The following is a 131,166-nucleotide window of genomic DNA, read 5'->3' as shown; positions in this document are numbered from 1 at the left end:
TGGGCACCCAACACGAGCATCATCTTATCCCGCTTCAGGTCAATTTCACCCACTCTACACGCACAAGAGCAAGAGGCAAAATCAGCCTGGAGCCTGACTATTGGGCGTGTATATTGTGCATCCAGAAGGTTTTTTCTTAATCAAGCCGTTACATTATACCTTTATTCTTAAACACCGCAAGCAGGAGGTAGGATCCACACAGGACACTATTTTTTTAAATTCCTCCTGAGCCCTTGATTCACAAATTGATTTAAGGCCAGCTTCGGGGCTGGAGTTAAATTTACTGCATTACAAAGTGTGCGCTGGGCACCCAGCGATTTTCTTTATTGGGGGGTAATAGTTAAGAACATAAGAACCTGCCATACTGGGTCAGACCAAGGGTCCATCAAGCCCAGCATCCTGTTTCCAACAGAGGCCAATCCAGGTCATAGGAACCTGGCAAGTACCCAAAAACTAAGTCTATTCCTTGTAACCATTGCTAATGGCAGTGGCTATTCTCTAAGTGAACTTAATAGCAGGTAATGGACTTCTCCTCCAAGAACTTATCCAATCCTTTTTTAAACACAGCTATACTAACTGCACTAACCACATCCTCTGGCAACAAATTCCAGAGTTTAATTGTGCGTTGAGTAAAAAAGAACTTTCTCCGATTAGTTTTAAATGTGCCCCATGCTAACTTCATGGAATGCCCCCTAGTCTTTCTACTATCCGAAAGAGTAAATAACCCATTCACATCTACCCGATCTATACCTCTCATGATTTTAAACACCTCTATCATATCCCCCTCAGCCGTCTCTTCTCTTCTCATCTACATGGAATTTACATGTGACGAGCACTGTCGGCTATGTGTTTGTTTGGGCGCGTGTTTTGGATGCGCTAATCTCCTTATTGCATCGGGTGCTAATGTAGCACGTCCAGGCGTGCATACTCCTGTGCGTTGGGCTGAGCACACTTTATTGCATCGGCCTGTTAATATGGTAAAATAAGGGAAGCTCACAAGGACCTCTTGCCCTATCCAGTCTTCCCCAGTTGCCCCTCCCCTCCCCTCCAACCCCTGCATTTGCCTAAGTGGGACTGAATTTGTTTCATTGCTGGTGGCGATTCCAGGCATCCACATCTCACCACCATCCCCTCTGAGCATCCCTCTCTCCCACCTTTTATCCTGAGCCTTGTCCATGGGGTTCTCTTTTGGATGGGAAATTCCTCCATCCTGTACTTCATTAAAGCCTGTGAATGTTTCCATCACACACTGTCCCGCCTAGATTTGGATCTGGAGTGTCTTAAGCCTCTCTTTGTAGTATTTGTTTTGCAGACCCTTTTCTCACTCGCATCCAGTGGCACGTTCAATGAAACTAACTGATAACCCATTTTGAAACAAATTTAAGAATTCTTTTTTTCGGTTAATGTACAATTAAACTGTGGAATTTGCTGCCAGAGGATGTGCTCAGAGTTAATAGGAATACTGATTTTTAAAAAAGGGTTTGGAGACGTTTCCGGCGGACGGGTCCATAAACAATTATTAGCTAGGCAGACAGGGGGACCACCATCTGGGACAGAGGATGCTGGGCTCCTTGGATCACTGGATCACTGGTTTGACCCAGCACGCAAATCTCATGTTCTGATGTTCTTTCTCCTCAGTGTCCTCCTGAAGCGAGCTCGGTACTCAGGGTGGGTCTCACTAGTGATCTGTACCAGGGCAAGCGAAGGTTCCCCTTTCTCCTGCAGACCTTACCTCTCCTTGCTGTTACCTCTCCGCACCGCTTTATCACCCTGACTGGAAACCTCCAGGCATGCCATGAAATTTCAGGTCCAACTGCATGAGCCCATAAACAGGAATGATGCTTGCCCTCCTACCGCCCTTCCCTGCCTGCTCCCCCCACCCTTTTAATTGGGTTGCTGGGCTTATTAACGTAAGCAGTTAGCATCCCAGGATCCAGCTGGTGGTTTGTGCAGGAGATCACAGTCTGGGAGTCTGACTCATAGGAATGGTTCAAAGAGATCTGAAGATGTAACCCAGTCATCTGCTGGGGCAAAAGCACAAGGAACATTCTTCCAGTTTGTGGGGACTGGGAGGGGGGTTACATGGGGGCTCTGGTTATGGAATGTGATCTCTGTTTCTCCCTCCGGATCATTTCACCCCAAAGTGATTCCGAAGCGATTAGTAACCAATCACCACCCAGGAACTGTGATCCCTGCTCCCACAGTAATCTTAGCAGCTGCTGCCCAATGCCCCTGATAACAAACAGGAGAAAAATAGAAAAGCAGAGAAACCCATGTCGGGACTCATCTGGCTCATCTTCGATAGCTGTAAGAGATTCAGTACTGTACTCTGGGCAGAGGGTAGAACTGGCTGCAGAGGTCTGAGCTGGAGGCAAGCAAGGGAGGGCTGCGTGCAAACAGAAATACAGCAAAAACTTAACCACACGTAATTTAATCAGCAAGGGAGGAGAGGTGAACTTGTGGTTATATGACAGTGGTAAGGTATGATCTTCAGTACTAAAACTTCAATGTCTAGACAGGTCACTTTATCCCTTCCCCTTCCCACATCTCAGCTCTAATCCTCAGCTCTGTCACGGACTCTCTGTGTGTGACCCTGGGGGAGTCACTTTATCTCCCTGTGCCTCAGCTCTAATCCCCAACTCTGTCCCTGACTCTCTGTGTGTGACCTTGGGGGAGTCACTTTATCTCCCTGTTCCTCAGTTCTAATTCCTGGTCTGTCACTGACTCTCTGTGTGTGACCCTGGGGGAGTCACTTTATCTCCCTGTGCCTCAGCTCTAATCCCCGGCTCTGTCACTGACTCTCTGTGTGTGACCCTGGAGGAATCACTTTATCTCCCTGTGCCTCAGCTCTAATCCCCGGCTCTGTCACTGACTCTCTGTGTGTGACCCTGGGGGAGTCGCTTTATCTCCCTGTGCCTCAGTTCTAATCCCCGGCTCTGTCACTGACTCTCTGTGTGTGACCCTGGGGGAGTCACTTTATCCCCCTGTGCCTCAGCTCTAATCCCCGGCTCTGTCCCTGACTCTCTGTGTGTGACCCTGGGGGAGTCACTTTATCCCCCTGTGCCTCAGCTCTAATCCCCAACTCTGTCCCTGACTCCCTGACTCTCTGTGTGTGACCCTGAGGGAGTCACTTTATCCCCCTGTGCCTCAGCTCTAATCCCCAACTCTGTCCCTGACTCTCTGTGTGTGACCCTGGGGGAGTCACTTTATCTCCGTGTCTCAGCTCTAATCCCCAACTCTGTCCCTGACTCTCTGTGTGTGTGACCCTGGGGGAGTCACTTTATCTGCCTGTGCCTCAGCTCTAATTCCCGGCTCTGTCACTGACTCTCTGTGTGTGACCCTGGGGGAGTCACTTTATCCCCCTGTGCCTCAGTTCTAATCCCCGGCTCTGTCACTGAATCTCTGTGTAACCCTGGGGGAGTCACTTTATCTCCCTGTACCTCAGCTCTAATCCCTGGCTCTGTCACTGACTCTCTGTGTGTGACCCTGGGGGAGTCACTTTATCTCCCTGTGCCTCAGCTCTAATCCCCGGCTCTGTCACGGACTCTGTATGTGACCTTGGGGGAGTCACTTTATCTCCCTGTGCCTCAGCTCTAATCCCCGGCTCTGTCACTGACTCTCTGTATGTGACCCTGGGGGAGTCACTTTATCTCCCAAGCTCATTCATTTATAGACACTGGACATTCCACATTTCCCTAAATTAGTCAGATTACAATGAATACTGTAATTATTACAATTACAGTTGTATCACAATTACAGTCAAAACAAAGAACATTAAACATGAAGTAGCACATATATCTATATACACGCAACCAAGACTGCTTCCAAAATGAGGAAGAGGAACTGTCAGGCCATAAATACAGATATTTGCAGAACCATTATCTGTCACTGTCGAGGCCTCTAACTGAGGCAGAAATCCAGGTCCTTTTAGAGACAGCAGTCCCATCGCCTCCTATGGAATAGGGTACAAGATCTATGCTGAAGATATGCGGGCTCTGCTGGTCCCGCCACCATGTCCTCTCCCTCTGGGTGCATCCAGGTGATAGAGAGTTGGATGATCCGTAGCTCTCAATCTTTGGAAGACCGGAGTCCTTTGGGTGAGTTGGGATCCTACCCCAGTTAATGCAGGATAGGATTAATGATCACGTATTTCCATTCCTGTCTGAAGTCCAGGATCTTGGACTTCATTCTTGATTCTGATTTTACTTTTAAATTTCACAAGGCAGTGTTGAAACTGGCCTTCCTCAAGCTGTGAGTAGTAATGCATCTCGGATACATCCTGATTGAAGATGATTTCCTATGGTGGTATATGTTATATTTTTCACTTTGTTGGATTGCTGTAATTCCATTTTTCTGAGTCTCCCTTTGGGGCAGTTGAAGGCTGACAATTGGTTGTGCTGGAAGAGACCATATTAACCCTAGGTTGGCCAAGCCTTGCTGGTTAACCATGGCTTTTTGAACAAAATTCAAGTACCTCATTGTTATTTCTTATGCCCCACCAAACCCTCTGTGACAATGTTCCTGAGTGTTTAAAACAGCTTTTGCAACCCTACTGTCCATCTCAGACCCTCAGCTCTGTGGACAAATGGTTGCTGGTCATCCCCACTTTTAAGAATTTCCATCTGCAGGGCACTCAGAATCTTGCCTTTTCTATTGCAAACCCTGGGTTGTGTGATGCTCTAGGAAACTGAACTGATATTTATTTTAGGAAGAAAGTTAAATCTTTTTCATTTAGGCAAGCATTTTCAACTGGCAATGGATTTTGGAGCCTTTATGATTATATTTGCTCCTCGCTTAGCTTCTTTTGTTTTTATAGTTCATGTAATATGTTTTGTCCATGTTTATGAATGATTTGTTCAGTGGGGTTGTTTTTATCTTGTCGTTTGTTTTATGTTTATTTCAACGGATTTCTGTTCTTTGCAATACACCCTGAAGAATTCATTGTATAAGGTGGAATAATTTCTAAAAAATAAACAGACATCCTACAATGTTTTTTTTTGCAAGTCCTCAGAATGGTCTGACAGCCTGCAGACTCCAGTTTATAGGCAAGTGCAAGGAACTGTGGGGAGAGATTCATGAGCGAGAGGGAAAGAGAGCAAAGAGGTGCAAATCATATGGGGGGAGAAGAGAGAGAGAGAGAGAAACAGATAGATAGAGACCCACATACTGTGGTAGGATGTGAAAACCTCAGAGCAGTTGTGAAAGAGATGTTAGGCGGGCTTCAGATACTTCAGGAACTTAATGACCATAAAAAGTAACTTTACTGAGCCAAATGACAGAAAGTTTCCAACTCCCCCTTCATGAGGCTTACCAGCTCTATACAATGGGGAGCTCCAAGGTGGTCTGGAGGCTGTGATCTCGTATTGGACAAAGCAGTAGTGAGCTGTATTGTGCATGGAGAAAACCCGGACTCTTTGCAGATCACAATGCTTTTTATGCATTCAACATGAGGATTAATCCAAAGATAGTGCAGGGGAGCTCTGAGGCCCTCAAAATTCCTTTCTTTGGGTATAGAAGACCAATGCAGACCCATGCCAACCTGGTTCTAAGGCTGCCCATCTGTGGTAGCTCATCCTGGTGGGCAGAGGTTGGGTGCTGGAGCTTGAACTTGTTGGCATACAGCTGGTGAATACTGAGGGGTGTTCATCCAGCTTGGTTTTCTGGCATTTTGATTTTGGTTTCTGTAAGCATGGGGGATATGGTCCCTGCATCACTTCCTATGGTGGGAAGGGCAGAGGCATTGCTAGATACCTAAAAGATCAGGGGCACAGGCCCCCTCCAAGATTTGGATAATTAGCTCATCGAAATCAAAAGCTTTCTCCCTTCTCCAAAACAATCCCGTAATAAGACATAATTGGACATCATGGTTTTAAATATTAAATTGTAAATGATCCCTATTCTACCTTCTCATGCAGGTGTCATCAGAAGTTATCTTATATGACCTGTGACAGGAAACCACCCAGTTTGATCCATGACTCTCTCCATACCTGCCTCTTGCATCCACAGAGCAACCCTGCACATAAAGCAGGAGGCACCACTACAAACATTTTGCATCATTGTCACAAAGTGCTGGGATTGCATGTCAGTGGTGTCCCTAGACAGAAGGACCTTCTATGCAACAAAGAAATCTCTGGTCCGTTTTAACCATCTAATGAAAGACCACTAAACTTATTCAGGAGCATCAATCTTCCCAAGAGGAGTGAAGGCTGGAGTCTATGCAGGATACGACAAAATCCCGATCTAAACCTTGCACCTCGAGTTCTATAATACACAGAAACTCCCTCAATGCAGGATGTTGAGCAGAACTAGGACACTCCCCCTTACTACTCACTCCAGAAAAATAATATATAAACTCTGGTGTCTCCTCACTGTATCAGCAATATAAGAACATGCCATACTGAGTCAGAACAAGGGTCCATCAAGCCCAGCATCCTGTTTCCAACAGTGGCCAATCCAGGCCATAAGAACCTGGCAAGTACCCAAAAACTAAGTTTATTCCATGTTACTGTTGCTAGTAATAGCAGTGGCTATTTTCTAAGTCAACTTAATTAATAGCAGGTAATGGACTTCTCCTCCAAGAACTTGTCCAATCCTTTTTTAAACACAGCTATACTAACTGCACTAACCACATCCTCTGGCAACAAATTCCAGAGTTTAATTGTGCGTTGAGGAAAAAAAAACTTTCTCCAATTAGTTTTAAATGTGCCACATACTAACTTCATGGAGTGCCCCTAGTCTTTTTATTATTCAAAAGAGTCAATAACCGATTCACATCTACCCATTCTAGACCTCTCATGATTTCAAACACCTCTATCATCTCCCCCCTCAGCCGTCTCTTCTCCAAGCTGAAAAGTCCTAACCTCTTTAGTCTTTCCTCATAGGGGAGCTGTTCCATTCCCCTTATCATTTTGGTAGCCCTTCTCTGTACCTTCTCCATCACAATTATATCTTTTTTTGAGATGCGGCGACCAGAATTGTACACAGTATTCAAGGTGTGGTCTCACCATGGAGCGATACAGAGGCATTATGACATTTTCCATTTTATTCACCATTCCCTTCCTAATAATTCCCAACATTCTTTTGCTTTTTTGACTGCTGCAGCACACTGAGCCGACGATTTCAATGTGTTATCCACTATGACACCTAGATCTCTTTCTTGGGTTGTAGCACCTAATATGGAACTTAACATTGTGTAACTATAGCATGGGTTATTTTTCCCTATATGCATCACCTTGCACTTATCCACATTAAATTTCATCTGCCATTTGGATGCCCAATTTTCCAGTCTCACAAGGTCTTCCTGCAATTTATTACAATCTGCTTGTGATTTAACTACTCTGAACAATTTTGTATCATCTGCAAATCTGATTACCTCACTCATCGTATTTCTTTCCAGATCATTTATAAATATATTGAAAAGTAAGGGTCCCAATACAGATCCCTGAGGCACTCCACTGCCCACTCCCACTGAGAAAATTGTCCATTTAATCCTACTCTCTGTTTCCTGTCTTTTAGCCAGTTTGCAATCCACGAAAGGACATCACCACCTATCCCATGACTTTTTACTTTTCCTAGAAGCCTCTGTTACGGTGGGCGAAATCCGGAAGTGGATCCTTAGGCCGACTGACCCGAGAGTACAGTCGGGAGGCAGAACTCCCACTGGGCAAACGGAGCTTCACCTGGAAACCCGTGACTCCCCCAGAGGAGCTGTGAGAGCCCGGGTCGCTAGGACTTAGGAGTCTTCACCCTGGAAGTCCGAGGTCCCCCCAGGAGGAGCCCGTAGGAACCCGGACCGCTGGGACTTAGGCGAAGACGAAAACACCCAGGAGTAGAGTACAAACCGGAGTCGAAGGCAGGCGGCAGGCAAACAGGAGTTGGAGTCACGGACCGGAGTCAAGGCAGGCAGCTGGCAAACAGGAGTCGGAGTCACGGACCGGAGTCAAGGCAGGCAGCTGGCAAACAGGAGTCGGAGTCACGGACCGGAGTCATGGCAGGCAGCTGGCAAACAGGAGTCGGAGTCACGGACCGGAGTCAAGGCAGGCAGCTGGCAAACAGGAGTCGGAGTCACTAACCAGAGTCAAGGCAGATAAGAGTCAGGCGAAGGCAGAAACACAAGGCAAACGGAAGTCCAGGAACCAGGCAGGGATCAAGTCAGGCAGGCAAGCAGAACCGAAACCGGCAGGAACGAAGACAACGGCACTTCACAAAGGAACCTCGTTGCAAGGCACTTTGGAAGGAGAAGTGCCTTGCTTAAATCTCCCGGTCGGCGTCTGACATCATGGGGGGCGTGTCAGCACATCCGGGTGCTGACAGCTGAAAACGCCGTTCCCCGTGCGCGCGCGTTGCCCCGCTGAGGGGAGGAGTCTTCGGCGGCGTCTCCCTCGTGGAGACGCCGCTGCCACGCGGACCAGAGGGCCCTGGACCCGGCGTTTAGCAGCGCGGGGACGAGAGGTAAGCGCCCGGTCACTAATCTAGTGACCGGGATCGTAACAGCCTCTCATGAGGAACTTTGGAACAGTGGAGTGCCTCAGGGATCTGTATTGGGATCCCTACTTTTCAATTTGTATCTAACCCATTTGCCAACTTATTGACCTTTTATTGCCTGCCAGACCTCTGCTCTCATAGAAGCATAGAAACATGATGGCAGAAAAAGACCGTACAGCCCCTGGGGTCACCCCATCCGTCCAATTAATTTAGCATTGCTTCCTTAGAGATCCTCTGTGTTTATCCCATGCTTTCTTGAATTCAGAAACTGTTTTTGTCTTCACCACCTCCACTGGGAGTTCATTCCACGCATCCACCACCCTCTCTATAAAGAAATATTTCCTAAGATTACTCCTGAGTCTGCTTCCTTTCACTCTCATCTTATGACCCCTCCTTCTACAACCTCCTTTCCATTAAAAAAGGCTCCCCTCCTGTGCATGGAAATCTTTAAGATATCTAAATATATCATATCTCTCCTAGCTCACCTTTCCTCTAGGGTGGGCATGTTTAGATCTTTAAGTTTATCCCCATATTTTATTTATTTATTTAACGTGTTTTCTATACTGTCATTCGGTTTTGCCATCAGAACAGTTTACAGTGGTTGTGACATAAGATTGGTTACAAACTTGGGCGCAGCAAAAAGTCCTACAGAAAGAGGTTTTGGGGTTTGCGTGTTAGTTTGTTACATATAAAATTATTATTACTTATTAACAATCTTCTATGACAGCAATGTTAATAACATATGATGGTGTTGGTACATATAAGAGAAAAACACTGTTGTTACATATAGGCTGGGGGTAATGAGTGAGGTCAGTTACACATTATATTAGGTGTTCCATTTGTGGGAGTTATTGATCAAGGGATGGGGCGTTTTTTCTTGGGTTGCATGGTTGATTGTGGTCTGGTTACTTGAGTGAGTTTGAGTAGGCTTTGATAATTGGTTGATTTCTTATATCAATTGGTATTGAGTTCTGAAATCATCTTGTGCAAGGAAGGGTTTGAGATGTCTGAGTGTTAGTAGTTTATGGTATCCTCCCTTTATCTTATTGGTTATGTGGGTTTTGAAAGAAAGCTCTTTGTCTATGGTGATTCCTAGATTTCACGTATGAGTGACGGGTGAGATTAAGGTATTTGGGTTTTCAGTTTTGAGTGGAAAAGAGGGGGTGGTGGTGTTTTTTCTTTCAGGTCAGTTAGATGCTGTTTGATTTCTGAGAGATATCTAGTTGTTTTGTTGTATGTTTCTTCCAGCGTATTCTGTATAGGGACCAGTATTTGTATATCATCAGCGTAGAGGAAGTGGACAACCCAAGGCGTTCTAATGCATAACAGATAGGTAGTAGGTAAATGTTGAAGAGCGTAGCTGAAAGGGATGATCCTTGCGGCACTCCTGTGTTGAGGTTTACTTTATTTGAAAGGTTGTTGCTGAACATTACTTGGAAATTTCTATGTGATAGGTAAGAGGAGAACCATTTTAAAGTGATATCCCTGACTCCTATTTCAGCTAGTTTGTCGAGTAAGATTGCATGGTTTACTGTGTCGAAAGCAGCAGATAGATCCAGGAGTATTATTAGGTAACTTTGTCTTTTGTCAAAACCTCTGACTACTGTGTTATTTAGTGAGAGAAGTAGGGATTCTGTGTTTAAGTCTTTCCTGAAACCAAATTGAGAGGGGTGAAGTATGTTGTTCGTGTCAAGGTATTCAGAGAGTTGAGAGTGGACGATTTTCTCGATGATTTTCTCAATGAAAGGTAGGTTTGATATGGGTCGGTAGTTTTGAATGTTTTCAGGGTCTAGGTTGTTCTTTTTTTATTAATGGTTTAATGATTGCTGATTTTAGTCATTCAGGATATTTCCCTTCAGTGAGGGAAAGGTTGACTGTGTCTGTTATTGTTTTGTTAATTGTATTTTCAATTAGTTTAATTGTCTGAATGGGGATACTATCGATTGGATGGTTTGCTGGTTTCATTTTTTTTATTATATTTTGAGTTTCCAGCGAGGAGGCAGGGTCGAAGTTAGGGCACTCAGAATCTTGCCTTTTCCATTGCAAACCCTGTGTTGTGTGATGCTCTAGGAAACTGAACTGATATTTATTTTAGGAAGAAAGTTAAATCTTTTTCATTTAGGCAAGCATTTTCAAATGGCAATGGATTTTGGATCCTTTATGATTATATTTACTCCTCGCTTAGCTTCTTTTGTTTTTATAGTTCATGTAATATGTTTTGTCCATGTTTATGTATGATTTGTTCAGTGGGGTTTTTTTTATCTTGTCGTTTGTTTTATGTTTATTTCAAAAGAGGTGCAGTCAAAGTGGGGAGAGTGGGACGCCAAGAGACAGAGAGATATGATAGAGGTCTATAAAATTATCAGTGGAGTGGAACAATAAATGTTAATCACTTGTTTACTCTTTCAAAAGTACCTGCGAGGGAGAAGGCTCTTTCATTGGTAGTGCGCAGTTTAGTGAGTTTGGGAGAAGGGGTGTGAAGAGTGGCGAGATACTGATTTCTGGTGGGTCTGCTGCTGTTATGAAAGGAGAAGTCTTCTTTGAACCAGTGCATGTTTTGGTTGTGAAGGGATTTATGTATTAGGGTGAGAGATTTGTATGTGATTCGAGCTGAGACAGGCAGCCAATGCAGTTTATATGGTCATTTCTGTGTGTGTTGGTGAGGATGCGGGCAGCAGCATTTTGTAGGAGTTGTAGTGGTTGCAAGGTGCTTTTAGGTAAGCCAAGAAGCAAGGAATTACAGTAATCAATCTTAGAGAGTATGAGGGCTTGGAGTATGGTGCGAAAGTCGTTGAGATGTAAGAGGGGTTTAAGTTTTTTAAGCATGTGTAATTTGAAATAGCAGTCTTTGATTGTGGTGTTGATGAATTTTTTGTAGTTGAACTGATTGTCGAGTGTAACGCCAAGGCTGTGAATGTGAGGGGGGAAAGAGATATTAGTAGGGGGAGTGGAGTTCATTGTTAGGTGATGGTTGATGTTGGGGGGAGAGAGGAGGATGAGTTCTATTTTAGCCGTGTTGAGAGCAAGAAAATTGTTGGATAGCAAGGTGCTGATGGTTTGCATGGCCTTGTGTATTGTGTCAGTTACAGGTATCAGTATCTGAACATCATCAGCATAGATAAAGTGCGGAAAGCCTAGTTTGGATAGTAGATAGCAAAGGGGGAGGAGGTAAATATTAAAGAGTGTAGAGGAAAGGGATGAGCCTTGGGGTACTCCTTGTCCAAGGACTAGGGGTTTGGAAATGGCGTTCCCAATTTGCACGCTAAATTGTCTGTCAGTGAGGTAGGATTGGAACCATTGAAAGGCAGAGTCTGAGATGCCAATGTCAGTGAGTCGCTGCAAGAGTATGTGATGGTTGACAGTGACGAACGCGGCGGATATATCAAGAAGGATTAGGATGTGCGAGAGGCCTTTATCCAGGCTTTTACGGATGTAGTCGGAGAGAGATAAAAGCAAGGTCTCAGTACTGTGGTGTTTGCGAAAGCCGTATTGTGCAGAAGTGAGTATATTGTGTTCGTCCATGTAATCTGAAAGTTGTCTGTTGATTGTTTTCTCTAGGATCTTTGTTATAAGTGGCAGGTTTGAAATAGGGCGGAAATTGGCAAGCTCAGAGGGGTCCAGGGAGGGTTTCTTTAAGATGGGTTTTATAATGGCATGTTTGAGGCTTTTGGGTATGCTGCCAAGAACAATGGACCGGTTGATGATGTTCGAGATCGGTTTAGCAATGCACCCAGGGATAGAGAGGAGGTTCTTAGTGGGGATGGTGTCCGAGGGGTGTGTAGAGGGTCTGATGTTTTTTAAGATGGAAGCAATCTCTAGTGATGAGGTGGTTTCAAATGCGGAGAGTTTAGCGGTGTATTGGCATTGTAGGGTGTCAGTGGGTGCGTGTGAGGATGGGAATCGTGCCATGATGTTGTCTATTTTTTTGTGGAAGAAAGAGGCTAGGTGTTCACATTTGGACTGCTCATCAAAGTCAAAAGTGGGTGTGGAGGGGGGTTTTGTGAGGTTGCTTAATAATTGGAATAGGGCTCGAGAATTGAATTGTAGGTGATGGATTCATTGGGAGTAATAATCTCTTTTGTTTTTATCAATTGCTGTTTGGTAAGTGTGGAGATAAGTTTTAAACTTGTTCAACTGAGCAGGAGAGGAGTCTTTGCGCCAATTTCTTTCTAACTTTCTCAGAGTGTGTTTCATATTTCTTAATTCAGGAGTATACCAGGGTTGTTTGTGTTTATTGGAAGTACTGATATTGCGCATTTGTAAAGGGCAAATCTTATTGGCAATATTGCTTGTGATGTGATTCCAGGATGCAAGGGCCGTGTCTGCATCTGTTAGGTCGAGGGTGTTGATGTCTGAGGTAATGGCAGCTATGAGATCATCTTGTTTGCAATTGTGTCTAAAGTGTATGGTTTTTTTGGTTTGAGTGGGAGTGGTGGTGTTGATCACTACAGGTTGCATCAATGTGATAGTGGTCAGACCATGGGATAGGTGTGCATGAGGGGGGGTTAGTGTGAATGTGGGAGTTGGTGAATATGAGGTCGAGCGTGTGGCCTGCTTTGTGGGTGGGGTGGGAGATGACTTGGGTGAAGCCGAGAGCGTCAAGAGCAGAGAGAAGTGCGTCACAGGAAGATGAGGGGGGGGGGGGGCGTCAACGTGGAGGTTGAAATCGCCAAGGATGATTGCAGGGACATGCATGTTTATGTTTTTGGAAATGTATTCAATCAGAAGGGAGGGGTTATTTTCAAGGAGGCCGGGTGGGGCGTAAACTAGACAGATCTGGAGGTTGGTTGTATGAAAGCAGCTGACTTCAAGTCTAGGAGGGGAAGGAATAGGTTTCCTGATAAGTTTAAAGGCCCTTTTGGATGCCAGGAGTAGGCTACCGCCTCTTTTTTTAGGTCTGGGAATGGAGAAGATGTCATAATTTTCTACTGGGAGTTGGTTAAGAAGAATGGTGTCTGTTTCCTTTAGCCAAGTTTTGGTGATGCTTAGAATGTCAGGGCTGTCGTCTAGGAGTATGTCATTGATGAGTGCAGTCTTTTTGATGATGGATTGTGCGTTTATAAGGAGAATTGTGAAGGTCGTGAGGCCAAGGATTTGTGTGAATGGGGTGGTCATAATGGGGAGGAGGTTTCTATGGCATTCAGCAGGTTTTGCGGGGGGAAGAGGTCGCAGTGTGAGGGGGTAGTGTTTGACTGTGGGAATGGGGTGAGAGCGCATGGCTGGTCAAGAGAGCAAAGGGTGGGGCATGTGGGGGGAAATTGAGGAAGAGAATATAAGGGTACGGATTAAGGAGACTTGGATTATATGGGGAAGAGGAAAGGGGCTGGAGGTAGAGAAGGGCGAAGGGGTCTGAGGAGGGTAGGAGCGGGAGGATCGGGATGGGAGCACAAAGGGGTGCACTAAGGGGCAGGCTCCTTAGTCACGCTCCTTCTGCGCGAGACGCCCGGCGCAAGACGCCGAAGGTCTGGGGAGAAGTAAGTAAGTCCTGGAGCATGGGTGGTGCCGTCGTCTGTGGGTGGTCCGGCGGTCGTCGAAGGCGGCGCTGGGCCAATCGGGAGCCGGGTAGGCACAGGCCGCAGCCTCGCCTCGAGTTGAAGTTCTGCCCGGACCCATGTTCTTATGTTCATATAGTCTTATGTCCTTATATCAAGTAGTGATATAAGGACATAAGGTTATTTATATGTGTTATTTATAACCTAGTGTTATAAGGACATAAGGTTATTTACACTTTCGAATGATAGAAGGACCAGGGGGCATTCCATGAAGTTAGCAAGTAGCACATTTAAGACTAATCGGAGAAAATTCTTTTTCACTCAATGCACAATAAAGCTCTGGAATTTTTTGCCAGAGGATGTGGTCAGTGCAGTTAGTGTAGCTGGGTTCAAAAAAGGTTTGGATAAGTTCTTGGAGGAGAAGTCCATTAACTGCTATTAATCAAGTTTACTTAGGGAATAGCCACTGCTATTAATTGCATCAGTAGCATGGGATCTTCTTAGTGTTTGGGTAATTGCCAGGTTCTTGTGGCCTGGTTTTGGCCTCTGTTGGAAACAGGATGCTGGGCTTGATGGACCCTTGGTCTGACCCAGTATAGCAAGTCTTATGTTCATATATTCTTATGTCCTTATATCAAAAACCCCACCTAGAGGAGCCTGTGGAGGAGGGAGCTCCCAACTCCTGCAGGCCGGGCAGCTGGGTAGCCTTAGAGCCAGATTTGCAGTGCTTTGCCTTGATCTTCTGCACCCAAATAATGCAGCTTTGTGGGACCCAGAGCTCCCCACAAGCCCACACGTTCTTTGGATCAATCCTCATGTTGGCCCCATAAAATTGCCATGTCCTGCAAAGAGTCTGGGTCTTTCTCCAGGCACAGCACAGGTCACTACTGCCCACTCCCATAAAAGAGATGACAGCCTCCAGGCCAGCTTGGGAGTCCCCAACCCGTAGAGCTGATGTCTCATGAAAGGGGCGCTGGAAACTTTTTGTCGCTTGGTTTAGCAAAGTTATTTCTGATGATCTCTAAATGCCTGAAGTCCACCTGACACCTCCTTCACTCTTGGTCTGAGGCTTTCACACCCAGACAGACCTGGGTTTAAAACTGAGGCCTTAGAGGGAGGACGATGACATGATCAGTACCAGACAGCAGGACAGATGTAACCACAGGTTCCTCCCCTGCTGATCACTTCCTGAGATTGTTTGAGCTGTACATCTGTCAGCAGGCAGCCCACCCTCCACCTTCCCTTCCTGTGTGCATCCAGCTCAGACATTCACAGCAGATCCCTCTCTGCCTGGAGGGGCTACGAACAGCACAGGTATCGGAGGAGAGCCAGGTGAGTCCCGACATGGTTTTCTCTGCTTTTCTATTCTTCTCCTCTGTGTTATCAGGGGCATTGCTGCTAAGATTACTGTGGGAGCAGGGATCACAGTTCCTGGAGGAGCTACCCCTTTTCCCAGATGGTGATCGCGTCGGGATCGGTTTTGCATCCAAAGAGTGCATCCAATCACGAGTTAACCTGTGACATTCCCATTCCTCTTTGCTTTAATAAGTTTCAACAACCAGCACTAGGTGCTTCTCACACTTTCAAAGGACCACAATTGCTTTTTTTGTTTGTTTGTTTTTATATGATATCCTTATTCATTGTAAGAATGCAAACATATAGAACATTACCTACATCCTGGGGACATTCAGAGGAGCTGAGAAACACCACAATTGGTTTTAAACATCTTTCACCTATTGGTATTTTGCAGACTTTCCCCAAATGAGTAAAATTATAAGTCACTTACTAGAGTTTCAGCTTTCCTTCTGAGCTCTTTTCCGTGTCAGTGTCTAATACTCAATACTCAATAATTCTCAATGCTTCAAAAACTGAATTCCTGCTTATATCCCCTGAAAATAACACCCTCCAGCTAATCTTCAAACCTCCCACGTTAGAGACCTAGAAGCTATCATTGGCACCCGTCTAAACCTAAAACCATTCATCAACCAAACTACCAAAGATTGTTTTCACAAATTACATGTCCTAAAAAGAATAAAGCCACTCTTCTACCCTCAGGACTTCAGAACAATTTTACAAGCAATAATCTTCTCCAAGATTGATTATTGCAACTCTACTTTATTAGGTCTCCCTGCGAAACCCATACCAAACCGCTACAGATGGTTCAGAATACAGCAGCCAGAATTCTGACTAACTCCAGGAGAATTGACCACATCACCCCTATTCTCAAAGACCTACATTGGTTGCCAATCCACTGCAGAATCATGTACAAATCCATCACCACCATTTACAAAGTCATCCATCACCACGCTCCTCTAAACTTACAAATTCCATTCAAAAAACACACTTCCGCCAGACCCATTAGAGAGTCTTATAAAGAATCACTCCATGTTCCACACGCCAAAACCTTTCAACATAAATCCTTGAAAGACAGAGCATTCTCAACAGCAGGACCACCACTATGGAACTCCATACCTTCCGACCTGCGACAGGAACCGTGCCTACCGACCTTCAGGAAAAGGCTGAAAACATGGCTTTTTTAAAAAGCTTATCCTGACCTCAACTGATCCTTACCACTCAGCCAGTTACCATCAGACATTACAATCTCTGTGTTAATATCCTCCATTCGGACCTCAACTGATCCTTACCACCCAGCCAGTTACCATCAGACTTTACAATCACTGTGTCAACATCTTCCTTCACCACACCAACTCCACTTCACTGTAAAGTGTTTTGCAACAATCTAAATAATTTGCTCTTAGTTAATCTTCTTCTTTACTTTCTTCTGCTCCCAAGTTGTACGCCTCCCTGTTTTATTGTAACTGCAATTTTCTTACCATGCACTTGTTAGAATTTTTTAGTTATATGTATATATCACACCCTGTTAAATGTAAACCGACATGATGTGACTCTAGTCATGAATGCCAGTATAATAAAAACACTAAATAAATAAATAAATAAATAAATAATACTGGTTGGTGTAAGTGGGTGAGCTCACGCTGTCACGACCTCCACAGTGTCTCTCAGGCTCAGGCAGTCTCCTGCAGTGCTTCTGGATGAGCAAAAATACACAATAAGCAACCAGATGTCCAATCTGTAAAAATGTATTGTGTAGAGATCAGTATGCAAATTTATTTATTTATTTTATTTATTTATTTATTTATTTTCTTTTATATACTTTCAATAGGGCTGCATCAGGGGTATTTGCATGTATGAATATTATATCTTCATCAAAATGTGAGCTATAAATGGTACTATATGTCGCCAGTCTAACAAAGATCATGCCACAACCTGGCACAATATTCAGCAACAATTTTACCAAATGTCACACTCCGGATCTCAGTAGTTCATAGTCGCTGTAGTTTGGTAAAATTGTTGCTGAACCAATTGCTCCATAAAACTGTCATTTATTCCATCCAGGAACGTTATCTCTCTAGCATGTACCGATGATACGTTTACACAGTCAGTATTGGGGTAATTGAAGTCTCCCATTATTACCGCACTATCAATTTGGTTAGCTTCCCTAATTTCTCTTAGCATTTCACTGTCAGTCTCACCATCTTGACCAGGTGAACGGTAGTATACCCCTATCACTATAGTCTTCCCCGACACACAAACAGTCTAACTTCAGTTAGTCAGCCAGAGTGACTCACTGCTCTCTTGATTAACAAATGTTGGTACCTAATCAAACCCAATCACACTACCTCAGCACCTTTCCAAGGTGAGTAACTGAGCTGAACTTTTCAACCTTTTTACTTAGGCATACACTGCTCCTAGCTTATTTCTAGCTTCTGGCTACTTTTTTTTTTTTTTTGGGAGGGGGGGGGGTGTTTTTAATATACAAACACTCTAACTTCTGCATACTCGCTGTCTTACTATTAAAAGCACAAACACTCAATAATATTCCCAAATAGTTAACTTTGCCCCAATACTTTTAATAAAGAAAATTTCCCAAGCAAAAACTTACTGATTCCTTTCAGCCACCAGCAAGGTGATCCTCTCCTCTCAGTGCTCCCACTTGATATTTAAATTTTGTACAATTGGTTTGGGTGATTTGTTGAAATTTGTAAAGAAATTAACAAATATTTGTAAATAAATAAATAATAGAAATAGAAGAAACAGACACACAAGAAGGGTCAGTGCATGTGTCAGTGACAACAGAGTCCTGCAGGGAGAGATTGCACTACGCAGACCTGGCCCTTGCTCAGACTGTGCTCCTGGGCACTGTTAAGGAGACCTCTGTCATCTAACTTTACTACTAGCAATTACTTTTTGTTGTTGTTGGTTTTTTTTAATTCTGCAAACTGTTCCCCTTTGCAGCCAGGAGCTTTCTTTTAAGTAACACAGGAGAAATCTGTAGTCGATAACTTGTAGGCAGAAGAGTGCTCTCCAGGAAAACGCAATTGCAGTAGCCATGGCTGTGAGGAGATGACCACACAGTCCCCTGATGCAACAGAGTTCACAGCTAGGAAAGTAATAATCCCATTATCCAATCCTCCTGTGACCCTGTCACCAGGGTTTCTATTAAATCAGAGTCAACATTAGAATAAAACGCTCAGTCAGTCAGAAGCGGTGTTGGAAGCTTCTTGCTGTGAAAATATTGTACGAGCGGTAAGACTTGCAGCAGCTGATGGTCTCTCTCTGCGCACCCCTCTTTCTCTCTCTTCCTCCATAGACCAAGAAGATGAGGAAGACTCTGCTGAACGTCGGCCCCCTGCTCTCCCTCCTTTTCCTGCTGCCGCTCCTGTTCCCTCCGTCCTCCCCCCAGAACTACGATAAGTTCAAAAAGAAACACATCGATGCCTCGGGGAGGTCCATTAATAGAAATTACTGCACCGAAATCATCCGGAGACGGGAGATCAAGGGTCAACGTGGCAAGTGCAAGGTACACAACACCTTCATCCGTGTGTCTGAGGATGAGATCCTGAGGGAATGCCATGGAAGACAAGACAACATCAACATCACCAGCGAACGCCCGTATAATCTCATCGACTGCCGTCACTCCAGCAAGCGCCGAGAGCGGTGGCCCAACTGCACCTACAACACCACCCAGAACCTGAAGCACAGGATCTGCATCACATGCGAGGAGAACGAGCCTGTTCATTTCCAACGTTTCTGCGAGGAAGATCCCCGCCTAATGTTAGGGTGTAAAAGGTTTGCTCCTGATACCATGAATAGGAAGTGTTGCCTTTCATAGGTTAACTTGTTACCTTTTACGTGCAGTTTTACTGTGGAAGGTTTGTTACATTTTAATTGTAACTTACTCGTGGCTTTCTAAGGCTGCGCACACCTATCACGCATTACAATAACCCTGATGCCTTAGTACTACACATAAATATAATTTACATGTTGTGATCATTTTATCTCAGAAGGCTGAGTTTCCATATTTCCTTTTGCTGTAATATCTGTTATTATAAATGCATAATTCTTAACTGTGTGCAATAAGGGGCTCAGCGTGTCCAAACCAGAGCTCATCACATATAAATGCCATGTCCATAAGGTTATTAGCTTGTACTCCCAATGCAATAAATAAATGCGCACCCCATGCTCACTTTTTAATGCTCAAAAATTAACACCAGCCCCAGAGCTGTCATTGTGCTGAGGCCCCCCAAGCCCTGAACAGAAAGCAGAAAATTCTGCTTTTCTGTGGTTCCTGCGACTTAACATCCTGGCAGTACTAAGTAGGAGGAACCACAGAAAGCAGCAACAACAACAAAAAAGTCTTGCTGGTGATCAGGTCAGGAAAATGGACCCTCAATTCACCAGCAGGCGCACACCGTGTCTCCTGGGCACCCGATGGCATGGACGTGCTGGGTTCACATAATTTATCCCTAGTGCATCCTTTTTAGCTCAGCGGTTCATTTGCCTATCGCATCAGGCACCCAAGAGAGGTGCATGAGCGCATGGTAAAAAAGCGGGCACCCAGTTTGGATGCAGGTTTTTTATGCGCACTTCATTGCATTGGCCTGATTGAGCGCCCGTTGCAATTGTGGAGTGCCTGATGCAATATTCTCCTCTGAGTGCTACAGAAGCACAATTCCTCCTTTGTGTGCCCTTTTTTTGCACTGTCCCGATTTCCATCTCATTTAAATACTGCATCGGGCACCCAGGGAATGTGGCTGTGCCCGTTTTGAGTGCGCATCTTACTGCGTTGGCCCCTCTGTCTGTCTCTCTTCTCACACAGTGAGAAGATGAGGGGTTTTCTGCTCAGCCCCCTGGCCTCCCTCCTCCTCCTCTTCCTGCTGACCCTCATCTCCCCGGCCACCTCTCAGAACTACCGTGAGTTCAAGAGGAAACACCTGGACAGCAGGACTACAGCACAGTGGTGGGACGGCAACTACTGCAGCGCACTCATAAAAGAGAGAAATATCCGAGGGCCTTGGGGGAGATGCAAGCCAGTCAACGTTTTCATCCATGGGAAGGAGCAGGCCATGCAGATTCTGTGCCCGTCCAGGGAGAACAAGACGCGTATCAGCAGGGAATCCTATCCCCTCACCAAATGCCAGCACCAGGCAGAGTGGCCAAGGTCACACTTCCACTGCAACTACCGGGCAAAAAGCGGCGTGAGGAAGATCAAAATCCAGTGCACAGCTGGCCGGCCCGTGCATTTTATCCAAGACATGGAGGGCTGGTAGCACCTGCGCTTCTCCCCTTCCAGCTTCCGATCCATGGACATCTGCGCTCTGATTCAGTCAAGGAGCTGGACATCTCTCCCTTTCCCCACCCTATCCACCTGCTTGTCCCTGACACGGTCATCCCCCTCTGACCCCCCACAGCTCTGGCTCCCTGCTCTCTGCTTCCTTGTTTTATTTCAATCTCTTACAAATGGTAAAGAAGTCAAATTATTGTACGATCTGTACAAGATTCCCGGGAATCAAACCCAGCGATGCTTTAACGCTTTCTCTTGGGTTTCTCCACGAGCTCTTATCTATCCTCTTCTCAAATTCTTTGTTTTTTCAATTTTCTTTTCTAGAACTTTCTTTAATAAAATGTAACATAATTATCTTTCTGAGCTTCCTCCACAGACACCAAAGTACATAAAACCTGAAGCCTGATATTTGACTCTTCTGTTTCTGATTGGAAACTCCTCTTTCTGCACTTGGGAAATAATTTGTTTAATAAAGCATGAGCAGCTCCTCAGAAGGTGCTGGCAGCTTTCCGAGTTCTTTGCTGATCTTCTCCTTACTGGGAAGATGGTGCAGGAACCCGCAGCCTACGGTCCCCAGTGTGAGAGAGGAGTGGCCCTGCCTTCTCTTGGGTCCCCCATGTGAGTGGGGAGTGTCCAGCACTCCCTTTGGGTCTCCAGTGTGTGTGTGAAGCATGGCGCAGTGTGAATGAGGAGTGGCCCAGAGTGCCCTGGTGTCCCCAGTGTGAGAGGGGAGTGGTCCTACCTTCTCTTGGGTCCCCCATGTGAGTGGGGAGTGTCCAGCACTCCCTTTGGGTCTCCAGTGTGTGTGTGTGAAGCATGGCGCAGTGTGAATGAGGAGTGGCCCAGAGTGCCCTGGTGTCCCCAGTGAGAGTGAGGAGTGTCTTGTCCTCCCCTGGGCTCCCTGGAGTGAATCAGGCTTGGTCCGACTTTCCCGTGGGATCCTGGTGTGAGTGAGGAGTGTCCGGGACTTGCGCTCCTGCCTTTCGTAGGAAACCAACAGGGAAATCAGAGCTAGGGCTCCAGAAATGCAATGTAATAAGTAAAGGTCCTGGCAGAAACCCAGCTTCCTCCTGCTCCTCTGCACTTCCAGTTCAATGGGAAACAGCCTCAGCCCAGCCACATTGACAGTCACAGGTCACAGGGCAGGGGCCACAGACCCTGACTCTCTGAAGAAGCTGCTCAGCATGGATCCCTGAATCTGGCCAGGAGGTGTCGCTAGTGCACAACAGCTCACACTCCTCCACCCCTCTGCAGCATCCCCAGCCCAGGAACAGAATAGCAGAAACTGGATCTTTCAGTGCAAATATAAAAAGGGAGTAGGACCAGGACTGGATCACTTTGGCCGCTAGAAATGGAGCCAGTTGGCCACCCTGTGTGTATGAGGCTGAGGGAAACAAGTTGGCAGGTCGACCAGCTGAGTAAGGCAGGAGCCCGGTGCTGCTCACTTTAAAGCAATCAGCTGCAGTGTCCCAGGAGTCTGACAACAAACACCATCTTTATTTTCTGTAACACAGCCACTCTCCGGGCCCTGTGAGCTGGGCTGGCATCGCTGTTTATTTTGTCCTTCCTGTGGTTTCCCTCTGAGCTGAGCTGGGCACGGCCCCTGCTGCTGTTATCCTGAAGCTTCGTGCATGCTGAGCTCACCGACTCTGCGGGCGATTCCCACTGAGAAAGAAATCTTTCAGGCCAGGCACTGGAGCTCACAAGAGGTCAGAGGCTCCAAAGGGGCTTTCTTCAGCTGGGAGGGTCCCACACCGAGGTATCACTCCCCTGCTCTTCCACCCACCCACCACTTCCTCCATCTCTTACCTCCCCAGTCCCACCCGCCAACCTCTCCCTCCTCCCCTCTCACACAAGCACAGAGCAGGGGCATAGACCCTTCTGTCCCTGCCCTGCAGCTCCTCCCAGCCTTTCCCACTCACAAACTCTTCCTTTTGTGACGGCGAGCACAGGCACTCTAGTCTCGCTAACTCAACCCAAGTTGACCAAATAAGTTGAGCCATTCCTGATTTTGCCCTCGTTGCATGCAGGGAGTTGTAGTTCTGACAGCAAAAGCAGTGATGACGAACTCCAGTCCTCGAGTGGCACAAACAGGCCAGATTTTCAGGATATCCGCCATGAATATGCAGGAGAACGATCTGCATGCACTGCCTTCATTGGATGCAAACCTAACTCATGCATATTCATGGTGGATATCCTGAAAACCTGGCCTGTTTGTGGCATTCAAGGCCTGGAGTTCACCGCCACTGGCCTAAAGGAACTACAACTCCCTGCATGCATTGGGTGTTCAGTCAGCTTGGGGAGAGTTGGCAGCCCTAGTCTAGCCATGGATCTCAGCCAATTCATGATTCCCATCATCCGGCTCTGCCCCTTCCTCCTCTGCTATTCTGCCCTGGTTTCTTTTCCTCTTTGTTCCTTGCCCTACTGCCCTCCCCTTCTGTCACCCCCCCTGACCCCACCCCCTCCCCACCCCCGCTCATGGGCATGCTCCTTGAAAGGCACCATCCTGTCCAGAGCTGCTGTGTGACCCAGTCCAAGGAGTAAGCCTTTCGGCCAGTCCTGGTTTCTTACTTTACATCCCAGTGCATTCTGGGATTTGGAGTCCCTGCCTTGACCGATTGAAATGAATGCATTGGGGAGGTGTTGTCTCTCTGCCCCTCCCCCCCCCCCCCCCCCGTTGTGTGCAGGGCCAGTGTTTCTATTAGGACAACTTGGCATTAACCTAGAGTACCAAAATGAGTGGGGGGGGGAGGGGAACGATGCAGCAAAATCCCATCAGAACAAGGCCCAGAATAGGTGCTGGATCACTGCCGCTGGTAGGAGGGAGCCCCCTGCTGGAGGGGGTGCATGACATATTCTGTGCACTGAATCTCCTGCAAATCTCTATCTAGCTGCCCATCTGATGATACAGGGTCAGCCCTCTGACTAGCAGGATAGCAAAAAGCCAAGGGAAAGCAAACCTTAAACCGGACATTTCCGAATAATATTAATAATGATAGCACCAAAGGAATAAAAGGCAAAAACAGAGACCGTCTGAGAGCAGGACAATTTATTCTGGGGGAAGGAGAGAGGAGCTGTCTGGGAGGGAGAGGGGGACCTGCACACCCTCCCTGCCACCAGTTTGTCAGATTGTAATAAATACATTAGTAATTAATTCCCTGGACTCACTGTACATCAGCGATTTCCTTCACATACACTCTGAATACATTTTTTTTGGTAGAGGACACGACTGCTTCTTTAAGTTGCTTAATTAGAGCTCATTCTTCCTCATGCTCGATGCACAGTTACTGTGGTCACAACTCCTGAACCCTAAGCACGGGGGTGTAAGGTCGGTGTTCTAAGGTTTGGGGTACTCAGTTCAGCTAGAAGAGGATCTGCAGGTCTCTGCTTTGTATTTGTGGTTCCTTTGCTGTTTCCTTATTCTGTTAATTACATCCAGTCCAGGTCTATTTCAATTCCGCATTTATCTATCGGTTATTAGGGCAGGGTGGCCACATTGAAAAGCGAGGAGGAGGGAGAGAGGGGGGTTACTGCAGGGGGGAGCAGTCCCCGGAAGCGATGGACGTCTCCAGGCTGCTCTCCAGGGCTTCGTGCCTCACCAGGCAGCTGTACCTGGATCCTTTCCTCCACTCCTCCCCCGGGATGCTCAGGCAGCTGCTCAGCAGGTAGGCGCGCTCCTCCCCCAGCGCCGCCTGGCCCTTCAGCACCCCCTGGCTCCTCTCCACCCCGTCCACCTTCCAGAGCACCTCGGCGTAGCCCGGGTAGAAGCCGCTGACCAGGCAGCTTCAGGTGGCTGTGCCTGAGGCGGTGATCTCCTCCGGGGCTGGGGGGAAGAGGGACAGGCTGGGCCTCCGGAGGTCGCCTCCTAAAAGGAGAAGAAAGCCGTCCTATTAGGCCTCTGAAACATGTCCTGTGCGCCTGCTTTACCAGGAGCAGCTGCTGATAATAAAAGAAAGGGAAACCCCACGCCCACCCCCGCCTGGACATCAGGCCCAGGTCTCCCATTGCACAGCAATTTCAGCCGCTGCACATTTTACCTGCAGCTCATTCAGGGACATCGGGATGAGATTCACACCTGGCCAGGTAGGGCTACATGGAAAATGGCTTTGCACCGGGACTCTCCCGATACCTCCTGGCTATGTCCTATCTCTGTCACTCCATCCTTGCATGGGGGAGAGCAGGGGTGGGGGGAACCCAGGGGTCCCCAGGGGTCGGCTGAGCCAGTCCTGGTTTTATCCTATAGCAGCCCAGATGCATCGGGGGTACAGGCAGGACCGGCTCATCCTCTCCCTGTGGCACAGTACAGTGAGGGGGGGGGGGGGGTCATACAGGGATGGTCCTGCTCAGTCTCCTATGCGCTCTCTGTCAGGGGCCCCCATGGCAGGACCCGCACCTGAGCACTGCGGATCCTGCTGACCCCGCAACCGGCTCCGGGCAGGCTGGACCGCAGAGCAAATCAGAGCAAGTCCCAGGGGCCATGGGGCAAAGCAAGGACTGCGTCCTCCAAAGGAAAACAAACGTTTGCCTCGGTGTAAAACCGAGCAGCCCAAAGAGCCATTTCAAACAAATAATAACAGAGGAAGGAAAGGCAGAAGGAGAGGCCATCTGAGGGCCTTTGCTTGAGAGGTGGCAGAGGAGGCCCTGTCTGAGTCCCTGCTGGCACCGTTACTGCTCTGCTCCTGTCAGTTCAGGGCAGTTTGAGGGGCGCCCGTGTCTGCTCTGACCCTGGAAGAGGAGGGAGGGGAGCAGCTCGGTCCCTGGGCTCATCATTAGGTGAGGGGGGGGGGGAGGAGAGAGGAGAGAGAGGGGGCAGGTCCTTACCGTTCACGCGGAGCCTGGTCCCCGCTCCCCAGCTCTGGACCCCAGGAAGCAGTAATACACCGAGTCGTCCTCAGCCCGGACATTGCTGATGGTCAGAAGGTGCTTGGAAGGGTCCCTGGACGGCAGGAAGCGGTCAGTGATGTTCGGGGCTCTGTATATCTTCTCATCTTTTGTAAAGCCCAGCACGCCCTCCGGTCGCTGGCCCGGGGCCTGGCAGATCCAATTCATATAGAGAGTGTCCGGTTTAACGTTTTGCACTTCACACTCCAACCGGGCGGTGGCTCCCGGGGAGACCCCAAGGACCGGGGTGGACTGCACCAAAGAGGCGTCCTGAGAGCTGGCAACTAAAAGAGAGAAAAAAGAGGGAGGGAGAGGTGGGAGAGAGAGAGGGAGGGAGAGGGGGAATGAGAGGAGGAAGAGAGAGAAGGGGATGACAGAGAGGGGGAGAGAGAAAAAGGAGAGAGAAGGGATGAGGGAGAGAGAAAGGAAGCGGGAAGGGAAAGGGAGACAGGTGGGAGAGTCAGATGGGGAGGGAGAGAGGAGAGAGAAGTAGGATAAGGAGGCAGGGAAGACATTGGAGGAGAGAGAGGGAGGGAAGGGAAAGAAGGAAGAGAGGGAAGGATACAGAAAGAGGGGTATTAGATGAAGGGGGAGGAGAGAGATGGAGTAACAGAGAGGGGGAAGTAGGAAAGGGGAAGAAAAAGACAATTATTTCACATAAATAGAAAATGGTATGAATATCTATAAAAACCCAAAGAACCTCAATATCAGAACCCCAATATCAGAACCTCAATATCAGAACCCCAATATCAGAACCCCAATATCAGAACCTCAATATCAGAACCTCAGTATCAGAACCTCAGTATCAGAACCCCAATAACAGAACCCCAATATCAGAACCTCAATATCAGAACCTCAGTATCAGAACCTCAGTATCAGAACCTCAGTATCAGAACCCCAATAACAGAACCCCAATATCAGAACCTCAATATCAGAACCTCAGTATCAGAACCTCAGTATCAGAACCCCAATAACAGAACCCCAATATCAGAACCTCAGTATCAGAACCTCAGTATCAGAACCCCAATAACAGAACCCCAATATCAGAACCTCAGTATCAGAACCTCAGTATCAGAACCCCAATATCAGAACCTCAATATCAGAAAGCAAATCTGGTAAAATAATTGATGGGTTTTATTTTCCTTGGAGATTCGCAGATAATATAAGTACACTGTAGTGTATAGGACATATCATTATTATTATTATTGTGCTATTAGCAATGAAATATAAAATCTGCACTTTGCACTGCAGAACTGACCTATTTCTTAGGAATAACAGGATAAATCACAAAGGGAAGGTTTCTGCATAAACCGGTACGATAAGACCGCTTCTATAGTAAAAGAATTTAAATAAATAAAATAAAGCACTGCCTTGGGAGCTACTTCCAGGACGCCAGCTGCAGGGAGAGGCAGAGAGCCCAGGGCCAGGACATCGCGGGAGATTCAAACGCGGTCTCTGTCCTTGGTGCTGAATGAAACCGGGTTAGACCTGCAGCTCCGTCCCGGGCCTGAATTCATTTACCTTTATGCAAACGAGGCTGCGCTGATTGGCTGCTGGAAGATTCTCATTTTCATAATGATATTACCTCCCAGAATCCTAGATGCTCATTTTCATAATCGTTTTAAATATATTTTCCCCCAAAATTATAAATAGGTTCTAATTTGAATAAAGGCATTCATGCTGAACTTTTCTAAAATTATAACCCGATTTTATAATTAAATTAAACTTATCCCCTTCATAATATTATAGATTCTACCTTACATGGTTGCACTACAAGTCCAATCGTAGATATACATTTTGCAGATTGATTTCAGGAAGCTACTTAGAAACGGATAGAAGGGCCTAAACCCTTTAGTGATTGCTTTTTCCCTAAATGTTGCGTTTTCTCCCGATGATTTACCCTCCCTTCCTCAGGTACCAAGCAGAATGAGCAAAAGGGGAGATTTTCCAGAAAAAACAAATGAATGGTAAAACACCTCACAGGGATAGTGGGAAGGGGGGAAGGGGTTGATTCGTTGCAGCGATAAGAAAGTGACAGAGAGACGCGGGATTTTCTGTCTGATACTGAGTGCAGAATGGAAGGTAGGATCCTGACAGGGGACAGAGCCGGGACGTATTTACAATAGGACAGATATATCTACTTCCTTCTCAGCTTTGGACCCTTGTCATGCAGCTCAGGCATCCGAACTTCTCACCCCAGAGGTGGCTGCAGCTGTTTCTGAAGCCTTCACTTGGAAACCCTCCGGGTCCTGATTGCTCCAATATAAAATAAAAGCTTAGGATGAAACGGTAGAAAAAGGGATTTTAGTAGTCCAGGGAGCCCTGCTCTGCCCCGTGCCTCAGCCTGGCAGCTGCCCCGGGGGCAGCCCAACCAAGGCAGGAGCCACTGATGCGAGCCGGAGAGAAATCAGCTCAGCCAGAGAAGCAGAGAGAGCGAACAAGAAACCCCATTTCCAGCCAAGAGTCAGAGCATCAAGGAAAAAGAATAATAATTACAGGAAGCCCTGGCTAAGACTTTCCAAACTTTGCCAGCACCGTACCCGATCCTCCCCAATACTAACAGCAGCTTCTTGCATGTAATAACCATGGGAAACCTATTTATTCCCGCCCCTGACCGTGTTATCACAGATTGAATGCATTTTACATTAAGTTTATCCGCACAATCCCGATTCTGCCCATAGTGACAGCCATGTGCCAGATTTCATAATGCAACCCAATGTAAGTCACTGCCAAGCTTGCCAGGATTAACCAAGGTCAAATGAAACTTAAGCAACCTTAAAGCGATTTCTGCAAGGCCCTACCGGGATTTCTAACTGGAAACGGATATTTAGCAATCGTAATATCTTAGACTGATTTCCCCAGCACTATCCCAGCTGTGCCAATTCGGATTTGGCAGCCCCTCCCCCTCCCCCGTTCTGCCAGATGTGCTTACTGGTTTTCATCAGCACCAGTTCTGCCAGTTTCCCCAGTTTCATACCGGTTCGACTGATCCAAACCCAGAAACCTCAGAACTGCTTCAGCCATGTGGCATTTTGTCTCCTTTCTTTGCAAATTCTCTTCTTATTTTGTCCTTTTCAAATGACTTTTAATGTTTGCCCTTTTCCGCTGGATAAACAGGGGCAGGAGGAAGCAGTCTAGGGTAGGACCCAGACCCAATCAAACGGAAGAAAGAGCGCAAGAAGGCACCGCGTTTTCTGAAATAATCGCGTTACAAAATAAATGGTTTGAATAAGGTGGACTCTCGCCAGACTCCCAAGTCTCTTTCTGCTGAAGAATAAGTGGCGCCTTCGGTGACCTCCAGGACCTTTCAGGGAGGTCGCTGAGACGCGGGAGCTGGAACTGCTCTTTCCTTGGGTGGCTGAGGTCGGTCTGGGATTTACACTCGGCGGCCTGCAGAGGGAGGGCTCCCCCTGTAACCTGCCCCTGGGGGAAGGGGGCCGAGGTGGTTTCGGGGTCTAAAATAATGAGAGGGGACCGGGACGTTTCCCAAATATAATCCAAGGGACAGATTTACCTAGAACTGGGCTGGGCGCTGATCCCTGCTGCTCGGAAATACTTTTATTAAAGGCTCCTGCCTTTCTGGGGCACTCGGGAAAACGAATTTGTGAAAGAAAGCACAAATACCCCGAAGGTTTTAGAGCAAGTAAAGACCCCAGGGGGAGCCGGTAAAGGCGCTTTCCCAGCGTCCGGTCTATAAGATGTTTCTTTTCCTGCAGGGATAACTGCAACGAAGAAGCCTTTCCATTGTATAGAAAGACAAGGAGCGCAATAAATGTAAGTAAATACATGAATTAATGACTTAAGAGCCCGGCGACCAGAAACCAGCAGCCGATTTCTCACTTATGGTTTGAATGTTGCCCTGGATATTTTTCCTGTTTGCTGATCATTTTATAAACGTTGCTGTTATCAGACTGTTTACTGATTTACATTATTTTACTTCTGCTGGGGTCTGATATGTGTGCGATCAGTTCTCATTTGGCTTTGGCTGCTTTCTGATAGTTTCCCGGATTATTTTCTGATCCTATAGAATTATTATTATTATTATTATATTATTATTATTATTATTGTTATTATTATTATATTATATTATTATATTATATTATTATTATTATTATTATTATTATTATTATATTATTATTATTATTATTATTATTGTTATTATTATTATTATTATATTATATTATTATATTATATTTTATTATTATTATTATTATTATTATTATTATTATGTTTCTCCCATATCGGGCTCATTCATTAGACGACCCCGGACCGTTCATGGGGAGCAGCCAGGACCGTGAAGCTGGAGGAGAGGACGAGGATGGGCTCTGAAGGCCCATGACGGAAGGTCTGGGAGCAGGCTGGAGGGATCAGGAGCAACAGCAGCAGCTTTGAAGGCGGACTTGTCGCCCTGCCTGGTGATCCTAAGGGGGCGGAAGGTTTGGCTGAAGATGGCGCTGGGACAGCGGCTGATCAGGGGCCCCTTCCACAGCCGGACCTGCTCTCCCCAGCCTGCGGCTCTCGGGATTGTAAAACCCCTGCCTAGCCCGGGTGTACTGTGCTCTGTCTCGATTCTTCCTTCTACCTTATGTTTTATTGATCTGTAACTCGCCCAGAGTGCGCTGAGCAAGCATAGGGCGAGGATAAAGTGGAAATAAACAATTCATCAAAATAAAGCCACAGCAGCTGCAAACTTTGATTCCAAGAAAGAGGCGCTGAGAATGTGAATTCTGGTAGGTGAAGAGGAGGAGGAGTATCAGGCGAGCACTGGGTGAGAGGGAGCAGGAGAGTAAGGCGGGGGACTGGTCGGGTGGTACTGGAGGAGAATAAAGTGGGAACCTTGTCCAGGGGCAGCAGGAGAAGCTCGGGGGAAGCTTGGCCCATGCAGAGGTTCTGACCATCTGAGAAAGATCCAGAAGGGCCTCACAGGGGCTCCTGGTCTAGGCAAGCTGCAGCCCTTGTTTGTCAGCGTCCAACCAAGCAGAAATGGGAGGAACCGGGGCTGCAGGGGCACGAAAACTGATCAGCGGTTTAATTTTCATATTTTCTGTTTTGCTTGTGAAATTGTGCAGAAATTTTAGGGCCGGGTCCGAGACCCTTTCAAGCCCATTGCCTCCTGTGGTTTGGAGCAGGTGTAAGCTCTGCACTCGGCTCACTCAGGAAAAAAAAAACAACACAAGATTTTCAGAGCTAAAATTTGAAAACAAGCCTGCACTGCAATAAGAGAATAAAAATCCCAGCCAAACAGAGCTTTCAATTATAAAGCACCCTGCAGAAAACCAAACGAGGCAGCCATCGGGTGCCACTCCGGAGCTGCCACGGATTTAATTCCTGGAAGAATTAGAATTGTAGACTTTTATTTTTCTCTGACTTGAGGAGATGGTAAGCTTCAAGGAACAGAGGCTGTACCTGCTGTGCCTCTGTACAGTACCGCGTACACCCAGTAGCCCTACACAAAAATAATAATAAATAATAATGTTAATGTGTGGCATTGCCCATTTTTTCAGAACAGGCTGATCCAGGCCTGGTTTTATCCCATTGCATGATTTCCCTATTGAGGTCTCTATAAAAAAAAGAGGTGACCTTTGCGAGCCCCCCTGCCACATTTAAATTCTCTAAGGAAACCCGAACTCCATTTGTCACGAAGACTGGCTCAGTCTGTTCTGAGCAAAATGGCGTCAGTCGGTAACTGCACGAGTGTCTGAAACAGGGGTAGGCAATTCGGCTCCTGCCCTGTCCCAAAGAGGTCACATTTTCAGCTCATCAGCCATGAATATTCATGAGATATACTTGTGTACAGGCAAACATATCTTGTGCATAGTCATTGTGGCACTCCAGATCCAAGTCCAGAGGTGCCTACCCCTGGTGTGGAACATCTGCCTCCTCTTGCATTCTGGTACATGTAGTGCAAATTTACCTATAGAAAAGCCTCACACTGCACTGGGTTGGATGTGTCGTGCAAATCCCTTATTAAGAAACACAGTGTCCGCCAGACTTCCCAGCAATGGAGAAATTGTGGAGGAAATCTGAGAATTCTCTCATACTTGGTGGGAATGGGAATAGTTTAAATCGTTTTTTTTGGGAGGGGGGGGGGTGGAAAGAATGGTGAGAAGAAGAAGGAGAGAGCTCGCCCAAATTTGACAATTGTAAGTGCTGGTGCCAATCATCAATGCTGCTGAGGGTTTCCTCATCCCTGAGCCCTCCCAAACATTCAGACCTCACTCGCCCCCTTCCCAGATGGGCGAGCGTGCAGGGAGCCCACGGGCCCAGGACCACTTTATTACAAGAGGGGGAGAGAGGGAGCAGGCCCCAGAGGAGCCCTGCCCAGTGCAAGCCACCCCTCCACTTCAGGAGGCAGCGATAAATCTGCGGGAGAGCCGCTGGATTACCTCACATCAGCCAGGAATCGCATTATTATTCTCTGCTCTGCCCATGTGCAGCTCCTCCCTGCAGTTTGTGCCCGCAGGGATGTTCCAGCGGATGCTGTGCTGACAATTTCTTATCCTTATCTTCATATCTAATTTACCTTGCTGTACCCCATCTTGGGGCAGTTAATACAGCAGGATAAATATTTTCTGACAAACCGGTGGAAAGGAAAATGTGATCGAAAGTGCCAGAAGGAACCTGTGCACAAATCATTGTTTGTGTACGGAAAGACTGACAGAATCCATGAAGACATCGAGGCATTTTTTATTTTTTGTAATATGAGGGTCCTTTGTTATAGAACTGTCAGGGGGATAGAGATTTCCATGCGAGGGTCTTGCAGAGTCCCCCAGGAAATCACGGAAAATGCTGAATCCGAGGCAAACTTGCAGGAGTATTCCTTGGGTGAGTCGTGCATGGAGTCGTTCTCAGCACGGACAAGGCCTGTGCTGGAGGACTGGGCCCGGGCTTGGACACAGGAACGATGCAGGCATATTGGAGAAAGCCCAGAGGACCGCGGTACTCAGCCGGGAAGAGGGAAGGCCATGGGGGTAGTATTGGGGAGCAGCCTTCCAACAGGGGTATGCAAAGGGGGGGGGGGACAGAGAAAGAGAGAGAGACAGAGAGAGAGAGGCAGAGAGAGAGGGAGGGAGAGAGAGAGAGAGACAGAGAGAGAGAGACAGATACAGAGAGAGAGGAGGAGGGAGAGAGAGACAGACAGAGACAGAGAGAGAGACACAGAGAGAGAGAGAGACAGAGAGAGACAGAGAGAGACACAGAGAGAGAGAGAGAATCAGAGAGAAAGAGAGAGAAAGATACAGAGAGAGAGAGGCAGAGAGAGAGAGACAGAGACAGGGAGAGAGGGAGAGAGAGAGAGACAATCAGAGAGAGAGAGAGGGAGAGAGAGCGAGAAAGAGAGAGAGAGGCAGAGGGAGAGAGAGAGAGAGCGAGAAAGAGAGAGAGAGAGTGAGAAAGAGAGAGAGAGGCAGAGGGAGAGAGAGAGAGAGCGAGAAAGAGAGAGAGCGAGAAAGAGAGAGAGAGGCAAAGGGAGAGAGAGCGAGAAAGAGAGAGAGAGGCAGAGAGAGAGAGAGAGAGGGAGAGAGAGAGAGACAGAGATAGAGGGAGAGAGGGAGACAGAGTGCTGATTCCAGGAAGTGATGAGCTCCATATGCAGCAGGAGAGACTGAGGCTGGACCTTAAGAAGAGCTTTATACAAGTCACTAAATAAATAAAGCCGTCTAGGATAATGCGGGGACAGCGGATCCTTCTCGGAGGCTGAAGCGTCATCTTTTGATTATTCTCTTTTCCTTGCATTGCGCGACTTGCAGCCTCCAGCCGTCCTCCCCGTACGGACGATGCCATCGAAATGCACGGGCAAGCCCCTGGCACACTTAATGCGGATCCGGGCTCGCAGGCTTCGGGTGCAGTAGCTGCACCTGGGCGGCCGCTCCCCCTCACTTTCGGGGCTGTGAAGGCAGTGGCTGAGCGGGTGCTGGTTGTTGCTGACGATCATGGCGTCGTCCTTCATACACAGGTCCTGGAGGAGCTCCGCGGGCCTGTGGATGAAGGTGTTGCGGGGCTTGCACCGGCCGTAGCTGTCCGTGATGTTCCGGCTCCGGATGACTTGGGTGCAGTAATTGTTGTCGCCCGCCGGCTCTGTCTCGTCGATGTGCTTAGTCCTGAAATGACGGAAGGTCTGGGAGCAGGCTGGAGGGATCAGAACCAACAGCAGCAGGGAGAGGGGGGAGAGCAGGGAGCCGACGTTCAGCCAAGCCTTCCTCATCCTTTCGGTCTGTGGGGAAAAAGAGAAAGGCAGAGAGAGAGAGGCAGATCGGTTGCCGGCAATCTGGCGTTGTTTAAAGAATAATTTTCCAGTAAAGAGAAAGCCGTGCAATAGTATCTTTCAAAATAATGCGGTAGAATTATTTCTCTGTCGGGTCAGCAGGCGTGCGGCCATCTCCTGGCCACCATGGGTACTGCAATTGCTATTTCTGGAGCGCACCCTTCATGTTCTGTCTGCTCTCATCATTCAGATTGGTAAACTACAACAACTGGAGTGTTATTTAACATTTACCTCCTCCCCTTATCTCTCGAATCACCATTTACCTGGACACAATAAAAAAAAAACCTAGCTTACATACAGAACTAATTTACACATCAACCATGCCAAACTCATCCTGCTCCCCTCCATTGCACTTTATATTTAATTCACACTCTATTCCAGTTGTTACACAGGCACGCAAGCTAGGTGTCATTGTTGATTCAAAAGTATCCATGTCAGGAAATATGTCAAAATTAACGAAAACTTCATTCTCTAAACTCAACTTCTTAAAAAGACTTAAGCCACTACTTTTCCAAGATGGCTTCCGATGTGTACTTCAAGCACTCATTCCTTCCGGTCTGCATTACTGTAACTCTTCCAGATTCAACACTGCCGTCCTCTCCAGCTCATCCAAACTTCTGCCGCACGCCTCCTAACAGGTTCTGGACTAAAAGAGCACATATCACCTGTTTTGTTAAATCTTCACTGGTTACCTATCAAACAATGAATTCACTACAAAATCCCACAAGCAGAGAGAGGGGTCTGACTCGATGAATAATGGGAGAATATTGAGATCTTAGAGCTCCAAAGGATAAACGCAGATGCAAGGTATCTACTAGAGCCAAATGTGTCAACATTCAACTAGATTAGGTTAAAAAAAAACCAAACCCTCATGTTTATAACAAACCAACAGTAGTTGACTTTAGGTAGCGTCATATGGTGCAGTAGGAAGTGTGGAGATAATAAGCAGAGAACAGCCTGGCAGGATGTGGATGGGATGTCAAGGCGGAGTGGCCCGCGGCTCCTGAGGACGTGGTTCATTGTACAACTCCTGAGGACGTGCTTCATTGTACAGTTTTATGTCCTATGAATATAGATTATGCTTGCCGATTTCTACCCTTAGTGCCTCGGCTTAGGCGATCAATAAATCCCCAAGAAGGATAAAGAGAGCGAGGGGGAGGAGGGAGTGCAGACTAGGAGAAGAGCACAGTCGCATGGGAGTGGCCTCCAGTGTGCTCCGCCTTCCTTTCCTGGTCAGGTTCTGCAATGAGCATTACATTGTGGTTCCAGAGTTTATTGGGATAAAGCTACACTCACACATGTGTGCATGAGATACCAAATTGTTCAGAGTAGTTAAATCACAAGCAGATCGTGATAAATTGCAGGAGGACCTTGTGAAACTGGAAAATTGGGCATCAAAATGGCAGATGAAATTTAATGTGGATAAGTGCAAGGTGATGCATATAGGGAAAAATAACCCATGCTATAGTTACACAATGTTAGGTTCCATATTAGGTGCTACCACACAAGAAAAAGAGATCTAGGTGTCATAGTGGATAACACATTGAAATCGTCGGTTCAGTGTGCTGCAGCAGTCAAAAAAGCAAACAGAATGTTGTAGGGATGTGAATCGTTTTTTGACGATTTAAAACAATCGTCAGATATATTTTAAATCGTCAAAAATCATTAGAGCCGCGATACAATAGCAATTCCCCCCGATTTATCATCAAAAAATCGTAAATCGGGGGAGGGGGGAGGGTGGGAAAACCGGCACACCAAAACAACCCTAAAACCCACCCCGACCCTTTAAAATAAATCCCCCACCCTCCCGAACCCCCCCAAAATGTTTTAAATTACCTGGGGTCCAGTGGGGGGTCCCGGCGCGATCTCCCGCTCTCTGGCCACGGCTGCGTTAATAGAAATGGCGCTGGTGGCCCTTTGCCCTTATCATATGACAGGGCAAAGGTAGCGCCAGCGCCATTTTGGTTCCTGGCTCCCGACGTCACGAGTGCAGGAGATCGCTCCCGGACCCCCGCTGGACCCCCAGGGACTTTTGGTCAGCTTGGGGGGGGGGGGGGCTTCCTGACCCCCACAAGACTTGCCAAAAGTCCAGCTGGGGTCTGGGAGCGACCTCCTGCATGCGGGCCGTATTGCCAATCTTCAAAATGGCGCCGGCGCTACCTTTGCCCTCACTATGTCATACGGGCGACCGTCGCCCGTATGACATACCTTATACCTGTTATATGTAAAAGCATTCTTACATGCTAGTTTGTTATACTGTAAACCGAAGTGATATGTAATTGTCTTCATGAATTTCGGTATAAAAATGTTAAATAAATAAATAAATCAGTACTCGTAACAATCTGTGAATCATGCAACCCCCTTAAAAAATACTAATCTAGTTAGATACCCCCATCCCTAAGCACCAAAGGGAAAAAAAAAACAATTGAATCAGGCATGCGACAGGCAACCAAGAGAGGCAGCAGGAAAAAAAAAAGGTAATTTTATTAAATACAAAGTCTTTTTATCAGTTAGGCCCGGGCCTCCCAAACTTGTCCTGGAGACCCCGCAGGCAGTCGGCTTTTCAGATTACGCCCGATGAATACACATAGAGACCGAGTCAGCAAGGTACACGAGTTTGGCTCAAGCACACTCATCGGAGGGTACCCCAGGAGGATGTGGGGGTGAGACCCTGGATTAGGCAGTGGGAAACGAGTCCTCTCGTCGTTCCTTGCTGACACGCCGGATCTCTTTGCCCGTCGCTGGCGGTTGGCCCCCTCTCCTGTTCAGAAACGTCTCCTCGCCGGGTGACCCGAGGTCTCCTCCAGGTCCCTGCAGGCTCGCTTCCTGCGGCCGCCGACAGGCGCCAGGTCCGTCCATCCTTTATGGCCCCCGGTCCCCTGCCACGACCCAAGGGGGCGCCCTCGCCGGGATTTGCACATTAAATTAGGAAGCTGATATTCAGGGAAGGGACCACAACGGGACAGGTCCACCGGCTACGGAGCGCAGGTCCCCTAAAGCCACACCCGCCCTGTATTTGTTTTATCCAGTGCCCGTGAACCTCTTCCAATTCTGCTTTTCCTCTGAGGTGGCTCCAGGTGAGAGAGCTTGCCAGCCAGCTAAAAGAATATATTTACATGCATATTTAAAAATGCTTAGCTAGCGTGAACGCCATGTGAAATCATTTTTGTTTGTTTGTTTTCCATTTAGATCACTTACTATGTCCGTTCCTTTCTGCCTGCAAGTACAATATTTATCACTTAACTAGCAATTGCTAAGAATTTTAAATCCATAAATTGAGCCTCTCCCCCAACTGCTGTCCAGTCCCTGCATACGATTTCATTACGTGGCTACAAAGTCCCTTCTTAGAAGTGTCTCTGGAAGAAAAGAGTCGGAAGGTGCGAGGGACTTTGAATTTTTGCTCCTGACTAGAGTGCTGGTGGCAAGCGTGGGATTCTTTAACTTCGGGAAAGGTCTCTCTCTCTCATTCTGGGCTCTCCTTACATGAAGGTGATGAGGTACTCGGGATAGGCCTGGTCGTCGTGGAATACCACGTACATGGTGGGGTTCTCGATCTTGTCCACCAGGCTGTCGTAGCGGTCGTTGGGGTCCGTGCCGGGGCGGGCCGGGGGAACCTTCATGCTGGAGTTTCCTGTGGTGTACCGGCCAGCCACCACCCTCACCTGGTACATGAATTTGTGTCTGGTCTGTGGGTCCGGCTTGGAGTACGTGTTGTTTGCCGAGTAGCTGGCGTGCACAGCGAAATAGACCCCAACTCCGTAGGCAGTGGCTGGAAGCAGAAATGAGATATTCTCCCGTCAGTTGTTCCCAAACCAGCTGGTGGTCCAGTGGGGGTCCAGGAGCGATCTCCTGGACTTGGGCTGTCGGCTGCCAGTAGTCAAAATGGCGCCGACGGCCCTTTGCCCTCACTATGTCACTGGGGTCGACCAATGGCGGCGGTAGCCCCTGTGACATAGTAAGGGCAAAGGGCCGTTGGCTGCCAGTAATCAAAATGGCGTCGACGGCCCTTTGCCCTTACTATGTCACAGGGGCTACCGCCGCCATTGGTCGACCCCAGTGACATAGTGAGGGAAAGGGCCGTCGGCGCCATTTTGACTACTGGCAGCCGACAGCCCAAGTCCAGGAGATCGCTCCTGGACCGCTCTTGGACCCCCGCTGGACCACCAGGGACTTTTGGCAGGTCTTGGGGGGGTCAGGAGGGTGGGGGTTTTTGTTAGATTTTTACTTTTTTATTAAAGATTTGTCTGCGAGCCAGATGCAGCCATCAAAAGAGCCACATCTGGCTCGCGAGCCATAGGTTCCTGACCCCTGATTTAACCAATCAACTCAGCTGCCTTCCTTGTGGTGCAGCCTTTCCATGGCTATCAAGGGAATCTCACCATTCTGCCCCGCGTAGCTCCTGTTGAAGCCGTAGAGGTTGATGGAGGCGCAGGTCTCTGGCATCGTACCGTGGAACAGCACTCGCTCGTTCAGCTCCCCCTGCCCGTTCTTCTCTGCGATGTACTCCTTTCGCAACTCATAGACGTGGCGCAGGTGTAAGTTCTGGATTCTCTGGACCTACGAGGGCAATGGAGCGGTAGGTGAGCCGTAGCCAGAGCAAAGAGCTAGATCGGGCAGGAAGTGACCTTAAAATTGTTCAGAGGGAACAGGTGTTATAGAGGAAGTCCCTCGGTGCTAATGGCGTGTCTAGTGGGAGGCCACACCGTCTGGAAGAAGGGGCCTGGGATGTGTGCCTTTGTCCCTCCTCGGGGCGTGCACGCCTATGCATTTACTGAATATTAATAGGAGGATTCGTTTCTAAACATCACCTTGATGATATGGTGTCCATTGGCAGTTCTCATGAAGTTCTGTTGCACATCCCTGAACTCCTGCGTGCCCTGGCCCAGGTCCACCAGTGTCAGCAGCTGCCCACTCATGGCATCCCACTTGGCTGGATTATTGAAACCTGCAGACGGGAAGGATCACAGACACTAAAAACTTTGTGTGTGTGTGTGTGTGTGAGGGAGTCAAAGGGACAGATAAATAGCTCAGTGTACGAGACGTGGCATCGCAGGATGGGACTGATTGGTACCAGTGATCATCTTAAGCTTTCCCACAGCTGCAGTTCTTACGTTCTGCCACTAGAGGCAGCCATTGCCGTGAAGCAGATCGGACACGTCCTATGATTTTGTTGAGGGAAGGCTGTAAGAACGAGTTAAGATTCTCCCTAGGAAGTCTATCAGCTGCTTCCCATCTATTCATATGACTTTTTTAGTTTTATCCCCTTACAATAATGTCACTCTTAACAATTTTTGCGTTAGACGGCTGCGAGTAGGTGGCTGACGTGGAAAAGGAATACAGGCCCCCCAGCTTCTTGCATCTTTCTCTCTCTCTCATCCATCCCCTTTATTCTCCCTCATTAACATACTAGCTTCACAAAAATATGCAAAATTCAAAACATTATCTCCAATTCCCTCGCTCCCCCAAAGAAATCAACAAAATACTGTTCTTTATCTTTCTTTAAAGTTTGCAGAGCTAGCAGTCTCCTACCTAAGGCCCTGTCCTCACGCTTCAGTTTCACGACTGCTCTGGTGCGAACGATGGTTGCCTCCATCCTAGAAAGATCTGCCTGGGCCTCTTCCCCTCCGAGGGAGACCTGCACAGTGCTGGGCTGTCCAGGCACCTGCTCAGACAGGCCGATTTCCAGGAGGCAGTTGGCCCTGGGGTCCAGGGGGAGGTACTCCTCATCCTTCTGGTACATCCACTGGACCAGCATGCTGAGCCTCTCCCATTCCACCTCCTCCAGGTGGCTCTCCAGTAAGTACTTCAGCTTCTCCATCACTTCCCTGAGGACCTCCATGACCTGCTTCTCATAGCCTTGTAGCCGAATCCGGTTAACTTGCCCCCTCTCAACAGTCACATGGACCCTGAAGGCCTCCCCTAGACCTAGGATCTGTTGGATCTCCTCTGTTCGCAGCCTGGCTATGGATTCAACTTGCAGGACCTCATCCCTGTAGTTCTTCTGGAAGACTTCCTCAATCTCCCGCTTCGCCGCCTCTATGCTGCTGCTGCTGAGGCCCAGGATCTCAAACACGACCTCGCTGTGGGTCCGAGGGGATTCGAACATCTCATTCTTCTGGGGGACAGTTTTTAGCAGCCTTGATTTCAAAGATTTGAGGAGGCCTGCAGGGAGGAGAGGGGAGAAAAAAAATATAATTTATGGGTGACCCGTTTAAGAATCAAGGGTCAGAACACAAGTAACTGCTGTTCCAAGGAATTCCATTTACCAAAAAGTGCGGACCAGCTCAGCAGGGATAATAATTTGACAACCTGGGTTCTTTGCAGAGCTGGCATCCGTGCTTTTACAGATCCCGTTTTTATCTTCAGGACCAGTTTCTTCCAATACACAGGGCAGCTCCGCAATTCAAACTAATGACCTGGAGCAGCTGTAGGACTCTGGCAGAATCTTACTGGGGTTTGCTCTTCTCTTGTGTTTACTCGCCCTGCGGCTGCTCCCCGCAGAGGACCTGCAAACAGCCCCCCGTGACGGGAGATCTTCACCCCTGCTCCCCTCATCCTGCAGGCCACTGGTACCACCACGCTGGCATTTAAACTCTCTGATCTGGCTAATCAGCAAACGGCTGTACCACTCTCCCGACTGCTTCCGGAGACAATTCTCCTACCGCAAATCTTTCTTCCAGACCTTTGGGATCTTGCCCAGAGAGCTTACTGCCCTCTCAGCCTCCAGATGGACAAGGACTGGATCGTTATTATCCCTGATCTGTGGACTGCAATGAAAGTTAGGAACCAAGCCACCTGGCTAAAAAAAAAAACCTGACCCACAGAAACAGAAGCAGAGGCAATGTACAGCTGCAATATTCAAATTGGCCATAGGATGCTAGCATCGCTGCATGGATTTCTTTGGGTTTTTTTGGTTGTTACAGATTGTTTGTTGGACTTGTGAATTCCATCACTGGGGAATCAACTTGCAGCTGAGCGTCAGCAAGAATTAGATTATTTGACTTTCCATAAGAAGTTAAAGACATAGCTATTCCCTGAGCGAGAGAATGAATGGGATCGCGTGTCCTGATAAGAGCCAATGACATGACTGAGAGAGTGGGGGATAAGTGGAAGAGAGATCATTATTAAGGAAGGCCTGAAGAAATCTATTTATTTTTACATTTTTTTGTTGTATTTTATGTATTGCTAAGAATTTTTAAATAAATTAATTCATTCTGCATTAACAGTGTAATGCAGATATGTAGGATTAATAATCACCTTGTAAAGTAACCTTTATTTAAGCAAGCATTAAGAAATGAATATTTGCTTCCCTTCTGTGGATTCTTTGCAAGCCCTGAATGCCTGGAGAAGTAGAATAAAAGCTTTTGCCTGAAATGATCTTCTTCTTGCTTTTGTCCAGATGCCCGACGCGGTTCTGCAGCTCCCACTTCAGGGCATTGAAAACGGCCTGCTGGAAGGCGACGATCCGGACATGCTTCAGGGAGTTCAGGCTCTCGCACCTGGCCACGGACAGGACAGCGTCCAGCATCGCGGTGGCCACCACTCCGGGCTCCATCTTCCCTTCGCCTGCTCATGAGAGGGGTGAGAGGGGAGAGAAACAGAGATTGGGGGGTGAGTATCCCTGGGCGAGAGAGGGCTGAGGGCCTGGCTCTTCTGTGTAGCTAAAGAATAAGGAATGTGCCCCCCCCCCCATCCACAGAATGGCACAAATGTTTGTGTGGGGGGGGGGGGGGGAAGGGTCCCAAAATATAGAAGGTGGGCTGCGGGGGAGGTGGTTCCCTATGCACAGACGCTGACACAGAAACACAGAATATAATAAAGAGTGCAAAGCCCCATCTGCCCACGCCTGGTGCAATGCCGTAGGCCTCAGGGGATTGCAGGCTTTCCCCTCACTTTTTCTCTCCACCCTAAAGACCCTCTGGGCTTATTTCAGACTTTCAGGAAATCCGCTACTCTTTCTGCCCCCACCCTCTTCCATCAGAGTTGTTCATTCGCTCTCAGGCCAAACACAACCGCACATTTTCAGACACGCTCACGCTGGTGCGCACACAAGCTCACACTCACAGGCTCCCCACACCTCTAAGAGGCCATTTGCTGGCAGGCGGGCATCAAGCTGATGGGGGCGGCGCTGCGCGTCTCACCTGTGCCGATGGCGGGAAAGGCCACCGAGGAGAAACCGATCTCCTCGCATTTCCTCATCACCTTCTTCACCACAGATTTAATGTTCTGGGCCTTGTTCTGCCCGCAGACGTGGAAGAGTTGACGACACTGCAGGCCCCCCGAGGCAGTAACAAAGACTTCATCCACGGGCAGCTTAGCTGAGAGGAGAAGGAGGTGAGGAGAGCACGTTTTTAAAGCTTCCGCTAAGAGACGGCGAGGATGAGAGAGGCAGAAAAGGTAAAAAAGAGACATAAAGATGAAAGAGAAGGATTGGGAGATGTCTCTTCTCACCCTTCTTCACTTCCTCTGCAATTTCTGGGTTTGTGGCAGAAAAGATGGCGTTCGCTACACCTGAGGAAACAAAAAAAAAGGGGGTTAGTGAAAAATTAATTCCTCCATGACAGACAATCAGCCTAAGCTTAACAACATCTTCACTGGTGCCTTGCCCACACAATGACATCACTTCCTGCCTCATGAAAATGGTCGCTGCTGTGGTCTACCAACAGCTGAGGCCTCCCCAAAATGGCTGTCCTCACTGAAAAGAATTTGTATTTTGTTTTTTTTGGCTTTGAAAGTTTCCTCCTGCTCCTTTGAACTACCAGTTCAGTTGGAACCAACCTCTGCTGGTCTACAGTGCCACAAGCTTTCATCTGCAACCAACCAGGGAGGGCTTTCCTTATTTTATTATATCTGCACTCCTAACTCAGTGAAGCCATCACAACAAGTGTCCTTTGGTCAGAGACCACAAACCTCAGCTCCTCAAGAACCCAGCTGATGACATCTAGGTATCACCATTGAATGATGCCAGAGACTCCCTTCTCCCCCAGCCACACCCCAGGGCTGTTCTGATGGGCCAGTGGCACTGCTCTGCACGGTAGTGCAGGAGATCTGGGGAGATTCTTAATCCTAGCTTGGGAATGGGCTAGGGAAGGGAGTTTCAGCCATTGTACAGTTGTGACAACTCGTGAATGGACTCAGGCGGCACATGTACCGGGTTCTGGAGTGAGACACTGCCGGTGGACCCTGATCCAAGAGAGCTGCTGCTATGACTGGGTTAAGACAGGAGAGGGCTTTTAAAAGAAAGAGGGAAATCATTGGGTTCTTGTGAATGGAGGCTCAACAGATGTTAATTCTGATAAACTAGGCAGCGAAAAGGAGCAGGAGAAAACCGCTAGGTCCAATGTCCCTGCTCTCCACTCCACTCCCCTCCCCCCCCCCCCCAACTACAAGTCCAGGACTGGATCAGCCTGGTGATATTATTCATTCCTCCTGGAGAGCTCTAGGGCTGAAGAATCAAGGTTGTGTGCTTGTACTCTGCGAATTCCATGACTGGAAGTTGGTGGAGTTCACAATGACATCTGTGGTCTCCTTGACAATGTCACTGAACACGACCTGTAGCCTCACACCTCCCACCATCGCCTGGATATCATCCACAAGGCAGCTCAGCAGTCCTGGCATGGGAACAGAGAGCACACAGAACAGAAACGTGGGTGAGCTGTGGCTAATTTCTAAATGAGAGAACCCTTCCCCCAATCCATGCGCACACATTCTCAGCTTATTCTTCCGTAGCCATCCTGCAGTAACCAAGCAAAACGTGATGCATACCAAGCAAAAAGTGGTGCATTTCCCACCACCACTACCAAGCAAAACGTGGTGCATTTCCCACCACCACTACCAAGCAAAAAGTGGTGCATTTCCCACCACCACTGCACACTCTGTCTATGAAAGTATAGTTCCTGATTTTATCAGAGAAACTGAACCTAGAAAGTTCATAGATGCAATGAAGTCAAAATCAAAGCTTTTTTCAGCCTAATGACCATACCCCTGGCCCCAGAAGAATCTTACCTTCCTCCGGTGATGTTGGCAAGGGTCTACCCTTCATGTCCACCTCTCTCTGTGTGTCTTGGAACACCTGCAGGGAACAGAAACAGTCAATGTGCTAGAGCCCATTGTCTTTCTTTCTCCTCATCCTCCTGTCAGTGGCCTGTGCCAGCAGTGACTGTACCCCCATCCTTTGCAGAGGAACCGATCCACCCCCTTGGTGGTTCATGGAGCCCCAACCCACCCTTTTACTACATCCTACAGCAACCATTCCTATACACACCGACAACGAATGGAGATCCTCCGGGTGAATCACTATCTGAATCTCCTCCAGGGCCGTCCCGGGATGGGCGCCTCTGAACATTTTCACCTCTTCAAAGAAGATCCTGGCCACTACATCCCGGGGGAACTTCAGGGTCAACCCTGGGCCGATGACTGGGAAGGCCACTGACTTGACCTTCAAATGGTCACATTTATGGAGGCAACTGGAGAAACCATTACGCAGAGCCTGAAAGGTGTAAAAAGGCAAAATAAATGTGTTCTGACATTGAAAGAATATTCCATAGTATCAATGTTAGATCAGAGTCCATCCTTCTTCTCATGGCTTTCTGTATATGGTAATCATATCAAAACTATGTCCAAAAACCTTGGCATGGTGGGGTTTATCTTGCAATTCATAATCACAGAGAACAATTTTCGATATTTACCCTAGGTGCAATCAAACCAGCTGAACTGAAAGAGGAAGTAGAATGATATTCTGTCATTTAACGACTTAGGTGATGTGTCTAACATAAGGTACTTTGACGGACAAATGGCTCCTCCTGTTGAATAGGGACGTTTGTTACTACCTATGGGGATTTTAACCATTAGGAACACTATGTGGCACTATTTGGCCCCTGGCTGCGTCTTGACGTGTTTCCTGGTTTAAACCAATTTCACTTTGTTTTATTTGCGGTCTAGGACTTGAGGATCCTGGGCCCATGATTACTGCATTGGATTACATATTCCCTGATGCAGCCCTTTTCCCTGATGCAAATGCATTGAAACATGGTTCCGTGTTGGGAAATGGTTTATTCGGATCAGTTAGTTGTTCGTTGGAAACATCATTAAAATAAATATTTTGGAAAATATTATCGTGCATAAGAAACTTAGCAAAACAATCTAAGGACATTCTTTTGAGAGACTTATGGATTTTTTGGACCAGTAATTAGAACATTGAATTCACACTACTACCACTACTGTGAGTACAATTCTTATTTATTATAATCCTTCTCACACAGCTGGCTTGTCTGAACTTTTGAGGGAGTTGGGACTGAATTTGTGTTTTGGATTATTCACTCTGTGTGGTTCCACAAGTATATAGATGGGCAGAATGGAAGACCAGGTCATAGAGTCGAACCTTCTTCTCATGGACTTAACAGCTTTCTTTATATGGTTCCATGGGTACACAGACAGGTTAGAAGACCAGATGAGGTCCACTGAGCCCAACCTCCTTCTCATTAATAATCTCTCTCTACGTGGTTTCATGGGTACATTAATGATCACATTACAAGAAGACTGGAAGTCCACCAAGTCTAATCTTCTGATTGAGTAACAGCTCTCTCTATGTAGTTCCATGGGTCTATAGATGAATAGATTGGAAAAAGACCAGAGGCCCATCAAGTCCAAGATTCCTTCCATGGCCTAACAGCTCTCTCTACAAGATTATACAAAAGAAAGTACAATCAGGGGAGTTGCAAATAATGTAATGAATCTAACCTTAGCAGCAGCTCCATTGGCACCATCCCATGGGCTACACATGAGGATGAGCACAGCCTGGCAGCAGACATGGTCATTGACGCTTGTGTTCACTTGCAGCAGGTTTCCAGGGTCCAACTGACGCCCCTTCATCAGCATGGAAAACAGTGCACCAAAGTTGCCCCCAATCTTCTTTAGGAGGCACTCACCAACCCTCATGGAGGTCAAGGTAGGATTCTTGGCAAGCACAGGGACAACCAAAACATTGGCCTGCAAGGGAGAGAGAATACACATATAGTCTGTTGCTGCTATTGGACAAATGATCATGAGATGGCTCCAGATCATTTGGACAGTTCTAGTTTTGCCCCATTGCATCTTAAATGTTTCTGCTTGCCTTAGAATTGCTCAGACAGCCATCCTAAATAGCCTTTTTTCTTACTTCGCCATTAGGTTCTCATCAAAGAGTCATTATGTGTGGCCTTGCTCCTTAAGCCTCACATCAGGGAGTCATCATCCCAGCCTCCAATATTTTCCATTTTCATTACATTGATTCCCATAAGAAGGTGTGCATATAACAGTACACTTTTGTGGTTGGATGAGCTGGGATACAGCTGCTTACAGACCTGCTTCTAATGCTGCTCATTCCCCAGAAGCTGGAGGATCTACTCTGAGCAGTACTCTCAACCTGAAGAAGAGGAAACTGAGCTGGGAATGGAACCCATGCCTCCAAGGCAGGGATGGAATCCATACTTCATGCTAAGCTGTCACAGAGAGCTAACCCCTAATATCTCTGGGCACTCCTGACACTAGCAAAAATAAATCAAAGAAGCCATACCAACTGCTCTTCCAGGTTTCCAGATATGAATACAACCTCTGCCGCCTGAGGCCTTCCTGTGTGGCTCTGGTTACTATCCTTGCTATGAAGAGAAGAAATTCTGCTTCCCCAGTTCTTGACACAAGCTGTCTGAAACTCAGCCACTGTCTCTTTCTTCACATCAATCAGCATCACTTCCCTGAGAGCATGATCCACACGGGCATAGGCTTCAGTGTGTACTTTGATGGCTTCCACTATCCATGTAGCACAAAGAACCACGGGTATACCAAAGATCCCAGAGCTCAGGCATGGCAGGGCAACAGACCGGAAATTTCCCTGCTCTGCTAACATCAAGGATCTGGTTATAGCACTTTTCAAAAGACCCTCATTCTGCGAGTGGTCCCACTTCCCTTTGCCATCAGCCTTGCATTTGGGTCCCACTGCATGGATAACCTTCTGGCATGGCAGTGTCCCAGCAGAGGTGATAGCTGCCTGACCTGTCAGTACCTTGCCCCTGTGTTTCACCCAGTCCCTGCTCTCCTTCTGTATCACTGGGCCCCCAGCCATGCTGATGGCTTGGGCCACCCCACCAGCATGGATAAGGTCCTCATTGGCAGCATTGACAATGGCATCTACTCTTTGCTTAGTGATGTCTCCCTGGCAAACGGAAACTATGTATCCACCCTCCAATTGGAAAATGCACCATGTATCTGTGATGAAGTCTTCTTCTTGAGGTCTACTTTGGGTTCCACCAATATTCAATGCATCCCTGCAGGACCAAGTTGTTATGCAGTTGTTTCTTCTCTCAATGGTTGCCAAATATTCTTGGCCATTTTCAGTAAAGAATTCAGAAGCTCCTGGTGAGGGCAAAGTCAATATCTCATGCTTCAGGTTCCCTAGATTTTTCTCTAAGGCTTTCTTGACTCTTGTCACTTCAGCCTTTGAACCTTGGAGCAATATGCTTTGGTTGGAAGATTTAAGGAATCTTGTGCGTGGATTTATGTCTTCTATATTTATAATCTTCAGAAGATCAGGAAATCTCTGTTTAATTATTGGGTTCTTAAGCATCACCTCTTCTTGGACAACAACACTACTTTTGAGGTGGTCCTCCATTTTCTGTTTCATTTGGTCAATAGCATCACTATAACCCACAATGATGATGACCAAACAGCCAGATTTAGGGTCTTTGTGGCAATTTACTTGGACTCGTTTTAATGGATGATTGACCTCTTTTTCTGCTGAACTCAGAAAATTGGTCCATGCTGGAGTCTGGATAGAAGACTTCTCATCTTCTTCCACTTTGATCTCCTCTTCTCGGATGGCACTTTGCAGGATGTTCTCTGCCTCCTTCAGAAGATGAAATGATTTTCCAAACAGAGTCACACTTTGGGTTATGTCCAAGGTCACTCTTCCACAAAGACCACCAAAAAGGCTACTTGAAAATCAGCCAGATGTAAGGAACATAGAAACTGCCGTTTATGTAGAGAAACTTCAATCAAATGCTCCTTGACATCCATCAGAAGCTCTTGAAACTTTTCTTGAGCCCACAAAACTTCTTCTGTGGTCCCCTTCAGGTCCATCTTGTTCTGGGTGATGCAAAATTGCAGCTTTGGGAAATGCAAGTTCAATTCCCTTTCCAGATCCTCCTGGATGATTGAGAATTTATTTGGGTGGCCCAGACTGCAGGTACTGGAGATGACATTCCTCTGTCCCAACAACGCTAAGTCCATAGTGTCCACCAACTCTTCCACATCTCTTGCCAAACCAGTAATCACAATAAAATGCTGAAGGGGTTCATGATATATTGAGATGGACTTCTTTGCCAAACCAGCATCACCAACTAGCTTCTGTTGTTTCTCCAGATTGAACTCATAAAAGCAAACATACTGCTGCTTGAATGTAGCTAACACATCTTCTACTTGGCTCTTCCATTTCTGAAATGGGATGTCAATTGATCCAGAGAGAAGAATTTGCCTTTCTTTCTCACTCTCTTTTTCCTCTGTGGGGAGGCTCCATGTGCAATGATATTTCAGGAGCCCCTGCTGAAGGATCTCCGAGACTTCTGGGTGTTCCTGCAGGAACCTAAGCAGATAGGGATCCAGTTGGAAGAGGAAAGATTGGAGTCTTGAGGCTGAAAAATAATGAAAGCGGTAATAATTAAGAAACTGGCACAGGAATACAGAACCTGTCTTGTCTAGGACTTGAGGGCTCAGGGATGATTTCGGGGATATAGACCCTGTCACCTCTAAGACTGGGGAGCTCAGAGGATGGGGGTGCAGGGGTGCAGAGCCTGTCACCTTTGGAACTGGAGGGCTTGGGGTGGGTCACAGAGATACAGAGCCTGTCACCTTTAGGACTGGAGGGCTCAGGGGATGGGACAGAAGCAAATACACCCTGGCATATTGGTTTAAGATCAGGAAGACTGTGATTAGTTAGGACTCTGCATGTTATGTTAAGGTAAGGTCCTGCTCTTGCTGCTTTCACTGCTATGATACACAGTCTCAGGTGCTCCTTTCTTAAATATCCTGGGAAAAAATTATAGTGGCAAGACTTGAGTTACAAGCACACTGGACTCTGGAGGACGGCCCGATCTGTGGCCCCCCCAGTCAAGCACTGTGACTGCAATGGCTCAGCTGGGTGAGCTCCAATTAAAGGTTCAGGGTACCATAGAGTGAGGTGAAACTTACCTGAGTCATTCTTGGGTTCCTGGAAAGAATAAGACATGAACAATTAAATCAAGCTCATCCTGAACACAATTGGAGTAGCTGATATGCTACAGAAGCAACACTCAGAAGGCAACTAAAAAGAGACAGACAATGCCAGAGGGCAAAGGGTGGTCCCCCATGGACACCAATCCCCTTGGTTTTTCAGCCCACATTGGGCTGGGATCAGTGGCTTGTGAGCCAAACACATGTTGGTGGCCATACTTTAGATTTGATTTTTGTGAGTAAAGTTATGGTTGATCTTGAACCATATCATCTAAGACTGCACGAGGTACCATGGTCAAACCATCTTCTTTCTTTAGAATTGAGCACATGGGATATCTTTAGTAATCCAAATCTGATGGACAGTGAATATTTTATGTAAGGGTATTTGGATGTTGACCAACGCTGAGTACCTAAATTAGTTGACGCTGACCATTCTGACCTGGATGCAGATGTGAGTAGATGGTATGAGACATTTACAGTTTTCTGTGGACAAATTGCCCTTTAATGAAGATTCTCCTCCTCCCCATACCATAGATTTAATAGAGTTAATTAGTTCTTTTCGAAGTTGAGATAAGCTAAATGTGATAGTTGTCACTTAGACAGTAATTGATGCAGATTGTGATTATTCTCAGACTTAGCTAAATATAAATGTCAGCTGAATACATATAAGCTCCTAACTGAACATGCAAAGTAAGTGTATTTTGCAATTAGAATTCAATGTTCAGGAAAGTATCAATGTGCATTTTCTGATACTGTAAAACAGCTAATGCGCAGTGTTGAGTGTATTAGTGAGCAAAATACTCTGATTCCCACTCAGATTTCAAATCATAGCTTTGCTAATTTTTTTCAAGACAAAATCGGAAACATCTGTGATACGTTTCCTGAGGGAACATCACTTGTGGAAATACTCTCAGAGGATGAAGTAATGAGATGGCAGCAATTGGAAGCTGTATCCATAGCAGAAACTTTTCAGATCATAGCTTTGATGAATCCTTCTGTTTGAACCATAAGAACATAAGAAATTGCCATGCAGGGTCAGACCAAGGGTCCATCAAGCCCAGCATCCTGTTTCCAACAGAGGCCAAACCAGGCCACAAGAACCTGGCAATTCACAAACAATAAGAAGATCCCATGCTACTGATGCAATCAAAAGCAGTGGCCACTCCTCAAGCAAACTTGATTAATAGCCGTTAATAGACTTCTTCTCCAAGAACTTATCCAAACCTTTTTTGCTATACTAACTGCACTAACCACATACTCTTGCAACAAATTCTAGAGCTTAATTGTGCGTTGAGTGAAAAAGAATTTTCTCCGATTAGTCTTAAATGAGCTACTTGCTAACTTCATGGATTACCCCCTAGTCCTATTGTGTGAGAGAGTAAATAATTGATTCACATCTACCCATTCTAGACCTCTCATGATCTTAAACACCTCTATCATATCCCCCCTCAGCCATCTCTTCTCCAAGCTGAACAGCCCTAACCTCTTTAGCCTTCCCTCATCGGGGAGCTGTTCCATTCCCCTTATCATTTTGGTAGCCCTTCTCTGTACCTTCTCCATCGCAATTATATCTTTTTTTGAGATGCGGCAACCAGAATTGTACACAGTATTCAAGGTGTGGTCTCACCATGGAGCGATACAGAGGCATTATGACATTTTCCGTTCTATTCACCATTCCCTTCCTAATAATTCCTAACATTCTTTTGCTTTTTTGACTGCCGCAGCACACTGAACCGACGATTTCAATGTATTATCCACTATGACGCTTGGATCTCTTTCTTGGGTGGTAGCACCTAATATGGAACCCAACATTGTGTAATTATAGCATGGGTTATTTTTCCCTATATGCATCACCTTGCACTTATCCACATTAAATTTCATCTGCCATTTGGATGCCCAATTTTCCAGTCTCACAAGGTCTTCCTGCAATTTATCACAATCCGCTTGTGATTTAACTACTCTGAATAATTTTGTGTCATCCGCAAATTTGATAACCTCACTCGTCGTATTCCAAATTGAAGAAAATTCTTTTTCACTCAGCGCATAGTTAAGCTCTGGAATTCATTGCCAGAGGATGTGGTTACAGCAGTTAGTATTACTTGGTAATCCATAAACTGCTATTAATTAATAAGGAATAGTAGCTTGAGATTTATTTAATGTTTGGGTACTTGCCAGGTTCTTATGGCCTGGATTGGCCTCTGTTGGAAACAGGATGCTGGGCTTTATAGACCCTTGGTCTGACCCAGTATGGCATAGGTTATGTTCTTACGACTGAAGCAATGGGCATGCAAATCTAGCCTATGGATATGCATTAGGCACATACTGAAAACCCAAGTGGATTGGTGTCCATGGGGACTGGGGGGTCTGAGACAGCGAGAATGAGGGAGAGATCGGGGGGGGGGGGTTAGGATTAGTGGTGGGAGGGGGACTTGTCATTGCTGCATTTCTCATACCCGTGCCTCTTCCAGGAGCCCCTCCTCCTCCTGCTCCTCTGCTCTCACCAGCACCTCCAAGCTCTCTCCCCCAGCTTTGAAGATGTGTCTCTCCTTTGCCAGCACCCGATCCCTGTCTGAGAGAGAGAGAGAGTGCCTGACATTGGCAAATCATCCTGCCGTGCGACTGCGGAAGCTGCCCACCCACCCCAGCACCAAGAGGCCGATCCGGTCCTGGTTTCGATTCCCCTGCATGCAGGAGAGCTGTGGTTGTGGTTTCCTTGGGAAAGAGGAACGACAGTGGGGAGAACACAATGGACGGGATTGGCCTCGTCAGATGGATCTGAGTGAGGTGGAAGCCCAGCACCTGACAGACCCGAGACCCGGTGCCCCCGTGCATTCTGGGAGCTGCAGTTAGGGTCGCCCGCCGGCCGGTTATGATCTGGCCAGGTCGGCTAGCAGCACAGTTTCAAATGTGGAAGTGTAAAAGCCGCTTATGAGCTGCCCTTCTCCACCCTATCCAGCCCACAGAGCCAGTGGGTGAGGCCCAGCAAGCAAGGGCAGGGCTGCGCTCTCTCTGGCCCTCGATGAGGGTGGGATGAGCCCCCCCTCCCCTTCCAGCACCTGCTATCTGCTGCTGGGGGGGGGGGGGAGAGGAGAGGTGGGGGCCAGAGAGGACACAGCACCTCCTGGGGCTCCAGCGAGAGAGGAAGGGAGGGAGGGAGGAGAGCCACCCCCAGCACCAGCCCAGGGGGAGGCAACAAGAACTGTGGGTAGGTGGGGGTGAATGCTGTGTGCTGGGCAGGAGAAAATGCGCTGAGGGGTGGGGGCAGTTTCCCAGAGTTGGCAGCCCTATCTGTAGTCCCTCCCGATCACAATGCATTCTGGGAACTGTAGTCCTGGTTTTTTTTTTTTTTAATTATTCCGAAGTGTTGTATTGCATGCTGGGACCTGCAGCTCCATTTATAAACCCCCCCCTGCTCCAGCTGTGTGAAAAAACGAGGGCAGCCCTGGTCACATTGTACGTGTGGATAAGTCTGGAAGTGAGCAGAAGCTGACCCCACCTCTGCGCGCTACAAAGCTGGACCCAACAGCAATGTTTAGTGCAAAGTCCCGATTTATTTCCTGACAGTGAATGCGGCATGTGCAGACCTGAGGACCCTCTTCCCCTTGGTTCACTTCTAGTTTTGTTTTTGTTTAAGTCGTTAATGAGGCCCAAACTTTGCTTGACTCATTAGGCCTTCAATTGGCAGAGTTTATTTATCTGCATTTACCAACACCCAAACAGTGGCAAAGCAGACCCAGCGATCCCGCCCTGAGAGGTCAAAGGGCTGAAGAGGAGCTGTGCGGTTACCTTCACCCGACTAATTGAAGTCTTAACGAGCCAATCAATATTCTGGGCCTGGAAAGGCATCCGAATAGTTACCCAAGTCATATTCGCTGTTTTATTATTTTCCAGCTGTTGAAATCGGCAAATAAATAGTAATTTATTTTTTTTTGCATTAAACACTGCAGAAAGAGGCTGCGCTTAACCATGCAGAGGTGTTGCCGGCTTCACTTCCCTTAAGAGATTCAACGAAATGAACAATCAGGCCAGGGCTGCAGGAACGATTGCACGCAGCAGTACTTAGGAGAGGGAGGCGGAAGAGACATTAGGGTATCTGAAGGGTGCAAATAGTAGAACGAGGGGGGTGGGTGCGGGGGCTGTCATCACGATGAGGCGGAAGGGCGTAGATTCAGGAGTAACCGAGAGGCTGGGGAGGCGACAGGGGGGGGGAGGCCAAAACAGTAAACAGAATTCAAGGAAGCTGATGGCCAGGGTGAATGGGAACCTGCCAGGGAGCTGTGGGGGCTGCTGGCTTTCCTGGGAGAGCCGGACACGTCCCGGACCGGCAGCGGGTCGGCCTCTTATTCCCAGCATGCCGAGAGGGCGCGCGCTGGGCGGACGCGCTACCGGGGTTTCGTTTTCCCGATTGCCGAGCCTCGCCCCCCCCCCCCCCCCCGTCTTCAGGCCTTGACCCGGTGGGCGTATTCGTGTTCCGAGGTTCCTGCGCGTGCGTTTATGTGACGCGGCCCCCGGGGTCCTGCTGCCGTCTGCATCCGGCGCTCCTGCACCGGGGGGGGGGGGGCTTCTTCTGGCGACTTCTCCACCGTGTCCCCAGGCGAGCGCTTTTCCCTCCGGGGGGGCAGACCAGACGCCCGTGACACTCGTACCTGCCGTCCGATTCTGTGCTCCTTGGATTAAATCAGAGGTGCGCACTGCAAATAATGTTCCGCCTTGGGTAAACACTGCTGCTGCCATAAATCCAACTGCGTATCAGCCGACAGGAAGGAGGGACTGCGGCCACACCAGGGCCAGCCCGGGCCTTTCATCCCCAGGGGGTAGGGTTGCTATGTGAACCGGGTGCAGGTCCACTTGTCTTGCAGCCCTCAGAGCCAGGCCTGGGTGAGGCGACATTCTAATAGAGTAAGAGACGCAGCCGTGGGGTCACTGCACAGGGCAAGCAAGGAGTGGGAGGTATCTGGACACAAGTTTATGCCCTTATACAACAGGCCCCCTCCCCAGTTACGAAACGTGTTTCTGCTTGCCCTAAAGCCTACAGATGGGGCAGATACAGACAGAGGGGGCAGAGGAGCACACAACCGCAGTGCGCCCTCTTCTGGAAGACACGTGGGTGCCACCTAGCGATCGGAGGCAGTTACCTGCCTATCTGACCACACATCGACAGCACCGTCTTGTTAACTTATGTAGCACCCTCTCCCGCTCGCCCACTGCTCCTCCCCCATGTTCCTGGGTGGCACGGCCGAGGCAGAGCAGAAACGATAAAACCGAGGCAAATACAGACAGCCACTGGACTCTGGCACCAATACATCCACACCCAGGTCCACGCCGAGGGATTCCCTTCCAGCTGGTGCCATCCACATCTGCCTAACGTGGTCAGTCCCAGAGCCAACCCAAGTCCCATCACCAGGGGCTTTCCCTTCCCCTCTACCCCATCCCCCCCCCCTATCATCCATCCATCCATCCATCCTCTTCTGCTGGCTAGCGGGAAGCTGCATCTCCCCCCTTTGCAATGCTTCCTCCGCCTCCCTCGGGAGCTGACTGCATCCTGAAATAGGGCTCCATGTCCAAAAAAGAGAGCGAGAGACAGAAACCACCCCCCACCCCCAAACTGGCTTTCCCCCTTAAATCCTAAGACTGGAAAGGAAGCGCTCGAGTCGCTCTGGCATATGCCCCTTGGCTAGCGCAACCGGGGCCCTCTATAAATCCCGGGCATCGCACAGACCCAGCCGTCATGTACCAGGGAGGTCACCTGCACAGACCACTGTATCATTAAAACAAGTCACATATTAGGAGTGGGTACCCCCCACCCTTCCTATCCGTCCCAGCACTGTTTCCACAAGACTCCCCAGGGCTGCGGCACGGCACACACTCTCAAAACAGCCTTCCCCCACCACCACGGTTCAACAGCAGGCCCAACACCGAGTTAAATCAGTCCATGCCGACTCAGGCGGAGGATCGGTCCCAGACGTTGGAGTGCAGACGTCTCCGAGGACAGAGGTTATCGGACAGCAAGCTAATGCAGCCCGGAGCCACAAACAGAGAGGGGAAGGAGACACTAGCGATAAGATCACACAAAAAAACCCCAAACCTTCACAAAACAGCGCCCTGCTCTCTCAAAGCAGCGACCATTGCGGTTCCCTCATCGCCAGGGCCAGGCTAAGCCTGCTGGCCCCACATAAAATACTTTCGTTTCCTCCTAGTGGCATCAATAACAGTAATAACTGGTTAAAAGCCTTGCCGGGCTCTCTCTCCACGTACAGCTGCAGTCAGTAGTGCCGGTCCCCTGACTTATGGCTCCTCTCAGAAATCTCTCTAGTAGGTACTGGAGGATCTCTTCCCCTGACCTAGGCCTGCCTCCCAGGGCTCTGCCAGCTCTCCACCCTTCTTCCTCGACCCTCCTTTATCCTGGTTCCCTTCTGGGGAAGGAAGGGGAGAGTGGAGGGAGTAACCTTGCCACACCTGTGGCCTCTCCAGAGGCTGGTTGCTAAGGTTTGCGAGGTGTAAAGCTTTCCAGCTTGGACTATGTACATTTCTTCTCTCTGTGAAAGAGGCTCAGCCGAAATGTTAAAAGCACCTCAGAATCAGTGACTCGCTTTGACTAGGCTAGAATTGGTGGCAGACCCCCTTCTACTTGTGAATCTAAGCCTCCGATGGTCAACAAGAGTCAATATGTTTCTTCTCTGAACTTCAGCGTCGTATCCCACCTCCAACTCATCTTCCACACCATGTAATACATCACTTGGAGTTCCCCAAGGTTTCTTAACAGTCTGCTGTTCTCTTTAACATATACCTTGCGCCTCTGTCTCATCTTCTATCCACGCTAGGTCTATTGTATAGATTATATGCCGGCAACATACAAGTATTTTTCTCTTTAAAATCCTTCCGGTCAGTTTCTTTTCAATGTCTCATTATGCCTGACTACAATCAGAAGCTGGCCCTCCCATAATAAACTAACATTAAATATCAACACAACAGAAGCCATCTTCTTAGTTCGAAAACCATCGGAACAGGTCCCCACTTACTTCACTTTCGAAGCTCATTCTCTTCACATAAAACACAGAAGTCCGTAATCTCAGTGTCATTCTTGATCCCTCCCTCTCCGTGGACGGTCAGATTAAATCAGTTGTACACCCCTCGTTTGCTGAATTCAAGTTCCTCCGCCATTTAAAATCCCCTTCTCGCGCCAACTGATTTTCGAATGTTCTTCGATCATTGATTCAACTTGTCCTTGACTATTGTAAGTCCCTTTACACTGGTCTCCTCCCATTGCAACTGGTATGAAATGCCGCAGGCTCGTTTCTCTCACAGGAGCCAGTTTCTATGACCATATCACACCCACTCTTCCAAAATTACACTGGCTTCCAGTTTAATAGTGCATCTACTATAAAACTCGCTGCCATTATTCACAACGTTCTCAATAATGTCCCTTCACCTTGGATCAGCTCCACTCTCAAAAGATACACACCCTCTAGACATTCCTCCAGCTCGTCTGGCTTGGCCTTGCAGTAACACGAGGAAAGGCATTCTCAATAGTAGGCCCCATTATTTGGAATTCATTACCTTCAGAACTACATCACATGAAAGATCTGAAACAGTTTAAGAAAGCTTTGAAAACTCATTTCTTCAAAATAGCTTTCATACCAACTAGCTAGCCTCATCTTTGTTCCCGGTAATCCAAGTAACTATGTGATCAGAAGGAACTCTCCGATGTTTGTATAATTATTGTTTTACTGTCTTTTTGACCTTAACTGGCATTTTTTCTGCTTTTATGTATGTTTATTTGGAACCTGCCCCAATCTATGGAGGGCATGGGAAATAAATATGCAAAAATAAAAATAATTAAATAAAAATTCTCAGTCGGCCATTTTGTCTCACTTTCTCTCTCCGCCTGCTTTGTGATTTTCTGATGTCTGTGTGTAAAACTGCCCAAATCCCTGGGGTATTACTGGACTGGTGCAGTCACCTAGGGCCTGTAGTCTCATGTGGTATAGGCAGAGACAGAGTTAAGATTTTAGTGCTTTCACCCTCTCCCCTCCCCTCCCCACACACACACTTCCTGTCAAGGTTTGTTACAGGGTAGTAGAGGGCTGCCTACTCCTAGGGGCATTCTGTGCAAAATAAAATTAAAATTCAGCACACCAAAACTTAAAATTCTGCATACTTTATATTGGATCAAAATAACACAACAAACGTGACACTCTTTAAGTAATTAATTTAAAATGTAATACAGAAAAAAGTTATTACTTAAAGATGCAGAGTTTTAAGTATTTTGAGCAGAATTTCCCTAGATGTTCACTGTAAGAGAGTCCCTTCCACCCTCTCTCCCTCTCCCCTGGCCAGTCTCACTTTGCCCTCTCAGGCCCCAATTCCTCCACCTGCCACTATCTCTCCCCTTCCTCTCCAGGCTCAATCCCTTCCACTCTGTCTCCACTCCCACAGTTTGACCCCTCTCTCAGTACTGCCCCTCACACAGGCTCCCTCTGTCCCTCTCTCACTCACTCACTCACACACACACATACATAGGCTCCCTCTCTCTATCTTGTACACACACACATCCCCCTCATACAGGAACCCCCTCTGTCTGTTTCATGCAGACACATGCTCATAGACCCCCCCCTCGCACACACTCTCATACAGGCTCCCTCTCTCTCTCGCACGCACACACACACACCCTCATACAGGCTCCTTCTCTCTCTCCCACATCCACCCACACAGGCTCCCTTTCTCTCTCTCATGCATACACCCTCACACAGGCTACCTTTGTCTCTCTCTCACACACCCCTGCAAACTGGCTCCCTCTTTCGCTCACCCCTCCTACATATAGGCTCCCTCTTTCTCTCTCTCTCACACACACATCCCTTCACAGAGTCTCTTCCTTACACATGTACACCCTCACACAAATAAGCACCCTCACATACACACACAGTCCCTTTTTCAGCACCCAGTCTCTCACACACATACACACTCCTTCACAATCTCCTCACAAAGGCTCCCTCTCTCTGGCACCCACACCCATCTTACACACACACACACTCACTTTCACCGAGGTCTGCCCTTTCTTCACCGCGAGCGGGGGCCATCCCGTTCATGGCGAATAAGGAGCGGGCCCAGGCACAGACAGATTGACAAATCCAGGGCTGGTTACAGGGAGAAATGCAGGAAACCTTCAGTCAGACTGAGAAATTGTTTGCTTGGGGCAGGGGTGGAGGGCTTGGGTCACTTCACCCACCGGATTCCCTGTGACAAAACCACAGGCTTCCCTTCCCCCCCCCAGGGCGAAGCCATGGCATTGGCTGTTGCCCACATTGGGTGGATGGAATATACTTTATATTGGGGGGGAGGGATATAAGGAGCAGGGGGTATCACAGGGTACCTGCTGGGTCCTGGAAGCTGATCCGGTACTCGCCACCGGCGAGGTGCGAGGTCTGGCACTCCCCACCCCCGGACTTCCTGCGCAGGGAGAAGTGGCAGTGCAGGGCCTTCCTCTGCCGCTTGTCCAGCTCCTGCTGGCAGAGGGCGCGGAGGGAGAACTTAAATTCGCCCATGGGTCCTGCTGGTGTCCTTCTCCAGAGTCAGTGCAGCTCTCGGGGCAGTGCTAGGCAGAGCTTTCAGGCTCGGGGGGGAGCCTGGGATCCCTCTGCATCCCTCCCACCTCAGAGGGGCTGTGGCAGGACGGGCAATGCAAAAGAAAGTAAAAGCGAAAGCCACTGATTCCCCCCTCCTCCCATCCTGTTCTTATTCCTGTGTTTGTTCTCCGTTGCTGGTTGCCAGGTGCATTCCTACAGCAGGAAAAAGAGCCCTTCCCTTCTTTTTCTAAACTGCATAAATCCAGAGAAGTCACTGGGCATCCCGGTGCCCCGGGGGAAGGGGAGCTGTCGGCAGTGGCACGGGGTGGCCCTTGGCAGCCGGCGCCCATCGCTTAGCTCAGCCCTGGTTAAAGCATCGTTTAGAGAGGTCAGTGGTGTCTCCTCCCCAAGTCATTCCCTTCCAGAGACCTCTGGTGCACAGAATGAAATGCGATATTACTGTTACCCATTTACAGCTGAACTGAGGCACAGGGAGATAAAGAGACTCCCCCAGGGACACACACAGAGAGTCAGTGACAGAGCCGGGGATTAGAGCTGAGGCACAGGGAGATAAAAGTGACTCCCCTAGGGTCACACACAGAGTCAGTGACAGAGCCGGGGATTAGAGCTGAGCACAGAGAGATAAAGGACTCCCCCAGGGTCACACACAGGAAGTCAGTGACAGAGCCGGGGATTAGAGCTGAGGAACAGGGAGATAAAAGTGACTCCCCCAGGATAACACACAGAGAGTCAGGGACAGAGCTGGGGCTTAGAGCTGAGGTACAGGGAGATAAGTGACTCCCCAGGGTCAACAACAATACAGAGTCAGTTGACAGAGCCGGGGATTAGAGCTGAGGTACAGGGAGATAAAGTGACTCCCCCAGGGTCCACACACATACAGAGTCAGTGACAGAGCCGGGGATTAGAGCTGAGGTACAGGGAAATAAAGTGACTCCCCCCAGGATCATACACAGAGAGTCAGTGACAGAGCCGGGGATTAGAGCTGAGGTACAGGAGATAAAGTGACTCCCCCAGGGTCACACACATACAGAGTCAGTGACAGAGCCGGGGATTAGAGCTAGGTACAGGGAGATAAAGTGACTCCCCCAGGGTCACACACATACAGAGTCAGTGACAGAGCCGGTGGCTTAGAGCTGAGGTACAGGGAGATAAAGTGACTCCCCCAGGGTCACACACAGAGAGTCAGGGACAGAGCCGGGGATTAGAGCTGAGGTACAGGGAAATAAAGTGACTCCCCCAGGATCATACACAGAGAGTCAGGGACAGAGCCGGGGATTAGAGCTGAGGTACAGGGAGATAAAGTGACTCCCCTGAGTTCACACACAGAGAGTCAGTGACAGAGCCGGGGATTAGAGCTGAGGTACAGGGGAAGATAAAGTGACTCCCCCAGGGTCAACACACATACAGAGTCAGTGACAGAGCCGGGGATTAGAGCTGAGCTACAGGGAGATAAAGCGACTCCCCCAGGGACACACAGGGAGTCAGTGACAGAGCCGGGGATTACAACTGAGGCACAGGGAGATAAAGTGACTCCCCCAGGATCATACACAGAGAGTCAGGGACAGAGTCGGGGATTAGAGCTGAGGCACAGGGAGATAAAGTGACTCCCCCAGGGACACACACAGAGAGTCAGTGACAGAGCCGGGGATTAGAGCTGAGGCACAGGGAGATAAAGAGACTCCCCCAGGGTCACACACAGAGAGTCAGTGACAGAGCCGGGGATTAGAGCTGAGGCACAGGGAGATAAAGTGACTCCCCAGGGTCACACACAGGAAGTCAGTGACAGAGCCGGGGATTACAACTGAGGCACGGAGAGGGGGATAAAGTGACTCCCCAGGGTCACACACAGGAAGTCAGTGACAGAGCCGGGGATTACAACTGAGGCACAGGGAGATAAAGTGACTCCCCCAGGATCATACACAGTCAGTGACAGAGCCGGGGATTAGAGCTGAGGAACAGGGAGATAAAATGACTCCCCCAGGATCATACACAGAGAGTCAGGGACAGAGTCGGGGATTAGAGCTGAGGCAAAGGGAGATAAAGTGACTCCCCCAGGATCATACACAGTCAGTGACAGAGCCGGGGATTAGAGCTGAGGAACAGGGAGATAAAATGACTCCCCCAGGATCATACACAGAGAGTCAGGGACAGAGTCGGGGATTAGAGCTGAGGCAAAGGGAGATAAAGTGACTCCCGCAGGATCATACACAGTCAGTGACAGAGCCGGGGATTAGAGCTGAGGAACAGGGAGATAAAATGACTCCCCCAGGATCACACACAGAGAGTCAGGGACAGAGCTGGGGCTTAGAGCTGAGGTACAGGGAGATAAAGTGACTCCCCCAGGGTCACACACATACAGAGTCAGTGACAGAGCCGGGGATTAGAGCTGAGGTACAGGGAGATAAAGTGACTCCCCCAGGGACACACACAATACAGAGTCAGTGACAGAGCCGGGGATTAGAGCTGAGGTACAGGGAAATAAAGTGACTCCCCAGGATCATACACAGAGAGTCAGTGACAGAGCCGGGGATTAGAGCTGAGGTACAGGGAGATAAAGTGACTCCCCCAGGGTCACACACATACAGAGTCAGTGACAGAGCCGGGGATTAGAGCTGAGGTACAGGGAGATAAAGTGACTCCCCCAGGGTCACACACATACAGAGTCAGTGACAGAGCCGGGGCTTAGAGCTGAGGTACAGGGAGATAAAGTGACTCCCCCAGGGTCACACACAGAGAGTCAGGGACAGAGCCGGGGATTAGAGCTGAGGTACAGGGAAATAAAGTGACTCCCCCAGGATCATACACAGAGAGTCAGGGACAGAGCCGGGGATTAGAGCTGAGGTACAGGGAGATAAAGTGACTCCCCTGAGTTCACACACAGAGAGTCAGTGACAGAGCTGGGGATTAGAGCTGAGGTACAGGGAGATAAAGTGACTCCCCCAGGGTCACACACATACAGAGTCAGTGACAGAGCCGGGGATTAGAGCTGAGGTACAGGGAGATAAAGTGACTCCCCCAGGGTCACACACATACAGAGTCAGTGACAGAGCCGGGGATTAGAGCTGAGGTACAGGGAAATAAAGTGACTCCCCCAGGATCATACACAGAGAGTCAGGGACAGAGCCGGGGATTAGAGCTGAGGTACAGGGAGATAAAGTGACTCCCCCAGGGTCACACACACATACAGAGTCAGTGACAGAGCCGGGGATTAGAGCTGAGGTACAGGGAGATAAAGTGACTCCCCCAGGGTCACACACATACAGAGTCAGTGACAGAGCCGGGGATTAGAGCTGAGGTACAGGGAGATAAAGTGACTCCCCCAGGGTCACACACATACAGAGTCAGTGACAGAGCCGGGGATTAGAGCTGAGGTACAGGGAGATAAAGTGACTCCCCCAGGGTCACACACATACAGAGTCAGTGACAGAGCCGGGGATTAGAGCTGAGGTACAGGGAGATAAAGTGACTAATTACACATAGGGCATCTCTGGAAAGAGGTGCAGCCCAGTGGCTAAGTCATGCAGTAGAGGAAGGTACCATCTTTGCCACAGACCACCCTCCCCCCCCATGAGAGGCTGCTGAGCTGGCTCATTCCTGCACATCAACAGGTGAGCCCCTTATCTGTGTGGATTTTTTGTTTGGGATTACAGAGGATAGGGGGCCGGGCTGTTCCTTTCACTTCCCTAATACAGGTCCAAAGCCTCAGTAAAGAGCTGTATTTTACCTCACAGTCAGTGCTGGAAAGTTTCTCTCTCTCTCTTTTCTCGATTCATTGTGTGATGTTTGTTTCGAGGAAGCTCTCACCCACCCGGGAAAGAGAGACCTGAAGACCGGACCTTTTCCAAGCAATTCGGGCGAGAGGTTACCCCAGGACTTGCCATTCCAGCTCGGGAGTGGAGAGGAGGACGTGACGCTCTTACACCGGTGCCCACGAACAGCAAACAGCTGGGGAGGTGACCGCAAGGTACCCGAGAGAAGGAGAGGAGGAAAGAGCTGGGGATTTCAAACAGGATCCCAGGTATTGGGGGGGAAATCCCTAAGGGAATTGGATGACCCCTTCCAGCTTGTCCAGGGCAGCCTCAAAATCCATCCCAGGAGAAAGAAGGGGCCTTGAACGAGACATTAGGGGACCCCAGATTCACGGACCTACTTCTGCCAGCTACTTGGTGGATATTCTCTGGCAGACTTGACTCGCGAGCCAAGTTCCTCGTGTTTGAACCATTTCTTCAGTAAAGTTTTAAGCTGGAAGACCGTAAATGATTTTCAGCTTCTTTATTGTCACACAGAAGAAGATAATACATTTAACACCCAGGGCAGGCTTATCCTGCCCCACCCCCCAACCCCTTAATGACCTGCAGATTGGAGCTGATTGAGTGAGTCCCGGCCTTAACCGCGGCACTGGCTCTGTGGCCCTGTTACCTTGAGGAGAGCCTGAGTTTGGGGGTTACACAGAGAGAGTAAGGTTTATTCCTGTAACTATGCTCGTCGTCTTCCTCGTCAACGTTTTAGAGATCCCGTCTGTCTCGCTGGAAAGCCCTTCTCCTTCTGCACCGTCCTCCTCTTGCCGAGAGAGCGCGCAGGCACCTAGTGATGGACACCAGAGCTTGTTCCCTGGGCAGTTGTTTGGATAAATCCCAAACGGAGGACACCGCCTAGGGCTCCACAGTCTCCTTAGGTGGGCCCCCGTTTCACTTGGATGCATCGGCCCAGTCATGCTGTTCTTTTAAGCCCGTTCCAGGGTGTTCTGGGACTTGTAGTTCTACGACGGACAGGATGCAGGACTACGAATCCCGGCACGCAGCGAGTCGGTGAAGTCTCTGTGGCGTAGGTCCCGTTGGAGAAGGCAGCCTTCACATTTGCTCTTTTCCCTGTACTCCCAAGCAAGCCTCCTTGCACCTCTAGATGTCTGGAGCACAGGCATTGGCAAGAGTATGGTGGGGTCTCAGCAGCTGCCAGCTCTAGAGAGTTAGTTCTACCCAAAAGCGCTTGTTGTCCTAAAGAGGCACCTTCGAGGCTGGCCTCTCAGAAGGTTTAGGAAAGTTAGCCAACGGAGAGAAATCCCTAAAAGTTCTCTTGGTGAGAGGAGGAGTGAACAGAAAAAAAATACTTAGCATGGGTGCATCTGTGTTTGCTTTTCTGTTGTCTGGGGTGGGAATCTCCCTTGGGCCTTCACTGGAAGAGGAGCCACTGCCCCCTGCCCTGCTTCCCCACTAGGGGTGGGAGCAGCAGTTTTCATGATGTACGTGATCCAGGGCAGGAATGGAGAAATGCGTGTGAACACTGAAGGAGGGATACCATGGATCTTCCCGTAGGACACAATACCCTCTACCACGCCTTGGCACATCAGAGGCCCTCCGGAGTCTCCCTGGAAGGAAGCAGACAGGATATTGTAACCAAATGCAACCACAAGACTTTCAGAATTATGTAAGACTGCCGAGCAGAAGCGTTACCGAACTCCAGGAACTGTCTTATAAAACCCCGCAGCTTGTGGTCCTGAGGCCTAGATCTAGAAACCAAGGAGCAGTGACAACGTATACCATTTATACAATTACCAGGCAAATTGGCCAGACTGAGTCCCTGCGCCATCATCCTTCCGAGCACACTCGGGGGTAAGGACAGTGATTGATTAACATTTATACGATTCCTGTTCTGTATATCCCCCTGTCGGCTGGATACTCCTCCCCAGTCCCAGCTCAGCTTCTCCCTTGATTGATTTATGCCTGTATTAAAAAAAATTCTTTCATGCTGCCAATTCAACAAAACATTGTTCTAGGTGGATTACAACTTTGTTACATAAAACAAAATTAAAAAAAAAAACCCAAACCCATACAAATGACATATTAAAACAAACAAATTAAAATAATATAAAAGACAACTAAACATAAAAGAAACTGATTAAAATCAATAAAATATTTAGTACCAAACAAAGGGGTTCTAGGCAATGGGCAATTGTATTGCAAGTTGTGGAATATTTATTTAGTAACTTTTCTATACCGATATTAGTGGTTACATCATATCGGTTTACATCGAACTGAAGGTAGAAAAGAATATAAGAGTACCACAAATAAATACATTTGGCTAGGTCACAAAGGCCTGCGAAAATATAAAATATAAAAGGTCTTAACTTTCTTCCTGAACATGTTGTCATCAGCGGTTTCTCTTATTGTTCAAAGACGAGAGTTTGAAAGAGTGGATCCCACTCAGAAAAGATGCGCTTTTGTGTGATCCCTACATGTCAATCATGCTTCCTCATGTCAGGTCAGGCAAGTTGCCTGCCGCAAGCTGAGGGCGCGTGCCACTGTTTACCGACTAATCTCAACAGGTTGTCAAAGGAACTGCCTTTGCCCCATTGTCCAGCCTGCAGATTGTTCGGAGAGCAGTTTTTTTTTATTGCTCTTGGGATGATGAGATTATATCAGCTTGCTCACTGAGACAGAGACATCTCTCATAGAGATGGTCAACAGTGGTAGAAACCAGGCCAAACAAAATCAGCTGTACCTTCTAACTATGCTTGAACAATGGAATGACTCTGGCCAGTTTTGACTGTTTTCCTTCTAACATCGTAGGCTGTGGTGAACTCTGCTTCTGCTATTGAGTCATGGTTCACCATATCCTCCCTCACAGTCAATCATGGAAAGCAATTATTTTTGCTAATTATAGTCAGTGATATTTTCTTCCAAACACTGAGCTTCACAAGCAACGTGATTACCACAAATAAGAGTTGACTGGATAAGTTTCAGGTTCCATTGGTTTTTGACATTTAGCTTCTTTCAAAGAGGAGTTGTATGCTGCTGCTGCTGGGAGAGGCCATTTTGTACAGGTTGCAGCAGAGCAGTGGGTACTGTCAGTATGTCCCCCCTCATATTCCATGTAGATGACATCACTGAACTACAAAATGGCTGCTTCCAACAGCAGAGCAGTAAGTTACACCACATGACCCTCTACTTCTCACAATGAGACACGACATGTTGACATCACCTCTGCTTTATCCAAACAAAATGGCCTCTTCCGGCAGCAGAGTAGTAAGTTACACCATATGACCCTCTACTTTCCACAATGGGACACGATATGTTGACACCACCACTACTTAATCCAAACAAAATGGCTGCTTCCAGAAGTAAGGAGTCCACTTCAAGATGAGCCAGCTCATTTGGGTCTGAAACCCACTATCCAGAGAGGGGAAGGCAATGCACATTTTCACCCAAATAGGCAATCCTTACCCCAAAAGATCCTTGTTTTTTGCCTGGGTCCCCTACACAGAGGACAGAGGGGCCGGACTCAAATCCCGGGTAATACATTTTGCAGATGTTTCTATTGATCACCTCCAGGTCCACCTCTTGCAAGCGGTGGGTGGTGCTCTGGTTGTAGATGTCCGTCCTCCCCCATCCAGCAACGTTGCAGATGGAGCCCGGCGCAGCGCGGCTGGTGGAGAAGGCGGTGATGGGGAGAACGATGGGGCTCACGGCGAGGGTGAAGCGAGCTTTGCCATTCAACTGTAACAGAGGCAGGAGAGGAGCAAGAGGACAGGAGTAAGAGAGAAGGAAACGGGGGAACGTACGGGCTCACTTATTTATTTATTTGATTCATATTCCGCTTTTCGGCACTTCAAGGCAGATTTACATTCACAGCTTCTGTAAGTATTTCTCTGTCCCCTGCAGGCTCACAGTCCGAGCTTTTATCTGAGGCAACGGAGAGCGAAGTCACTTGCCCAAGGTCACAAGGAGCGGCAGCGGGGTCTGAACCCTGGCTTGTAGCCTCACTGTTCATACCACTGGCCTACTCTTCCGCACTTCACTGTAAAATGGAGACAATGCCTGGCCCTTTACTGTGGACACCACAAGATGTCGTTTTCATGGCTATGCCTACCTGAAGGAGCATGATGTCATTGCTGAACGTTCGCTGATTGAAGTGAGGATGAGGAAAGTAGCGCAGGACGGGGAACCACTGCTGTGTCTTCTCATGCTCCATGATGTCGTGAGCTCCCAGGAGCACGTCGATGTGGCTGAAAACCCGTGGAGGGCAAGGGGGGGAGGAAAGAAAACAGAAGGAAGGGGTCACACGGATGCCCCTGTGATTAAGAGTACTGGTTAAAAAGTACACTCTCTCTATATATCTATCTATAAACCATTAATCAAATGAAGACACTGTATGTTGCAATCTCATGATTCCCTGAGGCGAGACATATGACTGGCAATGTTCGATGACATTCGCGTGGGTGTTTGTATAGTGATGAATGGAGAATGGGGTTGAGGCAGTCCTTACTCTCCGGGGCTGTAGCAATGGGCTGCCGTCACCACAAAATCCTCCCGAACCAGAAAGCCACCACAAACCATGGAACCATTCACCTTCTTAATATTCAAGAAGGCCATGTGCGGCTTGCTGTGAGGGATGGCTTCCCGCCCCGTCGCTGCCTCATCTGGGAAAATGCCTGAGGTGGAGAGAGAGGAGGAAACGCTTTATAGTAAGAGTAGAAAGGATGCAGGGATACAGAGCCTGTCACCTCTAGGACTGGGGGGATCAGGGGATGGGAGCAGGGATACAGAGCCTGTCACCTATAGGACTGGAGGGAGCAAGGGATGGGGGCAGGGATACAGAGCCTGTCACCTCTAGGACTGGAGGGATCAGGGGATGGGAGCAGGGATACAGAGCCTGTCACCTCTAGGACTGGAGGGATCAGGGGATGGGAGCAGGGATACAGAGCCTGTCACCTCTAGGACTAGAGGGATCAGGGGATGGGAGCAGGGATACAGAGCCTGTCACCTCTAGGACTGGAGGGATCAGGGGATGGGGGCAGGGATACAGAGCCTGTCACCTCTAGGACTGGAGGGATCAGGGGATGGGAGCAGGGATACAGAGCCTGTCACCTCTAGGACTGGAGGGATCAGGGGATGGGAGCAGGGATACAGAGCCTGTCACCTCTAGGACTGGAGGGATCAGGGGATGGGAGCAGGGATACAGAGACTGTCACCTCTAGGACTGGAGGGGTCAGGGGATGGGAGCAGGGATACAGAGACTGTCACCTCTAGGACTTGAGGGATCAGGGGATGGGAGCAGGGATACAGAACCTGTCACCTCTAGGACTGGGGGGATCAGGGGATGGGTACAGGGATACAGAGCCTGTCACCTCTAGGACTGGAGGGATCAGGGGATGGGTGCAGGGATACAGAGCCTGTCACCTCTAGGACTGGAGGGATCAGGGGATGGGAGCTGGGATACAGAGCCTGTCACCTCTAGGACTGGAGGGATCAGGGGATGGGGGCAGGGATACAGAGCCTGTCACCTCTAGGACTGGAGGGATCAGAGGATGGGAGCAGGGATACAGAGCCTGTCACCTCTAGGACTGGAGGGATCAGAGGATGGGGGCAGGGATACAGAGCCTGTCACCTCTAGGACTGGAGGGATCAGAGGATGGGAGCAGGGATACAGAGCCTGTCACCTCTAGGACTGGAGGGATCAGGGGATGGGGGCAGGGATACAGAGCCTGTCACCTCTAGGACTGGAGGGATCAGGGGATGGGAGCAGGGATACAGAGCCTGTCACCTCTAGGACTGGAGGGATCAGAGGATGGGAGCAGGGATACAGAGCCTGTCACCTCTAGGACTGGAGAGATCAGGGGATGGGAGCAGGGATACAGAGCCTGTCACCTCTAGGACTGGAGGGATCAGGGGACGGGAGCAGGGATACAGAGCCTGTCACCTCTAGGACTGGAAGGATCAGGGGTTGGACACAGGGATACAGAGCCTGTCACCTCTAGGACTGGAGGTATCAGGGGATGAGTGCAGGGATACAGAGCCTGTCACCTCTAGGACTGGAGGGCTCAGGGAATGGACACAGGGATACAGAGCCTGTCACCTCTAGGACTGGAGGTATCAGGGGATGAGTGCAGGGATACAGAGCCTGTCACCTCTAGGACTGGAGGAATCAGGGGTTGGACACAGGGATACAGAGCCTGTCACCTCTAGGACTGGAGGTATCAGGGGATGAGTGCAGGGATACAGAGCCTGTCACCTCTAGGACTGGAGGGCTCAGGGAATGGACACAGGGATACAGAGCCTGTCACCTCTAGGACTGGAGGGCTCAGGGAATGGACACAGGGATACAGAGCCTGTCACCTCTAGGACTGGAGGTATCAGGGGACGGGTGCAGGGATACAGAGCCTGTCACCTCTAGGACTGGAGGGCTCTGGGGATGTGAGCAGGGATACAGAGCCTGTCACCTCTAGGACTGGAGGGATCAGGGGATGGGAGCAGGGATACAGAGCCTGTCACCTCTAGGACTGGAGGGATCAGGGGATAGGAGCAGGGATACAGAGCCTGTCACCTCTAGGACTGGAGGGATCAGGGGATGGGGGCAGGGATACAGAGCCTGTCACCTCTAGGACTGGAGGGGTAAGAGGATGGGGGCAAGATAGAGATATAGACTTTTCATACCAGCTCTAGTATACAGCAAGATTGCCAACAAAGTCGGAAGATGCATCTTCATGATTTACTAAAGGCTCCGGGCTCCATTCTTTGCCTTGTTTTTCTCTTTGTTTCCCTGGTGGAAGGAATCGGACAGCGAGATTCAGTTTGGTCATTAGAGCAGCAGCCATTTTGGTTTAGTTTTTATTTCCTAGACTTGCGGATCCCAGTACGCTCTGCGGCCGCCTACGATATCCTGGCTGGTGATTCCAGACAGAGGGCGATCTGAGCGTGGGTTGAAAGGAGTCAGAGGTTTGAGCGCCAGAGGAGACGGGGGCAGAACGGAATTAAACACAAAGAGGAAGAGAGGCAGGAGCAGGTTTTGGAAGGAAGCAGGATGACTCTGAACTAGACTGGGAACCCACTGTGCTCTGAATATGCCAAGGATCGTGCCCTGACAATGTCTGGCCTTCGTCTGCTGTCAGCGGACAGGTCTCCCTGCCCCCTCCCCCCCCACTCTGCACGTTATTCCTGCAGGAATCTCCTCCTGTCTTTCCAGCACCCTTCATTTTGGCAGAGTTTGCAGTAGGGTCAGCATGCCTGCCCCTCTCTCCCCGGCCCCCTCCCCATTCAGGGTCCCCACCAGCAGGGCTCTTTGTCTGTCCTTTGGAGGTGTGAGCCGAGGTCTTGGTCATCACAGTACCTTGTAATTATACAGAATCCCTGTCTCGGGCTGGCCCCGTTCCCCTCTCCTCTGCCATCCCGCCTTGGCATTCACTCCTAGTAAGGCACCGGTTATTCCTTTCCAGGGCTGCGTGTGTGGCCTTGTGCTCACGTGTAAAGTGATTTAGAACCTTAAAACCCAGTTCTAGAATGGACCACAATGCATCCCCCTGTGATGGAGGCGTTCTGCACTCATGGCTGTTCCAGAAAGCTCCTCGAGCCACACTCGTCCTCTCTGGCGCATGGAGAGCACAGGAAAGGGATAATGTTCTCCAAGGCATTAACAAAGTCTCCTCCGGTGACGAAAGTACCTGTGGAGGAACGATCTCCTCCTGGTGCCTCCCGCGTGCGCATCGTTGCTCTTCTACGTGACTCCCAGCTACTGATTTGCTCAGCTTTACTTATTGTCAGACGTCACGTCTTTGTTCAGTTATCACTGCGTGCGATGGGTGTGTGTCTGTGTGTGGGGGGGGGGTTGTTGTAATGATGCCATCAAACATATTAACTGGCATTGTTAACAGGGGTGCCATCTCACCACTCCAAGTCAACTCAACAGCCTGATCCAGTCCTGGTTTTTGCCTCATCGCCTGCACAGATTTGTACTGCTGATTTTCATAGGGAAGTCAGTGAGAACATCAGAACCGGATGTCCGTGCTTGCAGTGGAATAAAACCAGGATCACATCAGCTTGTTTGGTTGACCTGGGGGGAAAGAGATATTAGCGGTGGATGGGGAAGAGGTTCTTATTCGTTCTTCAGCAGTTTCTCTTTTCTCCCTATACCTCCCCTAATTTTTCCCTCAGTTCCTTGGAACCTCGCTGATTGTTTCAGCCAGCATCTACAGCAGTGTTTTCCAACCAGTGTGCCATGGTAAAATCACCACTGCCTGATGCTTGGATCCAGACCAGCACCTGGGCTCTGCTCTCAGCGACAAAACACACCAGCAGTGGCTCTTAAACGTGTAGGAGTTCCTTTCTAACATGTGTGATCATGCATGCCTCCTCTTCCCAGGTACAGCATGAGCCTCTCGGAGTGTGCTAATTTAAGGGTAGCATGCAGGGCACGGTTATCTGGGACCTGCTTTGTACAGCACATTCACACTGCACACAGCATTCTCCTCCTCTTATAAGAACATGCCTTGCTGGGTCAGACCAAGGGTCGATCAAGCCCAGTATCCTGTTTCCAACAGTGGCCAATCCAGACTACAAGTACCTGGCAGGATCCCAAGGGGTAGAGAGATTCCAAGCTGCTTATCCCAAGAATACGCAGTGGATCTCTGCAACTCTACCTTAATAATTGTTAATGGATTTTACCTCCAGGAACTTGTCCAAATCTTTTTTAAACGTAGTTATACTAATAGCTTTCACCACATCCTCTGGCAATGAATTCCAGAGCTTAATTGTGCGTTGAATAGAAAAATATTAGTTTTAAATGTATTACCCAGAAACTTCATTGTGTGTCCCCTGGTCTTTGTACTTTTCGAAAGAGTAATCAACTGATTAACGTTTACTCATTATTTTATAGACCTCTATCATATCTCCCCTTCACCCGTCTCTTCTCCAAGCTGAAGAGTCCTAACCTCTTTAGTCTTTTTTCATTGGGGAATTGTTTCATCCCATTTTTTATCTTGGTCGCCCATCTCTGTACTTTTTCTAATTCTGCTATATCTTTCTTGAGATGTGGTGGCCAGAACTGAACACAATAGTCAAGATGAGGTGATATGATATTCTCTGTTTTATTCTCTATTCCTTTCCTAATAATCCCTAGCATTCTGTTTGCTTTCTTGGCTGCTGCTGCACACTGAGCAGAAGATTTCAATCTATTTTCAACGACACCTAAATCCTTTTCCTGCATGGTGACTCCTAATGTGGAACCTTGCATTTTGTAGCTATAATTTGGGTCACTCTTCCCTAAGTGCATCCCTTTGCATTTCTCTACATTAAATTTCATTTGCTATTTGCAAGCCCAGTCTCCCAGTTTTGCAAGGTCCTCTTGCAATTTCTCACAATCCTCTTGTGATTTGACAACTTTGAATAATTTTGTATCATCGGCAAATTTGATCACCTCACTCGTTCCCATTTCCAGGTTGTTTATAAATATATTAAAAAGCATCGGTCCCAGATTTCCGTTGGGAAAATTTACCATTTAGCCCAACTCTCTGTTTTCTGTCTTTTAACCAGTTGGCAATCCACAATGGATTTCTGCCACCTATCCCATGACTTTCTAATTTCCTAAGAAGTCTCTCATGAGGGACTTTGTCAAATGTTTTCTGGAAATCCAGATACTTATGTATCAACTGGCTCACCTTTATCCACATTTTTATTTAAGCCCTCAAAAAATGTAGAAATATGTGAGGCAAGACTTCCCTTGGCTAAATCCATGTTGCCTTTGTCCATTAAACTATGCTTATCTATATGTTCAGCAATTTTGTTCTTTATGATAGTTTCTACCATTTTGCCTGGCACAATTTCCTGGGTCACCCCTTGATCCCTTTTTAAAAATTGGCGTTACATTGGCGACCCTCATCTTCAGGTACCATAGACGATGTAAATGATAGTTTACAAATTTCCAATAGCAGGTCCGCAATTTCATTTCTCAGTTCTTTCAGCACTCTGGTATGTATACCATCTGGTCCAGGTGATTTGCTACTCTTTAGTTTGTCAATTTGCCCTAGTACATCTTCCAGGTTCGCTGAGATTTGTTTCAGTTCCTCTGAATCATCACTTTTGAATATGATTTCTGGCATGGGTATATTTTTATTTTATTTTATTTAAGCGTTTTTTTATACCGAGGTATAGCTAGCTGCCTTCACCCTGGTTTACATGTACAACAACCTATTACATCTTTTATATCTTCCTCAGTAAATACTGAAGAAAAGAATTCATTTAGTCTCTCTGCTAGAGCGTTGTCATCCTTAAGTGCCCCTTTTACCCCTTGATCATCCAGTGGTCCAACTGACTCCCTCACATGCTTTTTACCTCAAATGTACCTGAATATGTTTTTATTATGAGTTTTTGCTTCCATGGCAAGCTTCTTTTCAAATTCTCTCTTTGCCTTCCTTATTAATCCTTTGCAACTGACTTGCCAGTGCTTATACTGTTTCCTTCATTCAGATCCCTTTTCCATTTCTTGAAAGATGTTCGTTTAGATATTATAGCCTCTCTCACCTCAGCTTTCAACTATTTAGCCTTCTTTCCACCTTTTCTAATGCGTGGAATACATCTGTTCTGGGCTTCCAAGATGGTATTTTTAAACAACATCCATGCCTGAGCTACACTCTTAACCTTTGCAGTTGTTCCTTTCAGTTTTTTCCTAACCTTTTTCCTCATTTTATCAGTCACCTTTTTGAAAGTTAAATGGTGTTGTAGATTTTTTTTGTGCTCCCTCCAGTTATTAAGTCATATTTGATAATGTTGTGATCACTATTGCCAAGGGGCCCCAACACTATTACCTCTCGCACCTAATCCTGTTTTCCACTAAGGACTAGGTCTAAAATAGTTTCCCCTCTTGTTGGTTCTTGTACCAGCTGCTCCATGAAGCAGTCATTTATTTCATCTAGGAACTTTACTTCTCTAAAATGTCCTGATGTAACATTCACCCAGTCAATCCTGGGGTAATTGAAATCACCCATTATTACTTTGCTGCTGACTTTGTTAGCGATCCTAAATTCTTTTAGCATTTCATTGTATGCTAGTTCCCTCTGGCCAGGTGGATAGTAATACATCCTCAATGCTATTTTATTCCCCTTTTCACCTGGAATCCATAAAGATTCAACATTGCATTTTGTTTTATCCTCTTTTACTCAATGCTCTCTTTAACATATAATGCAACCCATCCACCAATTTGATCCATTCTATCATTTCAATATAATTTGTACCCTGGTATCATAGGGTCCCATTGTTTATCCTCCTTCCAGCAGGTCTCTGAGATAGTAATTATATCTACCTCTTCATCCAGTGCTATATACTCTAACTCTTCCATCTTATTTTTAGACTTCTAGCATTTGTATATAGACATTTCAAAGTATGTTTCTTGTTTGTATTAACAACCTGCTCATCAGTTGACAGAGGTAATTTGGAATCTTTCTGCACTTTACTTAAAGGCACCTGGTCCTCTTTGGCATTTATTGCAAACTCTCTACTGGGATGTATTATTTCCCTGTTCTCTTAGTATCCTTCACAGTTACATCATTCCAAACCATATGCTTCTGAGCAACTATCAGCTTTCCCGCATCATCTAGTTTAAAATCCGCACTACCTCCTTTTTAAAGGCTAGTAACAACAGCCTGGCTCCACTCTGATTAAGATGGAGCCCATCCTTTCGGGAAAGGCCCTCCCTTCCCCAAAATGAAGCCCAGTTCCTAACAAATCTAAAACCCTCTTCCTTGCACCATCGTCTCATCCACACATTGAGACTTTGGAGCTCTGCCTGCTCTCTTATCCTATGCACAGGCTGCGTGAGGTCGGGACAGATGCCCTTGATGTCATTTTCTCCAATTTTTGGGAGCAGCAGCAGTGAAGCAGTTCTGATAGCCACATGTGGCAGCCAAGGTAACCGAGCCAGTCGCTTGCATCACACTAACTGCTCTCTCTTCTCCTGCACTTGTGCATACAGTAGAGAGAGCTGGTCTATTGCGACGAGTTCACGTGTTTCAACCCCTCCCTTCGTTTTAAAACTTGGAAAAGACTGGTGGGGCTTTCAGTATTATTTCATTCCCGTTATTATCAGATTGCAAGCAACATTATGGTTCTAAAGCTACGTTCTATTCCTGCACAGTACTGCTCAGACCGGAAGGACACGCGCCGCGCCAGGCTCTGCGCCCCTTTATGTACGCACGCACGCACGCACGCACGCACGCACGCAGAGCGCCCGATTCCAGCAAATCCCGTCGCGCGATTCCCTTCCGTACAGCAAGATGGCGGCCGCCACGGCTCCGGCTGTGTGCAGCGGACTTCTCTTCCGTCTTTAGCAGCGACAGCCGCCATGAGGGTGCTCGTGGGTAAGGAGGCCGCTGGTCGGGCGGCCGGGAGTCTCCTGCAGAGGACAATTGCGTGCGGCAGTGCACAGGGGTCAGCTCTGTGGGTGCAATGAGTGTTGAGCACCCCCCAGAATTGAGCAAAGTCCTTCACTGGGTCCGGGAAGTGGGGGATCAGTTTGAAAAGTTGGCTCGGCTGATTTTTGCACGGGCCATGCACCTGCAGCCCAGTATAACATGTTATACTGTTAAGTACTCCCCTGACCAGTCCATAATTCCCACAAAACGCATCTGCTATAAAACCTGGAGAGAACGGTTCAGCCGGGAATTATTTTGGCATCTCATTGGGGAAGGGGTTGTATGGGAAAGACGAGTCAGGGGCGGCAGAATTTGACTGGGGAGGTCAATAAAACAATCCCTGCCCCCCACAGCTTTCTAGTTGCTGATGCTGGATGGGGGAGAAAACGTTGGTTGCTCCAGTGCCCTGGTGGTCCATAATCACATGATCTAATCCTCTGCCAATCCCTAGTTCCTCCCTCGGGTGTCCATATGGACCACCTTGGTACTGGAGATTAACATAACATTCTGTTATACAGGTGGAGGGACAGGATTCGTGGGCCGTGCCCTAACCTGCCTGCTGAAGAGCAAAGGTCATGAAGTCACCATTATCTCGCGCAGCCCCGGTCCTGGCCGCATCACATGGGTGAGGAACAAGGTGGCAGGGTTGCTAAACCCTCCTGGTTTAAATCCTGTGCTCTTTAGGAGTATAATGAACTCTCCCAAGTCTCAGCCTATGAGAACGCCCCCCCCCCCCCCCCCCAAGACTCTCATCTGTACAATGAGTTTTCTTTTTGGTGTACAGGGAGATCTCCCGAGCAAGGGTCTGCCCCCCTGTGATGCTGCCGTCAATCTGGCTGGGGAAAACATAATGAATCCTCTTCGAAGGTCAGTGGAAGTTTGGGACGTGAAAGGTGGGGGGAGAGAGAGAGACGCACACACACACAGATAGGTGGGGAGAGTGAGTTACAGGCAGAGACGGGCCTGCCTAGCTTGGTAGGATATTACCAGGGTGGATCGATCTTATCTAGCGCCAGAAGCAGCAGTTAGCAGCTGTTGATGTGGTAGGAAGGTGGGTTGGGGGAGGCACACTTCAGAGTACCCAGGACTGAGGAGAGAGAGTGGTGACCCCCTCATCCATTCCTCCAGGAAAAGGCCTGGGTCCCTGCCGCTGTCGTATCCCAGTGCCTGAGCGCCGGGGTCAGCGCACGGCCTTCCGTTTTCCTCCCTGATCCCCCTTCTCTCTCTTGTTTCAGGGATTCTGCTTTGTCTTTTGCAGATGGAGTGAGGAGTTCAGGAAGGAAGTCACTGCCAGCAGAGTTGAGACCACCCAGGTTCTGGCCCGGGCCATTGCCGGCGCCGAGAAGCCCCCCGGAGCCTGGGTGCTGGTCACCGGTGTCAGTACGTGTCACCCACAGTATTACTAGTCACACACGGTTGCTTCCTGGATGCACTATGGTACTGTTTAGGGGAGCAACTTGCTAGGTCTAATGTGGCTTGTGATCACTAGGAAAAGGAGTTGGACAAAGATATAACATCCTTGGAGGTCAGTGTGGCCACAATTTTAGAAAGAATATGATTGGAAAAATTAAATTTGAACGGGGGTCAGAGTTGTTGGTTATTGTTAGAAGTTAATGTTCAGGAACATAATGAGAATGGGCGGTTGCAGAATCAGATTGTCTTTTTGGAAAAACAGAATTGGGTCTATGAGGTACAGCTCTTACCTCTCAGAACCACTCTTGAATCTGCATAGTCTCATCTAAACCCAGGTCATTTAGGTCTTCCAATTTAGAAATCAATTGTTTAATTGTGTTAAGGTTTTCTTCCTGCGTCACCTCCCTAAGAAGAGAGAGGGCCAATCTAGACCATGATGACCCAGCAGTCTGCACAAGCTTGCAAATATCCCTGGCACTAATATGCACTTCTCCATAATCATTAAGAGGGTAAAACCTTTGGATAGCTAATTATAACCCCAGTTTATGTAGTACACAGGCACCCTCATTTATTGTATTTCACTTTTGCACCTTACGAGATCCTGGCCAATCACCGGGATCTCTATATATCTCCTGGACGGCCCCAATTACTTAGGAGACATATTTCTGTCTCAGCCGATGAAGTGACAAGAATGTGGAGTGCATGATCATGAAAAAAGTGTTCTTGGAAGACAGAGCCCATAACAGCAAGCTTAGTGTCTAAGAGTTATACTGACCCAGCACCCTGTTCTGACAAACTCACTAGCCCATCCCCCAAATTCTTTTCTTTTTGATGAAATCTATCTGCCAATTGCATTAATTGTTTGGGAGTATAAGTTGTGATAATGGTCTACCGAGTCTCTATCAGGAATCCCTTTTTCCTGTAGTATTATCTGTGCTTGTTCTGGGAACTTTGCCTTTTCCCCCCAATTTCTTCCTCATCTGGCAACCTCTCATCCTGTGAGTATTTAACAGTGACAAGCAGGATTAGTCTCCTTGAGCCCTGGCACAACTTGCTTGTTTCTTCCTCCTCATAACCACTATCAAATCCCTTCCAGACATCGTGATCTTCAGCGAGGGTGATGCCCCTAATAATTGCAGCCATTTTAGCCATAGACACTTGAAGACCCTGCTGTATACGCTGTGCTGAAACTTGAGCATGATTAGCTGCAGCGTCCTGGACTGCCATAGCAGCTCGTTTTAAAGCAAGGTCCAGATGTGACTATGCAGATTCAAGAGTGGTTCTGAGAGGTAAGAGCTGTACCTCATAGACCCAATTCTGTTTTTCCAAAAAGACAATCTGATTCTGCAACCGCCCATTCTCATTATGTTCCTGAACATTAACTTCTAACAATAACCAACAACCATGTCCCCCATTCAAATTTAATTTTTCCAATAATATTCTTTCTAAAATTGTGGCCACATTGACCTCTAAGGATGTTATATCTTTGTCCAGCTCCTTTTCCTAGTGATCACAAGCCACATTAGACCTAGCAGGTTGCTCCGCTAAACAGTACCATAGTGTATCCAGGAACTATCCAGGAAGCAACGGTGTGTGATTATTAATAGTATTTTTCTTAAAGATAATTACTTCACAATCAAAAATCAGTAATATAATTCTGTGACGTAATATCCTGTTCGTGACGCCAAAGGTGGGCTAAGTGCTACGTTATTATGTCAAGGAATGTACAACACATTTATAAGCATAAAATTGTACTTATAAGTCTGAGAATAAGCAATAAAAGCATACAATAATAGATTTTGCATGAAGAATATATACAAGAATACTTTCCCTCAGTTTCAAGTGTGAGTCTTATATATCTTGCAAAATCAGAAACAGTGCTGGAGATCAGGAGCAGGACATTAGTCACTTTAATATCCAACAAGCTTTTCTTCTGAGCTGTTCTTTCTTCTGATCTAACCATTCTTCCTTGACTTTTGTCTTTTATGCTAATTTTCTTGACCTATGTCCCAGTTTCTTCTCTGGTCTACTTCCATGTGTTCTTGGCATCTGCTGAAGCCTCAACTGTCTGTGCTACTCATATCAGCATCAGGTGTGGTTAGGTTGCTGTCCTGTTTTCCCTGATATCTGCATCATTAGCCTCATAATTAACTCCTCGTTAATATATCTGATCTCATGACTTTCTTGTTATAAGCAAGCTAAGAAAACTGGGATAAATATTCTCAGAACTTATAGGCTTTATGTCAGGCAATTACACTAGCAATATTAGTGATTATCTTTATTCCACTAATTTCTATCATGTTACAAAGTTCTTCCTGTAAACTTAATGTTTCCACCGTAAGAAATTGGAATGAATAAATAAGTTGGAGCAAAGTGGGTCTTAAAATGAAGGAGTTGGAACTCTGCTATTAGAGTGCTGAGGGCTCCAACCTCTGCTGCTGTTTCTGTATCTTCCCCTGCCTTCTGTTGATGGACTTTTGTTTACACTCTCCCTGCAGGTTTCTACGCGCCCAGCAAAACAGCAGAGTATGACGAGGACAGCGCTGGTGGGGATTATGACTTTGCTTCGCGCCTGGTAACAGCATGGGAGGCTGCGGCGAGGATCCCCAGGGACGGTGCCACAGCAGGAGTCACACGGGGAGCGGTGGTGCGAGCTGGTGAGCAATGCTTCGGCGGGAAGCCGGTGTACGTAGCCTCTCTCCTTTCATGCTTCCTCTACTGTATGTCTCTTGTCGGGGATCATTCTGCATGACCTCTCGCCTCACTTCTTCCATAGTTTCTTATCAGGGAGCCATCTTGCACAGCCTGTCCCTTTAGTCACACCCCCACATCTGACATCAGAGCCCATAATGCACTGTTTCAGTTTTATCGAAGGAATTGATGTTTTTTTTAATCCGGTGCAGGTTTTGTCCTTGGACGTGATGGGGGCGCCATTCCCTCCATGCTGTGGCCCTTCCGCCTGGGCCTGGGCGGACCCATGGGCTCCGGCTCTCAGAACCTCCCCTGGATCCACGTGGCAGACCTGGTGGGGATCATCGCCCACGTCCTGGAATCCAAGGCTGTGGCAGGCGTCCTGAACGGCGTGGCCCCTTCCTTCAACACCAATGGGGACTTTGCCCGGGAACTCGGGGCAGCACTGAGCCGGCCCGCAATCCTCCCACTCCCTGCCTTCCTGGTGAATACAATCTTTGGCCCCGAGCGTGGAGTGATGCTGCTGGACGGGGCCAAGGTGTGGCCTAGACGGACGCTGGAGAGTGGATACCGCTACTCTTTCCCAGAGTTGGGGCCTGCCCTGAGAGACATCTTGTCCTAGCAGTAGAGGAAGGGGAGGCTGTTAACCCCGCGTCTGTTGTTAACTGTGTCCAGCATGAGGAAGCTTTCCAGGTTCCTGTCTTTGTTGTATATTTCTGTGAGGACTTTCTGGGTGCTGCTGGCCTTTATTTGAGGCTTCACTGGTGGTGTCTACATGGACTTTTATTGGCAGCAGATGGTTTACTCAGTAAACAAGACACAGGTGGAGATTTGGTGGCTTTATGGGGGGAGCATGGGCTTTGCTTGCTGGGGTGGGTCCCACTCGTTAAAATACCAGCTTCCATTCCTCTCCCCATCACCACAACCCCCACACTCAGCTGCACCTCGCCTGGAGGTGAAATCACATCCTCACCGAGTCATGGCCAAAAGACACAGAGTTCACCCACGCACAGCAACGATATGAGGCCGGCGAGGGGAAAAAAACACTGGAGTGTAATTGTTTTTTGTTTTAATATATCTGTGCATGAATATATATAAAAATAAACTTGCATTTGTAACAATATGTAGTTTTTGTTGATGATGTTCTGAAAAAAAAAAAAGGTTTGCTTTCAGCTCAGTAGGCTGCAGGATCAGATAGAGTTAGGAGCGCCGTACTCTCAGAAGCTCGTGTACAACATCGCCCTTGGCTAAGACTTCTGCATCTACAGTAAAAGGCACTACAGCCCACGAAGGTTTGGTTTTTTTCCACGTGACTGCCTCTAGGGGCTGACCACACAGCTCCATGTCCAGCCGGGGGGGGGGGCATACTGAGCCAGTTCTCATTTCATTACCACCCTCTCCCCGTCTCGCATGCTGCACCAATCACGGTAGATTTACAATTTTTATTTTGACACAACGTGGCTAAGACTGTCCTTTATCCACTGGTCTCCCCAGACCTTCATCTAAATAAAACTAAACAATATTTTGCATTTTTCCAGAGGGAAAGTGCAACATAATTCAAAATGTACTTGTTAAAAAAAGAAAATAAAAATCACACACCCGGAATGATAAAGACCACTGGGGAGTGGGGGAGGCAGGCAAACCAGAGGTTCAATGGCAGAGCTGTGCAGAAGATCTGAGTTCAAATCAGAGCCGACTTTCTGTTCTCTGGGGAACCGTCTGGGCTGGGATGTTGCTCGGGGAGGGAAGCTCTGCCATTGCTCAACTGTGCCACCTGGTGGCCAGACTGACCCTGTGCCTGCACCAGTCTCTGAAGGGAGCTGCTTTCTATGGGCCCTGGCTAAGGCTCAGTGCAATGGGTGGACTCGGGGTGTGTTTATAAAATTGTGGTTAAAAAAAAATCCCAGGTGGTTGCGAATAGAGGTCAATTCCGCTTGAGCTAGAAGCTCAAAGGACCACTAGAAACAGCTAAGTGGAAGAACGAGACCCTCTCTGGGTGGGGCGTTTCTCATGCTTGCTCCTGCTCTGCTGGCGCTACCTCAGTGAAATCCTGAGGAAAAGCACTGCATGGTATAGAGAAGAGGGATGGAGGGGGGACGATCCCTCCTCAACATGCACAGAGCTGGCATTAAGACGCACCAGGGCCGGAGCTAAGGTTCAGGCCGGGCGCCATCAAGCTCTGGCTCAGTAACCTCGCCCAGCTGTGGCATTGGAGACCTGCTTGCTGCCTCCCCTCACCCCAAACTATTTGCACATTGTTACACTCACACACACACACTCTCACACACACACACACTCTCACACACACACACACACACACTCTCACACACACACACACACACACACTCTCACACACACACACACTCGTTAAATCAGTGCAGCAGGACATTCCCGATGGCTCAGTGCAGAGCTGGGATTCCAATTTCTTACCAAATGGATCTTGCTAGCTTTGCTCCAACTGCTTGAGTAGCTTTCTCAGTTATCATAAAATAATTCAGCGAGGGTGCTCACGGAAGCTCCCTCCAGCACATTACTGGCTCATTGCAATTGATGAGTGAGACCACAAAAGTGGAAAATCCAGTTTTGTGCCTGTGCACCGGCTCAGAGAATTCCCCAACTCTCCCCCCTGCAGGGGGAGTCTCAGAATTTCAGGTTCAGGATGAGCTCAGAGAGTTTATTGAGGTCTGTGGTGCAGGGCTCCTGCTGTAGGATAAAATCCACCTTCAGTGCCTGCTCGGGGAAGATGTCCCGAAGCAGCTCCCGCAGGCGTTCTGTCTCCTGCGGCAGCCGTGCTGCTTCTTCTCCCTCCGCGCAGCCTCCCACCCTTCGGTCCCACGGGGTCTGGATCTCTGTCTTTGCGGCAGACCGCAGGGGGGCCCGGACTGGGCTACGGTGGCCTGCAAACGTGTGGCTTTTCCCTGCCTTGGATCTAGAAAAGGAATGGGAGATGTCAGATTAAATGAATGGAGAGGACAAACTGTGTGGAGAAGGTTGGGGGGGAGGGAGACAGAGTGATAACCATGGAAAGAGGGAGGGTCACTGGCCTGTGATCTCCTGCAGAAGATCTGAGTCCCACTCATGGATGTGGAAAAAAAAAAAAAAAAAGAGTGGTGGGCTGGACTAGAATTTAGCAGCAGCAGCACTGCTTCAGTGGAAAACATTGCTCCAGATTTAAACCCATGAAAATAGTCTTTGGTGGAACAGCAAAGATCAGCAAATTAAAATAACAGGATCGGTGCCGTACTGCTGTGCAAGATTTCCAAATTTCCGCTTTACCCATCCTGGAAATCTGAAAGGAAATAAAAATTGCTGCAGTCTGCTTTCTGTCCACAAGATGTCGCTGTAGTTCCACTGATCTCAGGACTATTTATGGAGCAGGGAATGGAGCTTACAAACCCAGGCACAGAAACACTTAAGTCACGTGCCAGATCCCGAAAGGCCCGAGTATGGGGGCACTGGGAGGGGTAAACCAGGTACTTGGATATTCAGAAAGACTGGGCAGATGCTCGTAATATTCCCAAAAGTGAGAACAGGACCTTCACCCGCTGCTAGGCAGCTAAAGCCAGAGGTGGATGACAATCGGTCGAACGATTAAATGCAGGCTCGGGCCAAATGTGCCGAAGTCATTCTCGGCCTGTAGGGCTCATGATCCAGCGATCGGCTGGACACCCAGTCCAGTATCCAGGACAGGGGCAGGAGCCGTTTCTCTTTCTGAATCCTTCCCCTGGTTACACGGAGTTGTGATGCAGAAGCCGCCCGACTTCCTGAAGCTCTGGGGGACTCACGGTGATCTCACCTGGGCTTATGTGCCTTGCTCAGGAACTGGTCCAGACCCGGCCCGTTCCGTCCCAGCGGATCATCCGGAACCAGGAAGATGTCTCCAGCGAAGGTGAATGGCAGCAACCTGGAAGAGGCAGGAAAATGTGTCAAAAGGGCTAGCAGCAAAATTGTAATGAGATTAGATCACCTCTCACCAGATTATCCCCTTCTGTGCATTCAACTGTGATGCTTCATTGTTTTACAAGGTTTTTAATTCTGCTCTTAATATTTCATTGTTTGCCAGTTTGGATGCAGAAATGAAGCTACGTACTCCTATGAATACATTTATTCCAGTTATTTTAGGAAGGGGCCGTTGTGGGCAGTTATGCCCTTCTCGCACTTTCCAATCTAAAGAGAGCAGACCGTTGTCTCACAGCTGCCACTCTGGTTCTCTAGCCTCTTGTCCCACTGCCACTAATCTATCAGTTTTTCTGCTGAATGCACAGGCAGTCCCATAAGAAAATACCCATATTGTGTGACTTGAGCGAAAAGTCTCCAGCTGTCCGGTGTCTCACGGGGTCATGGCTGTTGCCCTCTGACACTGTGCTTTTGAACCAGCTTCGCCTCCTGGATTCTGAGGTGTTCTCAAAGCCTCATAAGATGAGAAGAGCGAGAGGGCTACTGATTATTGCTAAATCATCCCTGCCACTCTTTCTGGCTGCCTCTCTAGTTGAGGCACGGTTTCTCACTTCCTCATTGAACTGCCCACTAGGTTTTCTAATATCTAATCTAAGCTTGTGGACTGCCTACTTGCCTCTAAGGCAGACCTAAAGAATGCTATCATCCTGGGAGATTTTAATTTGCATGTCAGGGTTCAATCCTCGTCTGCTGCCTGGATGGATCTGTTGAGCATTATGCATGCTATGGGCTGGTCACAGCTTGATAAGCCAACACACCAGAAAGGTCACACTCTAGATTTAAGTTTTATTCGTGTCGACTGGATTAATATGGAATCACTTAATTGTGAATTTAGTTAGCTCTCCATAATGCAATCTGATTTGATTGTCCATAAGAAACCTGAGCCAACCAAGGTCCTGAGGCGACTGCCAATTGACCCTGGCCAGTTACGAAAACCGTGGGTTCCGAATCGGTCACCGTCTGATGTTTCTGACATTGCAAGCCTGGTGGATAGGTGGCGATCATCATTACACAGATCATTAGATGCACCGGTTCCGATTACTGCAATTTTTTTTTCAAATTGTTTGAAGCACTCAGATGATGGCCCCTGGTATTCTACTGAGATGCAGTCCACGAAAAGGGCAGTTTGAAAGGCTGAACGCTGGTGGAGAAAGAAGAAAGCTAAATACTTCCCTCACGAATTATCGGGAGAAAACTTGCTGCTTATAGGGAAGTAATTGATAAGAGCAAATGCAACTGGTGCTCCACCAGGATTGAGAGCTGGAGCGCACCCCAGCAGACGATTCAGAACCATTTACTCCCTTACTGGTACTGTTTACTGCTGAGCAGCCACGCATGCATCGTGTGAGGACGTTGCACTGGCTTTTCTGAGAAAAAAAACCAGTTGGGGCGGTTGCTGCTCTGCCCTCCACTTTGGCAAATCCAATGCTGACCCATTTGAAGCCTTGACTTCAGCCTCTCATTGTTGGAGTAGCTTCTACCCCGCTTCATCTGTGGAAGGATGTTCCTTTCTAAGCAAGACGGACACTTACCGTGCACATCCGATACATGCGCCGCGGCTTTGAAAAGCGTATTGTGCTCCACCGTGAGTGCTTTTACAGCCAGGCTCGTGAATGCTTCCCTGAATGAGGCATCTGTTCTCCCAGCCCTCAGGATTGCGTTGGTGCGTCCCATGCTTAAGAGCGCTGTATCTGAATCCAATGGAATCATTACTGACCGATCTCAACACTTTGACTTACTCCTGTAAGATTTGCGACCAATCAAGAGTTAAACACAGCTGCTGTTGGCCAAAACATCGTCCTAATTCATCTGCAGGAATTCGTTGACGAACATAACCTGCTAGATGAATGCCATTTTGGTTTCCGTGCATAACACGGAAATGCTTCTTCTGTCCACATTTGAGATCATTTGGAATGGTTTTGATGCTAACAGAAAATGTCTAGCAATTTTCCGAGATGTTTTCTCTACATTTGGAAGCTTGGATCACTATTCTTTTGGGATGTTTGGAATTACTGGGTTATCTTTTTTTTAATTTTAATAGAGAGATAGGGGATGCAACATCTAATCTACATCCTCTTACCACTGGTGTCCCCCAGGGTTCTTTTGTGTCTGTCACTTTATTTAATATTTATTTGCTCTGTTCTTAGAAATCTGAGTGTTTTCTTTAAAATGTATACGGCTGACATACAGTTTCTATTGCCCATAACTCCCACATTACGCATGCCTTTTCAAAAGCTCTCTATTTATAGGACTCAAATAAAAAATTGGCTTTCCTTAAATAAGCTGGTGTTGAATGTCAAGAGAACAGAGATCCTTTTCCTGTCTCATACAGAAATGCCTGACCTACCATCGCCCTTTACTTTCGAGGCTCAGGCAGTCCCAGTCTCCATGGCAAGTCTAACTTGGGCGTTGTGGTTGATTCCTCTCGTTCGATGTTCCCTCAGATTAATTCTGCCATTCAGTCACTGTACTTCAATATGCAAGTCTTAACCTCCGTCCATCTGATTTCCGTGCCGTTACTCAAGCATTAATTCTGGCACCCCTCGGTTACTGTAACTCTGTGAATCTAGGCCTTACATCAACTCTCAATTCCTTGCAATTAATCCAAAATTCCACAGCACTCCTGCTTTACAGGTTCTTCACTCCGCGAACACATAGCTCCCTCATTTACCCAAAGCACATTGGCTGCCGGTGGCCTGGCACGCAAGATGTACAGCATTATGCCTGGTCTTCAAAATGCTCCATAGCTCTGCTCATCGGGCCTATGTGTCCTTGATTCCAGCCTTGAGAAACCTGCTTCAGATTCCACCTCGAAAAATCCCTCAGACTTGCTCTGACGAGGAACAGAAAGTTCAGTCCTGCTGCACTCTTACTCTGCAACAAATCGCCTGATGAGATTGGAGCAGAGGGCGACCTGCTCCATGTTAGGATTTTATTAACAAGCCACTTTTCTTTTCTCTGCCATTCAGTAGTTAGGTTTCTAGACTTTAGGGAGAAGTCTCAACAGGGCGGGTGCACCTTTGCCATTCAGGCCAATACAGAAAAACGCGCGGGAGAGCCGGCGAGCGCGCAGGCCACTCTCCTGGGCGCGCGATTCAGGAGGGTGGCCTATGCAAATTAGGGCCCGCGGTAAAAAGAGGCGCTAGGGACACTAGCGCGTCCCTAGCGCCTCCTTTTTGACAGGAGCGGCAGCTGTCAGGGGGTTTGACAGCCGACGCTCAATTTTGCCGGCGTCGGTTCTCAAACCCGATGACAGCCACGGGTTCGGAAAACGGATGCCGGCATAATTGAGCGTCCGTCTTCCCATCTGCGGGCAGATTTTACAATTTTTTTTTTATTTACAATTTTTTTTTTTTAATATCACTATGATATTAAGTCGGAGGGTGTACAGAAAAGCAATTTCTTCTGCTTTTCTGTACACTTCCCCGGCATGGGCAGGCATTAATTTTTGAAAGTAAAATGTGCGGCTTCTTTGCTGTATGAAATAACTTTGGCGGCACCCGGACACTCGTCAGGATTTAAGAAACTTCCTTGGCAGAACGGAGATCTTCCAGGTTATGCTCATTCCTTGGTACCTGGGGTGGGGTTGACGCGATCTCTGTGAGAGAAGTCCTGAGGAGATAACTGGGCATCCCCCGAGAGGGACACATCAGGCCCCCTCCTCCCCACCTCAGGCCCTTACCTCTCCTTGACGATCTCTTTCCACTTCTCGGACTCCTCCACCATGTCTCTCAGGTTGTCGTTGGTGAGGATCACGCCGTCTGTCTGCTCAGCGAGCTGCAGCAGGAACCTGCGGGGGGGAGCGAGGGCAGGGGTTACACGGGAGTGACCTTGAGTCAAGGAGCTTAACCTTCCCCGCTGCTCAAACTCAAGTCCTTCACCTCTTCCAGGCAAGGGGAGTGTGGTCTCACAGACCTTCCTTTCCATACCGCACGTGCCCCCGATATCACGTTTCCATACCGCACGTGCCCCCGATATCACGTTTCCATACCGCACGTGCCCCCGATATCACGTTTCCATACCGCACGTGCCCCCGATATCACGTTTCCATACCACACGTGCCCCCAATATCACGTTTCCATACCACACGTACCCCGGATATCACGTTTCCATACCACACGTGCCCCCGATATCACGTTTCCATACCACACGTGCCCCCGATATCACGTTTCCATACCGCACGTGCCCCCGATATCACGTTTCCATACCGCACGTGCCCCCGATATCACGTTTCCATACCGCAAGTGCCCCCGATATCACGTTTCCATACCACACGTGCCCCCGATATCACGTTTCCATACAACACGTACCCTGGATATCACGTTTCCATACCACACGTGCCCCCGATATCACGTTTCCATACCACACGTGCCCCCGATATCACGTTTCCATACCGCACGTGCCCCGGATATTACATTTCTGCCATTGTCACTGTTCTCCGATTTGCTGTTTACAGAGCTGGAGTTTGCAGGTTCTGGTGTGGACTGGACGGGGGCAGGGAAAGGAGGTCCCTCCTCAGGGGGTGCATCTCCGACCCTCCCTCCTCCCCCCCTTCTAAGTACCTGTCGTCATATGGGGTTATCCGTTTGCCTTCTACCACGCGGGAGGGCGTGAAGGAGAGAAGTCCCACGGCGTTCAGTTCCGTCAGAAAGTGCTGCTCTGCGGGGCCAAAAAGAGAGAGAAAGGGGGATGGATGGGGGGGAGGGAGATGGTGAGAGGATCTCTTAAGGTGGAGGCCTCATGAGCTGCGATCCGATGTTCCCAAGTCACAGAGAGGCCCCCAAACAGATAATCATAGAGCTCCGTCGCCACAGACCCGGACCCTCTCCCCACCCCGCAGCAGGCACAGAGCCATCTCTCGTCCCTCTCCACCCCCCCTACCCCCTGACCCTCTCCCCACCCAGCAGCAGGCACAGAGCCATCTCTCGCCCCGCTCCACCCCCTGACCCTCTCCCCACCCCGCAGCAGGCACAGAGCCATCTCTCGCCCCACTCCACCCCCCCACCCCCTCCCCACCCCGCAGCAGGCACAGAGCCATCTCTCGCCCCGCTCCACCCCCGACCCTCTCCCCACCCCGCAGCAGGCACAGAGCCATCTCTCGCCCCGCTCCACCCCCGACCCTCTCCCCACCCCGCAGCAGGCACAGAGCCATCTCTCGCCCCGCTCCACCCCCGACCCTCTCCCCACCCCCGCAGCAGGCACAGAGCCATCTCTCGCCCCGCTCCACCCCCTCACCCCCGACCCTCTCCCCACCCAGCAGCAGGCACAGAGCCATCTCTCGCCCCGCTCCACCCCCTGACCCTCTCCCCACCCCGCAGCAGGCACAGAGCCATCTCTCGCCCCACTCCACCCCCCACCCCCTCCCCACCCCGCAGCAGGCACAGAGCCATCTCTCGCCCCGCTCCACCCCCGACCCTCTCCCCACCCCGCAGCAGGCACAGAGCCATCTCTCGCCCCGCTCCACCCCCGACCCTCTCCCCACCCCGCAGCAGGCACAGAGCCATCTCTCGCCCCGCTCCACCCCCGACCCTCTCCCCACCCGCAGCAGGCACAGAGCCATCTCTCGCCCCGCTCCACCCCCGACCCTCCCCCCACCCCGCAGCAGGCACAGAGCCATCTCTCGCCCCGCTCCACCCCCGACCCTCTCCCCACCCCGCAGCAGGCACAGAGCCATCTCTCGCCCCGCTCCACCCCCCGAGCTGACACAGAGCCCTTGCATGCTCAGCACACACTTGCCTGCCTTCTAGGGTCTGGGACTAAATTAATATTCACCTGCAAGGCTGCAGACAACTTGCACAGCAAATCCAACCTCTTTTCTTTCTCTTGCGGAAAACAATTTCAGAAAAAATCTTGCTTTTGCATATTTTTGCGCTGCATTTTAAAAGGTTACGTTTTTTGTAAACGGGCCACAACTAATGAAACGCGCTCAGTCTGCTGTATCTGGGTCCCCACTTTTTATTTTATTTGTCATGAAAGGGCTGAAAAATGGAGCCAGCAAGGGGGGACAGGATTAGGGGGTTCGGGGTACGGTTAAAGTTAGAGACCAGAAAGAGGAGACTGATGGGATTAAAGGAAAGAATTTAGAGCCAAAGGGTAGGGGACAAGGTTTGAAATAAGACAGGAGGCTGGGATTGAGTTTGCTGTGGAAGGGCGCATGCATCACCTTTAGCTTTATAATCCTTCTTCATCCTCCACTGGGGCACAAAGACGGTGACCTCACGATGCCCCCGGTCCCAGAAATACTGCACAGCCACAGCGATGCCCCGGCAGGAGAAGAACTGGCCGAGACCGTGCCTGATAGGGGAGAGAACACAACCACGGAGTTGAACACTGGTGAAAGAGCCCACCCAGATAGGGAGGGAGCGGCAGCAGAGAGAGCAGGAATGCAGGACTCCGAGTCCCAGAGTGCACTGGGGCATCGGGAGGAGTTTCTGAAAAGCAGGACGACAGGTTCCAGAAGGCACTGGAATACTGGGGGTGGGGTGATAGAAAAGCAAGAAGAGGTTCCAGAAGGCAGCCGATGACCAGGGGCCCCGGAGGGCATTACATACACACTCACACCATGGCCACGTTGCTCCCGTCAATGATGATGTGTCGCAGGCCTTCCTTTCCTGGCTTGTTCCTTAGGTTCAGCTGGAAGGGCATCTGCATGGCCTCATTGAATCTCTGCACCCCCGTGACCACAGGAGCTCCCTTCTGCCCAGTTTGGGAACCCCTCCCAGCCTCTGCCGCCGCGGCCGGACAAACATCTTCCACCGGCTCATTTGCTGATGCCTGCCTGATGCCGGCAGCGGAGGGACCCGAGGCAGAGGGTTTGATGTCCGCTGGGGCAGTGGCTTCAAGAACCGTCGCCCACGGCCTGTGGTTGGGGGGCCCGCAGGGGAGTCTTCCGGTTGGGGACCTACGGCCTCTCCCCTCCGACATCTTGGGGTCTTCGGAGCCCTGCACCTTACCCTCATTGAGCTTCCTCAGCAGAGTGGCCAGAGAGCCCTCCCCCAATTCCGTGACCTCATTGGGCGAGTACCCACAATTCTTCACTGCCGATTTCACCACCTCCAGTAGATACTCGTTGTCCACATCTTCTCCTTCCACCCCCTCACCTGACTGACCCCCAAAGGTGGGGCTGCCTGTCTTATGGGGTTCCTGCTTCACTTGCAGCCTGTCCAGGATCTCGGAGGGCTCCTGAACCCCTTCCTCCACCAACACCTTCTTTACCATTCCTTCCTCATATCCCATGGTTTTGAAGAAGTTTAGCAGCATGCAGAACTCTTTCTCTGTCCCCGAAGAAACCAGGACACTGTGGCCATGCTCCTCTTCCTCGTTCTTTTCACCATTGTATTGGGGAATTGACTCCGGCAACCCAGGGAACTTCAAAAATTCTTTGTCCTCGCCCAGGAAGTCCGTTTGGCCGGGTAGAACTCCAAGTCTTTGGAGAGCTCTGTCATTGTATAAACCGACCGGGTCCTGATTGAGGGCTGCATCTCCAGGTTCCCCACCGGCTCCTATTCTTTTCCTTTGGTTTCTGGGCTCAGGGGAACCTGGCAGCTCCTCTCCAGAAGTACTGCTGAAATCCGGCACTGGTCGGGAAGCTCTGTGCTGCAGCACTTGCCTCCTCTGGCCAACTTCCTGAAGCCTAACCGAGTCACTAGGCTGGTCTCCTGAAACCTCGGGCTTCTTCCAAGGCCCTGGTGGGCCTTGAAGCCTACAACTGGAGTTCTGGCCTTTCTGAGGAAGGTCTACCGGACCCTTATGGACAGCCACTTCCGTGACCAGGCTGAGCAGCTCTTCCTTCACGGAGCTAGGCAGGATCAGAAGGTCCATGGAGTGTTTGTCGCTGTAAGCCTCCACCAGGTCCTTGAACTCCCGCTTGACCTTGGCTTCCTGCTCCTCGGGCAGCCTGTGGTTCTTCTGGTACCGCTCCACAAAGTCTTGGATCCGGCTGTGAGCCATGACCACCGACTCCGTCAGTCCCGAGATCTGCAGAGAGCCGTGGGCCACCAGGGAGATGCTGGCAGAGGTCCCCCTGACCAGGCAGTTCAGGAAGAGTCCAGTGGCCCCCATGAAGATGCAGTGCATGTCCTTGGGATAGGAGAGGTGCTTGGTCATCTCGGGCGTGCAGAGGCCTTTAATGTAATCCTGAATAAAGATAAAAACACATATTTTACTTGTGTCCCTCCAGTTTACACACAGAGACCCTGGGCAGGTTTACCATGACATATAATGTAAAAATACATATGCAGAGGTCCTCCCAGATCTCTAGTAAGACCACATTTCTACCAGAAGGAATGATCCATTCACCGGATGGGAGGAGACAGGATAGCGAGCCTGGGTTTGCAGCTCCCCCACGTGCGAGTCTAGAATGGTGCGCTCTCAGAGTACATAAGCCCCTGCCACCATTTTAAGGTTGACCCTCCCAGGGGCAGCACGACCGGTTTGCTAGTCCCTTTTGGTTATTTTTCCTGGAGAAGGAAAGACTCTGGGATCTCCAGTGCTGAGACCCAGATAAAAAGAAAGAAGACAGTTTCCAAACCCTTTTTCTGCTGGTGCGGGGGAAATTTTATCCAGCCTTCCTGCCTCTCTGCTTTGGATTTTCCTCTAAGAACCCTTTGAGTACCTCAGGGACTGCAGTCTCTCTAACATCAGAGGAAGTGGCGTCTCTCACTGAGAGGGAACCGTAAGGACCGTTCCATGTCCGCAGGGAAGAATGGAGGGGAAGCCCGGTGGCACCACCATCTCAAAGATGGTCTAAGGGGAGGGAGAGGAGCCTCCGTGAGCCATCCAGGTATGAAGGAAGGAGGGAGGTGCCAGCTAAGATCCTTTCAACCCGGGATAGGGAAGGAAGCTTAGAAACTGCCACTGTCTCCCTGAAAGGAAACAGAGAATCTTTCAAAGTAATTTTTAATTTAATTTTTTTTTTTTTTTTTTTTAATAAGGACTAGATAATTCTTGCTTGATCCAGTAAGAAACTGAATAAGATTCCCACAGGGACAAAGATAAGGAGATAAGAAGGGGAACCGCAGGTTCAGCTGCCTGCATCTGCTGGAGACAGACGAATACTGAAGGGCTGCAGGGTAGGCTCTGTCCTGATATAGGATACCCTTTCAGTTTTGGTCTGTCTCCACCTGCTGGACAGGAGGCTCAACCCAGGGTCTGGACTGAGCCGGGGACGTACAGGGAATTGTAGTTATGACAAGCTGTAAAGAACTGCTATCAGCTTCACCTTGTCATCAGTAAAGGTTAAGACCGGAAACCACCACCGCTTTCAGCACGCTTACCGCTGTGTTGGATAACCGAACGCTCATCCGTGCTCTTGTTTACATGAACTTTGCAATGGGATTGGAGTAAAAGCAACGCGTAGGGTCTCGAAGAATTACCTCCTCCCCCCACTTGGGGTATCCTGGATTGTTTGTTAAAAGTAACGTCATGGGAAGACTTGAACGTAAGAGACTGTGTTTGAGGTGCGGGTCCTGGGACTTTATCCCAGACTTTCAGCCCAGGGGGTGACAAAACATATAAACAATAACATTAAGCACCCCCACTAAGACATTAAAATGTAAACCCTGCAAATTACCAGAAAATTAACAAAAAGAAAAAGAAGAGCAGAGAACAGAAAACTCCTGAAATCTACAGGGTCTACGGAGCCTCACTTGATGACTCATAAGGTAAAGGAAAAAAAACAAAAACGAAGCTTTAGAGCGATCGTGGAAATGTAAATACTCGGTAATTGCGCAAATTCCATTCCACAAAACCGGGCTCCGGGAAGAAAAAGCTTTTTTCCTGGTTTCAACGCATTTTACCTCTAAGTGAGGGGGACACAGCTGCTGGTCCGCAGAAGATCGCAAGCTTTTATTTTTTAAGGGACATCTGAAGAGAGAGGAGATCGGATAAATATTTTGGCGCCAAGTCGGGGAAAAGATTTAAAAAGGAAACTAAGAATCTGAAAATCTTCTGGGACTGCATGCAAGGAAGAGCAGCGTTAATATTTGTCTGCTCCCCGCTTGGCGGCCTTGACTTTTCGTGAGGGGCCCCTAAATCTGTGGTCCTCAAACCCCCGACCTTAGATCGGGATCTTCCTGGGCAGGCGAGGGTCCATGAGAGCGGGACGGCGCGATCCTCAAACCCTGGGGGAGGAGGAGGAGGAAGGTGGCAGCATCCCTTCTGGTACCTGCGGGGGGGGCTGCTTTCCTCCATCCGAAAATCCAGACGCAGGGGCAAAGCTCCCCAGCAGGGAGGAAAGGCCGGGATGGGGGGGTCCGACGACTCCACCTCCCCCACCTGAATTCTCCTCCCTTCCAAAACCCAAGTCGCTTCGGCAGCTCTGATAACAACAAGGGAAGGACCTGGTAACCGGGGGCCACTTCCTGTATAACTTCGGATCTCGGATCTCCGGGCCCAGCCTCTAGCAGGAGGGAGCCCCACCTTCCCCCCTCCACACGATTTTACCGTTGCATAAAAGGTGAAGGAAAGAAAGTTTTAATTTCCTTCTCTCTAACCAGGATGGGAGCAGTCTGGATCAGCTGAGAGCGCAGGGCAAACGCGGTTTAAGGAGCTTCCTGTTTCATGTTTGACTGGTACTTAAGAGAGACAAAGGGCCACAGAGCACTATTTATAAACTGCAGCCTGCTATAGATAACCTGAGGATAACACACACTGCCCACCACAGGCAGCGGCAGGGCAAGCTTCCCTCACACTCACACACACACAGTGCCCCACCACAGGACAGGTACAATACAGGCAGCGGCAGTGCAAGCTTCCCTCACACACACACACACACACACACACACACACTGCCCACCACAGGCAGCGGCAGGGCAAGCTTCCCTCACACTCACACACACACAGTGCCCCACCACAGGACAGGTACAATACAGGCAGCGGCAGTGCAAGCTTCCCTCACACACACACACACACACACACACACACTGCCCACCACAGGCAGCGGCAGGGCAAGCTCCCCTTACACACACACACACACACTGCCCCACCTCAGGACAGGTACAACACAGGCAGCGGCAGTGCAAGCTCCCCTTACACACACACACACACACACCTCAGGACAGGTACAACACAGGCAGCTGCAGTGCAAGCTCCCCTTACACACACACACCCACCTCAGGACAGGTACAACACAGGCAGCTGCAGTGCAAGCTCCCCTTACACACACACACACACAGTGCCCCACCTCAGGACAGGTACAACACAGGCAGCGGCAGTGCAAGCTTCCCTCACACACACACACAGTGCCCCACCATAGGACAGGTACAATACAGGCAGTGGCAGTGAAAGCTCCCCTTACACACACACAGTGCCCCACCATAGGACAGGTACAATACAGGCAGCGGCAGTGAAAGCTCCCCTTACACACACACACCTCAGGGACAGGTACAACACAGGCAGCGGCAGTGCAACCTCCCCTTACACACACACACACACTGCCCCACCTCAGGACAGGTACAACACAGGCAGCGGCAGTGCAAGCTCCCCTTACACACACACACACACCCCCACCTCAGGACAGGTACAACACAGGCAGCGGCAGTGCAAGCTCCCCTTACACACACACACACACTGCCCCACCTCAGGACAGGTACAACACAGGCAGCGGTAGTGCAAGCTCCCCTTACACACACACACACACCCACCCACCTCAGGACAGGTACAACACAGGCAGCGGCAGTGCAAGCTTCACACACACACACACACACAGTCCCCCACCACAGGGCAGGTACAACACAGGCAGCCGCAGTGCAAGCTCCCCTTACACACACACACACACCCCCACCTCAGGACAGGTACAACACAGGCAGCTGCAGTGCAAGCTCCCCTTACACACACACACACCCACCCACCTCAGGACAGGTACAACACAGGCAGCGGCAGTGCAAGCTCCCCTTACACACACACACACACACACACACACACGCCTACCTCAGGACAGGTACAACACAGGCAGCGGCAGTGCAAGCTTCACACACACACACAGTCCCCCACCACAGGGCAGGTACAACACAGGCAGCCGCAGTGCAAGCTCCCCTTACACACACACACACACCCACCCACCTCAGGACAGGTACAACACAGGCAGCGGCAGTGCAAACTCCCCTTACACACACACACACACTGCCCCACCTCAGGACAGGTACAACACAGGCAGCCGCAGTGCAAGCTCCCCTTACACACACACACACACTGCCCCACCTCAGGACAGGTACAACACAGGCAGCCGCAGTGCAAGCTCCCCTTACACACACACACACACTGCCCCACCTCAGGACAGGTACAACACAGGCAGCCGCAGTGCAAGCTCCCCTTACACACACACACACACTGCCCCACCTCAGGACAGGTACAACACAGGCAGCGGCAGTGCAAGCTTCACACACACACACACACAGTCCCCCACCACAGGGCAGGTACAACACAGGCAGCGGCAGTGCAAGCTCCCCTTACACACACACACACACTGCCCCACCTCAGGACAGGTACAACACAGGCAGCGGCAGTGCAAGCTCCCCTTACACACACACACACACACTGCCCCACCTCAGGACAGGTACAACACAGGCAGCGGCAGTGCAAGCTCCCCTTACACACACACACACACACACACTGCCCCACCTCAGGACAGGTACAACACAGGCAGCGGCAGTGCAAGCTCCCCTTACACACACACACACACACACCCACCTCAGGACAGGTACAACACAGGCAGCGGCAGTGCATGCTCCTCTTACACACACACACACACCCACCCACCTCAGGACAGGTACAACACAGGCAGCGGCAGCGCAAGCTCCCCTTACACACACACCTCAGGGACAGGTACAACACAGGCAGCGGCAGTGCAAGCTTCCCTCACACACACACACACAGTCCCCCACCACAGGGCAGGTACAACAGGCAGCGGCAGTGCAACCTCCCCTTACACACACACAGTGCCCCACCATAGGGCAAGTACAATACAGGCAGCGGCAGTGCAAGCTTCCCACACACACACACTGCCCACCACAGGCAGCGGCAGGGCAAGCTCCCCTCACACACACACACTGCCCCACCTCAGGACAGGTACAACACAGGCAGCGGCAGTGCAAGCTCCCCTTACACACACACACACACACTGCCCCACCTCAGGACAGGTACAACACAGGCAGCGGCAGTGCAAGCTTCTCACACACACACACAGTCCCCCACCACAGGGCAGGTACAACAGGCAGCGGCAGTGCAACCTCCCCTTACACACACACAGTGCCCCACCATAGGGCAAGTACAATACAGGCAGCGGCAGTGCAAGCTTCCCACACACACACACTGCCCACCACAGGCAGCGGCAGGGCAAGCTCCCCTCACACACACACACTGCCCCACCTCAGGACAGGTACAACACAGGCAGCGGCAGTGCAAGCTCCCCTTACACACACACACACACACTGCCCCACCTCAGGACAGGTACAACACAGGCAGCGGCAGTGCAAGCTTCTCACACACACACACACACACAGTCCCCCACCACAGGGCAGGTACAACAGGCAGCGGCAGTGCAAGCTTCACACACACACACACACAGTCCCCCACCACAGGGCAGGTACAACAGGCAGCGGCAGTGCAAGCTCCCCTTACACACACACACACACACACACACTGCCCCACCTCAGGACAGGTACAACACAGGCAGCGGCAGTGCAAGCTCCCCTTACACACACACACACACACACTGCCCCACCTCAGGACAGGTACAACACAGGCAGCGGCAGTGCAAGCTCCCCTTACACACACACACACACACTGCCCCACCTCAGGACAGGTACAACACAGGCAGCGGCAGTGCAAGCTCCCCTTACACACACACACACACACACCCACCTCAGGACAGGTACAACACAGGCAGCGGCAGTGCATGCTCCTCTTACACACACACACACACCCACCCACCTCAGGACAGGTACAACACAGGCAGCGGCAGCGCAAGCTCCCCTTACACACACACCTCAGGGACAGGTACAACACAGGCAGCGGCAGTGCAAGCTTCCCTCACACACACACACACACACACAGTCCCCCACCACAGGGCAGGTACAACAGGCAGCGGCAGTGCAACCTCCCCTTACACACACACAGTGCCCCACCATAGGGCAAGTACAATACAGGCAGCGGCAGTGCAAGCTTCCCACACACACACACTGCCCACCACAGGCAGCGGCAGGGCAAGCTCCCCTCACACACACACACTGCCCCACCTCAGGACAGGTACAACACAGGCAGCGGCAGTGCAAGCTCCCCTTACACACACACACACACACTGCCCCACCTCAGGACAGGTACAACACAGGCAGCGGCAGTGCAAGCTTCTCACACACACACACACACACAGTCCCCCACCACAGGGCAGGTACAACAGGCAGCGGCAGTGCAACCTCCCCTTACACACACACAGTGCCCCACCATAGGGCAAGTACAATACAGGCAGCGGCAGTGCAAGCTTCCCACACACACACACTGCCCACCACAGGCAGCGGCAGGGCAAGCTCCCCTCACACACACACACTGCCCCACCTCAGGACAGGTACAACACAGGCAGCGGCAGTGCAAGCTTCTCACACACACACACACAGTCCCCCACCACAGGGCAGGTACAACACAGGCAGCGGCAGTGCAAGCTTCTCACACACACACACACAGTCCCCCACCACAGGGCAGGTACAACAGGCAGCGGCAGTACAAGCTCCCCTTATACACACAGCCCCAGCACAGGCAGCAGAAGTGCATGCACTTATAAACGTAAAAGCTTCTCTTTCCTAGGGTTTGATTTACCTTCGCTTTGTTCAGATCGTCCCTCGGGCCCAGCAGCTGCAGCCAGATTTGCTGGGCCCCCCGGATCTCCCGGGGCCCCTGGATCCGGCCCAGGACCCCGAGGATGTTCAGCTCGACCCCGAAGAGCCCCTCGATGCGGAGCCTCTCGTTGCGCACCGCGCCCTCACACTCCTGGCGGATGGCGAATTCGTCCAGCGTCGGCCCTGGGTTCCGCGCCATCCCCCTCGCGGATCCCCGAAACACGCGCGGCGCCTCGCTGCCTGGGCGATCATCAAAGCTGCCCCCCTCCTAAACCCGCTGACCCCTTAATTCAAGCCAAACCCATTGTCAAAATACATCCATTTTTTTAAAAAGGGAGTTAGGCCCAGGCAGGTGATTGCAACTCAGGGAAAAATGCTGACATCCTTCAACAGCTTCTAAACACTCCGAGCACAAAAATGTATTGAAAAAAATGTTCCCTATTTTCTCTTCTCCTTCTCTTCCAGTGAAAATTATTTGATCTTATTCACGCTGGGGGTTTTGTTTTGTTTTGTTTTCCTGTCCTTCCGTTCCCACTTCCCTCCATCTCAAAGCTTCCTGCACCCTATCTCTCGCTGAGTGTACATATTATGTTATTAAGAGCCACTCCCTTCCTCCTCCCTGACCCCCCTTAGCCAATGGGAGCGGGGCAGCAGCATCACGAGGCGGGGCTGGGGGAATTCCCGTGACGTCACCAGACCCCAGCGCTGCTTATCTCTTATTTGGTGAAGTGCGCAGGGAGTCTGTGGGGGGGGGGGTGGTGTGCAGGGAGTCTGGGGGGGGGGGTGCGCAGTGCTCTTGAAGCTGAACTCGATTGTAATGAGTTAATCAAAAAAACAAATAAGAGGCTCAGATCCAACTTGTTTGTTGACCTTTATCCTCGCAGATAAAGACGCACAATTGTATTTTTCGCATGAATAATGCCTGCACCCAGACATCGTCTCTGGTGCTTGTTTCACACCTCCCCCCCCCCCTAACTTTTTTCTTTGGCTTATCAGGTTTCACTTTCAGTTTCTGATAAAACTGGATGATAAATCTCTTATGGATATTGGAGGAAAAAGAGTGGACTAGATTTCCAGGCATTGGCCTGTGTAGGTGTTTTCTGCTAAAACAAAACGAGATTGCAGTGGGTAGGAATTGTTGCCTTGTCCAGGAATCCTGTGGGACAGAGTCCAGACAACACCAGATGAGAGAAACAAATGACTTTTAGTTGGATTTTTTTTATTTTTAACTAATCCACTGCAGGTGTGAGGTGCATTTGTGGAGCTGTGTGTGAGGGTCTCAGTACTGGAATAGCAGGGGGTGCTGCAGGGCAGGAGTGAGGTGCATTGGCAGAGCTCTGTGTGAGGGTCTCAGTACTGGAATAGCAGGGGGTGCTGCAGGGCAGGAGTGAGGTGCATTGGCAGAGCTGTGTGTGAGGGTCTCAGTACTGGAATAGCAGGGGGTGCTGCAGGGCAGGAGTGAGGTGCATTGGCAGAGCTGTGTGTGAGGGTCTCAGTACTGGAATAGCAGGGGGTGCTGCAGGGCAGGAGTGAGGTGCATTGGCAGAGCTGTGTGTGTGTGTGGGGGGGGGTCTCAGTACTGGAATAGCAGGGGGTGCTGCAGGGCAGGAGGGAGGTGCATTGGCAGAGCTGTGTGTGAGGGTCTCAGTACTGGAATAGCAGGGGGTGCTGCAGGGCAGGAGCGAGGTGCATTGGCAGAGCTGTGTGTGAGGGTCTCAGTACTGGAATAGCAGGGGGTACTGCAGGGCAGGAGCGAGGTGCATTGGCAGAGCTGTGTGTGAGGGTCTCAGTACTGGAATAGCAGGGGGTGCTGCAGGGCAGGAGCGAGGTGCATTGGCAGAGCTGTGTGTGAGGGTCTCAGTACTGGAATAGCAGGGGGTGCTGCAGGGCAGGAGTGAGGTGCATTGGCAGAGCTGTGTGTGAGGGTCTCAGTACTGGAATAGCAGGGGGTGCTGCAGGGCAGGAGTGAGGTGCATTGGCAGAGCTGTGTGTGAGGGTCTCAGTACTGGAATAGCAGGGGGTGCTGCAGGGCAGGAGTGAGGTGCATGGGCAGAGCTGTGTGTGAGGGTCTCAGTACTGGAATAGGGGGTGCTGCAGGGCAGGAGCGAGGTGCATGGGCAGAGCTGTGTGTGAGGGTCTCAGTACTGGAATAGCAGGGGGTGCTGCAGGGCAGGAGTGAGGTGCATGGGCAGAGCTGTGTGTGAGGGTCTCAGTACTGGAATAGCAGGGGGTGCTGCAGGGCAGGAGTGAGGTGCATGGGCAGAGCTGTGTGTGAGGGTCTCAGTTCTGGAATAGCAGGGGGTGCTGCAGGGCAGGAGTGAGGTGCATGGGCAGAGCTGTGTGTGAGGGTCTCAGTACTGGAATAGCAGGGGGTGCTGCAGGGCAGGAGTGAGGTGCATTGGCAGAGCTGTGTGTGAGGGTCTCAGTACTGGAATAGCAGGGGGTGCTGCAGGGCAGGAGTGAGGTGCACTGGCAGAGCTGTGTGTGAGGGTCTCAGTACTGGAATAGCAGGGGGTGCTGCAGGGCAGGAGTGAGGTGCACGGGCAGAGCTGTGTGTGAGGGTCTCAGTACTGGAATAGCAGGGGGTGCTGCAGGGCAGGAGTGAGGTGCACGGGCAGAGCTGTGTGTGAGGGTCTCAGTACTGGAATAGCAGGGGGTGCTGCAGGGCAGGAGTGAGGTGCATTGGCAGAGCTGTGTGTGAGGGTCTCAGTACTGGAATAGCAGGGGCGCTGCAGGGCAGGAGTGAGGTGCATGGGCAGAGCTGTGTGTGAGGGTCTCAGTACTGGAATAGCAGGAGGTGCTGCAGGGCAGGAGTGAGGTGCATTGGCAGAGCTGTGTGTGAGGGTCTCAGTACTGGAATAGCAGGAGGTGCTGCAGGGCAGGAGTGAGGTGCATTGGCAGAGCTGTGTGTGAGGGTCTCAGTACTGGAATAGCAGGGGGTGCTGCAGGGCAGGAGTGAGGTGCATTGGCAGAGCTGTGTGTGAGGGTCTCAGTACTGGAATAGCAGGAGGTGCTGCAGGGCAGGAGTGAGGTGCATTGGCAGAGCTGTGTGTGAGGGTCTCAGTACTGGAATAGCAGGAGGTGCTGCAGGGCAGGAGTGAGGTGCACTGGCAGAGCTGTGTATGAGGGTCTCAGTACTGGAGTAACAGGGGGTGCTGCAGGGCAGGAGTGAGGTGCATTGGCAGAGCTGTGTGTGAGGGTCTCAGTACTGGAATAGCAGGGGGTGCTGCAGGGCAGGAGTGAGGTGCATTGGCAGAGCTGTGTGTGAGGGTCTCAGTACTGGAATAGCAGGGGGTGCTGCAGGGCAGGAGCGAGGTGCATTGGCAGAGCTGTGTGTGGGAGTCTCAGTACTGGAATAGCAGGGGGTGCTGCAGGGCAGGAGTGAGGTGCATGGGCAGAGCTGTGTGTGAGGGTCTCAGTTCTGGAATAGCAGGGGGTGCTGCAGGGCAGGAGTGAGGTGCATTGGCAGAGCTGTGTGTGAGGGTCTCAGTACTGGAATAGCAGGGGGTGCTGCAGGGCAGGAGTGAGGTGCATTGGCAGAGCTGTGTGTGAGGGTCTCAGTACTGGAATAGCAGGGGGTGCTGCAGGGCAGGAGTGAGGTGCATTGGCAGAGCTGTGTGTGAGGGTCTCAGTACTGGAATAGCAGGGGGTGCTGCAGGGCAGGAGTGAGGTGCACTGGCAGAGCTGTGTGTGAGGGTCTCAGTACTGGAATAGCAGGGGGTGCTGCAGGGCAGGAGTGAGGTGCACGGGCAGAGCTGTGTGTGAGGGTCTCAGTACTGGAATAGCAGGGGGTGCTGCAGGGCAGGAGTGAGGTGCATGGGCAGAGCTGTGTGTGAGGGTCTCAGTACTGGAATAGCAGGGGGTGCTGCAGGGCAGGAGTGAGGTGCATTGGCAGAGCTGTGTGTGAGGGTCTCAGTACTGGAATAGCAGGGGCGCTGCAGGGCAGGAGGGAGGTGCATGGCAGAGCTGTGTGTGAGGGTCTCAGTACTGGAATAGCAGGAGGTGCTGCAGGGCAGGAGTGAGGTGCATTGGCAGAGCTGTGTGTGAGGGTCTCAGTACTGGAATAGCAGGAGGTGCTGCAGGGCAGGAGTGAGGTGCATTGGCAGAGCTGTGTGTGAGGGTCTCAGTACTGGAATAGCAGGAGGTGCTGCAGGGCAGGAGTGAGGTGCATTGGCAGAGCTGTGTGTGAGGGTCTCAGTACTGGAATAGCAGGAGGTGCTGCAGGGCAGGAGTGAGGTGCATTGGCAGAGCTGTGTGTGAGGGTCTCAGTACTGGAATAGCAGGAGATGCTGCAGGGCAGGAGTGAGGTGCACTGGCAGAGCTGTGTGTGAGGGTCTCAGTATTGGAATAGCAGGGGGTGCTGCAGGGCAGGAGTGAGGTGCATTGGCAGAGCTGTGTGTGAGGGTCTCAGTACTGGAATAGCAGGGGGGTGCTGCAGGGCAGGAATGAGGTGCATTGGCAGAGCTGTGTGTGAGGGTCTCAGTACTGGAATAGCAGGGGGTGCTGCAGGGCAGGAGTGAGGTGCATCCACAGAGCTGTGTGTGGGGGTCTCAGTACTGGAATAGCAGGGGGTGCTGCAGGGCAGGAGTGAGGTGCATCCACAGAGCTGTGTGTGTGTGGGTCTGTCCTGGAGGTGTTTTAGGGCGGGACTGAGAAGCATTAGCAGAATGGGGATATGGTGGGTGGGAGACAGAGCAGAGGCAGAAGAGGCAGGTATCACATTTCATTTTCTGTTTCACCACCCTGGCCTGGGAAACTCCACAGCATTCAATTGTGCAAAGTCCGGGACAGGATCTGTCGCATTGTTTGTACATGATTAATGGGTGTAGGAATTTGGGAGGAAGGACGGGAGCAGTCCTCCATCATTAACCGAGAGTCTGTCAGGCTTTTAAACCTGTGACAAGACTCCGACAGCCCAGAGAGATCAGGAAACACCTGGGTGCTGCGCATTGAGACGCACATTAAAGCGGGCACTCGTATTGAGCGCTTGTTTTCCTAACGCGCGCACAACCACCTCTCCCGGGCGCCCGATGCTATATTTTAATGAGCTGCTGCTCAGATGTGTCGGGCCCCCTGGAGACGCGGCTGTGCACCCACAATGGGCACCCAACACGAGCATCATCTTATCCCGCTTCAGGTCAATTTCTGGACGCCAAATGCACACGCACAACAGCAAGGGGCAATATCGGCCTGGAGCGTGTCTCGTGTGCGTGTATATTGTGCACCCAGAAGGTTTTTTCTTAATCATCTTACCTTTATTCTTAAACACAACAAGCAGTAGGTGTTTAAGAATAAAAGGTAGGAACCACACACAGGACGCCATTTTTTTTTTAAATTTCTTCTGAGCCCCGATTGATTTAACGCCAGCTCTGGAGCTGGAATTAATTTGCCGCGTTATAAAGCATGCGTTGGGCGCCCAGCGATTTTCTGCATCCAGGGTAAGATGTAAATTGCCTCATCGACGTGGAATTTACATGTGATGAGCGCTATCGGTTACGCAGTTGCTGGGGCACGCGTTTTGGACGCTGCTAATCTCCTTATTGCATCGGGTGCTAGTCTGGCGCGTCCAAGGCGTGCATATTATTGCATCGGCCTGCCAAGGTGGCTGCATCGGTTGTGGAGCAGAGGGGAAACCTAGCCGCGAGAGGCCTTCTTATTGTCATAAGAGCCTGCTGCTGGCTCGCAGGGATTTCTGAGACCGTGATCTGCGTCTCAGCAAAGCAATTAACCATGCACCTAGCGCAGCAAATTTTGGTCCTTGAAGGCTTATGTCCTGCATAACTTGTTCAGACTATAAGATGCCGCCAGCCTTAGTGTCGGACTGGTGATTAATGTGACTCTTGCCTCCTTTTATGACTCTACAGCTGGTCTCCGTAAAAGTTGTTTATGGGGGTTCCCTGATATCCGGAATAAAAAGCGTACCCCTTTTATTTAAAACAAACAGAAAGAAACAAAAACCAATCAAACTATAAAGCTTAAAATTATTTTAAAATGCAAGCAAAGAAAGTTGAGCCAGGCCGCAATCAGAGGTGAAGACAGGTTTGCTGTTTTGAAAAGGCAGTGGTCATGCCCTGACCCTTTAAATCCGCGGCAGCTCCCCTGTCCCGGGGGGGACCTAGAGGTCGCTCAGTCAGGGCCTCACATTCAGGGAAGCAGCAGAGAAAAGGCAGCAGGACGAAAAGAAGAAAAGAAAGAGAAAGCAACATCAAAGGAGAGGGAGAAGAGGATAAAATTAAGAGATCAAGTGGGAAGGACAAACAGAAACGCAGAGCATGAGCGAGCTGGAGGGAAGGAGGAGACAGAGAGAGAGAGTCAAGGTAAGAGACAGGTAGGAATGGGAGAGAGATTTAGACCTCAGGAGAAAGCCCCTCCCCTTCTAAGGCTGCTGGAAGGAGGTAAGGGGGAAGTCGTCCCCCCCCCCTGGAGGGAGAGGACTGGGGGCCAGCAGTGAGTGGCCCCTGCTTTCTCCTGCTGTCTAATAATGCACCGGCTGTTAAACCCACCCGACCATTTAATTTAGTGTACTGGATAAAAACTGCTGCAAAGGATTGGAAAATGTTTGAAAGTGAATGGGGGTAGTTTCAGATAAATACTATTTAAGGTTACCATCCCGGTTATCAAAGCGTAAGAATGTTGTAATCACCAACGCACCAGCAACCACCTTATATTCTTCGTATAGAGCAGTGCCACAAGCAATAAATGTAATGTTGTGAATATGTGTCATTACTTATATATATATATATCACTTCATTTAATGAATAAAGAAAACATGCCAGATGTGCTCTATACTGAGCTGCTGTTCAAACCACAAATATTCTATAAATGTTCACTAAACTGCTGCTCGATATTCCCAACCTGACCCAGTTTTGGAAAAATCCTTCCTCAGGGGCTGCAGTATAATTCCAAAAAGTGACAAGTTTCAAATCCAATTAAGCCAACATTGGCAGCAGTTTAGTGAATATGAGAGAATACGTGAATGTGAATATCGAGCAGCAGCTACGTGAACATTTATAGAATATTTGTGGTTTGAACAGCAGTTCAGTATAGAGCAAATCTGGCGTGTTTTCTTTATTCATTAAATGAATGAAGTGATATTACTTTTATATACATTTAACATTCACAAAATTATTTATTGCTTGTGGCACTGCTCTATACGAAGAATATAAGGTGGTTGCTGGTGCGTTGGTGATTATAACATTCTTACGCTTTGATAACCGGGATGGTAACCTTAAATAGTATTTATCTGAAACTACCACCATTCACTTTCAAACATTTTAAATCTTTTGAAGCAGTTTTTATCCACTACAATAAATTAAACGGAAGGGGGGGGTTAATATTTAGTTGTTATGTTCTGTGATTAACCTACTCCGAGTGGGACATTTTGGCGTTTAATAATATACTGGAGCATTACTGCACACCCCCCTCCGCTGGCTCCTGGACAAAAGTTAGCAAAGGCTTTTGCAACCTATTTTAATGAAAAAGTGATTACCAGCAGGCAAATGTTCCAGGATTCTACAAATAAGGTAACTGCTGATGCATTATCTTCCATCATTAATCAACTAGTCACCATAATCCATGATCCACAGCTGTGCTAAAACTAATTAAAGCTGAATCAGCCAATTTCATTGCACACTTTGTCAATACTTCACTGAATGCTGGGTCTCTCCCCGCAGAGAGCGTCGGTACGCCCAACGCGAAGAAGGTTCCTGCTGATCCAACAGTACTTTCAAGTTATCAATGCAGTACTTCTACCACTTACCACGTTTCTTGATTCTAACTCCACTTTTGACCGATATCAGTTTGGATTTCGACAATGTCAGAATACTGAAATGTTCCTTCTTTCTAGTTTTGATACCATTCGAGGGGGCTTTGATTAAGGATCTTCTTTAGTTCTCATTCTTTTAGACAGTTCATCCACCTTCAATACCATCGATCATTCGATCCTTCTTTCCAGAATGGGTTCTCTTGGGTATCGCTGGTTTAGTGATTTCATGGTTCACTTCAACGGCAGGGGAGAAAGTCTGACACTTCATGCATATCCAGCATAGCTCTCTGCTTCAAGGCAGGGGGGAATGAAGAAACGTGGATCTATATTCAGGCAACAACCAACAATGACTGAATTACATAGTCTGGATAAACAGATAAGCATGGGTGTAGCTTGCTTATTGAGGTAGTTAATACCCTTAACTAATTAAGCTATTTCACTTAGATGCAGTTCCAACACTGCTCTCTACATTAATGGCGGGGGTGGAAGGGAAATAGAATAAAAAAAGGTTACTAAGGGCCAAGAAAAACAGATAAGTATGAGAGAAAAAAAAAAGTGTGAAAGCTTGCTGGGCAGACTGGATGGGCCGTTCGGTCTTCTTCTGCCGTCATTTCTATGTTTCTATTTATCACATCGTTCTCAACAAGTACGATTTAGGTCCTTACAGTTCACCCTAGGTTCCAGTGACTTCTGGTGTTCCTCAAGGCTCAGCACTATCGGCAGCCCTTTTCACCATCTATTTGACTCCATTATGTTGGTTGCTCGCCAGCCTTGGAGTTCACTATAAATTGTATGTGAATGACTTACAAATGTTTTTCCCACTTAAGGACACTTGCCATCTCACAGAGCAATTTATTTAATTTTGTCTTACTACCATTTAAGATTAACTCCTTAAAAACAAACTTGCCCTGAATGTCACAAAAAACAAAATCATACTCTTATCTCAGTTCCCTCTCTCTCATGTTCCCGCCAAATTTGCCTTGAAGGACCAAAATATACCTATCTTGTCATTCTCATGAATCCTTCCCTTTCTTTACACGCCCATATCAAGATTTTTATACAAACTTTGGCCTGGATTTGCATGCGATAGAAAAAGGGGCATGTTTTATGGTAATGTTACAGGGAGACGGAGATAGAGACAGACAGACAGACAGACATACAGTAGCCGTAATTCCCTCCCACTAGATAGGTATCTATATCTCTATGGGAGGCCCACCTAGTAACTCGAGGCAAGGTTTAGGTATTAGTGTAGGAGTTAGGGGCCACTTTGACATTCAAAGTGAGACGTACGAACAGAACAGTGCTCTCTTGTGAATATTTGATGACCTTCGGAGTGAGGAAACTCAACCAAAGATGAGATTTGTGCAATGTTCTCTCAACCTAGCTGGATGGACTCTTTACCTGGGTTACATCAAGCTAGGTTGAGAGAACACTCCACAAATCTCATCTTTGGGTGAGTTTCCTCACGCCGAGGGTCATCAAATCTTCACAAGAGAGCACTGTTCTGTTCGTACGTCTCACTTTGAATGTCAAAGTGGCCCCTAACCCCTACACTAATACCTAAACCTCACCTCGTTACTAGGTGGGCCTCCCATAAAGATATACCGTAGATACCCATCTAGTGTGAGGGCATTATGGCTAGGCTCGCTCTCTCTCTCTCCCTCCCCCTCCAGTGGACCTGATAGTAAACATGGTCGCCCCAGTGGTTGTATGTGGGAAATACCACAATTCTGGCACTTATCTCAAAGCATAGGTATTAGTGCAAATTGCAATAAACTGCCTATTACCATAAAGCACACCCCTTTTTCTATCACCTGCAATATTTAGTGCATTTTGATAAATCCAGGTCTTAGTCTGGTAGATGGAGAGAATAGGTAGGTCTAGTACATCTGCTAACATGTTTGGTTTTGTTTGATTTAAAGTATTGTTTATTGTCTTTTGTGTAACTTTATGTAATTTTATGCTCTGAATGTAGGAAGTGGGGGTAATAAATATTTTACATAAATAAATAACATAGGAGCTACAGTGTCCTTGCCTCATGGACCTTGCAACCTCTCTGGGAGCACAGGAAGGTTAAGCTCAAGGTTACAGCTCCAATTGGGACAGTGCTTGGTTCAAATATTATTACTCCTTGATTACGGCACCGTTTGCTCTGAGAAGAGGTGGCCTAATGGGTAAGAGCAATGGCCTGAGCATCAGGGAAAGCGGGAGCTCCCATTCCACTTTCCCCCCACTGACCACTCCTTATGACCTCGGGCAAGTTACTCCATTGCCTGTTGCCTCGGGCTCTCGGACCCTGAGTTACTAAGGCTTTTCCTCCCACGCTGGGTCTATGGGAAGAACGCTCAGTAAACGAGGCCCTTGCATTGTAAGCTCTTTGTCACTATGGAAGCAGGTATGCACCTGAACATTAATAATGCTGTGAGAAGCCTTGAGCATTAATTTTAAAGGCAGGCTAAAAATTCAAAATTAATAATATAAAACACCAAGTGCAAGAAAAAAAAAAAAAAGTCCCTCTCCTGCTGCCATAGCACTGGTGTCCCTCTCCCTTCCTGTCTCTCTCTCATGTTTTATGCTTCCCTTCCTCCTCTGGCACTCCTTCCATTACTGTCAAAGCCGGGGGTGCTGATTCATTACAGGTGGGTGGAAATGTTTAAACCCTCTAATCTGCTCCCTGACTCATGCACGGCGACAGCGATAACGCCTTCCCCCTTCATCCATCTTCCTGGCGTATTTTCGTCTGCCCGACCCTGCCGCAGGACCCCTAATCCCGCTCGCCCTTAGTGGGGATGGGGCCTGGATTACCTTTCCAGCAGCCGATGGAGCAAGGGGCGAGGGGAGGGAGAAGAAAGCTTAGTTTGAGGTTGGGCATCGGAACCGTGGAAGACTTTAATAACGGAACATTTGTAAACCTAAGCCTAAAGAATTGTCCGTCTTTCAGTATCCCCAAAGCCGTGCCAGAAGCATCCACAGATGCAATCCCTACCGATAACTCACGGTGTACACCGCAGGCTCTGACTCTTGTGCACAGGATCAGTAGAGTATCTGTGAAAGCACATGCGAGGTATTTAGTTTGTCCTGCCTTTTATAAGTTAAAAGTCCCTTTTTCCTTGGAAAAATGTTATCGTCAGAGCTATTCCGAACCGTTTTGCAAGCTGTATTATTATTTGGGCAGTTGGACTACTGCAGTCCATTGGTTGTGGGCCTGCCAAAATGTCATCTTAAGAGTGATCCAGTTCATCCAGAATATGTTGGCAAGATTGATTACTGGCCTCAAGCAGTAGGACTATATTACGCCAACATTGCTGAAATTACATTGGTTACCTATATCTTGGCACTCGCAATTCAAGTTGGCGGTTACTATTCATAAGCTGATCTATGGTAGGCATCACGGCATTGCACGTAGTCTAATATCAGAATGTTGTCCAAATAGGAGATTGCGATCAGCTGATTCTCAGTTACTTACCTTTCCACCCTTCTGCAATTTTAGGCTACAGTCCACCCGAGATAAAGAGATTTTTCCTGTATTGGGCCGTTATTGTGGAATACTTTATCCCCAAAGATACTCAGAGTCAGATATTGAGGGGTTTAGGAAAAAAGAAAGTTAAGGCATGCTCGTTGATTTACGCAACAGCTTCATTTTTTGATTTTGTGTGTTTTATCGTGTGTGTTTTGTTACTACGTTTTATTGAATTTCATGACTTTAAATATTCAATTGTTAACCGCCTTGAACCACTTTCAGTGGATGATGAGGGATAAAAATGAAGTGTAAATAAACAAACAGAGAGATGGGCGAGGAGGGATCTTCCAGGGGAGAACTAGGGAACACACCCTAGTCTTTGGATCCTGTACATCAGGACGGTGTGGTAAAATAGGGCAAGAGCCGGGATTGGAAGGGTGGGAAATAAGCCCCAGGACAGGCGAATCCATCATCCTCGCTCCCGGGGTTGGGCAGTGGAGTGAGGAATGCTGCTGCTCTCCGCCCAAGTCAGCTGAGCTCTGCTCTTTGTAATCCAATTTCCTTTCTTCCTCCTTATCCATGGCACTAGAGAGGTTCAGGCAAGGGCCATGTCTAGGATTTTGACTTGTACTTGTTTGTTTTTTTTAGTCTGATGCCTTGGTCGTCTGTGGGCATGAATGCAGCCATTTAAAGGATCTTGCACAGTCGCTGCTGTCTCAGGGCAGGGCGTGTCAGCCCTTGCACACACTCCCTCCCCGTGTCTCATGCTGCCTCTACGTAATCCCTGCCGCCTGCGTCATGGGAACACTCAGTCCTTGTGCATAGTCCCTGCCGCTTCCAAGGAGGGGGGAATGATCAATTAATAGAGCTCATGCAAAACTAGACACAACCCAGTTTCAGTTTTAACTGAATTTTAGTATAAAAAAAAGAAGCATATAAACTTCACTCAGGCCACCCTTGCAGCCTCTCCTGTTCCCACCACATCGGTTCACGTGAGAAGGCCTCGAACGAACTTTAAAAGACCCAGTGTGCATCTGAGCAAGAACATCCATTCCTGGCCCCCAGCTGCTCTCCCCCCCCCCCCCCCCGAAATCCCAGGCTTGCACAACACAGAGCAAAAAGTGAGGGGTTGACAAGGCCTCCCTCTGCTACAACCTGAGCACACAACGGCCACGGGAGCAGCAGCTGGAAAGCAGCTTGCACAAGTCCCGATAGCATCACAAAGCAGCTGAGCTCTGCCGTGGTGACATCACAAAGGCAGGCGGAGCTAGCCGCAATGGCCAACGACGGCGAAAAGGCCCCAAGGACACGTAGCCCAGTCTCTCCAAGACGTTCAGCGCTCCTGGTTATTTGTACAGGCTGAGGGCGGGGCTGTGGTACAGGCACATGTAGGCATCACAGAGCAGGCGACGTGCGCAGCTGGGCATGGATTTCAGGTCCAGGGCCTGCAGCTCCTGGGGGCTCATGCGCAGGTACTCGGCCACCTCTGGGCAGGACGTGACCTGGGGGATGTTGAAACCATTCTGGCCTCCTGCAGGAACACACAAAAAAAAACAAATGCGATGGTTACAGAAAGGAAAGGTAGAGACTCAGAGAAAGAACACAAAACAGAGACTGAAAAAAAGGGGGTGGCAGAAGCACACGAGGGCCTGTTCCCGACCCAGCAGGGGCTCTGCCCTCACCTTCTCGGTCTGCCATGCTGTCGAAGAAGCTCCAGTCTGTCTCACCAGGACCGTACTTGGTGAAAGCGACATAGTGACTGGTCTCGATGCACAGCACAGCAAAGAGCCGCATGGTCTGCCGTGGGACAACTCTGAGGAAAGCCATCTGGCTCAGGAGCTCTTCGGGCAGCTGCAAGCTCTGTGGCTCATGATCCTTCCTGCTCCGATGACAGTGGACCTGGTGCCCCAGTGGCCGATGCAAGGCAAAAAAAAAAAAAAATGAATAAATTAAAAATAAAAATGAGAGAGCCTTCTGCGATCGCTCCTGCAAAAGCTAAGAGCACATTCCTTCCTTCCCACAATACGCTGCTCTCACTCTAGAGTAACTGGAAAGAAGGACAATTCCTTGAGGTCCACAGGCATGGACAAGAATCCCATAAAAAGCTTGAAAGACTTTCCTGACAGCTAACCTAAATCTTTCTTTTGCAGTTTAGTACCTTGACCCCTTGTCCTCTTTCCTCAACGGAGGTGGAGAACAACTGATCCCTGCCCCTGTTTATAACCCAGCTTGGATGCACTTGACTACTGTTATTCAATCAGCCCCTTCACAAAGGGGGAGGGAGCTGGTTCAATGGGCACTTAGGAAAAATAATTGGGGGAAAGACTAAATGAATTCTATGGTTTGGTGTTTAGTAATGATGAGGTTGGGGAGATACCCGTGCTGGTAACATTTTTCAAGGGTGATGAATGCTCTGTCGACATTGTATCAACCCTCCCACGTCAGCGAAGATTTTCTCCACGAAGCCTCCTTGATGTTCCATCTTTAAAAAGTGCTCGTCTTATAAGGGAATACACATTCTCTGCTGCAAGTCCGGTTCTATGGAATTCTTTCCATATGGACCTTAGACTCTGCGATTGTGTAAAAATGTTTAGAAGCTTGTTAAAAGTCTTCCTGTTTAAAATAAGCTTATTTCTGATTGGGGTTAGGTTTAGCTTCCTCGCCATCACAGCATTCTGCAGTAAGCCTTATTTATGTTATTGTCTAGTCTGTTTTTTTATATGGCACCCAGGCCTTTTCTGTTTAGTCAGCTAATATTTTTTTTAATAAATGAAAATGATTCACATGAACTGAACCTCATCATGGTGAACCTGGAAGATGTGGTAGACCTGATTGACAAACTGAAGCATAGCAAATCACCTGGGCCGGATGGTATATACACCCCAGGGGTCTAAAAACTAAAAAATGAAATTTCAGACCTATTAGTAAAAATTTGTAAACTATCATTAAAATCATCCATTGCACCTGAAGACTGGAGGGTGACCAGTGTAACCCAATATTTTAAAAGGGCTCCAGGGGCGATCCAGGAAACTACAGACCAGTGAGTCTGACTTCAGTGCTGGGAAAAATCATGGAAACTATTATAAAGAACAAAATCACAGAACATATAGGTTTAATGGGACATAGTCAGCATGGATTTACTCAAGGGAAGTCTTGCCTCACAAATCTACATTTTTTTGAAGGGGTTAATAAATATGTGGATAAAGGTGAACCGGCAGATGTAGTGTATTTGGATTTTCAGAAGGCGTTTGACAAAGTCCCTCATGAGAGACTTCTAAGAAAACTAAAAAATCATGGGATAGAATGCAATATGAATTGCAAACTGGTTAGAAGTCAGGAAACAGAGAATAGGCTTAAATGGTCAGTTTTCTCAGTGGAGAAAGATAAACAGTGGAGTGCCTCAGGGACCTGGAAAGTGAGGTGATCAAATCTGCGTATGATACAAAATTGAGAGTTGTTAAATCACAAGCGGATTGTGATAAATTGCACAAGGGCCTTGCGAGACTGGAAGATTGGGGTCACTCAACGCACAATTAACCTCTGGAATTTGTTGCTAGAGGATGTGGTTAGTGCAGTTAGTGTCGCTGTGTTTAAAAAAGGATTGGATAAGTTCTTGGAAGAGAAGTCCATTACCTGCTATGAATTAAGTTGACTTAGAAAATAGCCACTGCTATTACTAGCAATGGTTACATGGAATAGACTTAGTTTTTGGGTAATTGCCAGGTTCTTATGGCCTGGATTGGCCTCTGTTGGAAACAGGATGCTGGGCTTGATGGACCTTTGGTCTGACCCAGTATGGCAGGTTCTTATATTCCTATGTTCTTAAATGGCAGATGAAATTTAATGTGGACAAGTGCAAGGTGTTGCATATAGGGAAAAATAACCCTTGCTGTAGTTACACGATGTTAGGTTCCATATTAGGAGCTACCACCCAGGAAAAAGATCTAGGTGTCATAGTAGATAACACATTGAAATCGTCAGCTCAGTGTGCTGCAGCAGTCAAAAAAGCAAACAATGTTAGGAATTATTAGGAAGGGAATGGTTAATAGAACAGAAAATGTCATAATGCCTCTGTATCGCTCCATGGTGAGACCGCACCTTGAATACTGTGCACTATTCTGGTCGCCGCATAGTAACATAGTAATGATGGCATAAAAAGACCAAATGGTCCATTCAGTCTGCTCAGCAAGTTTAATAAGGTAGTAACCGCTGCTCTGTGCAAGTTACCCCCAAGCCCTATGTTAAGGGCAGTAATATTTACAATCAGACATTGCTGCTTGAATGTGCTTTGCTTTTGGTCTCAATCCTGTGCTTCTTCCCTGACTGCGTATCAGTACCCCAGACCGTAAAAAGTCAAGGCCCAGCGTGGGCTGTTGTCTGAATCCAATTCCTCTTCCCCGATCCCCGCCATGGAAGTGGAGAAGCAAGATTGCAGTTGCACCACAAGCATCAAGGCTAAGCAGTAAATGGGAGTAATTCCACTGCTGCTCCGTTCAGGTCACCCCCATGCACACTCCTCTTTATTTCCAACCTCTACCCTTTAGGGATCCACAGTGTTTATCCCGTGTCCTCTCAAGTTTGTATCCTGTTTTCATCCTCACCACCTCCTTTGAAAGGGCATTCCAGTCATCCACCATCCTCTCTCCCATTGGAGCTGTTGAGGATGAAAATATCTTTAAAAAAAAGGATATAATTGCAGTAGAAACGATACAGAGAAAAGCAACCAAAATGATAAAGGGGATGGAATGGCTCCCCTATGAGGAAAGTCTAAAGAGGTTAGGACTTTTCAGCTTGGAGAAGAGACGGCTGAGGGGGGATATGATAGAGGTGTTTAAAATCATGAGAGGTATAGATCGGGTAGATGTGAATCGGTTATTTACTCTTTCGGATAATAGAAAGACTAGGGGGCACTCCATTAAGTTAGCATGGGGCACATTTAAAACTAATCGGAGAAAGTTCTTTTCACTCAACGCACAATTAAACTCTGGAATTCGTTGCCAGAGAATGCTATGAAGGCAGTTAGCATAGTTGAATTTAAAAAAGGTTTGGACAAGTTCCTGGGGAAAAAGTCCATAAACTGCTATTAATCATGATGACTTAGGGAATAGCCACTGCTTATTACCGGCATTAGTAGCATGGCATTTTTTATTTATTTTTTTTAATGTTTGGGTACTTGCTAGGTACTTCTATCTTGGATTGGCCACTGTTGGAAACAGGATGGTGGGCTTGATGAACCCTTAGACTGAACTAGTATGGCAACTTCTTATGTTCTTAAAAAGATTAATGTTGGATGACAAAAATGGAGAGCAATCGCACATGTGAAAATATCAAGCCCAAATGAACTTTTATCAAACCGCCCATGACTTGGGAATATCCTTTGAACGGGGTGGACAGGTTCTTTGGAAGTCACAAGTATGGTGTCTCTGACTGGACATGTACAAGGCTCATCTCAGGACCTTACCTGCTTGCTGCACACCATGCAGTACTGTTTGATGCCACCAGGGTTAATTTTGAGATCCTCGTAGCAATCCTTACATTCAATCAGGGCCAATGCCTGACAGATGCAGCACTCCCTGGGAGCTGGGGGTCAGGAAGAGAGAATGAGGGCTCTATCCAGTCACCTCCCTCCCAATGCACCCACCCACCCCCTCCACGCATGAATTCATCTATACGTTCACCCATCATTCATCCCCACCTCACTCTATCCATTAATTCACCAGTTTATCCAGGCATCATTTCAGCAAATCCATCCATTCACTTACGAACTTATCTTTCAGTTCATTGATTCACCAATCTTATCCATCCATCAGAAACATAAATTTACCAATCATTTCTCTGTCCAACCCTTCTCCAATTCATCCATCATCTCCACCTATTTGCCAACCAATTTACTCGCCAATCCATCCACCACTTATCCAGAACTTTAACAATCATCTGTCTCCATCCATTCCCCAGTCAGTCCATTGCGTCTGTCCTTCTGTTCCTTAACTCAATGATTTCCAGTCCATCCATCGACTCTGCCACCTCTTGGCTTTCAAGGCTGACAAAAGTCCTGGCTGTTCCTCCCCGTCCCCATCCCAGGCACACCAGCTTAAGCAAACGCTGAGCGGAGCATGGGGGACGCCAAGAGGCACTCACTCTCCTCCAGCAGGTCGGTGATGTCCAGTTTCAGCGTGGGCAAGATGGTGGCGAACATCTTGAAATTCTTTCCATTCCGAGGCATCTGAACGATGAGACAGGAGGGGGCCTGGGGGGGGAAGGGAAGGACGGAGACGGCGTGAGGAGCACGGAACACAGTCTTTTCCCCAAGGCTAGTCCTTTATCATTACCATGAAAGCCTAATTAGAGGGTTGTCTGGTGGGGGCCGAAAGAATGCCCCTGTCTAATCCGATGTCATGAAATCTCAAGAGGGTAATCTTGTTAGGGTTAGCTCAGTGCTGGATGGACATGAGCATTAGATTACCATCAGTTTACTGAGGCTGGCCAGTCAGGTTAAGGATGGCCAGGCTATGCCCTTGGCTTTGTGCCGGTACAGAATTTAAGGCTTCTAGGTGACGTCACGAACAGTTACTTTCCCCAAAGACAAAAGAAATTATACCCAAACAGCTTCAAGGACATTTGGCATGGAACATGGAGATCTAACAAGCACATACAAAAATGTAATTCCCTCCAGCCTGCTAACCAGCTGCAGGATTAACTCAAGGACAGTGTATTCTCAAGCAAGAGAGATGGTTCTCCCACATATGCCTGCAGAGGCATCACTCCCTGTTTCCTTAGAAAGATAATCCGCTACTAGAAGAGCTCAGCCAAGCCACGGATCAAAGAATCTCTGCTGCTAATTGGAAGTGTGGCTAGATCTTTGGTCAGCCACTAATTGTCTCCTAGCTCTTAGGATGTATATCAGCCTAAATGGAGACAGCATTCCTCCCCGGAGGCTGCCTCTGGATGATGATCTCCCAGGTCACGAGGGGGTTGAGCCCTTGTGAGAGCGGGGCAGTGTAGATTTGATTTCAGAGGAGGAGGAACGTTTCTGGTGTGCTCTCCAAGTTAGGCCCTCAGCTTAGCACAGACAGGGAGAGACACTGCCCTGCCAGGTCCCCAGAAGTGGGGGAGAGAGGGAGAGAGAGAGCCGAGTGCCTCTTTGCCTAGTTCAAGAGGAGGCCACAGTGACCCTGCAGACAGAAGAGAAGCGTCTTGATCACAGATTTAGTTTTTCCATTAAGAGAGAAGCTGTTTTCTGCCTCCTTTCCTTGCCCTGAGCTGTAAGCACTGCGTTCAGTGGCCGGCCTTTCCTCCTGAAGAGCTGTATCTGCATCTGTTTTAAAGAGGAGTTCAGAGGGAGAAAACAGGAGGACATCTGGAAACCCCAATGGAGTTTCCAAGCCCAGGACATTGCCAGGTTGGAGTATGGGATTCTTCGTGGACCTCAGGTACCATCTCATGTAAATCTGGGAACACGAAGTATCTGGACGCTTTATGTTTTGCATCTATTGATTCTTTTTAAGAGGAATTACAGTAAAGCTTTATTTTGAACTCCCACCCAGTGAATCCTGCCTGGATTGTCAGTGTACCTGCCCCAATATATATATATATATATATAGGGCAATGAGTAGCATGAGGACAGCTCCAGTTATAAATTCTTTTATGGCCCTTCAGGATAAGAAAAATCTTTGGCTGCCAATACACGATGTGGCCTGTGCAACAAATGGCTAGAATAATTATGTGTGTGTGAAAAAAATAAGCAACACACAGTACAACAGCGACAATAACCGACTATTGACCCAACGTAGACTTTCTTTTTTCTTTGTGTCTGGCCAAACTAAGGAATTTCTGTATGAAGCTGGCTTACTGTAGATTCTAATTTTGTGCTTTGTTATATAAACAGGATTATAATAAATATATTAGTACCACTCGTTGGTCTGTGTCGATATCCCCATGCATCTTTCCTGGTAGTCGCATTAGTAGCTGCAACAATCTAAATTTCCAGATTGTTCTAAATACTCAGTTCTCCTCCATGTAGAAGCATAAGAACATGGGGCTGGGAGGGATCTGGTTCTTCTCTCCACATCACCTCGGGTTGATATTTAGCTTTAATAATATTTTGCAGAAAAAAATTTGTCAATGCTTCAGTGCTCTGGTTGCATATTTGTTGCAACTCTGCAGCCCATAAGTGCACAAAACTTGGCAGACTGGCTTATGTCAGGACTAACCCGGTTTGAGTAGCATTCCTCCCTCATCTCTCACTCTCTTGAGTACATGACTTGTGTGAACACTTCGACTTCAGCTGTGGGCCAAAGAGTTAACAATGCAGAAGATACCCAGTTGAGGCAAGGAGCTGGTTCCACCATTAAGGGATGGAGAAGGGAAGTTTGTGAGTGGAAGACATCCTGGAGAAGCTGAAGAGAAATGGAGCAGTAGCAAGAACAGTGATAATTAGTAGCTTCAAGCAATCCTTGCAAGGATCTTGAATCAAAATGCAATTGGTGTGAGGAAAGCAAAGAAAGTCAATCAGGAAAAGTCAACCAAGCTGCAGAAAGCCTGATCAATTACCATGAGTAGCACACCACAAATTTGTCTAAGCCCCTTTCTTCTTCAAAAGAATAAGTTGACCAGAATGGAATTTGAATCTGTTGCTCACAGGCTTCTAAAGATGTTGCAATTTGAGGAAGTAAAGCTAGCCCTTTCCACTGACTTGTGACTTCTCACCTCTGTAAACTTAAGGTCACTGGTGACCAGTGACCACTCCAGAAGCTGCTGGACACTGGGAATGCTGACAGACTGCTTACGCTCCATGAAAATCTGGTAGAAGATGCAACCATGGGGCTCCTTCCCTGAAGACCTGATGAGAGTGAGGGTATGATGGGTAGAGGGTCAGAGAATGGGGTATGGATGGCAGAAGGAGAAAAACAAGCTCTTTGGAAAGAGGAGAAGAGGTTCGCACTGAAAGACCTAGAGACAGATGATGTTGGAGGGATAGAGATATAAGGAGGGGGGTGGGTGGGAGAGAGAAGATTGAACATTCACAACAGAAGTCCTGCACTGTCCCACAAGACTCCCTTCCATACCTGATCTTAAAGAGTGGATCCACCTTCAATACCTGGAAGAGCTGATGGAGAAATTCTTCCGGGTCTGTGTGGAGAGAGCAGAATCTAGGTGAGGAGGCCATGTCAAGAGGCTTGAGAGATGATCAAATATTTTTATTTTTTTACCATGCTATATATTAAGGGGGAGGAGGGAAAATGTGTTTTAGTCAGAAGATATCCAGCCAAGTCACAGACTTCCTCAACATTCATAGATGACAGGAGTCGAATGACACTTTATAGACTAACCAGTTTATTAAAGCAAGATGCATCTGACGAAGTGGACTCTGTCCTCAAAAGTTCATGCTTTAATAAATTAGTCTATCAAGGTTCCACTCGACTCCTGTTAATTTTGCTACACCAGACTAACACCGCTATCCTTCTGAAGATTTCTAACATTCATAAGGCTCCAGTTATAGACTTCTCTAAAAGGCCCAGACAGCAAGAGTATTTTGTGAGGTCAAAAGGAAAGGGGAGAATACTGTAGAGCATTATGTCTTCTGCCCCTTTCTCAGACAGCCTCAATGCCTCTCCTCAGTAATCTTCTCACCTTTTTCCTCACTGGTGAATCCCGAAGATCGACCCTCCATCTCCAAAATCTTCCGCAGAGCCATCACTTTGGTGGCACAAACATAGCCATTCCTAGGGAGGGGACAATAAAAAAAAAAAAAGATGGGGGGAGTGTTGCCCTCCAGTGTGCAAAACTCAAGAATATATTATAGGGACTGGCCCAGTTTCTAAGTAGGCAATGCTGTGAGCTGTTAGGCTCAGTTTCTGGATCATGTCTTCCACTTCCCAGACCATCTCCCCCTCTGCAAGCTTCATGTACTGTTAGTCAGAGGGACATGGAGTCAGTCGACTGGAGAGAAGGCGCACCTATGCACTCACTTGCGCAGGGGGTTGACAATCTCGGTGCGCAGGAGATCTCGTGTGGTGCTATATGAATCACTGTCGTTCTTGTCCTGGGGGCGCAAGAGTATGGTGTCCAAGACAGAAGAGAAGGCAAACATACTGTGGAGAAAGAGAAATAGAGATGAAGCCAATAAGAGAGAGAGAGGAAAGTGAGAGAGCTGGACAGAGGGAGAAAGTAGCAGATGGAGAGAAAGAGAGAGAGAGGGAGACCATGCCAATAACAGAAAGACAGAGAGTGGAAGATAACTATAAAAAAAAGAGAAGGAAGAGAAGAAAACTGAATAGGGAAAGAAACTGATACAGAGAGGAAGAAGGATTAAGGTATGGAGGTCCTCCAGCACTCACCAGAAGAGTGTGGCATCCAAGTAACAAGAATTGCAGTGGCCCTGGATACCCTTCTTCCAGCCCATGAGCCGCTCTCCTCCCTCAGGCCCTGTGTCTGGGGGGGTGTCCTCCTCCACCCTCTCACTTGTGTAGTCCCTGAATGCTGAAGGTGGGAGAGAGAAAGGAGGGGAGATGCAAGAATGTTACAAGTCTATCACAGGGTCTCTGTAAAAGTAAGCATTATAAAAAGACTGGGGGATGGGGAGGGGGAGAGGGACCCCACTCCATTCGTTGCTATTCAACTCAGCATCTCTGGAATTTGTAGCCTGATTTTTCTACAGCTCCTCATCCCAATGCATTCTGGGATAATAATTAAAAGCAAATAAACAGCTTTCTCCATGCCCTGAGTTAGACACAGAGTGCCTCCTCCCCCATACCCACCTATGGAGTTTCAGTGCCCTCATATACGGAGTTCCTGCACCTCCATATACCCGTGACTATGGAATTCCAGTGCCCCTTACATCCATCTCTGGAGTTCCAGAACCTCTGTATACAGACTTGGAGTTCTACTGCCTCCCATACCCACCTACGGAGTTACAGCTCATGGTCTGATCGTCGGGGAACTGCAGGGAGAAGAATCGGGAGTCTGGCCGACAGTGTCGTAGCTTGACAAAGAGAGCCTTGTTGGGGGCACAGTGGAAGTAGCGGGATCCCCTATAGGTGCCATCCGTGCAACCCGACGGCATGGGATCCTCCTGTAGAGCGCCGAGACAAAAACAAACAACGGAGAGGCATGAGACCGATGCTCTGGGCCTACGCCCCTTCCTCCAGGTCACTGGACCGCCACCACACAGCACGTGCCCTTACCACTTCCAGGCCAGCTACCTTCTCCGGGGCATCAGAGACTTCCCCTATCCAACGGATCACCCCGAAGATGGGGGGGTCATGGACCTCCACCATGGAGTTGATCTCTAGCGGAGGGCAGTGCGGGTTCTCAGCCGGGGAGCCGTGTCCCAGCGAAGGCAGCAGGCTGTCCGCCCGCGGGCTCGGGGAGGCCCGGCGCTCCTCGGAGGCTGGAGACAGGGCGGGTGGAAGCGGGGGCTCCCCGGGCAAGCTTTCAGTGAGCAGCAGGCCCTCTTCAGCACCTGCAGGACAGACATGAGAGATGAATGACAGGATGGCGCAGGGGGGGGGGGAGAAGCAAGGTCCTGGCATTCAGAGGGAACATGACGGCAATTAGCCAATTAGAAGTCAGCTACAGCAGGAGACAGGGACAGCTCGCAGCAGCTCCACGATCAGAAAGCACCGGATTATCAACCCAAGAGAGTTCCCTCAATTTCCCATTGCCCAATGTGCTCGAGGGAGGGAGAGGGCGATAGTTTGGGGGATAGAGCTCTTTGGGCCACCTGCAGGGAGAAGCATAGGAAGAGCCATGTTGGTAGGACTTGGGGTATCAGCTCAATGCCTCAGAACAGCAGCGTGCCCGGCTCCCGGCTCGGTCACCTCCCCGTCTGGTCTTATTCCCCAGTCCCCTTTCCTTTCCAGCTGGATTCTTTTGAGGGCCAGGACACCTTCCACTTGCTCGTCAAGGAAAGCTTCCCTAGGCCCATGGAGATCACAGCGGGACCAGTGCAACAAGGGCAAGGACTGCATTGCCCCCAAAAAACACATTTTCTTTGAAGTTTTTTTAGGTTTTTACCCCCCCTTTGAAGCAGAGCCGAGTGCCTTTAAGGTGTCTCTTTTCCCAAGTTTCAGGCCTCAGCCTGAGGAGGAAGAAAAGGAGGAGGAAAATGGTTATCAAACCCTTTGTAGACACAGGAGGGGTAAAATTTCACCAGACGGTGCAAAACCAACCCAGGCCTCAAAACGTAAGAGACATGCACAAGGTTACTTTTAAGATCACGGTTGCTGTGCAGCTAAATTAGTTATATAGAGACATTGTTTACTCAGCGCTGCCATTTGAGGAGACAATGAGAGAAGGAGAGAGAGAGAGAGAGAGAAGGGGCAGAGTGAGAGAGAGAGAGAGAGAGAGAGAGAGAAGGGCAGAGTGGGGAGAGAGAGAGAGAGAAGGGCAGAGTGAGGGAGAGAGAGAGAGAGAGAGAGAGGGGCAGAGTGGGGAGAGAGAGAGAGAGAGAGAGAAGGGGAGAGTGGGAGAGAGAGAGAGAGAGAGAGAAGGGCAGAGTGGGAGAGAGAGAGAGAAGGGCAGAGTGGGAGAGAGAGAGAGAGAGAGAGAGAGAAGGGCAGAGGGAGAGAGTGCCCAGGCTGGCAGTCTTATATAATAAAAATTGCTGCCATCTGCTCGCCCTGGGTTACAGCAGGTGGGAGAGGTGAAGAGGGTAAAGAAGCAAAAATGGGGAGAGCAGTGATGGACTTGGAGAGGGAGGATAGTAGGCAAAAAAAAAAAAAATCTATAATGGGGGTGTGGGTGGGGGAGGGGGGGAGACTCCCTCACCCTCATCAACTCACCCCTCTGTCTGTTCTGCTGGGGCTTATCTGCTCCTCCGCGGGAGAGGAAGGGGCTCTTCTCACCTCTGCCGGGAACTGTAAAACAAGCAGAGCCACGGCCCTGAGTCACCGAGTGATGAGTACAGGGAAACCTCTCCTTCTCCCGTGGCCGCCACTACCCAGGTCATGCAAAGGTTTGCTCTTACACAGCCCTCTCTCAGCCCAGCATGCGGCAGCTTACGGGACTAAGCACAGCCACAGGAATTTACAGATCTGAATTCCCTGTCCTCTTTGATGGATAAGATGTTTCCTTTCCCTGCCTCAGAGAAATATCTTGACATCGGTGGAGCGATGGCGCCATCATGTGGACAAAGTGCAGATTGCAGCTCTTTTATTCATAGCTGAGGGGGGGGGGGGGGGGGGGGGTGATTTTCTTTTCTTTTCTTTTTTTTTTTTATAACTTGATTAACCTACTGAGGTTCCCACCTTAACTCAATTTAGATACATAGGAGTGAAAGTTAAGCGACAATATCTTTTTATTGTCCTAACTGAATACATTTGTTGCTAGCCCTCGGAGAGCTAGCAATAAATGTGTTAAGTTTGTGTCTCCTACAAGTTATGTCTCGCATAAGTTTGAATATGCATGAAAGAGACAGTTGAAGGTGGTGGAGTGGGGGAGGGGGGGCCATTTCCAAAGGCACTTAATATGCATAACATCTGGTCTTATAGGCTTATAATGCAGGTTAAAGGACACGTGGCACATGACGTAAGAGTTTACTTTTCCGAGTATACTCCTGGAGGCTGGGGGAGGAGGGTGGTACAACTTACACCCACTCCCCAGCAGGTATAGATTCCTGCACCCGTTTCCCCCTCCCCCCGCGTACCCGACTTTGGAAAGTGGGGCGCAGGACCACGGCTGGCCCTGCACACAGACAATTGAACAATGACCCTCAGTAACTCAGAAGTCAGGATGGGCTTTTTCCAGCTTGTGTTTCTGCCTATGAGATGGACCCCCCTGTGCGAGTGCAGAGGGCGAGAGAGAGAGAGAGAGACAGACAGAGACAGGCACGCAAGCGGGAAAGCGTCCGTGCCGCAGATCTCACCTTTGCGCACTTTGTGCCGCGGTAAGAGGATACCGTATTCCGGCGAGGGGATCTCACAGATTTTCTTGTCTTTCCAGTATCCGTCCCAGCTACCTACGGGCTGGTCCTATGCCACATGAAGAAAAAAAATTAATAAAAGGGGAAGAGGGGGGTGAGAGAGAGAGAGAGAAAGGGAAGCTAATCAAACTGGTAGTGCAGTAATAACGGGAGATTTCAATTACCCCGGTACTGGCTGGGTAAGCAAAACATCAGGGCACGCTAGAGAGATAAAGCTCCAGGATGGAATAAATGACAGCTTACCTATTTCAATTAATTTGTACCCTATCATTAAAATCATCCAATGACCCTGAAGATTGGAAGATGGCCAATGTAACCCTGATATTTAAAAAGGGATCTAGGGGTGATCCGGGAAACTATAGACTGGTGAGCCTGACTTCAGTGCTGGGAAAAATCATGGAAACTGTTATAAAGAATAAAATCACAAGACATTTAGATAGACCTGGTTTGATGGGACACAGCCAGCATGGATTTACCCAAGGAAAGTCCTGCCTCACAAATCTGCTACATTTTTTTGAAGGGGGTTAATAAACATGTGGATAAAGGTGAACCGGTAGATGTAGTGTATTTGGATTTTCAGAAGATGTTCAACTAAGTTCTGCATGAGAGGCTTCTAAGAAAACTAAAAACCTCATGGATTAGGGGGTGATGTCCTTTTGTTGACTGCAAGCTGGTTAAAGACAATAAACAGAGTAGGATTAAATGGGCAGTTTTCACAGTGGAAAAGGGTAAACAGTTGAGTGCCTCAGGGATCTATATTTGGACTGGTGTTTTTTAATATATGTATAAATGATCTGGAAAGGGGTATGACAAGTGAGGTGATCAAATTTGTGGATGACACAAAATTATGCAGAGAATTTAAATCTCAAGCGGATTGTGAGGAATTGCAGGAGGACTTTGTGAAAGTGGAAAATTGGGCTTCCAAATGGCAGATGAAATTTAACGTGGACAAGTGCAAAGTGATGCATATAGGGAAAAATAACTCAAACTGTAGTTAAACAATGTTAGGGTCTATGTTAGTTGTAACCACCCAGGAAAAACATCTAGGCTTTGTAGTGGATAACACATTGAAATCGTCGGCTCAGTGTGCTGCAGCAGTCAAAAAAGCAAACAGAATGTTAGGAATTATTAGGAAGGGAATGGTTAATAGAACGGAAAATGTCATAATGCCTCTATATCGTTCCCTGGTGAGACCGCACCTTGAATACTGTGTACAATTCTGGTCACCGCATCTCAAAAAAGATATAATTGCGATGGAGAAGGTACAGAGAAGGGCAACCAAAATGATAAACAGGATGGAACAGCTCCCCTATGAGGAAAGGCTGAAGAGGTTAGGGCTGTTCAGCTTGGAGAAGAGACGGCTGAGGGGGGATATGATAGAGGTCTTTAAGATCATGAGAGGTCTTGAACAAGTTAATATAAATCGGTTATTTACTCTCTCAGATAAGGACTAGGGGGCAATCCATGAAGTTAGCAAACAGCTCATTTAAAACAAGTCAAAGAAAATTCTTTTTCACTCACTGCATAGTTAACCTCTGGAATTCATTGCCAGAGGATGTGGTTACAGCACTTAGTGTAGGTTTGGATAAGTTCCTAGAGGAGAAATCCATAAACTGCTATTAATTAGTAAGCAATAATGGCTTGGATTGGCCACTGTTGGAGACAGGATGCTGGGCTTGATGGACCCTTGGTCTGATCCAGTTTGGCAATTTCTTATGTTCTTAAGGTGGAGAGCCAGGGATGGGGAAGCGAGCACAATGGTTTTCACAAAGTTCAAAGTTCAAAGTTCAGGGTGACATTAAGAAAACGCCGCAGAATTATTAAAGTGGCCGGAGTCACTTAGAAGCCCTCGCAGGGTGAGAGCGTGGCGGGGGAGGGGAGTGAGAGCGTCTTACCAGAAGGAGACCCACGACGACGCCGGTCTCAGCTCGCTTGGGCAGGTGGCCGCAGAAGACCACAGACCCCGTGGGCAAGTTGCCTTCCATCTCAAAGACCACCCTGGTTCCCTCCTCCAGCGGGGCGTCCGGGTCCCGTGGGGCGCCCACAGCAGCGCGGGACCTGGAGGGGCCCTCCAGGCCGCCCACGGGCTCGATACGGCTCACCGGCACGAAGACGCCCGAATTCTCCTCGCAGGAGAAGAACCTCTTGCCCTGGAAGGACCCGTCTGTGAAGCCCCTGCCAGCAGCCGAACCCTGGCGGGGGGGAAAGGAGAAAACGTAAGCGAGGCAGAAACCCGTCACGGACGCGCTCGAGACCTTGGACTTCAGAAGAGAAGTGGGAGCAGGTTCGAGGAGCTAAAGAAATCAACCCCTTCCCCAAAAGAGAGGCCCCCCCTCCCCCGTTTGTTTCAAACCTGCAGGAGATGCAGTGACTGCTGGCACGCTTCTTATCACGATAAGAGGTGGGGGCCTCGCCAGACACATCAGTCCCACCCCTCCCTTAATGCTTCCCTCTACCCGGGGTCGCTCTGGGACCATTCCCCCGCCACGCCCTGAGAATGCCTCCTGAGGTGACGAACAGCACCGCGGCGTCACCCGCCCCACCCACTCCGGGTTCCCCGAGAGTGGGCGGGGTTCAGGCTGAATAAATTTAAAGTTTTTTCAAAGATGCCAATATTCCCGCAAGGCATGACATTTTTTAAAAAGCCAAATAAGAAATCTGCAGACATAAAGCGAGGGCTGATCCTCACAGAATTGTCTGCGAGAAGCTGCCACTGCTCCACGAGCTCCCATCGTAAGCCTCTTGGGGGGACAGGAACCTTGCGGGCCATTCCCCTTCCATTTCGTCATCGCACAGCGTTCGCCTTTCTCTGCCTGGGTGCAAACAGGTGAAGCGTTTGCCCGTTTCCGCGGATTATTTTACCCACCAGTAACTCCACTCCAAAAAAGGTCGCGGAGTCGCCCTTAGGTTTTCCGAGGGGTCCCCTGTAGCGCACCACGCCGAGGACCCGATCCCCCGAGGAAGAGGTCACCTGCACCCGCACGCGTTCCCCCTTCTGGATGCGGGAGAGCCGCTGCAGCCGGGGCTCGTCGTCAACGAGAGCCAGGCGCTCCTCGCAGTTGGTGACGGGCTCCAGCAGCTCTGCCACTCGGTCCCCGATCTCCTTCAGGGCCTGGAGGTCGAGCTTCAGCGTCTGCTCTGTGTCCAGGACTTTCAGATACGGGGGGCGCCGGGAGCCCCTCCGGGAGTCGTCGGCATCCAGCCGCAGCAGGGCGCCCTGCACGACCTTCACCGCTTCCTCGGCCTCGTCTCTGCCCACAGTGTCCTTCGTGGCGATGAAGTAGCGTGCAGAGTCCCGGGCTCGCTGGGGGCCAGACATGTTACTTTACTGTTTGACGCCTTAAAAGAGGCAAGCGAGTCCCTCAGTGTAACCTGCAAGGAGGCAAGGACAGAAGAATCATCACGGAAATGAGAAAGATCATCCTCGCGCAGCTCTGCCAACAATGCACCTCGCTCCTGCCCTGCAGCACCCTCTGCTATTCCAGTACTGAGACCCTCACACACAGCTCTGCCAATGCACCTCACTCCTGCCCTGCAGCACCCCCTGCTATTCCAGTACTGAGACCCTCAGACACAGCTCTGCCCATGCACCTCCCTCCTGCCCTGCAGCACCTCCTGCTATTCCAGTACTGAGACCCTCACACACAGCTCTGCCAATGCCCCTCACTCCTGCCCTGCAGCACCCCCTGCTATTCCAGTACTGAGACCCTCACACACAGCTCTGCCAATGCACCTCACTCCTGTCCTGCAGCACCCCCTGCTATTCCAGTACTGAGACCCTCACACACAGCTCTGCCAATGCACCTCACTCCTGCCCTGCAGCACCCCCTGCTATTCCAGTACTGAGGCCCTCACACACAGCTCTGCCAATGCCCCTCACTCCTGCCCTGCAGCACCCCTGCTATTCCAGTACTGAGACCCTCACACACAGCTCTGTCAATGCACCTCACTCCTGCCCTGCAGCACCCCCTGCTATTCCAGTACTGAGAACTTCTCACACACAGCTCTGCCAATGCACCTCACTCCTGCCCTGCAGCACCCCCTTCTACTCCAGTACTGAGACCCTCACACACAGCTCTGCCAATGCACCTCACTCCTACCCTGCAGCACCTCCTGCTATTCCAGTACTGAGACCCCACACACAGCTCTGCCCATGCACCTCACTCCTGCCCTGCAGCACCCCCTGCTATTCCATTACTGAGACCCCACACACAGCTCTGCTGTGCACCTCACTCCTGCCCTGCAGCACCCCCTGCTATTCCAGTACTGAGACCCTCACACACAGCTCTGCCAATGCACCTCACTCCTGCCCTGCAGCACCCTCTGCTATTCCAGTACTGAGACCCTCACACACAGCTCTGGCCGTGCACCTCACTCCTGCCCTGCAGCACCTCCTGCTATTCCAGTACTGAGACCCTTACACACAGCTCTGCCAATGCACCTCACTCCTGCCCTGCAGCACCCCCTGCTATTCCAGTACTGAGACCCTCACACACAGCTCTGCCAATGCACCTCACTCCTGCCCTGCAGCACCCCCTGCTATTCCAGTACTGAGACCCTCACACACAGCTCTGCCAATGCACCTCACTCCTGCCCTGCAGCACCCCCTGCTATTCCAGTACTGAGACCCTCACACACAGCTCTGCCAATGCACCTCACTCCTGCCCTGCAGCACCCCCTGCTATTCCAGTACTGAGACCCTCACACACAGCTCTGCCCATGCACCTCACTCCTGCCCTGCAGCACCCCCTGCTATTCCAGTACTGAGACCCTCACACACAGCTCTGCCAATGCACCTCACTCCTGCCCTGCAGCACCCCCTGCTATTCCAGTACTGAGACCCCACACACAGCTCTGCTGTGCACCTCACTCCTGCCCTGCAGCAACCCCTGCTATTCCAGTACTGAGACCCTCACACACAGCTCTGCCAATGCACCTCACTCCTGCCCTGCACCACCCCCTGCTATTCCAGTACTGAGACCCTCACACACAGCTCTGCCAATGCACCTCACTCCTGCCCTGCAGCACCCCCTGCTACTCCAGTACTGAGACCCTCACACACAGCTCTACCAATGCACCTCACTCCTGCCCTGCAGCACCCCCTGCTATTCCAGAACTGAGACCCTCACACACAGCTCTGCCCATGCACCTCACTCCTGCCCTGCAGCACCCCCTGCTATTCCAGTACTGAGACCCTCACACACAGCTCTGCCAATGCATCTCACTCCTGCCCTGCAGCACCCCCTGCTATTCCAGTACTGAGACCCTCACACACAGCTCTGCCAATGCACCTCACTCCTGCCCTGCAGCACCTCCTGCTATTCCAGTACTGAGACCCTCACACACAGCTCTGCCTATGCACCTCACTGCTGCCCTGCAGCACCCCCTGCTATTCCAGTACTGAGACCCTCACACACAGCTCTGCCTATGCACCTCACTCCTGCCCTGCAGCACCCCCTATTTCAGTGCTAAGAGTCCACATTTATCCTTTTAACCAGTAGGCTGTACCCTAATAACAGGATATTATATCACACCAGTCTTAAGTCATGTAAGGCACATCCTAGATCATGATTATCAGACCTTAGTCCAATACCTTCTTTTATTCACTTTTTATTTAGGGTCTTCCCAGTTCACATCTTAAAGGGTTACACGCAGGACAGCTTCCTGCCCTCCTTTAATCCTACCCGGATTCCCCTGGGAGTCTGCATCTCCTCTATTTAACCAAAGTCCCGTGCAAGCCCGGATCCAATCGGAAGTCTTAGCTTCATGATTTTGAAACCTTTACAAATGGACGCTCTTGCTGATTAATGGCGAGTGCTGGTTTCTTATGCTCCCAGCCTTACTGTCAGCTCCTGCCCGGGCCACAGGAGCTGGGACTCCCTCCTTCCACCTTCACAGCGGCCGGAGGAGCTCAGCTCCTTTCACAGGAGATTTACACTTTTTGTTGCTGTTGTTTCAGGAGCTTTTGTTGCAAGTCGATGGCTGCGTTTTATTTGATGTTTTTACCGAATTGTTTTGTAAACCCACTTGGCACGGGACTGCGTTATAAGCGGATAATAAATAAACAAAGCAAGAAGGAAGGAAGGAAGCCCAGGAAAGCAAAGAAGGGCGAAGGCGCCGGGCTCACCTGCCCTCCCCGCCCTCTCATCGCCTCCTCTCCTGGCGCTCCCCCACCTCTCTGCCCTCTCCTGGACCTGCAGAAGGAAGTCACAAGTGAGAAAGAGCCGGAGGGACCGCCCTCCCCCCCCTCCCCCCCCTCCACTGCCGGCCTTCTCTCACCCAAAAGAGAAAGCTCGGGATTAAAAAGGCTGCACGGGTTACTTGCACTTTTCGGGGCGCGAGGGGGCCCCCCCCCGCCGCGCGCCAGGAAGTGGCTGGGGCCCAGATGTTCTCCGAGAATGGCACAGCTGGCTTCCTGCACCCCTGCTTCCTCCCTACCTTCCAGGGCGGAACAGGCCCCGACCAATCAGGGGCCGGCGGAGGGAGCCAGGTAGCAAATGAGAGCTTGGGCTGCCGCTTGCCCCAAATCCCGTCCGTTCCCCTGGGGCTGAGCCACTCCGGGCTTTACTCCCTTCCCGGGCCCTGCACTCCGGGCTTTTCAGGCTATCCCTCATGAATATGCATGAGATGAATCTGCACGTAGGGCCTGGCCTCGGCTGAGAAAAGCAGGAAACTGCAAGTCCCAGCGTGCACTGGGGAGGATGCACCCAGCTGATCGCTGTCCTGTGGCCTCCCGTCCTATGTTATGATACGGCCTCTCTCTCTCTCTCTCAGCAAATCTCTTTACCTGAGTGATTTGCCTCCAGATTTTTATCAAAGGGCTCGTTTTGGGTTTTTTTTAATATGATAAGGGACGTTTTATATCAATTCCCAAAGGGAATCAGCGCTACGGAAATACAAGAACAAATAGAGAGAACAAAGTTTGATCTTTATTATAAAAATATATAGATATAGATATAAAAAGCACACCTAACACTGATGGACTCAACAAAGTTTGTTTGGGATTTTACAAAATGTTTCCAACTACAGTTACACTTACATCATTGTATAGATTGTGCACACACACCACACTCACACTATAACCCCATAATAATGTGCACGCACACCACACTCACCCTATAACCCCATAATAATGTGCACGCACACCACACTCACCCTATAACCATGTGCACGCACACCACACTCGCCCTATAACCCCATAATAATGTGCATGCACACCACACACTATAACCCCATAATAATGTGCACGCACACCACACTCGCCCTATAACCCCATAATAATGTGCACGCACACCACACTCGCCCTATAACCCCATAATAATGTGCACGCACACCACACTCGCCCTATAACCCCATAATAATGTGCACGCACACCACACTCGCCCTATAACCCCATAATAATGTGCATGCACACCACACTCACACTATAACCCCATAATAATGTGCACGCACAGCACACTCACCCTATAACCCCATAATAGCAAATGTATGTGCACTGTTTAACGGCTCAGCTAAGTGTGTGTGAGGTTGAGTCAAACTTCTTTCCAAGAATCATTCATTTGGAAATCACAGAAGCAATGTAAACATTCAGACTTGAAGGGGTCCAGCCTTCAAACAGTGCACATACATTTGCTATTATGGGGTTATAGTCTGAGTGTGGTGTGCGTGCACATTATTATGGGGTTATAGGGTGAGTGTGGTGTGCGTGCACATTATTACGGGGTTATAGTCTGAGTGTGGTGTGCGTGCACATTATTACGGGGTTATAGTCTGAGTGTGGTGTGCGTGCACATTATTACGGGGTTATAGGGTGAGTGTGGTGTGCGTGCACATTATTACGGGGTTATAGTCTGAGTGTGGTGTGCTTGCACATTATTACAGGGTTATAGTCTGAGTGTGGTGTGCGTGCACATTATTACGGGGTTATAGTCTGAGTGTGGTGTGCGTGCATATTATTATGGGGTTATAGGGCGAGTGTGGTGTGCGTGCACATTATTATGGGGTTATAGTGTGTGGTGTGCGTGCACATTATTACGGGGTTATAGTCTGAGTGTGGTGTGCGTGCACATTATTATGGGGTTATAGGGTGAGTGTGGTGTGCGTGCACATTATTATGGGGTTATAGTGTGTGGTGTGCGTGCACATTATTACGGGGTTATAGTCTGAGTGTGGTGTGCGTGCACATTATTATGGGGTTATAGGGTGAGTGTGGTGTGCGTGCACATTATTACGGGGTTATAGTCTGAGTGTGGTGTGCGTGCACATTATTACGGGGTTATAGGGTGAGTGTGGTGTGCGTGCACATTATTATGGGGTTATAGTCTGAGTGTGGTGTGCGTGCACAATCTATACAATGATGTCAGTATA

The 131,166-nt window shown here is 49.1% G+C and overlaps 8 protein-coding genes across 18 annotated transcripts; 3 read left to right on the top strand and 5 right to left on the bottom strand.

The window, feature by feature from the left end:
- The first annotated feature begins 15,217 nt into the window (after positions 1–15,217).
- LOC115078850 (ribonuclease pancreatic-like) lies at positions 15,218–20,152 on the top strand. Its single transcript, XM_029581902.1, has 2 exons — positions 15,218–15,308; positions 18,649–20,152. Exon 2 carries the CDS (start codon positions 18,658–18,660, stop codon positions 19,168–19,170), a length of 513 nt encoding a protein of 170 aa, XP_029437762.1. The 5' UTR covers positions 15,218–15,308; positions 18,649–18,657; the 3' UTR covers positions 19,171–20,152.
- Positions 20,153–20,164: 12 nt separating this feature from the next.
- On the top strand, positions 20,165–20,608 carry LOC115078565 (angiogenin-like). The gene has a single exon (XM_029581493.1). It carries the CDS (start codon positions 20,165–20,167, stop codon positions 20,606–20,608), a length of 444 nt encoding a protein of 147 aa, XP_029437353.1.
- A 15,620-nt stretch (positions 20,609–36,228) lies between these two features.
- On the bottom strand, positions 36,229–47,694 carry LOC115078084 (protein mono-ADP-ribosyltransferase PARP14-like). Its single transcript, XM_029580717.1, has 12 exons — positions 46,320–47,694; positions 45,506–45,754; positions 44,031–44,255; positions 43,772–43,838; positions 43,240–43,377; positions 42,218–42,277; positions 41,908–42,084; positions 41,135–41,332; positions 39,296–39,928; positions 38,575–38,711; positions 38,146–38,323; positions 36,229–37,535 (listed from the first exon to the last, which is right to left on the bottom strand). Exons 1-12 carry the CDS (start codon positions 47,421–47,423, stop codon positions 37,246–37,248), a joined length of 3,456 nt encoding a protein of 1,151 aa, XP_029436577.1. The 5' UTR covers positions 47,424–47,694; the 3' UTR covers positions 36,229–37,245.
- LOC115078085 lies at positions 47,676–58,943 on the bottom strand. Its single transcript, XM_029580718.1, has 4 exons — positions 58,377–58,943; positions 51,460–51,575; positions 48,986–49,004; positions 47,676–48,429 (listed from the first exon to the last, which is right to left on the bottom strand). The coding sequence occupies exons 1-4, from the start codon at positions 58,546–58,548 to the stop codon at positions 47,702–47,704; spliced, it is 1,035 nt and encodes a 344-aa protein (XP_029436578.1). The 5' UTR covers positions 58,549–58,943; the 3' UTR covers positions 47,676–47,701.
- A 3,904-nt stretch (positions 58,944–62,847) lies between these two features.
- Positions 62,848–69,802, bottom strand: LOC115078846 (duodenase-1-like). 2 transcript variants are annotated; one of them, XM_029581891.1, is made up of 6 exons: positions 69,694–69,802; positions 69,021–69,126; positions 66,853–67,018; positions 66,457–66,658; positions 65,811–66,083; positions 62,848–63,955 (listed from the first exon to the last, which is right to left on the bottom strand). In XM_029581891.1, the coding sequence occupies exons 2-6, from the start codon at positions 69,070–69,072 to the stop codon at positions 63,698–63,700; spliced, it is 951 nt and encodes a 316-aa protein (XP_029437751.1). In that variant the 5' UTR covers positions 69,073–69,126; positions 69,694–69,802; the 3' UTR covers positions 62,848–63,697. The 2 variants fall into 2 exon arrangements, with proteins under 2 accessions (XP_029437751.1, XP_029437752.1); XM_029581892.1 differs by having other exon boundaries at positions 66,457–66,592.
- Positions 69,803–74,586: 4,784 nt separating this feature from the next.
- SDR39U1 (short chain dehydrogenase/reductase family 39U member 1) lies at positions 74,587–79,991 on the top strand. Of its 4 annotated transcripts, XM_029580207.1 has the most exons (6): positions 74,587–74,710; positions 75,283–75,389; positions 75,549–75,631; positions 76,023–76,144; positions 78,676–78,834; positions 79,081–79,991. In XM_029580207.1, the coding sequence occupies exons 1-6, from the start codon at positions 74,695–74,697 to the stop codon at positions 79,488–79,490; spliced, it is 897 nt and encodes a 298-aa protein (XP_029436067.1). In that variant the 5' UTR covers positions 74,587–74,694; the 3' UTR covers positions 79,491–79,991. The 4 variants fall into 4 exon arrangements, with proteins under 4 accessions (XP_029436067.1, XP_029436068.1, XP_029436069.1 ...); XM_029580208.1 differs by lacking the exon at positions 76,023–76,144 and having other exon boundaries at positions 75,549–75,657; XM_029580209.1 differs by lacking the exon at positions 75,283–75,389 and having other exon boundaries at positions 74,595–74,710.
- Positions 79,992–80,295: 304 nt separating this feature from the next.
- LOC115077859 (protein KHNYN-like) lies at positions 80,296–98,225 on the bottom strand. Its single transcript, XM_029580206.1, has 7 exons — positions 97,634–98,225; positions 89,385–90,961; positions 88,989–89,119; positions 87,388–87,484; positions 86,508–86,615; positions 82,665–82,772; positions 80,296–81,797 (listed from the first exon to the last, which is right to left on the bottom strand). The coding sequence occupies exons 1-7, from the start codon at positions 97,850–97,852 to the stop codon at positions 81,509–81,511; spliced, it is 2,529 nt and encodes an 842-aa protein (XP_029436066.1). The 5' UTR covers positions 97,853–98,225; the 3' UTR covers positions 80,296–81,508.
- An 11,813-nt stretch (positions 98,226–110,038) lies between these two features.
- Positions 110,039–129,344, bottom strand: LOC115078166 (ubiquitin carboxyl-terminal hydrolase CYLD-like). 7 transcript variants are annotated; one of them, XM_029580893.1, is made up of 17 exons: positions 129,079–129,305; positions 128,927–128,993; positions 125,666–126,171; positions 124,695–124,991; positions 122,743–122,848; positions 121,661–121,735; positions 120,062–120,339; positions 119,781–119,949; positions 119,216–119,357; positions 118,847–118,969; positions 118,509–118,600; positions 117,944–118,007; positions 117,585–117,717; positions 115,017–115,125; positions 114,340–114,458; positions 110,561–110,777; positions 110,039–110,409 (listed from the first exon to the last, which is right to left on the bottom strand). In XM_029580893.1, the coding sequence occupies exons 3-17, from the start codon at positions 126,116–126,118 to the stop codon at positions 110,225–110,227; spliced, it is 2,562 nt and encodes an 853-aa protein (XP_029436753.1). In that variant the 5' UTR covers positions 126,119–126,171; positions 128,927–128,993; positions 129,079–129,305; the 3' UTR covers positions 110,039–110,224. The 7 variants fall into 7 exon arrangements, with proteins under 7 accessions (XP_029436753.1, XP_029436757.1, XP_029436754.1 ...); XM_029580897.1 differs by lacking the exon at positions 128,927–128,993 and having other exon boundaries at positions 129,238–129,344; XM_029580894.1 differs by lacking the exon at positions 128,927–128,993.
- Between the last annotated feature and the right edge of the window lie 1,822 nt (positions 129,345–131,166).

This window comes from Rhinatrema bivittatum, chromosome 16, assembly GCF_901001135.1.
Source record: "Rhinatrema bivittatum chromosome 16, aRhiBiv1.1, whole genome shotgun sequence".
Classification (NCBI taxonomy): Eukaryota; Metazoa; Chordata; class Amphibia; order Gymnophiona; family Rhinatrematidae; genus Rhinatrema; species Rhinatrema bivittatum.
The sequence above is the reverse complement of the archived record's forward strand: the minus strand, read 5'-3'. Positions and strand labels throughout refer to the sequence as shown.

What these genes read in the sequence shown, in the direction of transcription:
- LOC115078850 (XM_029581902.1), top strand. Translation starts at nt 18,658, where the DNA reads ATGAGGAAGACTCTGCTGAACGTCGGCCCCCTGCTCTCCCTCCTTTTC.
- LOC115078565 (XM_029581493.1), top strand. Translation starts at nt 20,165, where the DNA reads ATGAGGGGTTTTCTGCTCAGCCCCCTGGCCTCCCTCCTCCTCCTCTTC.
- LOC115078084 (XM_029580717.1), bottom strand. Translation starts at nt 47,423, where the DNA reads ATGAAACAGAAAATGGAGGACCACCTCAAAAGTAGTGTTGTTGTCCAA. An exon ending in CCAGTCATGGAATTCGCAGA is followed by an intron (nt 42,278 to 43,239) that starts GTACAAGCACAC and finishes TTGTTTCCTCAG; the next exon opens with GTGTAGCGAACGCCATCTTT. An exon ending in ATGGACACCATATCATCAAG is followed by an intron (nt 38,324 to 38,574) that starts GTGATGTTTAGA and finishes TTGCCCTCGTAG; the next exon opens with GTCCAGAGAATCCAGAACTT.
- LOC115078085 (XM_029580718.1), bottom strand. Translation starts at nt 58,548, where the DNA reads ATGGGCGAATTTAAGTTCTCCCTCCGCGCCCTCTGCCAGCAGGAGCTG. An exon ending in CAGCTTCCAGGACCCAGCAG is followed by an intron (nt 51,576 to 58,376) that starts GTACCCTGTGAT and finishes TCTCTCTCTCAG; the next exon opens with ACAGGGATCGGGTGCTGGCA.
- LOC115078846 (XM_029581891.1), bottom strand. Translation starts at nt 69,072, where the DNA reads ATGAAGATGCATCTTCCGACTTTGTTGGCAATCTTGCTGTATACTAGA. An exon ending in CTTGCTGTATACTAGAGCTG is followed by an intron (nt 67,019 to 69,020) that starts GTATGAAAAGTC and finishes TCTCCACCTCAG; the next exon opens with GCATTTTCCCAGATGAGGCA. An exon ending in CATTGCTACAGCCCCGGAGA is followed by an intron (nt 66,659 to 66,852) that starts GTAAGGACTGCC and finishes TCTTAATCACAG; the next exon opens with GGGCATCCGTGTGACCCCTT.
- SDR39U1 (XM_029580207.1), top strand. An exon ending in ATAATGAATCCTCTTCGAAG is followed by an intron (nt 75,632 to 76,022) that starts GTCAGTGGAAGT and finishes TGTCTTTTGCAG; the next exon opens with ATGGAGTGAGGAGTTCAGGA. An exon ending in GGGAGCGGTGGTGCGAGCTG is followed by an intron (nt 78,835 to 79,080) that starts GTGAGCAATGCT and finishes AATCCGGTGCAG; the next exon opens with GTTTTGTCCTTGGACGTGAT.
- LOC115077859 (XM_029580206.1), bottom strand. Translation starts at nt 97,852, where the DNA reads ATGGCGCGGAACCCAGGGCCGACGCTGGACGAATTCGCCATCCGCCAG. An exon ending in GGGAGCAACGTGGCCATGGT is followed by an intron (nt 89,120 to 89,384) that starts GTGAGTGTGTAT and finishes CTCCCCTATCAG; the next exon opens with GCACGGTCTCGGCCAGTTCT. An exon ending in AGCAAGGCACATAAGCCCAG is followed by an intron (nt 81,798 to 82,664) that starts GTGAGATCACCG and finishes TTCCTTTTCTAG; the next exon opens with ATCCAAGGCAGGGAAAAGCC.
- LOC115078166 (XM_029580897.1), bottom strand. Translation starts at nt 126,118, where the DNA reads ATGTCTGGCCCCCAGCGAGCCCGGGACTCTGCACGCTACTTCATCGCC. An exon ending in AGGTAGCTGGCCTGGAAGTG is followed by an intron (nt 119,950 to 120,061) that starts GTAAGGGCACGT and finishes GGCGCTCTACAG; the next exon opens with GAGGATCCCATGCCGTCGGG. An exon ending in CACCGACCTGCTGGAGGAGA is followed by an intron (nt 114,459 to 115,016) that starts GTGAGTGCCTCT and finishes CCTGACCCCCAG; the next exon opens with CTCCCAGGGAGTGCTGCATC.